General features: G+C 42.1%; 1 protein-coding gene across 1 annotated transcript; it reads left to right on the forward strand.

Annotated features, from left to right (window-relative positions):
• The first annotated feature begins 49852 nt into the window (after positions 1–49852).
• WNT10B (Wnt family member 10B) lies at positions 49853–110592 on the forward strand. Its single transcript, XM_040425522.1, has 5 exons — positions 49853–50118; positions 86899–87059; positions 102555–102817; positions 106734–107110; positions 109392–110592. Exons 2-5 carry the CDS (start codon positions 86977–86979, stop codon positions 109848–109850), a joined length of 1182 nt encoding a protein of 393 aa, XP_040281456.1. The 5' UTR covers positions 49853–50118; positions 86899–86976; the 3' UTR covers positions 109851–110592.
• Positions 110593–144179: the final 33587 nt, after the last annotated feature.

A 144179-nucleotide genomic window follows, 5' to 3' on the forward strand; every position in this document is an offset into this window, starting at 1 on the left:
TTTTACGGTGTATAAGAATTGATGTAACTCAAGATAAATAAAAATAAATATCCATATAGAATTAAGGGATAACCTAATTTTTTAAATAATGGGGATAATAGGTTAATACAAAGCATTGTTCACCTCTCTGATCCCCTGCCACTGCTGTTCCGATGCTGCTCACATTCTTGCTGCTCTCCACTTACTGGTCCTTGTTTGGACACACACAAAATGACAGGAAATGCCCATTCAGCCAATTGCTGGGACCAGCCGCGACCTGTCCCAGCCAGTGATTGGCTTAGAGGGCATTTCCAGCCATTTCCTGGGTGTGTAGCCGTAGCCAGGAAGTATAGAGCAGCGGGGATCGGAGTGGAACTGCAGTGGCAGTGTATTGGTGAGGTTAGTAATGCTTATTTCTATTTTTAACCCATTCTGGTCCTTTAAAAATGAGTACCCCACCACCACCCTCCCTTTTAATATATGAAACGAAAAAATTTAAAGAGCATCTATCACTTCTTACTGGGGCAAAACAATACCCAAATAGCAACTTGATCCTCCACTCAGGGCCACTTTGCAGTGATGTCATATAGGTATAGTAAATGTTCTGCTTTTGGGTCGATTGTGACTTCAAAAAGAGAGACTGATGAAACTTTCTTAAAAAAGGGGCAATATACAATACTCTAGTCTACAGGAAATATAGAGAAGAAAATCCTGCAATGCATAGTGGAATTGGAATAATGGATTGCAAGGAGCACGTGGATGCGAGAGTTTACTATACCCAGCCATAGCCTGAACTCGAAACAGTAAGTATAGTAACTTCAGTCACTTCAAAACATAATGTCAATAAAGAATGCAATATCAAAAGATGATATAATTACATTCAGTCTGTATTTCTGCTGACTTACTAATCTATCAGTAAATTACAAGTCTCAAAGGAAGAACTGCTAATAATTAGAGAATATGAAGACTAACTATGGAACACATTGAACACTGTGATCTCATAGGTCAATAGATATCCTTACCCTTCCCTTACACAGCTGTACCTACAAACCGTAGTTCTTTCCTTTTTCCGCAACTCCAACTCCATAAAACTACTGCTGCCATATAGTCTGATCTGATTTGAACTGGAAAAATGTAATTAATGTATACAACAATATATGGATACATTTAAACAGACCTTATCATCATCTTTTAAAAATCACATATTAGCAGCCTATATGTGAATATTCTATGTATTTTTTATTTTATTTTTTTTACAAAAAACTGGTGGATATAATTTTTAAAGTCCCTCACTTGACTTTCTCAGTCAGACCATTCACTGCGACCAGAGAGGGAGGAGGATGAGTACACTCCATTAGAGTATCACACATTACACTGATAAGTGAGCATTTTTGTCTATACCTATCAAGAGAGTTGTCATGCTGTGATCCTAATTCTACTAATTGACTATTTTACTAACAGATAACATCTTTCCCTCACAGCAGCAGTGATATAACAATGGGTTACCTCTCTATATAAGAGTTTTATCTCTCTGTGCTTGAGCTCATACTTACTACATCGACCAATTTTTCACTCATTACTACATGTACAGTATCCCTCGCACAAAATTGCTTTTGGACACATTTGGACCAGTGATTAAAAAAACTAGAAATATACCACTGTGTAAAGCCTCTTAATTACATAAGTCCCTCAGTCCCAATTTTACTGCTGGGCGAGTTTGCATCAGCGTTCGTAATTCCATTATACTGTTGAATATAACAGAATTTAAGGACGGAATGCAAAGCGGAACCCTTTAGAGGCATTCTGTTTTGCTCCATCCTAATACATTTCTATGGGCACAAATAACGGTTCTGTTTTGTTCCGTTATGCATAACGGAAAAAAAAGCCCCGTCCACAGGATTACTATAAACTGACTACAAACTAATCCTCTGTATTCATGCTCTCCCAACAGAAGTTAGCATTAGGCTTTCAGCACGCAGACTGTTCTCTTGATAAACATGCAAGCTGGGCCAAGCTATGCATGCATATATATGGAAGAGTTGGCTGAACGTCTGTGTATGACCACCTATAGTCCTCTGGCTACATTTTATATTCAGAGGTAATTGAGGTGCATTGATCTAAATTAAATATACAAATAATCTACCATGCCATGCATAGCTCATAATGAAGATAGGCATCCAAAGCATGTACTTGTGGTGGATCTGAAGAAGATATATGCAGCTTCCAGCGCCGTACCTGCAGCCCCACCATATGATTACTTTTCTAGCTGGTTATGTCTAATAGGGTTAATAGATGTAAATAGAGCCACCCAGCATAATAGCCTCTAGTCTTTCACTGACATGTTGTGATGTCTGATAATCTGCATTATTTCTGCCATAGTCAATGGACATTTACATTTTCCTCTCTGTTTTAGCTTGACAATTTAACTTTTTGATTGCACTTTAAGTTGAACTTCAGTAGTATTGCCCTCAGCAATACCCCTTTTAACAATTATACCTGTCCCCACTGCTATGTGACTTCATAGCCATGACATGAATATGTCTCAGCTTGCCATCCGCCTCCACGCTGAAGCTGTCAGATGTATCATTTGGAAGCTGTGGCCAATGTATGTGCTGTGGGCTATTTGCCTCATATTCGAGTGGCTGAGATTCATCTTCAAACGTCTTCGTTGCAATCAGTCTTTTAGCACTTCTAGTCTCTGCTTCAGGCCATTTGATCATCCATTTATATGCTCTGCTCATATGCCACCTGTTTGAACTGCAAATGGATGACAGTCAAAGATATACATTTTTCATTTGCACAGGACTAAGGTCCACACAAGTCCATGCAATGGGTAAAAAGTAAGTAGTGACAGTATATAATAAAACCTAGCAAAATTAGTTATTTTCCTTTACCAAAAATAGGCATAGACTGAGTATAAGTGCAAACACTTAATAGGGCTTCATCCTTCACAGTATATACACTTTCTGAACTTTTTCTTCTAAAGCAGTTCATTTACAAAAACAGGTTGAGGTCAGGTTGCAGTCTCAAACATTAAAGAACATTCCATTTCTTTGCCATATAAAGCTCTTGGGTTGCTTTTGCGGTATTTTTGGGTCATTATCCATCCATACCATCTATCAGTTTTGAAGATTTTTGCTACATCTGAGCAGAATGTAGAGGTCCATACACTTTAGAATTCAACCTGCTACTTCCATCCACAGACACATCACCAAGATCATTGGCATCCATACACGCCAATGCCATAACACCGCCTCCACAACATTTGACTGATGATGTAGTATGCTTTGGATCAGGAGTACTTATTTCCTTCTCTATCCTGTTATCTTCCCATGATTCTGGTTTAAGTTCATCTTAGTTTCCTCCATACATAGAATCTTGTTCCAGAACTGTGTAGACTTTTTTTTAAAGATGTTTTCTAACAAAGTCTGATCTGGCCTTTCTGTTATTGAGGGTTACCAGTGGTTTGCATCTTGAGATAAACCCTCTGAAATTTAATTCAGGAAGGTCTTTCTTCATTGTAGACTTTGACAATGCTATGTCCACCACCTTCAGAGTGTTCTTGAATTGGCTACATGTTGTGAAGGTTTTTTTCTTAACAAGATAAAAAAAAAAAGTCTGCCATTACCTACGTAAGTTGTCTACCTTGCTCTTCCAAGACTTATAGTGAGCTTGCCAGTACATTCCTTCTTTTTAAGAATTTTCCAGAATGCTGGATTTGGACATACTTGGACATTTCTCTGATTTATTTTCAGCCTAATAATAACCTCCTTCACGTTCATTGACACCTCCTTGGACCACATATTGAGATCTCCCATACACTATTATGAAATGCAAATTTCTCTTCTTAATCTTTCATGAAATAATGGCAGAACCTGGTCACATTTGTCCATAAACCTTCTTATCAGTCAATTTTCCAATTTCTTTTGAGCCTGTGAAACTAAAGGAACTAGGTGAAAATTATTGCTCAGCCCCCTGAATTAATAATAATAATGCTAATAATAATAATATTTATTTATATAGTGCCACCATATTCCGCAGCGCTTTACAAATTCATAGGGTTCATGTACAAAACAAAAGTTACTAGCTAATATACAGCTGAAACACTAGGAGTCAGAGCCCTGCTCGCAAGAGCTTACAATCTATGAGGAATTGGGATTGACACACAAGGTAGTTGATTGTGATAAATAGGATTCAAGCCATTATTGAACTGAAAGAAGTGGTGCCGGACGATCTGCTTTGGGTTTGGCACTATTAGAGGATCAAGTTCAGGCCAGAGGATTTGGTGGGGGAGTGGTTTACTCGGGAAATAGTGATTTTAGGTAGCTTGATAGGCCTGCCTCAAAAGATGTGTTTTTAAGGCACGTTTGAAGGTGGAGAAGTTGTGAATTGACCTAGTATTCCGGGATTGAGTATTCCAGAGAGTAGGTGCAGCTCGAGAAAAGTCTTAAAGACAGGAGTGAGAGGTATGAATCATGGAGGATGTTAATCTTAGGTCGCTAACAGAACAGAGAGCACGAGTAGGGTGGAAGACGGAAATAAGGGAGGAGATGTATGGAGGTGCAGCACTGTGGAGAGCTTTGTGGGTGAGGGTGAGAAGTTTGAACTGTATTATGTGGTGGATAGGAAACCAGTGAAGTGACTGGCACAGACTAGTAGCATTAGTGTAGCAGTTGGATGGATAGATGAGCCTGGCTGCAGCATTTAGGACAGACTGAAGGGGGTAGAGTTTAGTGAGAGGGAGACCGATTAGTAATGCATTGCAGTAGTTAAGACGAGAATGAATCAAGGCAACGACAAGAGTTTTTGCTGTTTCCACCGTAATAAAAAGGTGGATTCTGGCGATATCTTGAGGTGCAGACGACAAGAGCATGCAAGTGATTGAATTTGGAAAACAAAGGAAAGATCTGAGTCAAACATAGCCCCAAGACAGCGGGCATGGTGCACAGGAGTTATGATAGTGCTGCAGACAGAAATTGAAATATCAAGTTTAGGTGGGTTAGTAGATGGGGGAAAGACAATAAGTTCAGCTTTTGAGAGGTTTAGTTTTAGATACAGAGAGGACATGATGTTAGAGACAGCTGCCAGACAATTACTAGTAAAGCAGGGGTGATGTCAGGGGATGAAGTGTATAGTTGGGTGTCGTCAGCATAGAGATTGTACCGAAAGCCAAATCTACTGATAGTCTGTCCGATGGGGGCTGTGTAGAGGGAGAAAAGTAGAGGACCTAGTACTGAGCCCTGAGGAACGCCAACACCAAGAGGAAGAGGAGAAGAAGAAGAGCTGGAAGTCTAAACTTCAATTACATTTTCAAATCCATTGTGTTTATGTACAAAGGCTAAATTATGAAAATGATATCACTGTCCAAATACTTCCTGATCCAACTTTGTAGTACCTAATAGAGCATCATATAATAGAGAATATTTCTTGCACATATAGCATCTGGTAGTTGCAGTCAATATCACTGGCTGCTCTGTCAGTTTAAAAGAGTTGTACCAATTATATAGTTAGTCCAGATTCCATGAAAACGTAATTTGTTATTGTCACAGGTTAAAACAGTTCTTCTCTCCCATCCATTTCTCTTCCACCACCTGTCTTTTTGAAGTCTTAATATAAAGAGTATAAAAAAACAGTATTTGTCATTAATGCTTATACAGAGCTTGGTTGTACTGGGCTGAATAACATACATCAAACAACCGAGAGAATTGTACTTGAGTGAGAACAGAAGATATTTTTATTTCAAATGTATTGATTTATTTGCTTGCAATCATTGTATTATCTTCTTCTTTCAAAGGTGGTTCGATATAATTTAAACTAGAGGTGAGCGAATTTCTTGAAATTCGTTTCATGTTCAATTAGTTAAGTTTTTAAAAAAGATTTGATTTGTGTAAAATAGATTCTACACAAATCAAACATGCTCTAATTGGCCTGAAAATTGGTATATTACACTCCCAGGTCTCCCAGAACTCATATTAAATTTTATGTATTTTGTTTAAATTTTTTACAAATCTTTGCTTTCTCTCTCCCCCCTCGTTTTAAGCTCTTGAACGCAATGACAGCATTAGTATATAGCTATAGGTAAATGCATGGTTGAAAATGTTAAACAGCGTGTTTAAAAACACACTGCTTCATCACATATGTCATGCTTTTTCATATTAGAAACCATCCAAAAATTGTCCCTTATTGGGGCTGATGTTTTGTTTTGTTTTTTTATTCTTTTTATTGAAGTAGTTTTAAATGCCATAAAACAAAGGGGAAACAGAAAGGAAAGGAAAGGAAAGGGAAAGGGAAGACAATCAGAGTACTTTCTGACATAATTGTTAAACAATTGAGATCTCATCTGTAGCATAATTATACAACTTATACAACTTATATAATTATACAACTTAAGGGCACCTAAAGTGCCTTTCAAAGAGGAGGTAAGGTACCAAGAGGTGTAGTGAAACGGACTGACCATCCCCTGGATCTCAGAGGGACTAAAGTGAGTAATGAAGAAAATTTTCCATTTCTTGAAGAACTTCGTGGTTGAGCTCTCTTTGTGCCTCTCCGCCTCCAATCGATTATGTCTTAGTAGCACTTTTAGTTGTGAGATCACATCCGGCATCCCAGGCATGAGGTCAGACAGCCAATGCTGGAACAGGACCCTCTTCACAACCAACATGATCGAGTGGAGGAAGAAGAGAATAGATTGAGGCGTTGGGAGGTAATATAGTGGAAAAGCAGCACCTGGGGTTCTATAGGGACGTCCACCTTCCAGTGTTTCCTAATATAAGCTATCAGGTCTTTCCAGAATCCCGTCACCTTTACACAGGTCCATATTCCATGCCAAAAATCCGTATAGGATTCTCTGCATTTAGGACAATGGGTAATGTGATCTGGAAAACTAGGTGAGGCTAGGAAATTGAAGCCATATATCGCATTATGCATCATCCTAAAATACGATTCCCGCCAACCTTCATTGATGACACAGGACCGAACTTTGGTCCAGCCCTCCAGTATTTTCTCCCTGATGTCCGCATCATCCGTAATTCTTTTCCATGTGTGGAAAAGTTTAGCTGGAGAGGCCTTCGTAAAGACCCCTGATATGGCTCTGTAAAGACCAGAGAGTGACACCGTGTGTGGGGAGTTCCCTACTATGTCATCAAAGTTATGTTTAACAGCTTCTTTAGAAAGGGTCACGAATCCTAGATCCGCAAAATCTCAATACTTGCATGATATGTAAAAATTGTGAATTTGGTAGTTGGAATCTTTCCTTCAATTCTCCAGTAGACAACCATCTCCTTTCCTCCACATGCATCAGATGCTCCGCCCTAATGATCCCTTTCATTTTCCATGTCTCCAAAAATGCGTTGTGCCCTGAGGGAACTCCGGATGATCCCATAGTGCCATCCATTTGGATGTCGAGAAAGGGAGCCCAAATGCTTTCCTGGCCACTTTCCACGCAACTACCGTGTCTCTTATTAGTATTGAGTTTTTTATTCCCGAAGGTAAAGTAGCTAAATTGGAGTGGAGGCATGACACCAGGCCCCACGGAGCTACTAAATTCTGTTCTAAGTCTCTATTGGAGAAGGGGTCTGTCCCATGTAGCCAGTCTAAGATATGTCTCATAAGGCAGATAATATTATAGCCCCTAATGTTTGGGAATTTTATTCCCCCTTCAGGCTTCCACAGCATCAGTTTATGTAGGGAGATTCGGGGTCGTTTCCCAACCCATATGAATTTTGTGAAGGCTCTGTTAAAGGAATTCTGTCACCACATTTTACCCCCTACAGTAAAACATAGCTACTTGTAGGTCTCCCTGAGCTGTATTAAATGATGCCCTTATTAACTAATATTCTTGATTTATTTCTTTATAAAATCCATTTTAGTGATATGCTAATGACTTACATAAGGTGCCCAAGGGGATGTCCTTTCCTAATTTGGTGCCCAGCCGCACCCCTCGATCCAGTGCCCAGCGCCGCCTTCCGGAGTCCAACGCTGCCTCTAATATAATATATTCAAGAGCCGGCGCGCTGACGTAATCCCTGAGCCTGTTTGAAATCCTGCGTGTGCGCACGGCACACTGTAGTCTGCGCTTGTGCGGACTACAGGTAATGGCATCATCGAGCGAAGTGCGCATGCTGGCATCCCCTTGGGCACCTTATGTAAGTCATGTAAGAAATAAATCAAGACTATTAGTTAATAAGGGCATCATTTAATACAGCTCAGGGAGATCTACAAGTAGCTATGTTTTACTGTAGGGGGTAAAATGTGGTGACAGAATCCCGTTCGCGTTCCGGAGGTGGCAGCGCAGATTCGCGTTCCGGAGGTGGCAGCGCTGCGCACAATCACGCATATATGCGTCATCTCGCGATGGCCGGGATTTCCTGTGAACGCGCGCACACAGGCGCGCGCGCTCACAGGAACGGACGGTAAGAGAGTTGATCTCCAGCCTGCCAGCGGCGATCGTTCGCTGGCAGGCTGGAGATGTGTTTTTTTTAACCCCTAACAGGTATATTAGACGCTGTTTTGATAACAGCGTCTAATATACCTGCTACCTGGTCCTCTGGTGGTCCCCTTTGTTTGGATCGACCACCAGAGGACACAGGTAGCTCAGTAATATGTTGCACCAAACACCACTACACTACACTACACCCCCCTGTCACTTATTAACCCCTTATTCACCCTTGATCACCCCCGATCACCCCATATAGACTCCCTGATCACCCCCCTGTCATTGATTACCCCCGTCATTGATCACACCCCTGTAAAGCTCCATTCAGACGTCCGCATGATTTTTACGGATCCACTGATAGATGGATCGGATCCGCAAAACGCACACGGACGTCTGAGTGGAGCCTTACAGGGGCGTGATCAATGACTGTGGTGATCACCCCATATAGACTCCCTGATCACCCCCCTGTCATTGATCAACCCCCTGTAAAGCTCCATTCAGATGTCCGCATGATTTTTACGGATCCACTGATAGATGGATCGGATCCGCAAAACGCACACGGACGTCTGAATGGAGCCTTACAGGGGTGTGATCAATGACTGTGGTGATCACCCCATATAGACTCCCTGATCACCCCCCTGTCATTGATCAACCCCCTGTAAAGCTCCATTCAGATGTCCGCATGATTTTTACGGATCCACTGATAGATGGATCGGATCCGCAAAACGCACACGGACGTCTGAGTGGAGCCTTACAGGGGCGTGATCAATGACTGTGGTGATCACCCCATATAGACTCCCTGATCACCCCCCTGTCATTGATTACCCCCCTGTCATTGATCAACCCCCTGTAAAGCTCCATTCAGATGTCCGCATGATTTTTACGGATCCACGGATAGATGGATCGGATCCGCAAAACGCACACGGACGTCTGAATGGAGCCTTACAGGGGCGTGATCAATGACTGTGGTGATCACCCCATATAGACTCCCTGATCACCCCCCTGTCATTGATTACACCCCTGTCATTGATCACCCCCCTGTAAAGCTCCATTCAGATGTCCACATGATTTTTACGGATCCACTGATAGATGGATCGGATCCGCAAAACACATACAGGCGTCTCCCTGGAGCCTTCCAGGGGGGGTGATCACCCCATATAGACTCCCTGATCACCCCCCTGTCATTGATCACCCCCCTGTCATTGATCACCCCTCTGTAAGGCTCCATTCAGACATTTTTTTGGCCCAAGTTAGCGGAATTATTATTTTTTTTTCTTACAAAGTCTCATATTCCACTAACTTGTGTCAAAAAATTTAATCTCACATGAACTCACCATACCCCTCACGGAATCCAAATGCGTAAAAATTTTTAGACATTTATATTCCAGACTTCTTCTCACGCTTTAGGGCCCCTAGAATGCCAGGGCAGTATAAATACCCCACATGTGACCCCATTTCGGAAAGAAGACACCCCCAGGTATTCCGTGAGGGGCATATTGAGTCCATGAAAGATTGAAATTTTTGTCCCAAGTTAGCGGAAAGGGAGACTTTGTGAGAAAAAAATAAAAAATATCAATTTCCGCTAACTTGTGCCAAAAAAAAAAAATTTCTATGAACTCGCCATGCCCCTCATTGAATACCTTGGGGTGTCTTCTTTCCAAAATGGGGTCACATGTTGGGTATTTATACTGCCCTGCCATTCTAGGGGCCCCAAAGCGTGAGAAGAAGTCTGGTATCCAAAGGTCTAAAAATGCCCTCCTAAAAGGAATTTGGGCACCTTTGCGCATCTAGGCTGCAAAAAAGTGTCACACATCTGGTATCCGCGTACTCAGGAGAAGTTGGGGAATGTGTTTTGGGGTGTCATTTTACATATACCCATGCTGGGTGAGAGAAATATCTCAAATGCCAACTTTGTATAAAAAAATGGGAAAAGTTGTCTTTTGCCAAGATATTTCTCTCACCCAGCATGGGTATATGTAAAATGACACCCCAAAACACATTCCCCAACTTCTCCTGAATACGGCGATACCAGATGTGTGACACTTGTTTGCAGCCTAGGTGGGCAAAGGGGCCCACATTCCAAAGAGCACCTTTAGGATTTCACAGGTCATTTACCTACTTACCACACATTAGGGCCCCTGGAAAATGCCAGGGCAGTATAACTACCCCACAAGTGACCCCATTTTGGAAAGAAGACACCCCAAGGTATTCCGTGAGGGGCATGGCGAGTTCCTAGAATTTTTTATTTTTTGTCACAAGTTAGTGGAAAATGATGATTTTTTTTTTTGATTTTTTTTTCATACAAAGTCTCATATTCCACTAACTTGTGACAAAAAATAAAAACTTCCATGAACTCACTATGCCCATCAGCGAATACCTTGGGGTCTCTTCTTTCCAAAATGGGGTCACTTGTGGGGTAGTTATACTGCCCTGGCATTTTAGGGGCCGAAATGTGTGGTAAGGAGTTTGAAATCAAATTCTGTAAAAAATGACCAGTGAAATCCGAAAGGTGCTCTTTGGAATATGGGCCCCTTTGCCCACCTAGGCTGCAAAAAAGTGTCACACATCTGGTATCTCCGTACTCAGGAGAAGTTGGGGAATGTGATTTGGGGTGTCATTTAACATATACCCATGCTGGGTGAGAGAAATATCTTGGCAAAAGACAACTTTTCCCATTTTTTTATACAAAGTTGGCATTTGACCAAGATATTTATCTCACCCAGCATGGGTATATGTAAAAAGACACCCCAAAACACATTCCTCAACTTCTCCTGAATACAGAGATACCAGATGTGTGACACTTTTTTGCAGCCTAGGTGGGCAAAGGGGCCCATATTCCAAAGAGCACCTTTCAGATTTCACTGGTCATTTTTTACAGAATCTGATTTCAAACTCCTTACCACACATTTGGGCCCCTAGAATGCCAGGGCAGTATAACTACCCCACAAGTGACCCCATTTTGGAAAGAAGAGACCCCAAGGTATTTCGTGATGGGCATAGTGAGTTCATAGAACTTTTTATTTTTTGTCACAAGTTAGTGGAATATGAGACTTTGTAAGGAAAAAAATAAAAATCATCATTTTCCGCTAACTTGTGACAAAAAATAAAAAGTTCTATGAACTCACTATGCCCATCAGCGAATACCTTAGGGTGTCTACTTTCCGAAATGGGGTCATTTGTGGGGTGTTTGTACTGTCTGGGCATTGTAGAACCTCAGGAAACATGACAGGTGCTCAGAAAGTCAGAGCTGCTTCAAAAAGCGGAAATTCACATTTTGGTACCATAGTTTGTAAACGCTATAACTTTTACCCAAACCATTTTTTTTTACCCAAACATTTTTTTTTTATCAAAGACATGTAGAACAATAAATTTAGAGCAAAATTTATATATGGATCTCGTTTTTTTTGCAAAATTTTACAACTGAAAGTGAAAAATGTCATTTTTTTGCAAAATCGTAATTTCGATTAATAACAAAAAAAGTAAAAATGTCAGCAGCAATGAAATACCACCAAATGAAAGCTCTATTAGTGAGAAGAAAAGGAGGTAAAATTCATTTGGGTGGTAAGTTGCATGACCGAGCAATAAATGGTGAAAGTAGTGTAGGTCAGAAGTGTAAAAAGTGGCCTGGTCTTTCAGGGTGTTTAAGCCCTAGGGGCTGAGGTGGTTAAGTATGTTCCCATCTGAGTGTTTCAGCAAAATTGGAAGGGTTTGAAGAGGGTAAAGTAGCTTGGAAAAGCTCATCATTTTGATCAGGTGACATCGTCCCATGAACAACAGAGGAAGAGAATGCCATCTATTCAAATCCACCACTATGTTATTGATAAGAGGCGGGTAATTAAGATGATATAGGGAGCTCGGAAGTTTGCCTATCTTCAGCCCTAAGTATGTTATATTTTGTTTAACCGAATTAGAGGCGAACCCGTTAGTCTGCCATAATTGAGGGGAATTCCTGGCTTGTATTTCAAGAATTTCACTTTTGGAGGAGTTGATTTGGTTCCCTGAAAGAGACCCAAAGGTCCACATTAAATCCATTAGGGAGTGTAAGGGTTGGGCTGGATTTGATATGAACAATAGCAGATCGTCTGCGTACAAGGCCAATTTGACTTCTTTTGTGCCAATTTTAATGCCAGAATAAACATCTGACCCCTCCAGGAGTCGTGCTAAGGGCTCTAGGGCTAGGTCAAAGAGTAGCGGGGATAGGGGGCACCCTTGTCTCGTGCTCTTGTATAATGAGAAGGTGGGGGAAAGAAAACCTCCCGTATGCACACTAGCTAATGGGCCTGTATACAAGCCTTTTAAAAAGGTGCGGAAAAAGCCCGTAATCTGGAACTTGTCCAAAACCGCCTCCAGCCAATCCCATTTCACCGAATCGAAAGCTTTCTCCACATCTAGAGCTAGCAAAATGGGGGACTTTCCTGGGTGGGCATGGTGTCGGACCCAATCCAGGGTAGCTAGCACCTTTCTGATGTTTGCTACTGCGGATCTTCCTTTGATAAAGCCTACCTGGGAAGGTCCCACCAAATCAGGCATCAAGGCCCCCAACCTATCCGCCAATATCTTCGTTAAGATTTTTAGATCTTGGTTGATTAAAGATATGGGCCGATAAGAATTAGGATCAGATGGATCTTTGTGGGGCTTTAATATAAGTTTTATGTGGGCTATTTTGGAGTGTCTCGGGAAGTCACCAGATTGGAGAAGGTGATTAAAGTATGTGGTTAAAGTGGGGGATATTTAGTCTTGCAGCACTTTGTAGAACTCCCCCGAGTACCCGTATGGGCCCGGGGCTTTGCCGTTGTGCAGTGATTTGATGGTGGCTAGAATTTCCCCCTCCGTGATTTTTGAGTTCAGGCTATCCTGTTGAGCTGCATTTAGGGATGGCATGTTAATGGATGACAGAAAGGTTCTACCTGCTTCAGCCCCCCTTGGAGAGTCACTGTATAGGCCAGCATAAAAATTCCCCCAAGAGTCTATTAATATTCTTGGGATTTGTATGTGTCATTCCCTTGGCATCTCGTAAGGACGTGATGTTTGTAGGGGTGAATCTACCTTTGGCTAAATTGGCTAACATGCGTCCTGACTAATTGCCAAAATGGAAGAGGTCTGTTTGGAAAGTCGACCTATACATTGCCTCTCTCCTGTCCACCCATAATTCATAGTCACTTCTGGCCCTGATCCAATTATCTTTATCTGCTAAGGAAGCTGATTTTAGAAATGTTGTATAAGCTTCTCTTAGCCGCCAAATGTTGCTTAGATATTGTTTTGCGCAGGTTACTGATATACCCTATTATCTTACCCCTCAAAACCGCTTTTGCCGCTTCCCATTGAGTAGAGACATCTGATGCATGTGGGGGATTGTCATCTTGAAACTTCAACCACCAACCTTTTAAGATATCCCGAAAGTTATCATCCTTGGCCAAGAAGGAAGGAAAGCGCCAATTAAAATCCGTTCCCCTGGGATGTGCGTTCTGCAAGTAAATAGATACAGGTGAGTGATCTGAGATCACCAAATCATGGATCTCCAAACTGGTCACTCTGCTCTACATGTTTCTGCTAGGCAGCAGATAATCAATGCGATACCATGACTGGTGCACATAAGAAAAATGTGTGTATTCTCTATCATCTGGGTGAAGAGATCTCCATATGTCTGTAATACCAGAAGAGGACATGAGGGGTTGTAAGACCTTATCAGTGGGGCGTGGATTAACTGCTGACCTATCCTCTCTCAGACGATCCTCATGGGTCGAAACAACTGTATTGTAATGTCCTCCTACAATCTTGTTGGGGATTTTCATCTGATAGTAACCTGTTTTCTAAGCTGGTGAAGAAGGTTTTATTTTCCCCTTTAGGTGCATATATGTTATGTATGCTAAACTTTGCACCTTCAAATTCTAGGGTTAATCTAAGCCATCTGCTGCCCTCGTCATATGTCTCAGAAAGAACTACCCCTGGAAAGTTTTTGTGGAGTAAGATCATCACTCCAGCTTTGCGGCCTACCGCTGGAGATCCATAGACTCTACCAACCCAGAACTTCTGCATCCGGAAAAAATCCTCTTTGACTAGATGAGTCTCCTGGAGGAGAACAATCTCAGGACGGAGGCGTTTCAAGTGGCGTAGAATTTTAGAGCGCTTCGATAGGGAGCGAATCCCTTTCACGTTCCAGGACAGTATATGCATCACTGTTCTGGCTTGGTAGTGTCCAATAGAGTGCGACGAGAAGGTCAGGAAAGTATGGGAAGTAGGGAAAAAGGAGAAAGGGAGGGAAGAACAATAATCAACAAATTAACTCTTATGTAGTAGCTGAGTTAGAAACTAGTGCTACACCATATGTGGAAGTAAGAATGGTAAGTATACACTTCCCGGTGTTAAGCTGGAGACTTCTCTTTTTTCTGCCAGAGATAGCTCTAACCTGCAGGCACTGAAACATATTTGCATATCATAACCCCCATAACTTCACGCTGAGTACACAAACAAAGAACCTCTTAAATACCCCCATGAACTATATATATCTTGGTCTGCGAAGATTTCACCATGCATGGCTGCAGGCGAGTTAGAGTCACACTCAACCTTCTAAGGGGGTTTGGCGGTCGACATCTAGCCATATCTCGGCGATTGTGGAGTCAGTCGTCTGATGCTTCTTGCTCTTCCTGCCGATCGTCTTTCTGAGCAGCCTCTGCGCTGGCGGCCGGTTTTCCTCTCTTGTGAATGTCCGTAGGAACGTGTCGAAGAGGATACTGGAGTGGAGACATCCCTGAAGATAATGGAGTCCAAAGCTGTCTCTGCTTCCGCAGAGGACTCATAAGTTAGAACCTTTTCCTGATTATAAACCTTTAAAATAGCCGGGTACAGGAGCTGGAACCAAATATTTCCCTGGTATAGCTTAGTACAGATAGGGCTGAAAGCTTAGCGCTTTTTCACTACCTCAGCCGAGTAATCTTCAAATAACATGACTGTGTGGCTTCTGATAGATATCGGGTGATGTCTTCTCCGGAAGGCTCGCATCCTCGCTGCTTTGTCATTAAAGTTCAAGAGACGCATTATAACTTGGCGTGGTCTCTCTCGGAGGAAAGAAGGTGTCGGGGCAGAGCGGGAACTATGCCTCGTCATGGTGTCTGGCCCCTCTCTGTGTGCTCTTTTCACCCTACAGAAAAAGTTGAGGCCCAAAGCTTCTGGCAGCTCCTTCTCACATATGTCTAGTAGTTCTGGAGGCCGAATGCTCTCTGGCAGTCCCACCATCCGCAGGTTGTTGCGGCGGGAACTGTTTTCAAGATCCTCCATTTTGCTGCGCATTTGATCAATGACCCGTTGCTGGGTTTGAATAGTAGTCGCTACTTCGACCGAGGTGGCATGAAGTGAATTCATCTCTTGCTCAAGTTCTCCCACCTTTTGGCTGCTTTGACCTACTTCCTCCTGCAATGCGTTCAGCGAGGACTGGATGGTGGTTTCCAGGGTCTTTTTAATGTCCGGGGTTATGCTTAGTGCCACTTCAATGGCTAATCGCTTGTAATCCAGCACATCTGGGTCCCCGTTAAAAGGTTCCGGATCTTGAGAGCCGTCGTCCTGGAGCAGGAGGGGTGATGTCGCCGCCATATTGGTAGGCTGTGAGGTGAGGGGGGAAGCTGGGCGCTGGTATCCCACCAATTTCTGGCCGCTGCGAAGTAAGTATCGCTCCATGTGCAGCGAGTGAGATCCCCCGATGATGTGTCCCGGTGTCGGGGGAGAGAATGCTATACAGGCTCACATTAAAGTCGATCATTAGGTCAGTGCCGCGGAGGAGCTCTTCCCTTTGCATTCTCACATGGCAGCGCTACAGAACCAGAAGTCCGGAGCTGATGGTTTTTTAACACACGTATTGTTATCAGAAAATAATAGTAGCTTGTTGGGAACATGTATCTAAAAATGATGCTTCAACAGGGCAGATCCCTGCCACTGTTTATACACACAGGATAATGTCAGAAGAAACAGTGGCTTGTTCTGCACAAGTGTCCATAAATAATGCCTTCATGGGGGCAGAATGCCTGCCTTGACAGTCTTCTCCATGGGGAAGGGAGAAGATGCTTATGAATAACTCTGACTCTTCTCAGGTAGATTTGATCCTTTTCAAGGCCTGTGCTGCAATGATTATGATGGTTCTTTGCAACCACTTTCTTTTACCTCCTTAGTGGCACACCGCTGAAATAAGTGTGTCTGTCACTACTTTATGCTATCCTCGATGAGTTCAGCATAAAATTTGATGACAGATTCCCTTTAACCATCTCTTACCTACAGTCGTCCATACTGGAAATCAAGACTCAAATCGAATCATCTGAACAATTACAAGCTACCTTAACACCAGAATCTTTCACCAGTTTGAAGAAGCAGATTTCCTACTTCTTAAAGTCAAACCAGCAAGATGTGAAGGCCACCAAAAATAAAAAAAGAGACACTGAGTGCTACTGACAAAATAAGGTGTACAAATGGCAAAATTCCTACTCATCTACTTCCACTTACAAACCACATTCATTCTCCCCAGGCTCCTCACGCTGCTACTCAGGTAACGAACCACAACCAGGAAACAAACAAAACAATTTTTGGAATCACACCGAAAAATAGGAAGAAGAGGACAAGAAGGGGGGTGGGGGCATGGCGGCAAAAACTTTGCTTCGTATCCGGGGTGCTATGGTCAATTTTTAGATGTTATATGGGCTGGCTACCCTACTTGAAGCACCCATCAATAACAGACAACAGCGGGCCACTAAATCATCAGACTAACAGTGACTAAATGTTAAAGAAGTATCCAGCTTTTCTGTGACTTCCATTTCATAAAGAACTTTTGTGTTTATATTTCTGTGTGCCTATAAGAAGATGAAGATGGTGATTACATAAGTTAAATCTAAAGAAGTTAGCAAGTATGTGTTGAGATAAATTAAGATGTGTACGTGCTAAACAAGCAGTGTGCATTTCTTACTAAAAAGCATAGGTCTCAGCAATTAACCCTTTTGGGATCCTGGCAGAATTTTAACCTGTGTGCTGACTTCAGCAGAATTTCACATTGTATTGTCATGAGCAAGGGGGATTTGCCTTAGGTGTACTGACGTGTGTTTAACTGCCTGAATATACGCTTAAAAGAAATTTTATTAATCATAGATTAAAAATCGTGGCGAACTTGCCACATGTAGAATTCATCAGGCTAAGCCTGGATGGGTGGCTCACTCCACAATTGTATGGGTACAGCCACTCAAACCACGCTGGTAAGACGTGCAGAGCTGGAATATCGGTATGGTATACTCAAGATGCCTATTCTGATATGTTGACAGATGCACTCCCATATGCTCACTAGAGGTACTTGGATTGCTGATGATATATCAAAGATACCAGCAATGACATTAGTAGCAGCTAGAACAGCAGGCTGCAACAATGTATCCACGTAGTGAGTATGGGTAGATAGAAGAAGGGGTGGGTGAACTGTGGGTGAGAGCTTTATGTTCGAGCTCTACTTACAACCCAGCTAGTCTGAATCCCTATTGTTCCTTCACTATCTAACGAAAGGACCGTCTCTGCAGGTATATGCGTCTGCTCGACGCGTTTCTATGTCACTCTATATGTAGTGACATTTCCTCAGGAGCAGAATAGCAGTGGCATAGGTGCAAATTCTTATAGTCTGAGACAACTTGCACTATGCACACTGATGAAGAACGCTGCACGCTGCTGTTTGCGCGCGTGCAGCTCCAAGAGATACAGCCTCCGGCAATGTGTTAGGTGTACTGACACAAAAAGACGTGGACCGTATGCCGCCCATAGCATACTATTCTACCAGCCTAGATAGTATTGCCAGAGCACTACCCACTTGTTTCATAGCTGTTGCTGCAGCCTCTGAATTAGTGCTAAAAACAGAAGACTTGGCACTACAACACCCTCTTACATTACAAGTACCACATTCAGTTGCTGAACTGCTACACACCACCAAGCTGAAACATTTGTCTCAAGCCAGAATCACAAAATATGAGATTACAATACTCAGTCCCCACATTACCTTACAGTGATGTACAGCTCTAAATTCAGATACTTTGTTGCCAGTGGATTTAGAAGAGGAGGGGGAAGTAGGAGTAGTAGAAATGTCTGACCCAATTCCAAATCATAACTGTCATGAATTGATGATTGCAGAAACAAAAGGGTTACCAAATGTGATTGAAACACCATTAACTAACCCTGATGCTGAGTATTTTGTAGATGGCACCAGATGGTGGAATGATGAACAAGGACACTTTGTCACCGGGTATGCGGTAATCCAAGATGGTAAGGTAATTATACAAAAAACACTCCCATCCTGTGCCTCTGCACAGGAGGCGGAAATGAAGGCACTCACTGATGCATGTATATTGGGTAAGGGACTGAGAATAAATGTTTACACAGGTTTCAGGTATGCTTTCTGGGTAGCACATGACTTTGGTGTTATCTGGAAAACTAGGGGATTTCTGACTTCATCGGGCAAACCAATTAAGAATTCAGAAGCAGTACAGAGCCTCATAGTGGCCCTAGAGCTGCCCACAGAGGTAGCCATTATTAAAGTACGAGCCCACATGAAGAAAGATGATCCGCAAGCCATGGGAAACTCTCAAGCAGACCAAGCAGCCAAACAAGCAGCCTGTCTGCCGCTCCTGACAATGTATTTGCCAACTACGCCAGACTTATCGCTCTTGCAAGAACTACAAGCTCAGATAATGCCTCAAGACAAAAAGGTATGGATGGAGTTTGTATTCGATGATGGCAAATTTTGCACATGGCCCTACTCATTTGTCGAAAGGAGCTATGAGCGCACTAGTGTTAGAACATTGGTTTGCCCCTGGAATTCAGACCCTCTTTGAAAAGTTTGTTCAGGGTTGTCTTACATATGCCAGACTTAACCCTGGGAGGTTCGTAAAGACCCCCAAGAAACATACTCCCCAACCTTTGTACCCGTTTCAAAAAGTACAGGTGGATTACATACTGCTACCCAAGGTGGGCACATATGAGTATGTCCTTGTAGCCATTGATGTATTCTCAGGCTGTAAGGCTACGGCCATAAACACTGCTAAGAAAATATTGTCAGAAGTAGTCTGCAGATATGGGATTCCAGAGGTGATAGAGTCAGACAGAGGAACTCACTTCACTAGGGGAGATAATGGGTCACATACTGAAGACCCTAGGGATCACACAAGCCCTGCACACTCCCCATCACCCGGTATTATATGCCACCTGCACTACTCCTACTGGACAAGAAAAGCTTAGACCCTTAGTCCGTCTAGCTGAACAGGAGACCAGTCTGGGTCCATGCAAGCCACTGCAAAAAGGTTCTGAAGACAGACAGTCATGAACAGGAAAGCAGTCCTACTGTTATGGATCCAACCAGTTGTGAGAGTAACTTGGATTAGCAGACTACCACAATGCATGTACTGCCTTGCCTGTTTCTTTGTATTCTATGTTTCTGTGCAAAGGTGAAAGGAGGGAAGCGTACGAATTCCATCTGGCAACTACATCAGCAGACTGCCAAGCAGCTGAATGCTACTGACTGTTGGATATGCTCTTACATCCCTGCTAACCACAGAGGGATTCCTCTGATAGGTGTTCCAATCTCTATGAATGATTTGAATCTCACAGATTATAGTTATGATGTCCAAATAGATGTAGATCACACCTCACATAATGCCATTTCTGTTCAAGGGATATACTTGTAAATTGCTGGTTTAATCTCTCCACCCACTATATGTTTGGGGCCTATGTATGTGAACCACATAGCTAAGATAAAAGGCCACTTTGTCAGTTAGCCACAGGTATATTTGGGGGAAACAGACTGTAGAAATGCTACTCTGGTGTTCAATATGGAATTTAAGGGTTCTCCATGTGACATAGTGGATACTGACTATAACAGCTTGTGCTTCTGTCCAACTATGAAAGCTTCTTGTGCCCACAGGTGTACCTGCCTAGAAGAAACGGACGAGGACCAACGGAGTTGTGAGACGAAATTGTATGGTAATATGAGATAGTTTCAGGGATGATTGGGACGTCATGGTAGAATGATCACCAAAGTCCTGAAACAAGGACTATACTACATTCATGGCTCCCTATAAGGGCATGGGGTAACTGTACCATAGGAAGAGTTGTCCCAGCCATCAGACCACGCTCAAACATTTAATTTACCAGTGTGCCTGAAACTCTTCATGAAATGACTACAAACAAAAGAGAGTTATTCACATCAGCAGATAAAGCCTGGATGTGGTTCCCTTCCTGGACAGGTTGGGTAATTGAATTAGCAAATAAATTTAATAAATATGCTAGTATCATGGATTGAATTATTAATGAAACCACAAGTTTAATCCATGCCCTTAATGAGGAACTGACACAAGTCAGGAAAGTGGCTTTCCAAAATAGGATGGCCTTAGACTATCTCCTAGCTATAAAGGGTGGGACTTGTGCCGTCATAGGAGAAGAATGTTGAACCTGGGTCGAGGATTCACATGACCTCATAGAGGTCCACATGAATAAGGTAAAGGAATTGCAACAAAAGGCCGGAAACATAGCTAAAGAAGGATGGAACCCCTTCTCCTGGATGGGGTCCATAGGTGTTTGGTTCAATATTATGATCTCTGACTTGCTGAAGCCCATAGCGGTAGTGATAGGATTGGTTTTGCCATTGCTAATTGTCTGGAAATTACTAATGTGTATTTCTTGTTGCAGTAGGGGAAATCCCCTCCCTTGAAAATAGATGACACAACAGCCTTGGAAATGACAGTCTGAAAGCTCCCGTGCTGCGGTGTATCTCTGGTTGCTGTTGTGTGCCTTGTGTGGTTTTAATAAAAATGTATGCGTGCTTAGGAATAATGACAACTGCTAGACAGACCGGAATCGATGCTTGCATTCCATGGTCTATGCAGCTTATCTGTATACTCTGTGATATACGGGCTGTCTAAGGTGTCATTTGTTTGCTTAGGTAGGTTAGTAGTTAGAAAAGAGATGCACAAACATACAATGGAGCCTTCAGAGGAAACATCTACTATGTGAAGAGATGCTTCAGCACCCTCAGAAATTGAAACAAGAGGAGGGAAATGTTAAGGAAGTATCTAGATTTCCTGTGACTTCCATTTCATAAAGAACTTTTGTGTTTAAATTTCTGAGTGACTATAAGAAGATGAAGATGGCGATGACATAAGTAAGAACTAAAAAAGTTAGCAAGTGTGTGTTGAGATAAGATAAGCTGAGTACAAGCGGTGTGCATTTCTTACTAAAAAGCATAAGTCTCAGCAATTAACCCTTTAGTAGATTATTTGTGAACCAATCAGAAGTCATTGTTGGAATATTTGTAAACCAATTATGTCAATACTTTAAGAGATTACAACCTTGGAATGGGTATAAATAAAGGACCTAGGACACTCCCAATTGGCAGAATTTTAACCTGTGTGCTTACTTCTATCATTTTCCTCCGTCAATGTCATTCACCTTGAAATCATGGCTCAATCCTCACGTGACTGACCCTAGGTCGGCCACAACATAATCAACAGACTAACTGTGACGACACGGTATCAGATAGAGAACAATCTCTAGTTAGCAATATTTATATATAAATATTGCTAACTAGAGGTCAGAGGAAAATGGGCCGACTGATTCAAGCTGATAGAAGAGCAAAAATGGGCCGACTGATTCAAGCTGATAGAAGAGCAACGTTGACTGAAATAACCACTCGTTACAACCGAGGTATGCAGCAAAGCATTTGTGAAGCCACAATACGCACAACCTTGAGGCGGATGGGCTACAACAGCAGAAGACCCCACCGGGTACCACTCATCTCCACTACAAATAGGAAAAAGAGGCTACAATTTGCACGAGCTCACCAAAATTGGACTGTTGAAGACTGGAAAAATGTTGCCTGGTCTGATGAGTCTCGATTTCTGTTGAGACATTCAAATGGTAGAGTCCGAATTTGATGTAAACAGAATGAGAACATGTATCCATCCTCTGATGGCTACTTCCAGCAGGATAATGCACCATGTCACAAAGCTCGAATCATTTCAAATTGGTTTCTTGAACATGACAATGAGTTCACTGTACTAAAATGGCCCCCACAGTCACCAGATCTCAACCCAATAGAGCATCTTTGGGATGTGGTGGAACGGGAGCTTCGTGCCCTGGATGTGCATCCCTCAAATCTCCATCAACTGCAAGATACTATCCTATCAATATGGGCCAACATTTCTAAAGAATGCTATCAGCACCTTGTTGAATCAATGCCACGTAGAATTAAGGCAGTTCTGAAGGCAAAAGGGGGTCCAACACTGTATTAGTATGGTGTTCCTAATAATTCTTTAGGTGAGTGTACTAAGCTCACACATAATCCTACTTATGAAATAGCTAGGAAAATCCAGAATACAGTCTCTCACCACCTACAGTGGCTCCACAAAAAAAGGCACAATTTTGCTATAAAAACACAGAAAGGCGCAACATAGGGTAAGTATGTCCCAGGCAATCTGCCAAGGGTAGAAACTCCAAAATGGAGGCTCACCTTATGGAGCTGTGCTAGGAATAGGCACAACTCTATCGTAGGCTTGTAGAAGCTGCAATCCGGGGAGCCACATATGCTGCTGCAGGAGGAGATTCTTTGACTGGAGCCTAATCTCTCAAAGAAACAGTGAGGTTTCAGGGGTTTATTCTGCTTGGCGAAAAACAAGCTAGCTTCAGGCAGATTTGTGCAAATCTTCTTTATTGAAGGTGATCAGCAAAATAACAATGTGTTTTAGGGATACCTAGGTCCCCTTCATCAGGTTACACTTGCAGCAAGTGAAACCTGATGAAGGGGACCTAGGTATCCCCAAAACTAGATTGTTTTACTAGATACCACATCCTTTTTAAAGATCATAAGAGCACTTAGCTCGGTATCTATTGATGCCATATCTGTAACTTGGGATGGTTCCAGCCTTTACACCTCTATTGGGAATAACAAGGGCTTCAATGCAATCCAGAATTTGCTATTGTAAGAAATTATTATGTATAAATATATATTAAATACTAGCTGAAAGACCCGGTTGCTCGGGTGTATTTAATCTATTTCATTTAATGTTTGTGTGTGTCGTTAAAAGATATCAACACTATCCACTATAACAGTGACATCTACAGCAACCTGACCCCAAAACAGTGACCTCCACAGCCCCCCACCCTTTAACACTGACCCCCCCACAGTGCCCCGTCCCTTAAAATTGGACATCCACAGCAGCCCACCCCCTTAACGTTGACCTTTATAGCAGCTTTACTTTCATTTTTTCAATCCCTGTCGACTGAGGAGTGGAGGGGGTGTGTCCTAACCAGATCGGGGCATGGCTTAGCGAGACCTAGAAGTTGATTTTTAACTAATTTTTTCAATCTCAGTTGGCTGAGGAGTGGGAGGGGATGTGGGGGCAGTGTGGGGAAATTGCTATGTGGGAACAGTGTGGGGAAATTGCTATGTGGGGGCAAATTACTATGTGGGGGCAGTGTGGGGGCAAATTACTATGTGGGGGCAGTGTGGTGAAAATTACTATGTGGGGGCAGTGTAGGGCAAATTACAGTGTGGGGGGAAACTACTATATGGGGGCAGTTTGGGGGAAATTACTGTGTGGGGGCAAATTACTATGGGGGATTACTATGCGGGGGCAGTGTGGTGGAAATTACTATATGGGGGTGTTGCTATTGGGGAGGCACTGTATGGGCAATTCTATTATTTCTGGGGACACTATACAGGGATTATTGCCTGGAGGACAATAGAGGGTAGTATTATTACTCGGGGCACTCTAGGGGACATTATAGCTGCTGTGGACACTATAGGAACATTTGGGGTAATTTATCAAACTGGTGTAACGCAGAACTGGCTTAGTTGCCCATAGCAGCCAATCAGATTCCACCTTTCATATTTGACAGCTCTTTTGGAAATCCAGTTCTACTTTACACCAGTTTGATAAATTACCCCAATTATGTCTATTAGGGTCACTATTCTTTCAGCAGTATAGTTCCTGGGCCATTGGGGAGCACAACTGGCACAGTTTTGGGGGTGGCAGGATGACACTGTGGGGACACCAGGATGAGGAGGTTGATGGAAAAATTTAGAAATCTAACGTGTCTGTGTTACAAACTGTAGAGACGAGATGTGGCTGAAAGAATTTGCCATGGTGGTCTGGGTCAAATGGAGGAGAAGAGGAAAGAGAAGGTCTACATGACAGGAGATGTCACTGGATGTAAGAGGTATGTGGTGCTGTATTCTCCTCCATGTCTTTTTTATTACAATTATATGTATTTTAAATTTGGCGACCAAATTTTTCAGTTTAGGACCCAATTTGGGGTATTTTTTTTTAGTCTGAAGATGTCATATGGCCTAAGAAGAGACTGTGGCGCCCATGAAGCACCGCAGCCTCTTCATACAAAAAAAAAAAAAAACTAAAATGGAGAGGGGGGGGGGGCAAGTTGGGTATACAGCCCCGGGCCTATCATGCACTTAATCCACCCCTGCTAATGAAGTATACACACGTACAGTCACCTACCGAATTTTTCGCCTTATAAGACATACCGGCCCATAAGACGCACCTAGGTTTTAGAGGAGGACACTAAGAAAAAAATATTTTTCATTAGATCAGGCCAGCAATCAGACACCGAATGTTAATCAGACCTCATCTGACAGCCCCAATCAGACCCCCAATGTTAATAAGACCCTCAATCAGACTTCAGATCAGACCCCCAATGTTAATAAGACCCCAGTAAGAACTCAGATCAGCCTCCCATGCCTCAGATCAGCCCCCCATGCCTCAGATCAGCCCCCCATACCTTGGATCATCCCCCCATGCCATTTATGAACCCCCATTATGAGACCCCATGCCATTTATGAGCCCCCATTATGAGCCCCCATGCCATTCATGAGCCCCAGAATGGGTGCGATTGTCCCCAAATACAATCCTCTCCATCATATTTGTCTCACAATAGCAGCTATTTTCTTTCTATACAGTACAGGCTTTTGGGGAAAAAGCAAAAAAGTAAATTTAGAATTAGGCATACCTGACGGCACATTATATTAGTAAATTTAGAGACTTCTCCTTAAAAAAAAGTACAAAAACAATACAGAAAGGTCCTCTAATAACTAGTTATTGCCTGCAAGGAAAAATACAGTTAAAACCGCACATTTTAGATGTTCCACAATCCTCTCCTTGAGTATGGTTTCCATTAATTTCCCCACTATTGATGTCAGGCTTACTGGCCTATAGTTCCCGATTCCTCCCTACTATCTTTCTTGTGAATGGGCACAACATTTGCTAATTTCCAATCTTCTGGGACGACTCCTGTTACCAGTGATTGGTTAAATAAATCTGTTAATGGTTTTGCTAGTTCACCTCTGAGCTCTTTTATTAGCTTTAGGTGTATCCCATCAGGCCCCTGTGACTTATTTGTATTAATTTTAGACAGCTGACTTAGAACCTCTTCCTCTGTAAAGACACATGGATCAACAGATTCATTAGTCTTCCTTCCTAACTGAGGTCCTTTTCCTTCATTTTCCTTTGTAAAAACTGAACAGAAGTATTCATTGAAGCAGTCAGCTAGTTCCTTTACCTTTGAATACTGTTCTGCTATCCAGCAGGCTGCAAACACTAGAGCACATTTTCATTCTGACTTTGTGAACTTCTTGGCAGAAATTGCATCGGTCACAAAACTTTTCTAGATCTCTAGATCCCACCATTAAATTTACAATCGTTTTAGTATCCTTGACCTTTGCAATCTTTTTCAAGAAACATTCCATGGTAAATTCTACACAAACAACTATACAACCAACTATACAATCAAAATTCCCCGCTATACAATATTACATTCACAAATGTCCCTCACAACTACACTCCAACCTCCTACCTGGCTCGCCAATTATGTAAGAAAGTATTATATATAAATATATATTAAATATATACTATATACAATACACCCTCTTACTGGGTCTGATTCGAGGTTGAATGCAATAAATGAGACACAAGAGTGAACGTATAAAAAACGATATATTGTATAGTGTGGAGAATTGATATTACAGTATTATTGATGAGTATATATGGAGTTACAGTGGAACAAAAATAAATAAATATTACATAGAGAGAGACTTATACACACATAACAATAATTATAATTACTAGCGATTTCCAGGATACAATATAATGCTACAAATGTTGTAGAGTTAACACACAGGCTTTCTGGGGCACCTTCAATTGCTTTTCAATGGTTTTTGTTTTAAAATAAATCGATGAGTTAAGAAATTAGAGTTAAGGGTTTGTGTGTTAACTCTTCTACATCTGTATTTTATACTTACCTGATAACAGCTACATACTGTATATCTAGTATTATTTAATAACATCTGGCATGGATTTATGCAATAAAGTGAATTTCTTCTGTATTCGCATATATTTACATATATTATGCTTTATTTGTATGCTCCTTGTTGGACTATCTTCTATATTTTCTTTACTGGAAACTCCAGAGCCACATTAGGTCATTATTAGACAGAAACGTTGCATGTTGTTTTGCCTTTGAATTATGTCAATAAAATTTACCTTTCTATCATATCTGGAGTGGTATGGTAAAGTTTTAGCTGCTGCTGTCGGGGATGGGAGTGTGTATTTTTTTTCCCACCAATATACACAGTAAAATGGCACTGAGTTTAGCCAACAGATTTTAATCCGATTTGTTTAGAATCGAATTACCCATCTCTAATCTTAGCTGTAACTGTATTCTTTCTTGGGTATATGTAAATATATGAAACTTTATAATATATTCTATTAGGAGAAAATGGCCTCTTCCAGGTGCCTGCTACCTCACATTCCCTGGCAACAAGCTGTCTGTAAATGTGCAAAAGAAAAAGTTTCAGCCAGTAAAAAGCTTGTTTTTAATAGCACTTTAACTGAAGACAGGAAAGTGAAAGAAAAGCTTCAGTAGTATCTCTTCCTCAGTTCAGAAATAAAATAAAATGAAGTCTCTGTAGAAAATACTCGTCCTCTCTAGCGCTGCAAATCCAAAGACAATGTGGGAAAAGTCCGCTGTATAAAGGTATATGGAAGGATTGCGCTGCAGGAGAGAAATCTTATTTGTGTGAATAAAAGTTCCTTATATGTAGATCTTCAACCAATGTGACCACAGACCAACCTCACAATCCGACACTGGTATGGAGACCTGTGGTGTAATGAAAAAGCGCACTATGGTGTAGCAAATTCCAAGCACTTAACGCACCATGTGAATAGATTATACTCACAGGATTTCCAGTTAATGATTGCGTGTAGAAAACTAGATGATATCTTCAATAGGACTCTGCTAAAAGAAGAGAACTATAGCGTAGTATATAGTGACACTTTATACGCCTGCCAAAAGGTTCTACTCACAGAAATTCACTGGTAAAGTGCATGGAAAGATTCTCTGCGAAGTCTTCACAGACAGCTGGGCAAATAGAACAGGCGAGGATCAGGACGCTTAGGCATAAGAAATCCCAAAAACGATCCGGCAGATGAAACACTTCTACACCTGGATGGTAATGAACCACAGCTTCCAAGAAAGACTGGCAAGTAGGACGGATGCGCACCAAAGGGTCAGATAAAAGTTATTTAATAAAAGCAAAAATTCAGCTATAAAACATATATTAAAAGTCTCTGTAGTGCCTGACCCGGGTTTCGCCGTGATGCTTCGTCTGGGGCGTTCATTGGTAATTGAATTCCACAGAGTTTAAATTAACAGGAGAACCTCCCCTATACCACGTCATAGACACATCCACAGAAATACAAGGTAAGAACAAATACATACAAGCAGATAAAATATACTAAAAGGCTAATTAACTAGTGGCAAATATATTAAAATAAGCAAGCATTAACGTCACACTCTATATTTAACCCTTGAGGCTGAATGGTTCCCAAAAGGAACATCCATTCAAACTCTTTTTTATTTATTAAGGAAATAAAATCCCCTCCACGGGTAGGTGTGTGCACCAGTTCCAATCCAAAAAATCGCAGTCCTCTAGGGTTTTTATTATGATTGATTTTAAAATGTAACGAGACACTGTGGGTCTCGAGACCTTTTTTAATGTTACGTATATGCTCCTGCACCCGAGTCTTCAGACTCCGTGTAGTCCTACCGACATATTGGAGGCTGCAAGGTAACTCCAACAGATAAATTACGCCAACATTGTTGCAGGAAAATTGGCCCCTAATTTTCAAGGTGGTATCCTTTGTTTTATTAGTTGTAATTATATCCACAAACCTGACTTGGTCTTTTAGGGTACGGTTTTTGCAAGGTAAGCAAAAGCCGCACCATGTGAACCTGCCTTTATGTGTGCGGACGCGTTTTTTACTAGTAGCGAGACTGGCACTACGGACCAATTTATTGGTAAGATTGTCGGCTCTTTTAAAGACTACAGGAGGCCTTACTGGCAGATCTTTACTAAGTACAGGATCATTTTGAAGGATATGCCAATTTTTACGGATCATATCTCGAGAGAGATCTTAGTCAGAATTTTCCCCATCAGAGTATGCGGGGGGTACAGAGGGACCCCCCCCCCCCCCCCCCCGGAAAAGGCAATTGTAGAGACAACAAGAACGCCCCTAAAAAGAAGCTACATCGAGGACATAGAGGTGGGGGACGGAAATCCAACCCCGGGGGGGAAGAAAAGCAAGGGGATTTAATAGGAATCTTCAACCTTAGCAGACACCCGTTATCCAAAGAAGAAAAACTGGTTCTACAAAAGGGACTAAAATTCGCACCTAGTAACGGTATAAATAAATTTAGCCTATTTCTCGATATCCATAGATATATCAGAAAATTAAATATAGCTAAGTACTATCTGAACACACAACCATCCTTGCCGGCCAATACTGTGACCACTACGGGGGTCTTACACACTGACCTCCGAAACAGATCTAAATTCTGTCCAAAAAACAAAAACAACGGATGTATTGATGCTTTCAAAAGGAGCCTCTTAAATGAACTAGAGAAGATGGATTACAACCCCAAAAAACATAATCTTTCCAAAGGGGAAAAGGAGGCACTAAAACAGTTGGAGAAAAATGATACGATAGTGATAAAACCGGCCGACAAGGGGGGGGGGAGTTGTAATAATGGATGTTGAGCAATATACTATGGAAATGGATAGGCTGCTTTCGGACAGAGATACTTATTTAGTTTTAAAGAATAATCCCCTTGTTGCTTTTAAGGGGCAATTGGAGGTTATACTGAAGAAGGGTTTGGAGAAGGAGGTGCTGAACAAAAAGGAATTTGATTACCTTTTTTTAAAATGCCCTGTCACCCACTGTCATATATTTCTTGCCAAAGATTCATAAGGATCCCATCAATCCACCGGGAAGACCTATTGTGTCAGGGATAAATTCCCTGAACAGTAGAGTCTCTGAATACATTGATTTCTTCTTGCAGAAATATGTGACAGTGGCTCCCTCCTATCTCAAAAACTCCACCAGTGTCATTGATTTAGTCAATGACATTGGAGAAATCCATGGATCCCTGTGGCTAGCCACAGTTGATGTCTCCTCCCTCTATACCTGTATTCCTCAGGGTTTAGGTATTAGGGGGGTCCAGGAAGCATTAGATACCGATCCAGATATGGGGTTAGATCAAAAAACCTTTATTCTGGAATGTGTTGATTTTTGCCTCACTCATAATTATTTTCTTTACAAAGACAATTTTTATCTTCAGCATTCCAGCGTGGCGATGGGGGCGAAATTCGCCCCAAGCCTCGCCAACCTTTTTATGACGATGTGGGAGAGGGAGAACATTGACCAGATCCTTAATAAAGATTTGGGAGGGGGACAGCTATTAGTGTGGTGAAGGTATATAGACGACTGCCTTCTCATCTGGTCAGGTGAGAGGGAGGGTCTGGATACCTTCATAGCGGGCATTAACGTAAACAATTTTAATCTAAAATTCACTAGTCATATCAGTGCGATCTCTGTAGATTTCCTTGATTTGGTTATATTTGTGGAAGATGGGAAACTCAGAACTAAGACCTTCTTTAAAACGGTTGATGTGAATACGTACATTGAACTCAACAGTTGTCACCATCCATCATGGCTTAAAAATATCACCAAAAACCAATTCCAACGTATTTCAAAAAATTGTAGCAAGTTAGAAGACTATAGAGAACAAGGGCAGATGGTCAAAAATAGATTCTTGGAAAAAGGATATGACAATGAATTTTTGGATCACTGCAAAGATGAAATTGAACAAAAACGCACTGATACCACATCACAGATAACTAGTAATAGTAAAGAATATAAGAAGGATTTTAGATACACATTTCTGACCCAATTTAATAGCAAGATGGGTTGTATTAAAAATATGATCCGTAAAAATTGGCATATCCTTCAAAATGATCCTGTACTTAGTAAAGATCTGCCAGTAAGGCCTCCTGTAGTCTTTAAAAGAGCCGACAATCTTACCAATAAATTGGTCCGTAGTGCCAGTCTCGCTACTAGTAAAAAGCGCGTCCGCACACATAAAGGCAGGTTCACATGGTGCGGCTTTTGCTTACCTTGCAAAAACCGTACCCTAAAAGACCGAGACAGGTTTGTGGATATAATTACAACTAATAAAACAAAGGATACCACCTTGAAAATTAGGGGCCAATTTTCCTGCAACAATGTTGGCGTAATTTATCTGTTGGAGTGCCCTTGCGGCCTCCAATATGTCGGTAGGACAGCACCCGAGTCTGAAGACTCGGGTGCAGGAGCATATACGTAACATTAAAAAAGGTCTCGAGACCCACAGTGTCTCGTTACATTTTAAAATCCATCATAATAAAAACCCTAGAGGACTGCGATTTTTTGGATTGGAACTGGTGCACACACCTACCCGTGGAGGGGATTTTATTTCCTTAATAAATAAAAAAGAGGTTGAATGGATGTTCCTTTTGGGAACCATTCAGCCTCAAGGGTTAAATATAGAGTGTGACGTCAATGCTTGCTTATTTTAATATATTTGCCACTAGTTAATTAGCCTTTTAGTATATTTTATCTGCTTGTATGTATTTGTTCTTACCTTGTATTTCTGTGGATGTGTCTATGACGTGGTATAGGGGAGGTTCTCCTGTTAATTTAAACTCTGTGGAATTCAATTACCAATGAACGCCCCAGACGAAGCATCACGGCGAAACCCGGGTCGGGCACTACAGAGACTTTTAATATATGTTTTATAGCTGAATTTTTGCTTTTATTAAATAACTTTTATCTGACCCTTTGGTGCGCATCCGTCCTACTTGCCAGTCTTTCTTGGAAGCTGTGGTTCATTACCATCCAGGTGTAGAAGTGTTTCATCTGCCGGATCGTTTTTGGGATTTCTTATGCCTAAGCGTCCTGATCCTCGCCTGTTCTATTTGCCCAGCTGTCTGTGAAGACTTCGCAGAGAATCTTTCCATGCACTTTACCAGTGAATTTCTGTGAGTAGAACCTTTTGGCAGGCGTATAAAGTGTCACTATATACTACGCTATAGTTCTCTTCTTTTAGCAGAGTCCTATTGAAGATATCATCTAGTTTTCTACACGCAATCATTAACTGGAAATCCTGTGAGTATAATCTATTCACATGGTGCATTAAGTGCTTGGAATTTGCTACACCATAGTGCGTTTTTTCATTACACCACAGGTCTCCATACCAGTGTCGGATTGTGAGGTTGGTCTGTGGTCACATTGGTTGAAGATCTACATATAAGGAACTTTTATTCACACAAATAAGATTTCTCTCCTGCAGCGCAATCCTTCCATATATCTCTTCCTCAGTGTCTGTGAGACTTATGCTGTGAGATGGGAGGAGGCAGGCTCGAACTGGCCCACCAGGGAGGCCATGGATTCCTTGGTGGGCCCCCAGTCTCCTGCGACCCGAGATAAGATGGAGGAGTAATTATTTCTCCTTTCTCAGGAGAGATAATTTTTGTAACCACTAGGTGGCAGTATCATACAGTGATGCAACCACCTAGAGGTGTACATTGTACAGGAGGCCCCACAGTATTTTGTAGACTTCTGGGGCTGCTGACTGTGAAGGAGGAGAGAAGGTTTCTGCCTCCCCCTGCCTTCCCTGCTGTCAGAAAACTGTGGGGAGAGAAGGACTCCTCTGCGGTGCTGGGCTGATTTCTCAGGTGTGTGACAGTAGTGAGCTGTAGGAGACTGTAAGGGGGAAATAGGGGATTTGTTTATAGCAGACACAGATCTATGAATGTGTGCTACTCTCTGCAGAGTTCAGAGTGGCATTGGGGGGACTCTGCCTTAGGCCCCCCCAATACCTCTGCTTTAGGTGCACCCCCATAAGTGCCCTAGCACCAGATGCCCCCCAATGCCCCCACTCTAAAACCACCCCTAATATTGAATCTTCTCCAGTTGCCCCTCTAATACCCCTGCAGCTGCTCCAGGATGCCCACTATTACCCTGCCTCAAGTGACCCTAATGCCTCTGCTTTAGGTGCATCCCCATAAGTGCCCCAGCTCCAGATGCCCCCACTCTAAATGCACCGCTAATATTGCCTCTTCTCCAGTTACCCTTGCTCCAGGATCCCAACTATTACCCTGCCTCAGGTGACCCTAATGCCTCTGCTTCAGTTATGACCCTCCGTTTGTGCCCTTTGCTCACGTTGCTCCTCTAGCACCTTTGCTTGGGCTTTGTTAATGGTTATGACCTGCAAAGGGTGTTGGACTTATGCCCGAAAAATTCTGCACAGTGCATCATATTCTCCAGTATTGACACATATGGTGTACATGGCGGCAGTGATGATATTCCGTATTTACATGCATCGCTGCTGCCATGTAAAGAGATACTGGTGGTGGAGGATTTAAAGGGGTTGTGCAGGTTTTCCAGTTATCCTCTCCACACCATAGGGCATAACTATATGATTAGTGGGGTCCGATTCTGCGACCCCCCACTGATTCCAGGAAAGGGTCCTGTTCCCCCTTTTTATGGTGTGACAGGCTATACAAACGCCCTGCTGCTCCATTCATTCTCTTTGGGACCACTGGAATTAGCCAGCGATGTGCTCTGCCATCTCCGGCGACCCCATAGAGAATGGATGGAGAGGCAGGGCATATGCCCGACCTGCCACTCAGTCAAGAAGAGGGATCAGTGGGGTCTCCAGCGTTCAGACCCCCACGGATCACTTAGTTATCCCCGATCCTGTGGATAGAGGATAACTAGAAAAGTGTACACAGTACTTTTAACAGGCGAGCATTTCTATTTTAGTTTGACACATATTTTGGGACAGATTTTTTATTTTTATGAATTTTTTTTCTACACCCAAAGAAAACCTTTAAGGATAGGGAATGTGAAAAGGTGAAACAGCTATGACATGACAGGTGATAAGTGTCTGATTGGTGGGGGTCTGACTGCTGCGACCCCCATGATCAAGGGAACGTGGTCTTAAAGGGGTGGTCTCACTTCAGTAAGTCGGATTTATCATGTAGAGAAAGTTAATACAAGCTACTTACTAATATATTGTTATTGTCCATATTGCATCCTTTGCTGGCTGGATTCATTTTTCCATCACATTATACACTGCTCGTTTCCATGGTTACGACCACCCTGCAATCCATCAGTGGTGGTCGTGCTTGCACACTATAGGATAAAGCACTAGCCTATGTGTGCTCTCATGGTCCCAGCCACCAGAGAGGCTGACGCTTTTGCCTATAGTGTGCAAGCATGACCACCACAGCTGGATTGCAGGGTGGTCTGTAACCATGGAAACGAGCAGTGCATAATATGGTGGAAAAATGAATCCAGCCAGCAAAGAAAGCAATATGGATAATAACAGTATATTAGTAAGTTGCTCGTATTAACTTTCTCTACATAATAAATGCCACTTACTGAAGTGAGACAAGCCCTTTAAGACTCTTGTGTACATAGATTGGCGGTAATGTAATTGAATGTCTCAGGACCCCTTTTTTCATGATCAGTGGGTGTTCCAGCAGTCATACCCCAAGCAATCTGATATATATCACTTATCCTGTAGATAGGCGATAGGTCATTATGGTAGGACAACCCTTTTAAATATACTGTAGTTTATGTGCCATCTAAGGATGTTAAGATTTGATAAATTTCATGCCAGTCATTTATGCTTAAAGGGTTTAAAGGGGTTTTCTCACTTCAGTAAATGGCATTTATCATGTAGAGAAAGTTAATACAAGGCACTTACTAATATATTGTTATTATCCATATTGCCTCCTTTCCATCACATTATACACAGCACATATCCGTGGTTATGACCACCCTGCAATCCAGCAGCAGTGGCCGTGCTTACACACTATAGGGAAAGCTGGAAGTGCGCATAGGTCAACACCTTTTCCTACAGGTGAAACTCAAAAAATTAGAATATCGTGCAAAAGTCCATTTATTTCAGTAATGCAAATTAAAAGGAATAGCATTAATGCAGCTTAAAGTTAGAATTTTGTGAAAAGGTTCAATATTCTAGGCTCAGTGTCAGACTCTAGTCAGCTAATTAATCCATACCCCCTGAGCAAAGGGTACCTCAAAATTGTGACTTTGGGGTTTTCATAAGCTATAAGCCAAAATCAGCCAAATTATAACAAATAAAGGCTTGAAATATCTCGCTTTGCATGTAATGAGTCTCATATGTTAGTTTCACCTTTTAAGTTGCACTACTGAACTAAATGAACTTTGCGCGATATTCTAATTTTTTTGAGTTTCACCTGTATAGTGTGCAAGCACGGCCACTGCTGCTGGATTGCAGAGTGGTAAAAACCATGGATACGAGCAGTGTATAATGTGATGGAAAGGAGCCAATATGGCCAATCACAATACATTAGTAAGTGCCTTGTATTAACTTTCTCTACATAATAAATGCCATTTGTTGAAGTGAGGCAGCCCCTTTAAGTGTGCTACACTTAACAGGGTTAGGCAAAAAATGTCTTGGTGAGTGCATTGCATGTTTCCTATCTGTGATAGGAACTGCATGTGTCTTGTTTCTGACTTAAAGGGGTTGTCCAAGTTATATTTATTGATGACCTACCCTCAGGATAGGTCATCAATATCAGATCGGCTGGGGTCCGACACCCGGCACCCCCGCCGATCAGTTGTTTGAAGAGAAGGCGCGCGCCGTGCCAGCGCCGCCTCCTCTTCACTGTTTACCTTCTAGCCGTTGCATGTGAAGCGGTGAGCAGGTGTAAGTACACCCAAGCCGTCCCATTCATTTCAATGGTACGGATTGCTTCTATACACTGTTATACACTTGTTCGGGAAATGCTAAATCTAGCATAGCAATGAATGGGGGAGCTTTGGATCCATGTGAGGTACACGGCTGGTTCTAGCTTTGTTAGAAAAGGGATTGTCATGTACCATATGATGTCTGATTTTCATTTTTTACATTAATCACAGGAGAATCCTTTTAATTCATCAGCATTTAAAGCACATCAGAGAGGGAATCCACGTGTCATGCACCGCCCCCTCAGACCCTGTGAATGGCAGAACACAGTGTATGGTTTTCCTTTAAATGTAAGCTTATTTTTCCTCTGGTAGACAGAAGAAAACTTAATAACAATAACTTGCAAATTATTATCAGATGGTTGATCTGATAGGAATTGGAAAAATGTTTGGATAGCTGTAAAACAAAATGTTATCTTTTCAGATTTTCCCTGGAGTTATGCTTATCTAATGCTCCTCTATGGAACAGTGCCTATTCCATTGTATCTTGTTAATACGGAAACTAAACAAGCAGAAGCAGGATACCCCACCATTACCCCCTTGTTTTTTAATTACTGCTTTTTATATATATTTTTTTATCTCTTGCGCAAGACCAGTTCTTATCAATTATTTATTCACATAAATCTGTTGTTTTAACAACTTTCCTTTGAGTCTTGTGATGTAACATGTCACGTGTTTAGGAAAGTTGGAAGGGGATGTATGCTGGAAAATAAAATATTCCATATTTTCACATTCCATATGTTTCCACAATTATGTTATTTGCTTATAGGAAGGTAAAGACCATTCAATAAATTTTGCTCCCTGTTATCATCTTTGGGTTTGCAAATTTTTAAACCGTACCTGTGCAAAAAGAAATTGTGCACATGCTGCTTCCACACGGCCCTGGACGCAGTGGCCAATAGATCTATCATCACTTGCACCAGTTTTCTGACATAACTAATGACTGAAATCGACTACAAGCTGGCATAGATTTCATTTGAGACATGAGGATGCTCTTAATTTATGACAAGGTGTGCACCTCTTCATAAACTAAGTGCACCCTCCGGTAGTGCTGGAGATATCAAGACCTGTGCAGAAAACGCCCTTAGTGTAGAACAGAGCTTGCCGGGCATCGAGGGTGGCGGTGGCTGCCTGGCAGCAAATAAGTGTAACTACAATGTATGAGCATGTTGTTGTGTAGATCTAGTGTTGTCAGTTCTGATGTAGAAGTGCTGATCAAATTGTTTGAGCCCATCTCCTAGTGACAAGCAGAACTCGTCAGGTGGCAACCTAACCTAACAGGTTTACCCGTCCTGGTCCTTAGCCTACAAAATGAGTTAGTCAATTTAAACTGCTCCCACGTGTAGTGCAGCTACGTTCTGACTTGGAGTCTTACTCAGACTCCGCAATACCAATCACTGTAGTTGAGTCAGCCATATCTTTTTCTTCAATAATTTAGGTGAGGAATAAAAGCTAATCACTCTTTTGAAGCACGATCTGTACTTTTCAATCCTTTATTATCTTTCAACATGATTTGTGGCTCTCAGGCCTCTTTCCATGAGAACGTTGAGTTGAGTTGAGTCCTATCCCATAATGGGCAATGTTTCGTGGGTTATGAGTAAGGGGGCATTGTGGCATTGGCATTGTGTTAACAAACTGCCAAAACTTCTGCTTTTATAGAGGTGGTCACACTTGCTGATGATCAGTTAATCAAGGGCATTTGATTAGCAGCACCGGGTTGCTACTTATCTTCTTAAAGGGAACCTTTCGCTTTAAACAGGGTGTTTCAGCTGCAGGCCGTATGTTATAGAGAAGGAGGAGCTGAGCAGATTTATAAAAGTTTTTTGTGGAAAAGATTCAGTAAAACTTTCATTACTTTCATTTAAGTTCCTGCTCGTTCTGGACTTTGAAGTCCAGGAGGCGGTCCTATCAGTGATTGACAGCTATCTCAGTATGCACAGTTATAGAGGAGAGGCTGTCAATCACTGATAGGATCGCCTCCTGGACTTCACAGAAGGAATCTAAATGAATGAAATACAAGTTTATTACAAGTTTTACTGAATATTTTCCCATAAAACTATATATCAATCTGCTCAGCTCCTTCTGCTCTATAGCATGCTGCCTGCAGCTTACATTGCATTTTCATGGTGACAGGTTCCCTTCAATTCCTATGGAAGCAGTTAGGGTGTACTTAATTTTTCACCCACAACTACTGTATTTTGGCTCAGTTTGTTGTGTGCTGTTGTTCATCTGAGGTTGTATTTACCTAATTTTTAAGGCTTTGTAAGGACCAGATGTTTTTTTTTTATTATGTTCTGATACATAAAACCATATAATTTAAAGAGATTGTACTTTGTTTTTCTCATGCCTGTATGCAACCATTAATATGTGGATAGTGTTGAATTGCATTGCTGCTATATATTTACCATGTATAGAAATTTGAGCTTCTCAGAAGAGGCAAATATGATTTGAGTGTGTCGAAGAGGTCACATTGTCATTGCAAAAGTTTAAGAACCTCACATACAGTAAGTACAGAAGCAATGAAATGCAAGAAAATCCAGGTTTTCAATGTTTGCATATGTTTTAATGCTTAAAGTGGTTATCCCATGACTAATGTAAGAAATGAAAATCAGACATCATATAGTACATGACAGTCTCTTTGTAACGAAGCTAGAACCAGCCTTGTACCTCACATGGATCCATTGTCTCTTTCAATGGTATTTGCTTCTTATTGCTAGTGATAAAAGAGACATTATAACTCTTGAATTAAAATATAAATATGAATAAACTTACACAGCTGATTCTACAAAATTTATATTAATTAATTATTAATTATAGCTACTTTACTAATTTAAAGTTCTCCATGTTTTATCAGTGTAGCCAAACAAGAAATAACCCCACAAATATATGCTAAATGGAGTAAGAGAGAGGCAGAGGGTGACATTTGGTCTCTCTACAATATGTAGAAACAGGTCATTATTATATTTAAAGAGTCTGTCAGCAGTTTTTACGATGCAAAACCTCTGACAGCACTAGGTAGGGGCTGTGGAGAGCAGAATAAACATTCCCTTTGTGGAACTTTTATTAACAGGAGTAGTGTGAATATGAAGTTTTATTCTGCCACTTCTGCACTTCAAGAGACCAGGAGTCGGATCTTCACTGTGAAAATATGAAATTTTATTCTGCCAAATTCTGCTTTTTAAGTTCACTGGAGGAGAAGCTTCACTGTGAGGTGCGCTCTGCATTGAGCTACTTTACAGCTCCTCTGCTCTGAGTGACAACAGTAGTGATATCCTGGTTGGATACTACAGCTGTCACTCATAGGAGAAGGAAGGAGCTGCGAAGCAGCTCAATGCAGAGAGCACCTCACAGTGAAGCTTCTCCTCCAGTGAACTTAAAAAGCAGAATTTGGCAGAATAAAATTTCATATTTTCACTACTTCTGTTGATAAAACCTCCACATAAGGTATGTTTGGACTGCACCTCCCAGCCCCTACACAGTGCTATCAGCAGTTTAGCATTGTCAAAACAGATTTAATTTAATATTAGGTACTGCAACTGGATTCTTGCAGATTACGTAATGAAGATGGAAAAGGATGGGCGTAATATACTACTGTCGCCCCAAAATTGTATCCTTTACAAGTGAGAGCAAAAGTTATTGCTCATAACTCAAAGTTCCTGGGCACCAGTGAAAAATCTATAAGGAGGCACTCACCTTGCATGTGCCATTCATAATAGTTGTGTCTTTTTTTATATAGCAAAGTTGCCTTTGAGTCCCCTGAGGCCCGGGTGCATAGGTGTAACGTCTGTCTTTAGACACTCTATAGTTATGCTATTGCACACCTTTGTTACATAGAAACATAGAAACATAGAATGTGTCGGCAGATAAGAACCATTTGGCCCATCTAGTCTGCCCAATATACTGAATACTATGGATAGCCCCCGGCCCTATCTTATATGAAGGATGGCCTTATGCCTATCCCATGCATGCTTAAACCCCTTCACTGTATTTGCAGCTACCACTTCTGCAGGAAGGCTATTCCATGCATCCACTACTCTCTCAGTAAAGTAATACTTCCTTATATTACTTTTAAACCTTTGCCCCTCTAATTTAAAACTGTGTCCTCTTGTGGTAGTTTTTCCTCTTTTAAATATGCTCTCTTCCTTTACTGAGCTGATTCCCTTTATGTATTTAAAAGTTTCTATCATATCCCCTCTGTCTCTTCTTTCTTCCAAGCTATACATATTAAGGTCCTTTAACCTTTCCTGGTAAGTTTTATCCTGCAATCCATGTACTAGTTTAGTAGCTCTTCTCTGAACTCTCTCTAGAGTATCTATATCCTTCTGGAGATATGGCCTCCAGTACTGCGCACAATACTCCAAGTGAGGTCTCACCAGTGTTCTGTACAGCGGCATAAGCACTTCACTCTTTCTACTGCTTATACCTCTCCCTATACATCCAAGCATTCTGCTGGCATTTCGTGCTGCTCTATTACATTGTCTTCCCACCTTTAAGTCTTCTGAAATAATTACTCCTAAATCCCTTTCCTCAGATACTGAGGTCAGGACTGTGTCAAATATTCTATATTCTGCCCTTGGGTTTTTACGCCCCAGGTGCATTATCTTGCACTTATCCACATTAAATTTCAGTTTCCAGAGTTCTGACCATTCTTCTAGTTTTCCTAAATCCTTTTCCATTTGGCGTTTCCCTCCAGGAACATCAACCCTGTTACATATCTTTGTGTCATCAGCAAAAAGACAAACCTTACCAGCGAGGCCTTTTGCAATATCACTTATGAAGATATTAAACAAAATCGGTCCCAGTACAGATCCCTGTGGAACCCCACTGGTAACATTACCTTGTTTTGAATGTTCTCCATTGACTACAACCCTCTGTTGTCTGTCACTCAGCCACTGCCTAATCCACTCAACAATATGGGAGTCCATGCTCAATGACTGCAGTTTATTGATAAGTCTTCTATGTGGGACAGTGTCAAAAGCCTTACTAAAATCTAGATATGCGATGTCTACTGCACCTCCACCGTCTATTATTTTATTCACCCAGTCAAAAAAATCTATAAGATTTGTTTGACATGATCTCCCTGAAGTAAACCCATGTTGTTTTTCATCTTGCAATCCATGGGATTTTAGATGTTCCACAATCCTATCCTTTAATAGGGTTTCCATTAATTTGCCTACTATTGATGTCAGACTCACTGGTCTATAGTTGCTCGATTCCTCCCTACTACCTTTCTTGTGAATGGGCACGACATTTGCCAATTTCCAATCTTCCGGGACGACTCCTGTTACTAATGATTGGTTAAATAAATCTGTTAACGGTTTTGCCAGCTCACCACTAAGCTCTTTTAATAATTTTGGGTGTATCTCATCAGGCCCCTGTGACTTATCTGTCTTCACCTTAGACAGCTAACTTAGAACATCTTCCTCTGTAAAGATACATGCATCAAACAATTTAATAGTCATTCTTTCTAGTGGAGGTCCTTCTCCTTTTTCTTTTGTAAAAACTGAACAGAAGTATTCATTAAGGCAGTCGGCTAGCCCTTTATTCTCTTCTACATACCTTCCGTCCTTTGTTTTTAATTTAGTTATTCCTTGTTTTAATTTCCTTTTTTCATTTATATATCTGAAGAATGTCTTATCCCCTTTTTTCATAGACTGAGCTAGTTTTTCTTCTGCCTGCGCTTTAGAAGTTCTTATAACTTGCTTGGCCTCTCTCTGCCTAATCTTGTAGATTTCCTTATCTTCATTGCTCTGGTTTTTTTTATAATTACAAAATGCTAGCTTTTTATTTTTAATGATTTGGGCCACTTCTGCTGAGTACCACATTGGTCTCCTCCTTTTTTTGCTTTTACTGACGAGTCTAATGCAATTTTCTGTTGCCTTCAATAATGCACCTTTTAAGTAGTCCCATTTCTCCTGGACTCCATGTAATCCGTTCCAGTCTGATAAGGACTCATTTATGACTAATTTCATTTTTGAAAAGTCTGTTTTTCTAAAATCTAAAACTTTTGTTTTTGTGTGGTGGGACTCTTTCACAGTTCTTATATTAAACCACACTGACTGGTGATCACTAGATCCCAAGGTTTCGCCTACAATGACATCATATACCGAATCCCCGTTTGTGAATACCAAATCCAAAATGGCCTCCCTCCGGGTTGGCTCCTCAACCACTTGTTGTAGAGATAACCCCAGTAGGGAATTTAGAATATCTGTACTCCTGGTAGAACTTGCTATTTTGGTTTTCCAGTTTATATCTGGAAGATTGAAATCTCCCATAATGATAACTTCTCCTTTCATTGTCATTTTAGCTATTTCTTCAACTAGTAGATCATCTAGTTCTTTAACTTGACCAGGTGGTCTATATATCACACCTACACGAGTTACTGCATGGTTAGCAAACTGCAACGTAACCCAAACTGACTCTATGTTGGCCTCACCAACTTGTATTAGGTTAGATTTAATGCTATCTTTCACATACAGGGCCACTCCTCCTCCTTCTGCCTACATCACCTGCCTTCTGCCTGAAGACAAGCTGCCCATACACCACCAGTATGTGCACCTATGCTGCCTATGCAATTTACTAATATAAACACATGCACACTTGCAATTATCTTAGTTGATGCATATGGCCAAAATGGAAAAAAATTATGAAAATTTGTTAAGGTATTTAGATGTGGTGTAGATAATATAAAAATTGTTACTTCAAAAACACCCTAAGAAATATCCTCATCATCAACTAAGTCTTCATAGAGTAGAGGCCATGTCTTCTAATCATATGTGTAAATGATAATCTCAATAATATCTATGTATGCTATAACTATTTCCAGAATCTACAAGAAACAATCTCTGGTGTTGAGTACCTTTCAAATCTTATTACAGGTTGCTGATTTTGTATGTAATCTCCTCATAGAAATAGCATCGCCCCCTGGTGTTAAGTCATTGACCTGACTACAGGACTGGAACTCTGGGATTCATTTTGAGAATGTGTTAAATAACATGCAGATGTAGCAGGCGTTAAAGTTATTCCTGGCGCATTGACACACAAGCATATTGTGCTGGCTAGAGGGTGCTCTACATTGCCCGATGGTCGGGCATATTATCGCTAATGAGCACTTGTATGAAAGCTGGTTAGCAATAATCTGCTTGTGTAGTGGTGCCACTGATTACCAACGAGCGAACGGCTCTTTCATTGGGCAATAGGATTGTTCAAGCAGACATCTAAATCATCGTTTGCCGGCAGCAGATGGTGCCATCTAAACAGCCTCTGCTGCCGGCAAACAATGATTCTATATAAGGACGAGCAATGGCATTAGCGATCGCTCCTCCCCATACTGTAGAGGGGATGACAGCATGTAAATGCAGCGGTCTCCTCCACTGACAAGCAAGTGAATGTTGGGAAGGAACCCTTCCTTCCCAACAATCGTCTGCGGGATTGAGCAATGTAAAGGTTTCTTTAGTTTAATAATGTGCAAAGCTTCTAAACACTTTAACCCACTGATGGTGGTGCTGGCACCATCTGTACATAGATGAACCTGGTTCTAGGACATTATGGGTTCATGGTTACTGTTGACTTGTTTAAATCTTCAGTAAATTGTTGTAAAATCATGGGAAAAAAAGGTATAGAGCATGATAAGCAATTTGGGGGTCTTCATTGCTGGATAATTTGAAAAAGACTAGACCTTAAAAACAGATAAATCAGTCCTTATTTTACTGGTGGATTACCTAAAAGGGATATTCCAGGATTTTGGTTTTGATAGCCTACCCTGAGGATAGGCCATCAACTTCTGATTGGTGAAGGTCTGATACCCCACACACCAGTCAGCTGTCTCAGTCTACCTTGCTGGGAATACACAGCTCTGTCCATTCACATTTTAGAGTGGGCCATAGACAGGTCACTGTCTTAACATGGAATTACCGTCAGGTTTTGTGTAAATGGTTATTATTATTTAGTATTAAAGCGCTATTCATTCCATGGCGCTGTACATATGAAAAGGGGTATACATACATAATACAGGAAATTGCACTAAGCATGGTTAAGGTTTCTAAACGTATCTCTATTCCACCTTTTTTCTCTGGAGTGTCACAGAGCTCACGTATTACATGCATTCGAAATTACTACATGACATTAAATATTTCTACATACTTCTCCTTCAGTCATGACAATTGTTTTACATTTCTTCCATGATGCTAAGGTTTTATTCCAGGTAACCAATTTAGCTCTCCTCCAGAAGGAAGAAACCAACCGTATCTCATATCATCCAAATTGGATTTAAAATGAAAGTACACCCATCTGTAGGTTTTTCCATAGAGCATTGGCTGTAAGTAAGTCTCCATACACCTAAGCTTTCAATGAAAGCCAGTTATCCCTCAGAGCTGCATCAGTGGCATCTCATTCAGCCAATGGGTACCCTGCTCTGTGGCGATAAGGGCAAGACTTGTAAACATCTGTCTATAGATGGACGCTTCTTCCTTTTGGAAGAGTCTCCAGTTTGGCTTATGTAGCCTTCTGGAGGATGGCTAATTTGTATTCCTTTTTCCCATGGAGCATTGCGTATCCATAAAACAGCTGGTTCCCTTCAATGCATGTTGCTTGTAAGTTCTAAGTTTTCTCCTTTTTTTAAACACAAATCAGTTTGAATCGGAGATCAATATTAAATGCTACAGATAAGAAATGTGACTTCAAGACCATTTTCATTTTCTCAATAGCACACACCAACATATGAGACGTTCAATCCGGCCAAAAACTGTGGGTCCGACCAAGATTCTTCCAAAGTGTATAACCTAAAGAGGACAGCAGGCTTTTATTAGACTCTTCAAAAGATACCTCTTAGCATATCAGTACAGAAATGTACTGATATGCTAAGAGGTATCTTTTGAGGAGTCTAATAAAAAACTTCTTGAAGGGTGTTTGGCCCAGTAGAAAAGATGAGCAATGCTGGTTAAAAGTGTAATGAAGCATAGAAAGAAGTTCCTTGGAATGACTGCTCTACGGGAAAACACTTGGAAATGAGAATGAGCAGGTAATGAGGGAGGAGGACAGGCAGAGGTCATGGGAAGATCAGAGGGATGAAGTTGGGAGATATTTGGAAACAAGTGGAGACTCATTTATTGCTGCAATGTTGCTAATTGCATTGGATAATAAATGGCAAAACAAAGTTTTTAGTAATTAGTAAAACAGATAAATTGGCCACCAGTATTGTCTACCCAAAAATGCTAACTCTACCGCTAGATAAGCTCAGCTTATATAAGAACCCATTAACCTACCTGTATGTTTTTCTTCAGAAAACCAGAGTATCCATAGGAAACCTTTGCAAGTACTGCAAGAGTGAATGTAGCTAAATAAGGAAAGTTCTTAAAGAGGACCTGTCACCGCTCCTGACATGTCTTTTTTAATTCTGGAGCATCTTTATATATAATTCTATGTTGAGCCATTCCTCTACTATTCCTACTAGACGTTTAGGTTGGTAGCAGTTTGCTGTGAAGTTCCCTATGGGTGCTGCCAGTTGGAGGTGTGTCCCCCTGCCAGTCTGATGTTGGCATCACTTATTGGATAGTATCAGACTGGGCAGGGACACAACCCCAATTGGTAATACCCAACTGGACCATTATTGCAGACTGCTGGCAATTTATTAATTTCTATTAGGAATAGTGGAGGAATGGCACAACTTATAGTTATATGAAGAGATGCTCCACAATTGTTATTACATGGTGAATGCAAGTAGTTACTAAAACAAACATGTCAGGAGAGGTGACAGCCGGTACTCCTTAAAGGGGTTGTCTCATCTTACCATTACTAAAATAAGATGAAACCATCAGTCGGCGGGAAACAGCCGAGCGCTCCAGAACTTGCTGTTTGAGTAGCTCCCATTGCAATGCACGAGAGCTATGGAAACAACTTAGCACAGCAAGCTGTGCTGTTTCTGAGTTAGGGAAACCACATAACTTGCTGTGTTACTCTGTTTCTGTATTTCTCATGCATTGCAATGGGAGCTACTAAAACAGCGAGCACCAGTTTCATCTCATCTTAGTAATGGCGAGATGAGACATGCTCTTTAGTACTTTCATGACCGGGCCCAAAAAAGGCCTGAATATCCAGGCAACATTTTGTGATTTGGTGCACGTGGTGGTTTAGTGACCCTAGCTTTTTTATTTGTTTGACTAGCAAAATAATTTTTGCGATTTTTTTTTAATTTTATTTATTTGACACTTAGGACTTTTTATTAAAATGTTTTTTAAATTTAGCTCTTTATTTCTTAAATATTAGAATTAATTATTATTAAAATTAATTATTGCAATTGGTTTCCTATTTTGTGACGATCGTTTTCATATATAACATGTATAGATTGAGCGAACGGGCAACTATGGTGAAGGTTTTTGTTAACGACTGCGTTTTTTATTTTCTTAAATTTGTATTTTTTTTTAACTTATATTTTCATTTATTTTTGGTACATAATATGTCCCCCAGGAGGTCATTAAAAGACCTCTGGAGGACAGTGACTTTTTTTTTTTCTCCTCACTGTTTCCACTGTAACTGGGGCATCCACAGGAGCCCCAGTTACAGGGGAAAACAACCCCCTGTGGGGGCATTACACACAGGCAGAGCTTATCGGGGTCTTCTTAGACCCTGCAGCTCTGCTCCTGCCCCCGACACCCTGCTTTTCCCCGTGCGCTCTCCTGCCAGCACAGGAGAAGGCAGAGGTGGTAATAAACCGCCCCTGTCTTCTCCTCAGGGTCCCTGCTGTGTCTCACATCCGGGACCCGACCTGCTCCCACTAGATTGCAGGAGCTTTAATCCCAGCGCTGCCTGAACGCTTATATACGTGCTATCTGCACGGGGCATGTGAAGATAGGACGTATATACCCAGTGGGCAGTCAGGAAGGGGTTAAGGAAATTCTTTAATATTTAATGTGGGTTCATTTGGTGGCTCATGGGTGATCTTTTTGTTAGCATAAAGTAACATGCACACCTCCACTATACAAATTTTGGGGCACATTTATTAAGACCGGTGTTTTAGTCTTATTAACCCCTATACCTGCCAGTGGATCCAACGGAGTTATGAAGAGGCACCTGCCGGCCCCACACCATTCCCCCTTTTTTTAGACCTGGCGTGAGTGGGGAGAAGTCGCAGATTGTGGCGCAATTTAGGTGTATTTCTGTTTGATATATGACCCCTTTATTTTTAAGTATTTCTAGCTCTGAAATAAATCTCTGTGTGAAGCAAGTGAAAATATATAAAACTTAAGAAGCTTTATTTTCTGAAGCCAATATGATTAGCTTCGATTGGCTTCATTACAATTGGTTTTCCGTATGACAGTTCTTTTTTAAGCTGTAGACATACAAACATTAGACCTTGCTAATGGATTAGGTAGATTATCAGAGGTGTGCTGTTATACTAAAGATATAATAGACATCCTACAGTGCATAAACTGCCATACGTCTGTCACTTTACATTCTTCTCTACCACAATAATCTAAATCTGTAAGATTCTTTCCCAAACGCCCTAATGCATTTCATTTGAACGTACCATGATTCTGTATCAGTAGGAACTTTTACTAGTATTTCAGTATCTGTGAAAAATAAACGTTCTACCAGGTCACGGACATATACCCACTCAACCCCTTAAAAAGCTGAGTGGGCATCCCCTATAATTAGTCTTTTTAGTTTCTGTGACCATGTTTGTGCAGCGGCTGAACAGGCTAGGCATAAAATACAATGTACACTGAGCATGAGTGGGATCTATACAAGAAAAAATAGAAAAGGATTATGGACATTGTACGTTTTTTTTCCCTACTTTTGAACATATGCAAACTCTGATCCCCACACAGCAATGTCTAATTTGTTTGCATGCTTGGCTAAATGACTAGTGGCACAAAAGACGCTTTGTAGTGCAAAACTTTGCCCTCTGAAGTACAATTTTGTTTTTACGGGGAAATATATGTAAAAAAGAAGGACAAACCTTTGGAACATAAAGCCTTCCTTAGCTGACATGTTTACAACCTATTGATAAAAGGGCACAAAAGCTAATACTCGCCCATGGCCTCTCTTCCCCGAGGCAATATAGAAGTCAGTGGGGTTTTTTCCTCCATGAGAACTCTAATGGGCTTATTTACTAAGGTCTATGCGATGTAAAGCCAGAGAAAACAAACGACAGGTATTAGGACAATAGAGAACTACAGTAACAAAGCAATGATTAAAAGAATGCTAGTGATGTGGATATTGAATGCAGGTAGCTGTATGGTACTTTAGTTTACTTCATGACTGTAAATGCCGGACACATGGGATATTTTTTTACAGAAATATCTCAATGGGATGTGCAGAATTCCATGCAAGTAACTCCATTCACATGTACTGGAAAACATTTTCAGTTGCAGAAATTTCAGCAACAAATCTACCACTTGTGAATATGCTACTTTTTGGCCAATGTATGCCTGTATCCACATTCTCTTTATGATATGAGGTGTATATAGTATCAGGGTCATCATAACGCACCTGTAGAGGCTAAGGGTTTGGAAAAGTTGAAGCTAAGGGTTTGTTCACATCTTCGGTAGTTTGTTCCAGCAGATGAACAGACGAACGGAGTAAGGCTACTTTCACATCTGCATTCCGTATGGTTACGTCCCCATCGAGGACAGCAGCGTTTTTTTTTTGTCCGCGATGTGGTACGGATCAAGACGGAACCTTCATGACTCACAATGTAAGTCAATGGCGGCGGATCCGTTTTCTCGGACACAAAAGAAAAAGTTTTTTGCAATGGTTTTAGAGACGGGTCGTCATTTTTAGAGATGATACAACCAGATCCGTTCAGAACGGATGCAGACGGTTGTATTATTATGATGGAAGCGTTTTTTTGCTGATCCATGACGGATCCAGCAAAAATGCTGGTGTGAAAGTAGCCTGAACTGTATCCCGCATAGCCAGACACCACCAAACACTGCCGGGGGCGCCGACAGATCCTTACTCACTTTAATACCCGTTATAGTGAATGGGGATCCAGGGGTGTCCGCGATGTGCTACGAAGCAAGACGGAACCTTCATGACTCACAATGTAAGTCAATGGCGACGGGTCAGTTTTCTCGGACACAAAAGGAAACGGATCCGTCCTCTATGAACTTGCAATGGTTTTAGAGACGGATCGTAATTTTTAGAGATGATACAACCAGATCCGTTCAGAACGGATGCAGACGGTTGTATTATTATGACGGAAGCGGATCCAGCAAAAACGCTGGTGTGAAAGTAGCCTGAACTGTATCCGGCATAGCCAGACACCACCAAACACTGCCGGGGGCGCCGACAGATTCTTACTCACTATAATACCCGTTATAGTGAATGGGGATCCAGGGGTGTCCGGCTACGCTGGATAGGGTCTACTCTAGTAGCCTATTTCTCTGTCGGAACAGACTATCAGAGTCCGCAATGGAGATGTATATCCAGCATAATGCTAACCATGTATACAGATGGAGCAGGGTTAGCACTCCAGCTCTTAGCTCAAATTTCTTAACTCATCGCCGTTATCTTGAGACAAAAGCCATTGAAAAGCAATTGAAGGTGTTTGCTTAGATTAGATAACACAACTCAGAAATCTCAGAAAACAGGAGTGTTAACTCTACTCCATCCGTGAATTTGGAAAATAATCTTTAAGGTTTTTCACGTGGCAGATTCATACATGTCCCGAGATTTTGTACCAACAACTATTCAGATCATGTGACCCTACCCTTAACCCAAACCTTTAAGTGTATAATAGGCATACAAATGATTTAAAATCAACTAGTTAGTCAAGCCAGAGAATGATGGTAGCTTTCACAGTCAGCTATGCAGCAGAATGTGGCAGGGAATCATTAAAGATTGCCTGAGGTCAACTATTGCAGCCATTTAGATTAATTAAAAGGTTGAAATAAATCCAAAAATCTGTAAACGAAACATGTACTTTTTGGTTTGTGAATTGAACGCTTCTGTTAATAAGACACATCCTGTAAAAGGCAATTTCAGTTCTACCTGCAATAACATTGGTTCTTTTGTGCTCTTTTTGCTTGTAGTTTGCCACCTAGAGCTTTGCAAATTGATGCTGAACTTTGCCCTGTGATCCCTCATTCACATGTCCCCCAAAGCAGCAGGCAAAAGGTAAGCATTCTGTTTGAACCCGTTACACCTTACAGATGGAAAACCTAAGGAGATAACAGGAAAGTTGAGAGAGAAAGAGGTAAATCCTGTGGATGGACAGAGGGGGGAGTGGAAAGTGACTTCAGGGAGTGGCTGTGCACGCACTATCCAGATCAACTTCAGACACAGAGGAGAGATTCTACCAGACACGTCCCTATAGAAGCTGCTGATAGTGGTTCCTCAGGCGCTTTCCCCATCACATCTGAGACCTCTTGTGACCAAGTGACAAGGACAACGTCACTGAGAGATGCAATGATGGAAGCGACGAGGGTAGCAGAGAAGTACAAACGCACCTAGAGGATCCCATATCTCCAGAAGAAGCATCTTCAGCACATGAGAGAGAGCCAAGCGCTGGAGAGGAAGGTAGGACAATCAAGGGCTTAGGGATAATCAAGAAGCTTAACTGAGGAAGGCGAAGTGAGGAGAACAATGTATCCAGCCCTCTAGAAGTGACTGGAGAGTTATCACTTCTATATAATAATGCCAAAGTATTATATAAACTCATCCCGCTGTCAACACATTGACACCAGGGAAATACACCTGTCAACGCCATATACTGTATCTTCTACATGCAAAAAGAAAGGAAAGCAGAATGTGACTTATTGTATACAGCACTGCATGGAGAGGGCCCATTGTAAGTGGCTTGGACACCGATCTCTGGGCTAAATATATAGATGTAGTAGAGCTGACTTTGTTATCACAATATATCATATGGTCTTAAATGCTGTCTTAATAATAATAATAATATTTATTGTTATCAGTGGGTTTATGTACAAACAGTCATAAATAACATAGCAACAAACAAATCAACAATAAAAAAAAAAGAGGAGTGAGGGCCCTGCTCGCAAGAGCTTACAATCCATGAGATGTCTTTCATTTTTAAGTTATCATCTTGCTGAAATCATGCAGCCCCAAGGAGTTAAATGACAAATTCGTCTCGGCTAGAAACACGGGAGCTCGTGTTGAAGCGCTGCATAGACATGTCTGGAATATCTGTCGACTCAGGGTGGCTGTTATGATGCCACTGGTGAGGAGCTGGCATTTAGTTAAGGAATTGTTTGCCAAAGCTTCCGGATGCTTTTGCTGCTGCAGTATTGAGACTTAGTAATTCAGGGTAAGTGTTAATAATAATGACCGCAGATGGGAAACAGAGGAGAAAAGCAGAAAAAAAAGACAGGATTTATGAAGGTCTGTTAATGAAGGCTCCCCGCCATCATAGTAAAGCAGTCACTATAGACATTCTGCTTTACGCCTATAAAGAGCCCATTTGATTTAAGCCAAAAAGGTCTTAACAACTGTGTGGCAGGAATTCTTTGCACATGATGACTTGACTGCATGTGACCACCATGGAACATATAAAATGTCATCTATGGGATGGAAACGTTGGAATAATATTTATTACAATAGACTACAATAGGTAAAATTTGACAGAACACGCCATGCAGCTTGATTCATACTCATCATATTTCATATGGTTCATTTATGAGGACACACCTAAATACCTCCCACGGCCCTTTCAAGTTGGCACAGACAGTGGTGAAAAGGTGTGAGAAACAACATTGATTCTCATTTATTCAAGATGTCTTGAGATTTCCGAGATTCTTTGCTATTTATCCTCAGTCAGTAGAGAAATCTCATGCTGTTGTGCCTGAACCCAATCTTTGACAATGTCTATGAATCGTAGATTTAGCATTGAAACTACCTCACACTTGGTATAGTGAATCACGTCGCTCTCCTGGGTCACTGAGATGCTTTCCTCACAGTTCTATTATTTTACCTTTACACGCAAAGTGATGCATTTCAGTATTAAAGTTGTTTAGATCATTCGAAACTCATCCTAGAGGTTGATAGCACTTGTTCAAATGATATCTGTATTATGTGAGCGAGGACGTTGAGGACCAGGATCATGGTAGAATCTCAGATCTAAGAGGTGGACTATGGAGATTACATAACATTTCACCTCTAAATTTCCGTAATTGCTGCAAATTATTTTCTAGTTTCTGATGACTAATAAACTGAAATTGCAACAAAATGATAAATCCTACATATAACAGCTGCCTATTAAACACAGCCCAATACAGTTTACATTAAAGTAGAACTCTCACTGGAAACTATTAGAAAGTGAATATTCAAAATGTCATAAAAATGCATGTGTATGTGGGTGTATTGTTCAATATTAATATACTATTACCTGATGTGTGAAATGCATGATTTATACAATGAATTCCAATGATAGTCTGAGAAAGAAAGAAAGATAGGAGATATATAGTATGATAGATAGATAGTAGATAACAGATAGATAGATAGATAGATAGATAGATAGATAGATAGATAGATGGATAGATTGATAAATAATAGATAGATAGATAGATAGATAGATAGATAGATAGATAGACAGATGGATAGATTGATAAATAATAGATAAATAGATAGATGTCACTTTATGGAAGTGCCGCGGTATTCGTATTTTTATTGGATGTATAGGTGGTAGGACCACCGCCTCAGCCGCTGGCACTCCGTCCTGTACGTTTGGTTGGTGGTGCTGCCCAGGAGTTTTTTTTTGTAGATAGATGACAGTAGACACAATAAAAGGTAAATGTATAATGGACAGTCATAGACAGGCAGCAGCAGATCAGAATCGGGTTCTTCTCTAACTAAATGTGACATTCAGCATGCATACATTAGACATGGTAAATTGTAGATGTATATAGATGTATACTTAAGAGTCATACTTGAAAATATTGATGTCAAATCCCCATAATTGAATGAATCCCCATGAATAGGTTTAGTGCGCCCCTCAGACATAGCGCAGCTTAAACAAAGGTTAGAACAGGGAACAGACATTTTGTTGCTGCACCTGTTTTATTCGATGCACCTGCTACTTTGCCATTAACATCGACTAGCTCGATCCAGAGAGTCATCCGTTGTACGGTACTTTGAGCAGCTATGATGACTAAGCAATAATGTCATCATATATACTCAGAAAGAGCTCGTGATGGTCACACAAACCACCATAAATAGGCAAAGGCTGAAATAATGGCTTGGATTGGGCTTTGAACTATTGGTGTCATCATTTTCTATCATCACTGGAATTATAATCAATGACTTGATATAGATATAACTATTGGCTTTTCACCAGGTACCTTAGGGTACGGCCATACAGTAAGGTTTCCTAATGCAGTTTTGGAAGCTGAAACCAGGAGTGGATCATAAAAGGAGAGAAGGCATGAAGGACAGACATGACTACTTCTTTTTTTGAATTCACTCCTGGTTTTGGCTTTCCAAAACTGCATCAAGAAACCTTATTGTATAGACGTACCCTTGTCTGGTAATAAACATATTGGGCCAGATTTATCATTAGCTCAAGTCAGAATAATGGAGTGAAAAAGTCGCAAATTTTTGCGCAATCGCTTAAACTGCACATAAATTTGCGACTTTTTACTGCTCTGCACAATGCTCGCCAGTTTTCAGAAAGTGGTGGTGTTTTCTTATGTAAATAAATCTCTAGACAGATTTACTATTGCGACTATTTAAAAAGTCGCAAAAAATGCACAATTTCACTCCAGTGAGGACCATGCTTATTTTATGAGACTTTTTAATAGAACATGCGACTTTTTTGTAAAGACGCGCGACTTTTTTGTAAAGATGTGCGACTTTTGTAAAGCTGCTTACTGACAGATAAACTGCTACCGTCAAACCACATTTATTACAGTCTTAAAGGGCCGATCATAAATCTGACTTGGCTAAAACTGACTTTAGCCATATGTGAAAGTGGAGTGAGCTGTCAGAGTAATGATAAATCTGGCCCCGTATGTCTATTACAAGAAAAGATGTAGGGATAAAACATGGAAAACACAATCGCACATAAAAAAATCTAAAGTACATACATATACCTAAGCCTGGTCCTCAAGAAGAGGCATGGCAGATATCTTTTGGGGGCAAGTTGTAACCAGACACCTTACAAGAAATGAGTCAGTTTGGAAACGCTATTCCAGTTTTCATGCACACCCTCCCAGCATCAATGTAAACTTGGAAAACCTTCAGAGATTACAAGACTTCTCCAAACAGCCTATATCAAAGAATAACAATCACACCGGTTTGAAGCGACATGATCCTTTGATATTTGTGAAGCAATTATCCAACCCAAAAATTGCTCTGCTTTTCCCTTAATAAATGATATTAAATGAGCATGTCCTATTACTGAGAACACATAACAAGATTAAACCTGCTCTAATGATACCTGCAGAGGATTACTCAAAACTCTAGCTAACCAGACAAGCAGGGACACCTGCAGAGGGGACTGAACAGCACAGGCTTTTCCCTAACCACATGCAGGGCGCTTCAAGTGAAGCATGTGGGGTACAGTTTACTATTAAGTCTTTCATAGACTTACTTAGTGGTTTAGCATTACTTATCTTTATAGTCATGCTGAGCCCTATTTACTTTTACCAGTGAATCCCACAGAGCATCATTTCATTACATCAGCATGTGTGTTTCGCATATTGAAGCTGCCTCCACGGCAATACAAGTGGACATGCTTGGGATTTTACACTGGTAATTTAGGTTATGCTGGGATCAACACATGCAGTTTTAGTTAAAGTTTTTGCAGTTAGTTTTTTGAGCCAACACAGGTATCGATACAAAAAAGAAAAGAATTGCTAGTCCTACCCTTGTACGTTTCCTTCTTTCTGGGCACACATCTGGCTTTGGCGCAAAAAACTATAAAAAATAAGTTTGCGCTGGTGTTTTACCACCACTAGTGTTGAGCGAATCGAGCTTCGGATCAGAGATCCGAAGTCGATTCATTCAAAACTTTGTTTTAATGCTGCACGGAGATCTATTAAAATGTAAGGGCTTCAGCAAGGTGAAATTTCTTTTCTACTGAAGTGATACATCGTTTGAATGCTGTACGGAGGGAAATTCGTTATTACTTGCGAGACTTTGGTGAATAACTTTGGCCATCGATTTTTAAACTTAAAAACCATTTTAAAACTTGGATCCAAAGTTGGCTTTGGTATCGACTGGTACCTCGGTACTGAAGTCGACTTCAGATCCAAGTTTTAAAATGTTTTTCAAGTTTCAAAATCAAAGTCTGAAGTTTTTTTTATCAAAGTCCCGCAAGAATTTCCCTCCGTACAGCATTCAAAATTTGAAATGCAAAATGCAAAAATTTTTAGTATGCTGCAGTTGAAAAAAAATGCACTAATTAGAAATACCACAATGCTTGTCTGCTCTGAATTTCTAATTTCCCATAGACTTCCAGCTAACATCTAGAGCTGATGTTTTTACTGCAAAAACTGCACTGAAAACCACAGGTGCAAAAAAAAAAACACTAATACCGTAAGAACGCTGCAAAATTCTGCGAAATACCTGTGTGTTTTAAGCCTAAGGGTTCCTTCACACACATTTTTGGCTCTGACATTTTTTTCAAGCCAAAAAAAGCTGGAAAAAAAAGCATGATTGTTTGTGGTGTTTTTGAGGTGTTTATACCCATATAGGGAGACATTTATCAAACAGAAATATGCCTAAATTATGCGTATTTTGGGCGCAGATTGCAGCGCAAAGGTCCTTTGTGCCACAATCTGCAATCTCTCCCCGCTCACACCAGGTCTTAAAAAGTGGGAGTGGTGCCACCGCCAGGTATAGGGCTTATTAATACCGGCATATTAGACGTGGGCACCAAAGTGTTTTAGTGTTTTAAATGTGCCCCATAGTGTATTAGCACCTGGCAATTATTTACATTTTTTTACAGTATTTGCTCCCCTGTAATGTAATGTATGGAAAAAAGCATTGGTATGGAGGGGAGAGGTTACAGATAATCTGCCATACTGATTATATAGACCTGGATAATCATAATTTTTAGGAGGAAAAGTGGAACATTTTATATGTGAACTAAAATATTAGGATTTCCATTGACACGTTAGATGTCATCTAGAAAACATAAGACGTGAGATATTACATAGGATCCAATCAGACAAAGTCACTTCCGTAATAAGAAAAAAGTTCATGTGATCTGATATATCTAGTAGAACAACTGTGCTTGGGTCTCCAGTAATTGGAAAATATTTCAATGTCGTTGAAGCAAATTGGTTTGGTCACTGAGACTTGGGCCTCATGCACACGACCGTTGTGCCATTTATCTTTTTTTTTCGCTGACCCATTGACTTTCAATGGGTCCGTGGAAAAATCGGAAAATGCACCCATAGTGATAGGGACGCTTCAAGTTAGAATATACTAAGAACTGTGTACATGACTGCCCCCTGCTGCCTGGCAGCACCCGATCTCTTACAGGGGGCTGTGATCCGCACAATTAACCCCTCAGGTGCTGCACCTGAGGGGTTAATTGTGCGTATCATAGCCCCCTGTAAGAGATCATGTGCTGCCAGGCAGGAGGGGGCACACCTCCCTCCCTCCCCAGTTTTAAATTCATTGGTGGTCAGTGGGCCCCCCCTCCCTTGTATTTAACACATTGGTGGCCAGTGCGGCTGGCCCCCCTCCCTCCCCTGTAGTTAACACATTGGTGGCCAGTGCAGCCGGCCCCCCCTCCCTCCCCTGTAGTTAACACATTGGTGGCCAGTGCGGCCGGCCCCCCCTCCCTCCCCTGTAGTTAACACATTGGTGGCCAGTGCGGCCGGCCCCCCCTCCCTCCCCTGTAGTTAACACATTGGTGGCCAGTGCGGCCGGCCCCCCCTCCCTCCCCTGTAGTACTGGAGATTCATTGGTGGCCAGTGGGCCCCCCCTCCCTCCCCCTCCTAATTAAAATCTCCCCCCCTATCATTGGTGGCAGCGGAGAGTACCGATCTGAGTCCCAGTTTAATTGCTGGGGCTCCGATCGGTAACCATGGCAAACAGGACGCTACTGCAGTCCTGGTTGCCATGGTTACTTAGCAATTTTTAGAAGCATTATACTTACCTGCGAGCTGCGATGTCTGTGACCGGCCGGGCGCTCCTCCTACTGGTAAGTGACCGGTCTGTGCTATAAGCAATGCATTAGCCAAGCACACTTTTCAATATAGTTAACTAGCAGAAGGACCCGGCTTCGCACGGGTATATTTCATCTATTTCATTTAATGTCTGTGTGTGTCGTTAAAAGATATCGACAGTATCCCCCATAACAGTGATCTTTACAGCACACTGGCCCTTTAACAGTGAACTCCACAGTCCCCCACCACTTAACACTGACCCCCCCCCCCCCCCACAGTGCCCCACCACTTTAAAATGGGATCTCCACAGCAACCCATCCCCTTAACTTTGACCTTTACAGCAGCCTGCCCCTTTAACAGTCAGTTTCACAGCACCCCACTCACTCCCTTGACAGAGACCTCCACAGTACCCCACTGACTTAACAGTGACCTCCACAGTACCCCACTGCCTTAACAGTGACCTCCACAGCAGTTGCCCCTGCCCAATTAACAGTGACCTTCACAGTGTCCGCCCCTTTAACAGTGACCTCCACAGCGGCCTGCCCCCTTAACAGTAACATCCACAGTGAACGCCTCTTTAACAGTGACCTCCCCAGTGCCCGCCCCTTTAACAGTGACCTACACAGCGCCCTGGCCTATTAATGCTAGGGCTACACGACGACATGTGTCGCGCAACATTTTGTCTCAACAATTTTTATAATGATAGACTATGGTGTCGCAATGCGACATGTGACATGCTGCGACTGCGACACGACAGTTGCAAAAAAACCATCCAAGATCACGTCACAGTGCAAAACCACTATCATAAAAATTATCGTGCGACATCATTATACACATACACATATAGCAGTCTAGTTGTGCCCTATGTGTCGTGCGACACATGTCGTCGTGCAGCCCTAGCCTAAAGCTGACCTACAGCAGTGAAGAAAAATGGCTTGGCTGTTATGGAAACCTGGAGTAAAACTGTCTGTATGTGGAGACTAAGGGCTTGCGAGCTTCTATTGGCTGATAATTGGGATATGAAGAGAGAGACTTGCAGGCTTGTATTGGCTAATGCAGGTCATTTTTTGTGAATATCTTAGGAACGGTAGGTGCTAGAGAGCTGTGACCCCCACAAAATTTCTTTCCAGGTAGCAAGGGATGTGTATACCAAGTTTCGGTAAAATCGATGGTTGCGTTTTTGAGTGATAGCGTAACATACACACATACATATGTCCTTCTTTATATACACTCACCTAAAGAATTATTAGGAACACCTGTTCTATTTCTCATTAATGCAATTATCTAGTCAGCCAATCACATGGCAGTTGCTTCAATACATTTAGGGGGGAGGTCCTGGTCAAGACAATCTCCTGAACTCCAAACTGAATGTCAGAATGGGAAAGAAAGGTGATTTAAGCAATTTTGAGCGTGGCATTGTTGTTGGTGCCAGACGGGCCGGTCTGAGTATTTCACAATCTGCTCAGTTACTGGGATTTTCACGCACAACCATTTCTAGGGTTTACAAAGAATGGTGTGAAAAGGGAAAAACATCCAGTATGCGGCAGTCCTGTGGGCAAAAATGCCTTGTGGATGCTAGAGGTCAGAGGAGAATGGGCCGACTGATTCAAGCTGATAAAAGAGCAACGTTGACTGAAATAACCACTCGTTACAACTGAGGTATGCAGCAAAGCATTTGTGAAGCCACAACACGCACAACCTTGAGGCGGATGGGCTACAACAGCAGAAGACCCCACCGGGTACCACTCATCTCCACTACAAATAGGAAAAAGAGGCTACAATTTGCACAAGCTCACCAAAATTGGACTGTTGAAGACTGGAAAAATGTTGCCTGGTCTGATGAGTCTTGATTTCTGTTGAGACATTCAAATGGTAGAGTCCGAATTTGGCGTAAACAGAATGAGAACATGTATCCATCCTCAGATGGCTACTTCCAGCAGGATAATGCACCATGTCACAAAGCTTGAATCATTTCAAATTGATTTCTTGAACATGACAATGAGTTCACTGTACTAAAATGGCCCCCACAGTCACCAGATCTCAACCCAATAGAGCATCTTTGGGATGTGGTGGAACGGAAGCTTCGTGCCCTGGATGTGCATCCCTCAAATCTCCATCAACTGCAAGATGCTATCCTATCAATATGGGCCAACATTTCTAAAGAATGCTATCAGCACCTTGTTGAATCAATGCCACGTAGAATTTAGGCAGTTCTGAAGGCAAAGGGGGGTCCAACACCGTATTAGTATGGTGTTCCTAATAATTCTTTAGGTGAGTGTATATAAATATAGAAAACAGAAGACATACTGTACTGATGTACACCAGTAAATGTATGCCCTAAACTTCACTCTTTTACCATATGATTGGCTAAAAGCTGTGGCACATTGGTGTCAGGACACTTCCCAACATATATGCCATGCAAAATGTCTAAAGTGAAGAACATTTATAATTGCTCCAATCAGTTTTCATGCCCCGGGAAAATTTTGATATCAATTTGAAAATAGTGAATGAGAGCAATAAAACTGCTCTGTGTAAAGCCTAGCTGGAGTAAAATGGAGGCATTTCACATTGAAACATTTTTGTTTCATATTGTGGGTCTCCAGTTGGGAAGTAAATAGATTATCCCATGAATCATTTTCATACCAAAAGCATTTGCAGTGTTGTTAGCATAAAGATATTCAGTTTCACCCATTAATTAAAAAGTAGAATATCTCTGAACACATATGGGTCAGAAATACAAGCCTGATATACTGGGTTCCTGATGACATGCTACGAGCCTATACTGAACCTCTGTATGACACCATGGAGTGTTTTTTTTTCACATACAAAAGTGTGGCATCTTTCATCACGTTGTATTTTTGCATGCCTTTACGGGAAAATATGTTGAGGCACAGTGACATCATGTGTCTACGACTACTTTATACTATGGAAATGTAGAAATGATCATGAGACCTAGTGTCTGATAATAGGATAGACATTTCTGTATGACCCATTAGAGCAAATACACAAATACAGTACAGACCAAAAGTTTGGACACACCTTCTCATTCAAAGAGTTTTCTTTATTTTCATGACTATGAAGGCATCAAAACTATGAATTAATACATGTGGAATTATATACATAACAAACAAGTGTGAAACAACTGAAAATGTCATATTCTAGGTTCTTCAAAGTAGCCACCTTTTGCTTTGATTACTGCTTTGCACACTCTTGGCATTCTCTTGATGAGCTTCAAGAGGTAGTCACCTGAAATGGTCTTCCAACAGTCTTGAAGGAGTTCCCAGAGATGCTTAGCACTTGTTGGCCCTTTTGCCTTCACTCTGCAGTCCAGCTCACCCCAAATCATCTTGATTGGGTTCAGGTCCGGTGACTGTGGAGGCCAGGTCATCTGGCGCAGCACCCCATCACTCTCCTTCATGGTCAAATAGCCCTTACTTTCAAAGTTTTCCCAATTTTTCGGCTGACTGACTGACCTTCATTTCTTAAAGTAATGATGGCCACTCGTTTTTCTTTACTTAGCTGCTTTTTTCTTGCCATAATACAAATTCTAACAGTCTATTTAGTAGGACTATCAGCTGTGTATCCACCTGACTTCTCCTCAACGCAACTGATGGACCCAACCCCATTTATAAGGCAAGAAATCCCACTTATTAAACCTGACAGGGAACACCTGTGAATTAAAAACCATTTCAGGGGACTACCTCTTGAAGCTCATCAAGAGAATGCCAAGAGTGTGCAAAGCAGTAATCATAGCAAAAGGTGGCTACTTTGAGGAACCTAGAATATGACATATTTTCAGTTGTTTCACACTTGTTTGTTATGTATATAATTCCACATGTGTTAATTCATAGTTTTGATGCCTTCAGTGTGAATCTACAATTTTCATAGTCATGAAAATAAAGAAAACTCTTTGAATGAGAAGGTGTGTCCAAACTTTTGGTCTGTACTGTACATATTCTAAGAGAAACATCACAAAATATAGCTGTTCTCTTCTTTTATTATTACATACCTCTACTTTCTACCTTCTTGTGCACTGATCAGAAAAAAACACGAGTTGACTTCCTAATTCCTGCGCCATTTTAGATTAGGGACCCACTCGAAAGAGGTCACCTTGATGCGGTGAGCGGGCTTATGCATTTTGATCAATAAGTATACAAAGTACCTTGTGTACTGTTTAAAAATTAGACTAAGAATCATTAGATCAATGCAATGCATGGTGACATGCTATCCACTCCTTTTTCTTTTTGTCGGAAAATTCCTAATATCGTAAGCCACATTTCTTACTGCATGGTACCGGCTCTACCCGACTCTACTCTGTACACTGTGAATATGGTGCCTCCTCAATGTAGCTGGTAGTGTAGTGGAAATTGTCCTGGACCAATCACTGGCCCAGTGGAAAATGAAAATACAGAGTTGAATCGGATAAAGTAAAGTCAAGCTGGTTGGACAAGCGGCCTGATTAATTTTTGTTGTACAAGTCATACCATTTTAATCAAACTCTTGTCATTTTCAGTGTCATGGGTGCCTTGCATGATACACTAGGAAATTCAGTATATTGCCAGTAATAAGACACACGCTCCAGTATCAGACGGACTTCGGCCTCATGCACACGACCGTTGTGTGCATCCGTGGCCGTTGTTCCGTTTTCCGTGATTTTCTGCAGACCCATTGACTTTCAATGGGTCCGTTGAAAACTCGTAAAATGCACCGTTGTTCATCCGCGGCCGTGATCCGTGTTTCCTGTCCGTCAAAAAAATATGACCTGTCCTATTTTTTTGACGGACAACGGTTCACGGACCCATTCAAGTCAATGGGTCCGTGAAAAAACAAGGATGCACACAAGATTGGCATCCTCGTCCGTGATCCGTGGCCGTAGGCTACTTTCACACCCCTCTCCCTCCCCAGTTTTAAATTCATTGGTGGCCAGTGTGCCCTCCCCTCCCTCCCCTGTATTACTGTACATTCATTGGTGGCCAGTGCGGCCCCCCTCCCTCCCCTGTATTACTGTACATTCATTGGTGGCCATTGCGGCTCCCCCTCCCTCCCCTGTATTACTGTACATTCATTGGTGGCCAGTGTGCCCCCCCTTCCTCCCCCTCCTAATTAAAATCCCCCCCCATCATTAGTGGCAGCGGAGAGTTCCGATCGGAGTCCCAGTTTAATCGCTGGGGCTCCGATCGGTAACCATGGCAACCAGGACGCTACTGCAGTCCTGGTTGCCATGGTTACTTTGCAATTTTTAGAAGCATTATACTTACCTGCGATGTCTGTGACCGGCCGGGCGCTCCTCCTACTGGTAAGTGACAGGCCTGTGCTATAAGCAATGCGCGGCACAGACCTTTCACTTACCAGTAGGAGGAGAGCCCGGCCGGTCACAGACAGCGAAGGTAAGTATAATGCTTCTAAAATTGCTAAGTAACCATGGCAACCAGGACTGCAGTAGCGTCCTGGTTGCCATGGTTACCGATCGGAGTCCCAGCGATTAAACTGGGACTCCGATTGGAACTCTCCGCTGCCACCAATGATGGGGGGGGGATTTTAATTAGGAGGGGGAGGGGGGGCACACTGGCCACCAATGAATGTACAGTAATACAGGTTGACGGAGGGGGGGCCGCACTGGCCACCAATGAATTTACAGTAATACAGGGGAGGGAGGGGGGGCCGCACTGGCCACCAATGTATTTAAAACTGGGGAGGGAGGGGGGTGTGCCCCCTCCTGCCTGGCAGCACCTGATCTATTACAGGGGGCTATGATACGCACAATTAACCTCTCAGGTGCGGCACCTGAGGGGTTAATTGTGCGGATCACAGCCCCTTGTAAGAGATCGGGTGCTGCCAGGCAGCAGGGGGCAGTCATGTACAAAGTTCTTAGTATATTCTAACTTGAAGCGTCCCCATCACTATGGGAATGCCTCTGTGTTAGAATATGCTGTCGGATATGAGTTTTCACGATCTAACTCAAATCCGATGGTATATTCTAACATAGAGGCGTTCCCATGGTGATGGGGACGCTTCAAGTTAAAATATACCATCGGATTGGAGAAAACTCCGATCCGATGGTATAATAGGGACTCCTGACTTTACATTGAAAATCAATGGGTGACGGATCCGTTTGCAATTGCACCATATTGTGTCAACGTCAAACAAATCCGTCCCCATTGACTTGCATTGTAAGTCAGGACGGATCCGTTTGGCTCCGCACAGCCAGGCGGACACCAAAACGACTTTTTTCTTCATGTCCGTGGATCCTCCAAAAATCAAGGAAGACCCACGGAAGAAAAAACGGACACGGATCATGGACCTACGGACCCCGTTTTTGCAGACCACAAAAAAAAAACGGTTGTGTGCATGAGGCCTTCATGTGCAGTGCACAAAGTAAAAAAAAGGCTGATTGCTTATGCCTTCATGCCAGAATCCTCTGTAGAAACCTTCCTGGCATCCAACAAACTTGTTTCTTAGGCCGGGTTCACACAGGGTTGAACAGTTACGTAAATTGTCAATTGTCAATTTATGCTGCGGAATTCACCCTTTCCAAGGCAAAAACCACATGTAATACACACAGCAGTGTTGCAGTTTTTGCTGTGGAAATGCAGCAAAAACAACAGCAAATTTTCCTGCTGGATGTTCAGTCATGTGTGAACTCGGCCTTAGGCCACATGCAACTGAATAACCGTGGATTTGCCATTGCAGAATTTCACAATTATCCACACATGGCAGAAAAAGTGTGCAGCAGAAACTGACCTGAGGTGCAGATTTTAAATGATTTTGTTGCTGAAATGAAATGCTGCTTCAACCCTTGATGAAACTCCACAGTGTAAGGCCCCTTTCACACGGGCGAGTATTCCGCGTGGGTGCAATGCGTGATGTGAATGCATTGCACCCGCACTGAATCCTGACCCATTCATTTCTATGGGGCAGTGAGCACGAGCGGTGATTTTCACACATCACTTGTGCGTTGCGTGAAAATCGCAGCATGCTCTATATTGTTTTCCACGCAACGCAGGCCCCATAGAAGTGAATGGGGCTGCGTGAAAATCGCAAGCATCTGCAAGCAAGTGCGGATGTGGTGCGATTTTCACGCACGGTTGCTAGGAGACGATCGGGATGGAGACCCGATCATTATTATTTTCCCTTATTACATGGTTATAAGGGAAAATAATAGCATTCTGAATACAGAATGCATAGTACAATAGCGCTGGAGGGGTTAAAAAATAATAATAATAATTTAACTCACCTAAATCCACTTGATCGCGCAGTCGGCATCTCTTCTGTCTTCTTCTTTGTTGTGTGCAGGAAAAGGACCTGTGGTGACGTCACTCCGGTCATCACATGGTCCATCACATGATCCATCACCCCTATTGTACTATGCATTCTGTATTCAGAATGCTATTATTTTCCCTTATAACATGGTTATAAGGGAAAATAATAGCAATCTACAGAACACCGATCCCAAGCCCGAACTTCTGTGAAGAAGTTCGGGTTTGGGTACGAAACATGCCGATTTTTCTCACGCGCGTGCAAAACGCATTACAATGTTTTGCATGTTCCCGCAACGCACCCGCACCTTTTCCTGCAACGCCCGTGTGAAAGAGGCCTAAATTAACATGCCGCAGATTAAAAATCTGCACCACAGGTCAGTTTCTGCTGCAGATTTTGTTCTGTCACATGTGGATGAGGATTGCTAAAAACTCATTTACTTTGCTGGTACTGTACAACACTGTGCAGATTTGCCTCATGAAAATCTGCAGATATTGAATCACGTGTGGGTAATTTTCCGCAGACAGCACACGTACCCATTGATTTTAATATGTTTGTTCATATATCAGTATTTTTTTACGTACCGTGGTTGAGTAAAAAAATCCCAGCTCTATGATGCAGACCAGACACGCCTATTATAGTTTATGGGTCCGTGAAAAAACATAGATGGCATCCGGCATAGTGGTTTTCACTGACTAGATTCCGTTATGGCTTTCCGTCATTAAATGGTTATAACGGAAAATAACGGAATCCATAAGATGGAAGTCAAAATGGAAGCCTTTAGAGGCATTCCGTTTTGATCCGTCCTAATAGAAGTCTATGGAGAATCATAACGGATCGGTCTGGGTCCCGTTATTCAAGACGGAAAACAAAGTCCTGTCGACAGGACTTTTTTCTCCGTTCTGCATAACGGAAACCAGACGGATCCGTTATGCTCCCCCATAGACTTCTATTAAGACGGAAAGCAAAACAGAATGGGCCAGATTTATCATTAGCTCAAGTCAGAATAATGTAGTGAAAAAGTCGCAAATGTTTGTGCAATCGCTAAAACTGCGCAAACATTTGAGACTTTTTTCTGCTCTGCACTACGCTCGCCAGTTTTCAGAAAGTGGGAGTGTTTTCTTATGTAAATTAATCTCTAGACAGATTTACTATTGCGACTATTTAAAAAGTCGCAAAAAAGTCGCAAAAAAATGCGCAATTTCGCTCCAGCGAGGACCATGCTTATCTTATGAGACTTTTTAATAGAACATGCGACTTTTTCGTAAAGACGTGCGATTTTATAAAGCCGCTTACTGACGGATAATATGCTACCGTCAAACCACATTTATTACAGTCTTAAAGGGCCATTAATAAATCTGACTTGGCTAAAACTGACTTTAGCCATATGTGAAAGTGGAGTGAGCTGTCAGAGTAATGATAAATCTGGCCCCATGCCTTCTAAAGGCTTCCATTTTACATTCTGTCATAATACAAGTCTAAGGGTTAGGTCCGGATGCGTCCCGGTGCATTGCGGCAAACCCGTGCGAGTAGGAACGCAATTGCAGTCAGTTTTGACTGCAATTGCGTTCCGATGTTCAGTTTTTATCGCGCGGGTGCAATGTGCTTTGCACACACGTGATAAAAAACCGACTGTGGTACCCAGCCCGAACTTCTTCACAGAAGTTCAGGTTTGGGTTAGTTGTAGTGTAGATTGTATTATTTCCCCTTATAACATGGTTATAAGGGAAAATAATAACATTCTGAATACAGAATGCATAGTACAATAGGGCTGGAGGGGTTAAAAAAAATATAATAATAATTTAACTCACCTTAATCCACTTGTTCGCACAGCCGGCATCTCTTCTGTCTTCTTTTGTGAGGAATAGGACCTTTGATGACGTCACTACGCTCATCACATGGTCCATCACTATGGAAATTAACTTTCAGTTCGGCATTGTCCGTGGATAAGATGATATTTTCACTGACACCAAACACGCACGGCTTTATACTTAAAAGGATTAAATTCAAGTAAAAAGTTATACCTGCCAGAAAAATTACCCCCTTTGTAAAATTCTGCAATCTAGTAGAAAACCCATTGTACAATGTAGACATACACTCACCTAAAGAAATATTAGGAACACCATACTAATACGGTGTTGGACCCCCTTTTGCCTTCAGAACTGCCTTAATTCTACGTGGCATTGATTCAACAAGGTGCTGATAGCATTCTTTAGAAATGTTGGCCCATATTGATAGGATAGCATCTTGCAGTTGATGGAGATTTGAGGGATGCACATCCAGGGCACGAAGCTCCCGTTCCACCACATCCCAAAGATGCTCTATTGGGTTGAGATCTGGTGACTGTGGGGGCCATTTTAGTACAGTGAACTCATTGTCATGTTCAAGAAACCAATTTGAAATGATTTGAGCTTTGTGACATGGTGCATTATCCTGCTGGAAGTAGCCATCAGAGGATGGATACATGTTCTCATTCTGTTTAAGCCAAATTCGGACTCTACCATTTGAATGTCTCAACAGAAATCGAGACTCATCAGACCAGGCAACATTTTTCCAGTCTTCAACAGACCAATTTTGGTGAGCTCATGCAAATTGTAGCCTCTTCTTCCTATTTGTAGTGGAGATGAGTGGTACTTCTGCTGTTGTAGCCCATCCGCCTCAAGGTTGTGCGTGTTGTGGCTTCACAAATGCTTTGCTGCATACCTCGGTTGTAACGAGTGGTTATTTCAGTCAACGTTGCTCTTCTATCAGCTTAAATCAGTCGGCCCATTCTCCTCTGACCTTTAGCATCCACAAGGCATTTTTGCCCACAGGACTGCCGCATACTGCATGTTTTTCCCTTTTCACACCATTCTTTGTAAACCCTAGAAATGGTTGTGCGTGAAAATCCCAGTAACTGAGCAGATTGTGAAATACTCAGAACAGCCCGTCTGGCACCAACAACCATGCCACGCTCAAAATTGCTTAAATCACCTTTCTTTCCCATTCTGACATTCAGTTTGGAGTTCAGGAGATTGTCTTGACCAGGACCACACCCCTAAATGCATTGAAGCAACTTCCATGTGATTGGTTGACTAGATAATTGCATTAATGAGAAATAGAACAGGTGTTCCTAATAATTCTTTAGGTGAGTGTATACTGACCCGGAGCTAGTTAGAGAATAATCCAGGAATGGTTCTTAGGGTGCCTTCACATGTGGCTAAAAAATCTGTCAGAAAATACACTGGCAATGACTTCCCCCATGAATTGAAAAGTGATAATCCCTGACATTCTGCAGCTTAAATATTGATGTGTTACAGCTTTTCAGAATCAGAACGTCTCCATTCATTTCACTGGGGGATGTGATCTGCACAAAAAACTGCATCAAAATATACAAAGAAATCTACATCCTAATTTGTGCATAAAAATCCACATCATTGTAAAAATCTTCACCTGCGTATTTTCTGGCAGATTTTTCCGACTTGTGTGAAGGCAAAACTACACAAAGTTGCCCTCTGAGGACCTTGCCTAAATGCTGGTTAATCAACATCCACAACCTGAAAACTATCATCTATGACAAATAGCCAAACAACATCAATGTATTCCTACAGTAAAGTTTTTTCTTTTGACAATTATTTTTTGTGAAATAATAAATAGTTCTTATAGATTCTGACTCACTAAAAAGCCCAGAATCCCCTTAATTCAGTCGTCAATTATGTCTGCCTTATTAAAAAGATGAAAGTCAAGGATAACAGTAATGACACATTTATGTTTAAGTGTGACTCGTGACACTGTACTTTTCAGATATTACACGGTGCATGTGTACTTATTGGCACTAGTTACATTTTTATCTATGTGTACCTATATACTACCACTAGCTTATACATCATCAATGTATTTGGCAATTGCAGTTATACCATTCCTTGATATTTTTGCCTATCCATATTTTCCCCTGAATATATATTCACATATTGTAATAATCTTAAAAGTAAAAGTGGCTATACACATACTGGTGAAAGGCCAACTAGCTTTAGACATAACTGTTTGCAAACTACAGCAGATACTTCTTGTTTGGTTATATATACAAACCGGATTCCAAAAAAGTTGGGACACTAAACAAATTGTGAATAAAAACTGAATGCAATGATGTGGAGATGGCAAATGTCAATATTTTATTTGTAATAGAACGTAGATGACAGATCAAACGTTTAATCCGAGTAAATGTATTTTAAAGGAAAAATACGTTGATTTTAATTTTCACGGTGTCAACAAATCCCAAAAAAGTTGGGACAAGTAGCAATAAGAGGCTGAAAAAAGTAAATTTGAGCATAACGAAGAGCTGGAAGACCAATTAACACTAATTAGGTCAATTGGCAACATGATTCGGTATAAAAAGAGCTTCTCAGAGTGGCAGTGTCTGTCAGAAGCCAAGATGGGTAGAGGATCACCAATTCCCACAATGTTGCGCAGAAAGATAGTGAGCAATATCAGAAAGGTGTTACCCAGCGAAAAATTGCAAAGACTTTGCATCTATCATCATCAACTGTGCATAACATCATCCGAAGATTCAGAGAATCTGGAACAATCTCTGTGCGTAAGGGTCAAGGCCGTAAAACCATACTGGATGCCCGTGATCTCCGGGCCTTTAAACGACACTGCACCACAAACAGGAATGCTACTGTAAAGGAAATCACAGAATGGGCTCAGGAATACTTCCAGAAACCATTGTCAGTGAACACAATCCACCGTGCCATCCGCCGTTGCCAGCTGAAACTCTACAGTGCAAAGAAGAAGCCATTTCTAAGCAAGATCCACAAGCTCAGGCGTTTTCACTGGGCCAGGGATCATTTAAAATGGAGTGTGGCAAAATGGAAGACTGTTCTGTGGTCAGACGAGTCACGATTAGAAGTTCTTTTTGGAAATCTGGGACGCCATGTCATCCGGACCAAAGAGGACAAGGACAACCCAAGTTGTTATCAACGCTCAGTTCAGAAGCCTGCATCTCTGATGGTATGGGGTTGCATGAGTGCGTGTGGCATGGGCAGCTTGCATGTCTGGAAAGGCACCATCAATGCAGAAAAATATATTCAGGTTCTAGAACAACATATGCTCCCATCCAGATGTCATCTCTTTCAGGGAAGACCCTGCATTTTTCAACAAGATAATGCCAGACCACATTCTGCATCAATCACAACATCATGGCTGCGTAGCAGAAGGATCCGGGTACTGAAATGGCCAGTCTGCAGTCCAGATCTTTCACCTATAGAGAACATTTGGCGCATCATAAAGAGGAAGGTGCAACAAAGAAGGCCCAAGACGATTGAACAGTTAGAGGCCTGTATTAGACAAGAATGGGAGAGCATTCCTATTTCTAAACTTGAGAAACTGGTCTCCTCGGTCCCCAGACGTCTGTTGAGTGTTGTAAGAAGAAGGGGAGATGCCACACAGTGGTGAAAATGGCCTTGTCCCAACTTTTTGGGGATTTGTTGACACCATGAAATTCTGATTCAACATATTTTTCCCTTAAAATGGTACATTTTCTCAGTTTAAACTTTTGTTCCGTGATTTATGTTCTATTCTGAATAAAATATTAGAAGTTGGCACCTCCACATCATTGCATTCAGTTTTTATTCACGATTTGTATAGTGTCCCAACTTTTTTGGAATCCGGTTTGTATATATATATATATATATATATATATATATATATATATATACACTGCTCAAAAAAATTAAGGGAACACTTAAACAACACAATGTAACTCCAAGTCAATCACACTTCTGTGAAATCAAACTGTCCACTTAGGAAGCAACACTGAGTGACAATCAATTTCACATGCTGTTGTGCAAATGGGATAGACAACAGGTGGAAATTCTAGGCAATTAGCAAGACACCCCCAATAAAGGAGTGGTTCTGCAGGTGGTGACCCCAGACCACTTCTCAGTTCCTATGCTTCCTGGGTGATGTTTTAGTCACTTTTGAATGCTGGCGGTGCTTTCACTCTAGTGGTAGCATGAGACGGAGTCTACAACCCACACAAGTGGCTCAGGTAGTGCAGCTTATCCAGGATGGCACATCAATGCGAGCTGTGGCAAGAAGGTTTGCTGTGTCTGTCAGCGTAGTGTCCAGAGCATGGAGGCGCTACCTGGAGACAGGCCAGTACATCAGGAGACGTGGAGGAGGCCGTAGGAGGGCAACAACCCAGAAGCAGGACCGCTACCTCCGCTTTTGTGCAAGGAGGAACAGGAGGAGCACTGCCAGAGCCCTGCAAAATGACCTCCAGCAGGCCACAAATGTGCATGTGTCTGCTAAAACGGTCAGAAACAGACTCCATGAGGGTGATATGAGGGCCCGACGTCCACAGGTGGGGGTTGTGCTTACAGCCCAACACCGTGCAGGACATTTGGCATTTGCCAGAGAACACCAAGATTGGCAAATTCGCCACTGGCGCCCTGTGCTCTTCACAGATGAAAGCAGGTTCACACTGAGCACATGTGACAGACGTGACAGAGTCTGGAGACGCCGTGGTGAACGTTCTGCTGCCTGCAACATCCTCCAGCATGACTGGTTTGGCATTGGGTCAGTAATGGTGTGGGGTGACATTTCTTTGGAGGTCCGCACAGCCCTCCATGTGCTTGCCAGAGGTAGCCTGACTGCCATTAGGTACCGAGATGAGATCCTCAGACCCCTTGTGAGACCATATGCTGGTGCGGTTGGCCCTGGGTTCCTCCTAATGTAAGACAATGCTAGACCTCATGTGGCTGGAGTGTGTCAGCAGTTCCTGCAAGACAAAGGCATTGATGCTATGAACTGGCCCGCCCGTTCCCCAGACCTGAATCCAATTGAGCACATCTGGGACATCATGTCTCGCTCTATCCACCAACGTCACGTTGCACCACAGACTGTCCAGGAGTTGGCAGATGATTTAGTCCAGGTCTGGGAGGAGATCCCTCAGGAGACCGTCCGCCACCTCATCAGGAGCATGCACAGGCGTTGTAGGGAGGTCATACAGGCACGTGGAGGCCACACACACTACTGACCCTCATTTTGACTTGTTTTAAGGACATTACATCAAAGTTGGATAAGCCTGTAGTGTGTTTTTCCACTTTAATTTTGAGTGTGAATCCAAATCCAGACCTCCATGGGTTGAAAAATTTGATTTCCATTTTTCATTTTTGTGTGATTTTGTTGTCAGCACATTCAACTATGTAAAGAACAAAGTATTTCAGAAGAATATTTAATTAACTCAGATCTAGGATGTGTTATTTTTGTGTTCCCTTTATTTTTTTGAGCAGTGTATATATATATATATACACTGCTCAAAAAAATAAAGGGAACACAAAAATAACACATCCTAGATCTGAGTTAATTAAATATTCTTCTGAAATACTTTGTTCTTTACATAGTTGAATGTGCTGACAACAAAATCACACAAAAATAAAAAAATGGGAATCAAATTTTTCAACTCATGGAGGTCTGGATTTGGAGTCACACTCAAAATTAAAGTGGAAAAACACACTACAGGCTGATCCAACTTTGATGTAATGTCCTTAAAACAAGTCAAAATGAGGCTCAGTAGTGTGTGTGGCCTCCACGTGCCTGTATGACCTCCCTACAACGCCTGTGCATGCTCCTGATGAGGTGGCGGACGGTCTCCTGAGGGATCTCCTCCCAGACCTGGACTAAAGCATCTGCCAACTCCTGGACAGTCTGTGGTGCAACGTGACGTTGGTGGATAGAGCGAGACATGATGTCCCAGATATGCTCAATTGGATTCAGGTCTGGGGAACGGGCGGGCCAGTCCATAGCATCAATGCCTTCGTCTTCAGTCCAGCCACATGAGGTCTAGCATTGTCTTGCATTAGGAGGAACCCAGGGCCAACTGCACCAGCATATGATCTCACAAGGGGTCTAAGGATCTCATCTCGGTACCTAATGGTAGTCAGGCTACCTCTGGCGAGCACATGGAGGGCTGTGCGGCCCTCCAAAGAAATGCCACCCCACACCATTACTGACCCAATGCCAAACCAGTCATGCTGGAGGATGTTGCAGGCAGCAGAACGTTCTCCACGGCGTCTCCAGATTCTGTCACGTCTGTCACATGTGCTCAGTGTGAACCTGCTTTCATCTGTGAAGAGCACAGGGCGCCAGTGGCGAATTTGCCAATCTTACCAATCTTGGTGTTCTCTGGCAAATGCCAAACGTCCTGCACGGTGTTGGTCTGTAAGCACAACCCCCACCTGTGGACGTCGGGCCCTCATGGAGTCTGTTTCTGACCGTTTGAGCAGACACATGCACATTTGTGGCCTGCTGGAGGTCATTTTGCAGGGCTCTGTCAGTGCTCCTCCTGTTCCTCCTTGCACAAAGGCGGAGGTAGCGGTCCTGCTGCTGGGTTGTTGCCCTCCTACGGCCTCCTCCACGTCTCCTGATGTACTGGCCTGTCTCCTGGTAGCGCCTCCATGCTCTGGACACTACGCTGACAGACACAACAAACCTTCTTGCCACAGCTCGCATTGATGTGCCATCCTGGATAAGCTGCACTACCTAAGCCACTTGTGTGGGTTGTAGACTCCGTATCATGCTACCACTAGTGTGAAAGCACCGCCAGCATTCAAAAGTGACCAAAACATCAGCCAGGAAGCATAGGAACTGAGAAGTGGTTTGTGATCACCAACTGCAGAACCACTCCTTTATTGGGGGTGTCTTGCTAATTGCCTATAATTTCCACCTGTTGTCTATCCCATTTGCACAACAGCATGTGAAATTGATTGTCACTCAGTGTTGCTTCCTAAGTGGACAGTTTGATTTCACAGAAGTGTGATTGACTTGGAGTTATATTGTGTTGTTTAAGTGTTACCTTTATTTTTTTGAGCAGTGTATATATATATATATATATATATATATATTTATATATATATACACTCACCTAAAGAATTATTAGGAACACCTTTTATATTTCTCATTAATGCATTTAGCTAGTCAACCAATCACATGGCAGTTGCTTCAATGCATTTAGGGATGTGGTCCTGGTCAAGACAATCTCCTGAACTCCAAACTGAATGTCAGAATGGGAAAGAAAGGTGATTTAAGCAATTTTGAGCGTGGCATGGTTGTTGGTGCCAGACGGGCCGGTCTGAGTATTTCACAATCTGCTCAGTTACTGGGATTTTCACGCACAACCATTTCTAGGGTTTACAAAGAATGGTGTGAAAAGGGAAAAACATCCAGTATGCGGCAGTCCTGTGGGGGCGAAAATGCCTTGTGGATGCTAGAGGTCAGAGGAGAATGGGCCGACTGTTTCAAGCTGATAGAAGAGCAACGTTGAATGAAATAACCACTTGTTACCACCGAGGTATGCAGCAAAGCATTTGTGAAGCCATAACACGCACAACCTTGAGGCGGATGGGCTACAACAGCAGAAGACCCCACCGGGTACCACTCATCTCCACTACAAATAGGAAAAAGAGGCTACAATTTGCACGAGCTCACCAAAATTGGACTGTTGAAGACTGGAAAAATGTTGCCTGGTCTGATGAGTCTCGATTTCTGTTGAGACATTCAAATGGTAGAGTCCGAATTTGGCGTAAACAGAATGAGAACATGTATCCATCCTCTGATGGCTACTTCCAGCAGGATAATGCACCATGTCACAAAGCTCAAATCATTTCAAATTGGTTTCTTGAACATGACAATGAATTCACTGTACTAAAATGGTCCCCACAGTCACCAGATCTCAACCCAATAGAGCATCTTTGGGATGTGGTAGAACGGGAGCTTCGTGCCCTGGATGTGCATACCTCAAATCTCCAACTGCAAGATACTATCCTATCAATATGGGCCAATATTTCTAAAGAATGCTCTCAGCACCTTGTTGAATCAATGCCACGTAGAATTAAGGCAGTTCTGAAGGCAAAAGGGGGTCCAACACCGTATTAGTATGGTGTTCCTAATAATTCTTTAGGTGAGTGTATATGTATATATATATATATATATATATATATATATATATATACACACACTGAGCAAAAATATACAAAAGACCCATTACTCTCAAATATTGTTTACAAATCTGTCTAAATCTGTGTTAGTGAGCACTTCTCTTTTGCCGAGAGAATCCATCCCACCTCAGAGGTGTGGCATATCAAGGTGCTGATTAGACAGCATGAATATTGCACAGGTGTGCCTTAGACTGCCCACAATAAAAGTCTACTCTGAAATGTGCAGTTTGATCACACAGCACAATGCCACAGATATCGCAATGTTTGAGGGAGCGCGCAATTGGCATGCTGACTGCAGGAATGTCTACCAGAGCTGTTGCCTGTGCAATTAATGTTCATTTCTCTACCATAAGCTGTCTCCAAAGGCATTTCAGAGAATTTGGCAGTACATCCAACTGGCCTCTCAACCGCAGAACACGTGTAGCCTCACCAGCCCAGGACCTCCACATCCAGCATGTTCACCTCCATGATAGTCTGAGACCAGCCACCCGGACAGTTGTAGCAACAATCGGTTTGCATAACCAAAGAATTTCTGCACAAACTGTCAGAAACCGTCTCAGGGAAGCTCATCTGCATGCTTGTCGTCCTCATCAGGGCCTGGACCTGACTGCAGTTTGTCGTCGTAACCGACTTGAGTGGGCAAATGCTCACATTCGATGGCGTCTGGCACATCGGAGAGACGTTCTGTTCTCGGATGAGTCCTGTTTTTCACTGTTCAGGGCAGATGGCAGACAGCATGTGGCATTGTGTGAGTGAGCGGTTTGCTGACGTCAACGTTGTGGATCGAGTGGCCCATGGTGGCGGTGGGGTTATGGTATGGGCAGGCGTATGTTATGGACAACAAACACAGGTGCATTTTATTGATGGCATTTTGAATGCACACAGATACCGTGACGGGATCCTGAGGCCTATCATTGTGCCATTCATCCACGACCATCACCTCATATTGCAAGGATCTGTACACAATTCCTGGAAGCTGAAAACATCCCAGTTCTTGCATGACCAACATACTCACCGGACGTGTCACCCATTGAGCATGTTTGGGATACTCTGGATTGCCGTATACGACAGCGTGTTCCAGTTCCTGACAATATTCTGCAACTTCGCACAGCTATTGAAGAGAAGTGGACCAACATTCCACAGGCCACAATCAACAACCTGATCAACTCTATGCGACGGAGATGTGTTGTACTGCGTGAGGCAAATGGTAGCCACACCAGATACTGACTGGTTTTCTGACCCCCCCACCCCCCAGTAAGGCAAAACTGTGCACATTTCAGAGTGGACTTTTATTGTGGACAGTCTAAGGGCTCATGCAGACAACAATGCAGTTTTTTGCTGTCCGCAAATTGCAGATCCTCAAAAAACGGATGCCGCCCATGTGCCTTCCGCAATTTGCGGAACGGAACAGGAGGCCCATTATAGAAATGCCTATTCTTGTCCACAAAATGGACAAGAATATGACATGCCTCATAATTTTTGCGGGGCCAGAACAGAGTGCTGTCCGCATCTTTTGCGGACCCATTGAAATGAATGGTTCCGTAATACGGACCGTATACGGAATCAAAATACGGCCCGTATATGGAACGCAAAAAAAACGTTTGTGTGCATGAGCCCTAAGACACACCTGTGCAATATTCATGCTGTCTAATCAGCACCTTGATATGCCACACCTTTGAGGTGGGATGGATTATCTCGGCAAAGGATAAGTGCTCACTAACACAGATTTAGACAGATTTGTGAACAATATTTGAGAGTAATGGGTCTTTTGTAGAGGTGGGACGAATCCAATTTTTTTCGAATCCGAATCCGAAAAGGTTCTCGAATATATCGAATCTTTCGAATCTCGAATCCTACGAATCCTGTACATAATTGTGTGCACGCACGGTGTAAGAAACAAAGTCAGACCGCGTCAGTTTGTCTGAACCTCCACCTCCCAGTCACGGTCGCACCCTATATGACCGCGATGACCCCTGCTATGACCCCTGCTCCTATCACTACAGAACATACAGGGTAATACAGCCCCATACCTCTTACATCCAGTGACGTCTCTTGTAGATGTTCTCTTTCCTCATCTTCTCCTTTCAGACCTTCAGACCAGACCACCAGTTTTCAGCCATTTTTCGTCTCTGCAGCTTGACAAAAAAAAAAAATCTTAGTTTACTACTTTTCCATCATCCTCCCATCTTCTGGACAAATCATCCTAACACCCCCAATACTGTTCCGCTGTGCTCCCCAATACTATACTGCAGAAACAGATAATACCCCTGATAATACTAGTACCACACAGAGCCCCCCATATAAAATACCCCTTCTTTGTGGCCTCAGTAGATGACCCCATAGTGCCCCCCAATAATGTGCCAATAAGAAGTGGCCCCACAGTGCCACCCAATAATGTGCCAGTAAGTGTCCCCATAGATGCCCCCCTAATCATGTGCCAGTATCAAGTGCGGAGTGCCTCTCTCCTCCCCCCCCCCATGTGCCGGTATCATAGTGCCATCTCCCCCCCAATGTGCCCGTATCATAGTGTCACCTCCCCCCATAATGTGCCCGTATCATAGTGCCATCTCCCCCCATAATGTGCCCGTATCATAGTGCCATCTCCCCCATAATGTGCCCGTATCATAGTGCCATCTCCCCCCATAATGTGCCCGTATCATAGTGCCATCTCCCCCCATAATGTGCCCGTATCATAGTGCCTCCCCCCAATGTGCCAGTAGTATCATAGTGCCTCTCACCTCTCCCCCTGGCATTCACAGATCCCCCCCACCCCATAACAGTGCAATCCACAGACCCCCCCACCCCATAACAGTGCCATCCACAGACACCCCCCCCATAACAGTGCCATCCACAGACCCCCCCCCCATCCTATAACAGTGCCATCCACAGACCCCCCCCACCCTATAACAGTGCCATCCACAGACCCCCCCACCCCATAACAGTGCCATCCACAGACCCCCCCACCCTATAACAGTGCCATCCACAGACCCCCCCACCCCATAACAGTGCCATCCACAGACCCCCCCCACCCTATAACAGTGCCATCCACAGACCCCCCCACCCCATAACAGTGCCATCCACAGACCCCCCCACCCTATAACAGTGCCATCCACAGACCCCCCCACCCCATAACAGTGCCATCCACAGACCCCCCCCACCCTATAACAGTGCCATCCACAGACCCCCCCACCCTATAACAGTGCCATCCACAGACCCACCCCCCACCCCTTAACAGTGTCATCCACAGACCCCCCCCCCCCCCATTGCCGCTCCAGTAGTTATAAAATGTGTAATTGTGATTAATAATCATGCTGCCCCCTCTGTCTGTAGTATTACATGATTCAATAAATCTTACTTACAGGGCTACTGCTATCCTAACAGGCCGGCCGGGCAGACGAGCGGCAGCGTCACTGACTGACGTCACCTGCCTGAGCCGCCTGCTTTATGAATGAAGCAAGATTTATTGAATCATGTAATACTACAGACAGAGGGGGCAGCATGATTATTAATTACAATTACACATTTTATAACTAGTGGTTCCGCAAAAAAAAACGGAATGTACTCCGTATGCATTCCGTTTCCGTACTTCCGTTTTTCCGTTCCGTTTAAAGATAGAACATGTCCTATTATTGCCCGCAAATCACGTTCCGTGGCTCCATTCAAGTCAATGGGTCCGCAAAAAAATGGAACACATACGGAAATGCATCCGTATGTCTTCCGTTTCCGTTCCGTTTTTTGCAGAACCAACTATTGAAAATGTTATGCCCAGCCCAATTTTATCTATGTAATTACTGTATAATGTATATGCCATACGGAAAAACGGAATGGAAAAACGGAACAGAAACTGAAACACAATGGAAACAAAAAACGGAACAACGGATCAGTGAAAAACGGACCGCAAAACACTGAAAAAGCCATACGGTCGTGTGCAGGAGGCCTAAGAAGTACTGCAGTCCAGCCAACACTGCTCTGCCTTTCTGGGAAACATACACTCACCTAAAGAATTATTAGGAACACCATACTAATACGGTGTTGGACCCCCTTTTGCCTTCAGAACTGCCTTAATTCTACGTGGCATTGATTCAACAAGGTGCTGATAGCATTTTTTTAGAAATGTTGGCCCATATTGATAGGATAGCATCTTGCAGTTGATGGAGATTTGAGGGATGCACATCCAGGGCACGAAGCTCCCGTTCCACCACATCCCAAAGATGCTCTATTGGGTTGAGATCTGGTGACTGTGGGGGCCATTTTAGTACAGTGAACTCATTGTCATGTTCAAGAAACCAATTTGAAATGATTCGAGCTTTGTGACATGGTGCATTATCCTGCTGGAAGTAGCCATCAGAGGATGGATACATGTTCTCATTCTGTTTACGCCAAATTTGGACTCTACCATTTGAATGTCTCAACAGAAATCGAGACTCATCAGACCAGGCAACATTTTTCCAGTCTTCAACAGTCCAATTTTGGAGAGCTCGTGCAAATTGTAGCCTCTTTTTCCTATTTGTAGTGGAGATGAGTTGTACTCGGTGGGGTCTTCTGCTGTTGTAGCCCATCCGCCTCAAGGTTGTGCGTGTTGTGGCTTCAGAAATGCTTTGCTGCATACCTCGGTTGTAACGAGTGGTTATTTCAGTCAACGTTGCTCTTCTATCAGCTTGAATCAGTCGGCCCATTCTCCTCTGACCTCTAGCATCCACAAGGCATTTTTGCCCACAGGACTGCCGCATACTGGATGTTTTTCCCTTTTCACACCATTCTTTGTAAACCCTAGAAATGGTTGTGCGTGAAAATCCCAGTAACTGAGCAGATTGTGAAATACTCAGACCGGCCCGTCTGGCACCAACAACCATGCCACGCTCAAAATTGCTTAAATCACCTTTCTTTCCCATTCTGACATTCAGTTTGGAGTTCAGGAGATGGTCTTGACCAGGACCACCCCCCTAAATGCATTGAAGCAACTGCCATGTGATTGGTTGACTAGATAATTGCATTAATGAGAAATAGAACAGGTGTTCCTAATAATTCTTTAGGTGAGTGTATATGCACATTTTCGTATCTTACATCTGCTGGCACCAGACAGTCCTAGTGCTATTTTCTTTTTGGAACATTAATTTATTTAATTATCTTTCTCAGAAATTAAAAGGTGTGTAAATTAGCTTTCCTTCCAAAAACTCGAAGGGCGGGTTCACACTGAGTTTTTTTTAAGGAGGTTTTGAGACAGATTTGCCTGCAGATTTTTCAGCCAAAGCCAGAAGTGGATCCAGCAGGAAGGAGAAGTATATGTCCTTCCTTTACATTTCTGATTCCTTTTGAATCCACTTCTGGCTTTGACCGAAAATATTTTTTTCAGGCATACTTGTTGGTGTCTCTAATAAGAAAGCTAACCAGGGCAATTTTCTCTTGAAACACCAAGTACTCTTTTCCTTTTGGAAGGAGAACTGTAAGGCCTCATGCACACGACCGTAGTTCAGGTCCGCATCCGAGCCGCAGTTTTTGCGGCTCGGGTGCGGAACCATTCACTTCAATGGGGCCGCATCCTCCGTGTGCTGTCCGCATCCTTTGCTCCGTTCCGTTGCCCCGCAAAAATAAATATAGCATGTCCTATTCTTGTCCATTGTGTGGACAAGAATAGGCATTTTTACAATGGGCCGCCCGTTCTGTTACGCAAATTGCGGAAGGCACACGGACGGCTTCCGTTTTTTGCGGATCCGCAGTTTGCAGACCGCAAAAAACGGAACGGCAATGTGCATGAGCCCTAATAGTGGGACACCCAGTACTCTTGTCCTTTTAAAAGGAAGGATTGCATGTGTCATTTCCAGTGGAGTATTACCTCTCTCTCTCTCCCTCAATCTTTTCAGAAACAAATATGAATCTTAGGAGAGCAGACACTGTTATATACCAATTTTTAGAGCAATTGGAGCATACTTAATATGGGTAGAACTGATTCAGTCCCAAATAAAATTCACTGACTCGGACATGAAACAAATTTTAACAAATTGACTCATCTCTCCCCCCAACAATGTCCATAGCCTTTAAAGCTTTTTTTTTTTTACTTACTCGGAGGACCTTCTACTTTACTTACTCGGAGAACCTTCTACTTTACTTACTCGGAGAACCTTCTACTTTACTTACTCGGAGGACCTTCTACTTTTTTTCTGTGGGTGAGCAGCATTTAACAAGAGACAACCAAGCACCTGCTTCTCCCTGGATACAATGCAATTCGCTCTTGTTAACCCCTTTCTCTCCTGCATACAAATTAGCCCCTCACATATAGCCACAGACATATATTTGGTATGTAATTCCCACACAAATTCCTTCTCCATTGTCTCTAGAGAGATATACAGTAGCTATATATTTCTATGAAATTAGAAGTAGGGACGAATGAATGAGAGGTGTTTGGACCACTTTACCTGTTTGACTGTGAGAGGAAGGCAATGGAACATGGAAGCTACTGAGCATGAAGGTCCACCTATGAATGCAGGAGAGGGTGCGCCATAAGAAGACACCGAAGGGGCGCTACCAGAGAGGAAAATAAATATGAAAAACTGAACAGTATTGCATTGCATATATATTGCAATAATACTTTATTTGAAATAAGCTGTCTATTGCATAGTAGTAATACTTTTGTGAGATAACCCCTTTAAGTCTATAGATTACTGTAAAACATAAAGAGTGACTCAATGATCAATGCATTTCTCATTTTTAAGCTGTTTATATGTATAAATGCAAATGTATGCCATGGTTCTCTGTAACACAGGACATGTTAAACTTGCTAAACTAGACTTACAACCTGAAAGTTAATAATGAATGCCACACAAATAATTCTTTCCTTTTGCAAGAACTGCTCTAAAGTGAACTTAGTATATGAACATATGGATATGTACGATGCTGCATGCAAAGCACATGATAATGCATGAAGACACCATTCACACCAAAATTCAAAACCCATTCATAAAAAATACATGCAAATTTTAGAGAATGTTGCAAATTTTTAAATCTCTAGCATGCTTTATTCTGTAGATTTGTTTCAGATCTGCTCTATTCTGAGAGGTGAAGTCAGTGGCAATTCCACGTTAAATTCTATGTGGCTATATAACAGATATTCTGTTGGTTCCACTATGGACAACCCAACTCTGGTGGCCATGCCAAAAGGACCCATTGGGGCAGATTTACTAATACTGTGTAGTAAGACAGTGTGAAATTAGACAGTCTTAAAGGGGTTGTCCGGGTTCAAGGACAATGGGCTATTTTGCCTATTTTGTTTTTACATTGCTAGGCGAGGGCTTCCCCCTAGCAGTGTTCCCGGTGATATCACCGGCACTAATAGGCGTGCTTTAGCTGTTTTACAGGCTAGGGCAGCGCTGAAGCCCGCCCATTAGTGCCAGTGATGTCACCGGGCTCAATGGTAGGCAGAAGCCTCCACCTAGCATACCCATGGTGATATTTGATACATCACTGAATCTTCTGGAAAAAAAAAAACTTGCCCTGCACAATTCTGCACAGGGCAAGAGAGAACTTAACTCAGAGGGGCTGCCTGGGTGAAGAAGGAAGCTCTGAACCTGGACAACCCCTTTAAATTGCACCTGTAGGTGGGCTTAGTTTTATTCCTAAAATGCTCCAAAAATCTTATGCAATTTTTGGCACATCTGCATTTAGCCTCTTTCTTGGGTAACCATGCCCCCGTCATACTAAGTCACACACCAGTCGGACAAGGTGTAAAAAAGTTAGAAAAGTGTCTTCAATGATAAATGCAGTGCAAAGCATGTACGCCAGTTTTTTGGGCAGATTGCACCAAAAAACTGGTGCATTTTTCATAGCATAGCTGACCTGCTATTGCATAAGAAGACACCAGTATTAAAATGTCACATGCCAGGTGGAGGCCCTGCCACAGATTCTTCAGCGGGTCCCTGAGCATCAAGCTAAATTCACACGTCACAAATTTCCTGTGGATTTGTGGTGAGGAAATTGCATATACAATACAGCACGATGCAATTCAGTGGAGTTTTGTTCACATTGTGTACGTGCTGTAGATTTTTTAGAGCAAATTCCTTCTTGAAGTTTCCAATTTGTTCGTGTTCATTAGTCTGCAGATTGACTGAATTTGCTCCAGATTTTTCCCACTGAACTCAATGGAGTTAAAAAAAAAATGCATCTAAATCCGCAAGACAGAGTGATCGTGTAGGATAAGGTGCAGATTTTCGAGCGGATCTGGGAGAAACAGGAAAGTGCATCACTTTGTGACAAGAAAGTTTGTGACTTCTGCCTCACCCAGCAAGGCAAGCAAGTCTCTCACACTATGCAAACTTTATGCCGCACACTAGTGTCTTCATGGACCGCAATATGGCACCCTGACATGATTAGCATGACCATGGCTAAATCTGTGTAACATTTCATTGCGGATTTATATGCAAATTTGATGCAGAATTCATCTTCATGAAAATCCACATGTGAACTGAGCCTTATATTATGCCTTTGCTTCAGCGTAGCCATAGAAGTTGTTATCCAGATCTCCACAGACTGAATTACATACCAGTGCAGATATATATTTTAGTCACAGTGTCTAAAAGGCTGGTTTACCTCTATTAGCACTGTAATGGCTAGTCAGTGTAAGGGCTCATGCACACTAACTGATTTTTTGTCCGTGTGCATTCCGTTTTATTTTTGGGTTTTTTGCAGCCCATATGTGGAACCATTCATTTCAATGGGACTGCAAAAAAAAAACAGAAATGACTCCATGAGGATGCCATATCCGTATGTCCGCAAGTCCGTTCTGCAAAAAACTAGAACATGTCCTATTCTTGTCCATTTTGGGGAGAAGGACAGGCATTGTTACAGTGGATCAACACAAAAAAGGATGTAACTCGGGTGTCAAACGGATCTCATCCTTTTTTTATGCGGATACTTGTTTTGCGGACCGCAAAATACATACGGTCGTGTGCATGAGCCCTAAGTATTAGTGTATGTCACTTGGCATCTTTATCTATTAGAATTCCAAATAGACATGAAGAACCTACATGCAACAGGTCAACACAGAAATGTGCATTTTCCTGATAATTCTTTTGTATTTCTAGTTGGAAATGTTACATTTTCATTATTTCTATCCCATTGTTTCATTACCACAGACAATAGATCATTTAGAAAAGACAGATATTCGCCCATTTGTTCAAGACAATAATCTGTGGGTCTGATGAAGGAAAGCAATCAGTTTCATCTAAGCATATTTTTGTAAACGGTCAATACATTTATTGTACTGGCTGGGCTATTCAGTAGGTTGTTGTTCTCAATGACCCTAAAAAGAAGCTGTCATTACAGAATGGACTATTGTTCAAATCAAATTTTTATGGTAAAGTATTTTGGGGATTTTTTTTATTTTTTACTTTCCATGTTCCTATATAAAAAAAAAAAAAATATCCTACAGTTTCTATACTGGACACTAAGGGCCCTTTCACACGACTGTATGCCCTCCGAGACATACGGTCAGTGAGCGGGCCATATGTCCCGGAGCGTCATTGATCGTGCGCACGGGAGCGCAAAGCATAATGGATTACAATGATGCTGTGCATGTCGGGCCGCCCGCGGGACTATTGTGCCGCACTCATAAGATCATATGAGTGCGGGACAATAGCCCCGCGGGTGGCCCGACGTGCACAGCATCATTGTAATCTATGATGCTGTGCGCTCCCGCGCCAATGCTCCTAATGCTGCTCTGGGACATATGGCCAACTCACGGACCGTATGTCTCGGAGGGCATACAGTCGTGTGCAAGGGCCCTAAGCCTAATAATATGCAACACTTTCTGTTCTGTAGAGGTCACTTTTCCTCTTATTATCATAGGCAAGATTACAGTAAAGGGCAAAACCTATATATAGATAACGCAGGATCCACCGTTTATCACAGGTCATATCACAGCTTATCTACTCCCTCCGTGCATAATGACATCTGTACAGGTCACAAGGCATGTTTAGAAAACTTTCCCATATGAACATCTTCTGTCTGTTGTGCCTATGGTCAGGGGTGCACCTTGCCTTTCTGCTGCATGAGGCGAAAACTGAAACGGCGCCCCCCCCCCCATATGCCAATTTCTTAACCTAATCCCTTTGCCACAATGAAAGCATTCATTGCCCATGGCCCTTCTGCTGCCCCCCTCTTGCCCCTAACTGGTGCTGCCTGAGGCGATCGCCTCACCTGGCCTCATTGGTGGTGCACCCCTGCCTATAGTCCTTGTAGCTGCTATAAAGCATATATCTCAATACCATTCTGTCAAGATGGCTGCACACATAATCTTACATAATCAATAGAATTTAAAAAATATAATTTTTTTTTACATTAGAAACCAAATATGTTTTTCACAATCTGGTTTTAATTAGTAAAAAAAATCTAGGGGATACAGTACATTCCCTTTAATTGTTCCTATCTGAATATATTGGAATGTTTTGTAAAAGAAAATGTGAAAGATCTCTAGTCTGCGGCCAGTATTAGTGACACTATAAGCAAAATGTAAGCTGAGAATCGGAGCATACATGTTGTTGCTGCATTAGAATTCATCCGCTTGCTTAGTCATGTTTAGAAATGTGGAGGGCTAGCAGATATACAGCTCCAGGTATTGAAAGTGTCCTGCCAGCAATTCTAAAAGGTTAAACAGGCATTCATCAGGGGACTTGGAAAATATATTTAAATCTCTTAAATCCTCTCAAAACTTCCTTGTGTGCTATTTTCTATCATTCAGTATGCAAGCTTTAAAAACATACCTTGTCTAAATCATAAGTGCTAATCCGTTCAAGCTGAGCCAACTTTTTACCCTGGGAAGTCAGAGCATTATTCTACTTTCTATTTTTTTTTCCTGCTCCATCATTTTTATTGATTTTTTAAAAAGTGAATTATATATCAAATATGAATTCTAAATCAACAGGAACCTGAAAGTTTTTTTAAATAAATAAACAAGGATACCGACCGAGAGCCTGCCACCTTTTTTTTTCTCCAGCAGAAATTCTCCAGACATGTTCTAGTTTTTGGGGGGCGCAGAACGGACTTACGAATGTGGACAGCACATGGGTGTGATGGGATAACCCCTTTAACTATACATTTCTACATTTTTTAGATCTGTCATAAATACAGATAAGTAAATTGATTCTAAGCCAATCAGAGTCAACAAAAATTTGGTAAAAATTTGGGTTACATCCTAATCTGAATTTTTGGTGATTGGATTCAGGCGAACTTTGGAGAGGGAGACAGGGGTGGAAGGGGGTAGGAATACCAAAAATTAATAATGTGAATAAAAAAGTGAGAGACAAGAGTGCTAGAAGACCTCAGAGTTGTATACACAAAGTATCAGACCAGTTTGAGCACTTTCAATTTTTGGCAGAATTGGTCGACCGATTCTGCAAAATTGAACCTGAATCGAATTTTGAGCGATTCACTTATGTCTAATCAAGAAGTCTGTAATTTTGTGATATAGAAGCTCTAACTTCAGTTTGTCAGTTTGGTGGATTATATGCAAAAAGTGAACTCTTAAATATCCAGTGGAAGATGATGGTTATTTTTTTCTGCACTGCACAGATCACTTAATTCTAAATATCTCTTAAATGTGGCATAAGAGGTCAGGTTGTTTTTTTTGTATGTTGACTGTTGGAGGTTTATATCTCCTGATCTGTGTTGATATTTTGAGCAGGGGTTAGTGAGTCATGGTGGACCATACCAATGTAAAAAGATGTTTATCTCCCATGACAGGACCCCTTTAAATCATACATATCATTACAAAATAAGCCGGGGATGCAGACCCATTTACTTCAGTGTGGCCACAAAAGATGTGGACAGCCCAGAGTTGCTCCGTTCTGTGGCCCCGCAAAAAAAAAAAAATAGAACATGTCCAATTTTGTGAGTTTTGCGGACAAAAATAGGCATTTCTATCATGGGCTGAACGTTCTGCAAATTGTGTTATGTACACACCCGGCATCCATGTTTTGCGGATCCACAATTTGCAGACTGAAAGACACGGTGTGGTCATGTGCATAAGCCTTGAGTAGTTTGCATATTTTGGAGATATCTCTAATGTTACTCAATTTCTTCTCATGCTGTTCCACTAAAACACTCAGTAAGAACTGCAGCTGCATCGCCCTCCTCCCCACCTTCTGTTAACTGGTTTACACTGGATGTTTTTTTGGTTGTTAACTGAAGGAGGAGATCTCTGAATATTTTTGGGAGCCTGCAGATAGGTATAGGGGAGCTACAGACTACTATAAGGTAAAGAAAATGTATCCCTACCCTAACAAGATGTAATAAGAATTATAAGATGTATTATGTTTAATGTATTCATTCATGTGTACTAATAATTTACCAAACATACATATGATTTATTAAAAAAAATAGAATGATAGGGACACTATTAAGTTTTCATGAAAATAAAAAAACATATTCCCTTTCAAATAATGTGAATTTTTGCCATAACTTTTTATCAGTAAGAATTTGGTGCCACTTCCAAGTATTCATCTTGGAGAATGTTTTTTCTAAATTATAATATATATATATATATATATATATATATATATATAAAACCCATAATGGAGTAAAAGTCCCTTCAATTTAATTATCAGCACAACTTTTCAGGATAAATTCCATGTGTCACCCTTCTAACATGTGAGAGGTTAAGGGAAGCAGTGTAGAAAACTGAATAGAGGTATGGGCTATTGGATGACAGAAAAGGAAACAGACACTTCAAATCAGCCAAGTTAAATTTATCATGGATTTATCAAGCCATAAATATTGTCCCAGGAGTGTGAGCTGGTAAGCTGATCACACCGGTAGATCTAGTTGTGGGGTCACGTCTTCGTTCAGGAAGGCCTTTAGATCCTTTTCTAGGCTTCAGAAATATTTCAACTGTGCCATTGATAGCCCTATAGATTTCTATAATTGTGTCCCTTTTCTGTACTGGTAACTTACAGAATTTAAACAAATTATTACCGAACTAACATGTCTGTCATTAATAGGCTCAGTAAGATTGGAGAAGAGGGAGCCTCTGGGCCAGGAGATGAAGAAAGAGCCTCACTGTCTGACACAGCTGTCCAATGAAAGGTCAGAGGATGGCCTGGGACATTCACACAGGGACCTTGCCCTGGATTCTTACCATCTCCATATGGCTCTGCAGCCGGTAATTTCTTTCATTTTATTTATTTTATAATGTCTAAGCTCTTTACAGTTTCTTCTAAAAGAATGAATGTAACCTTTTTAATATGTTACATGCAAGTCACTTGGGTCTCACTCTTTTGCTTGAAATTCTGTATCTGAAAATTTTTTAGATCTTTCATGAACCTTTTAAGACGCATTTGTGAATTTATATACATTATGTGTGCTTTATACTTTACAGAAAATGTAGAATATACCCTTTAAAAAGCAGAGTGTTTTTATATTTCTCCGTTAATTGATATTCCTCTTATGTTTCTTTGCTTATCTGTGCATACTTCTTCTGAGCAAGAAGTACATCCATATCCAAATATGTACATTTAATGGGTTGTCCCATCTGGAAATGTATGGCATATGGATAGGATATTCCATTAATGTCTGATAGGTGTGGGTCCCGCCCCTGGGACCTGCTGCTATATAAAAAATGGCACACTGCTGTGAATGAAGAGGGCCCTGTACATGTACTGTGTTCTTTTCATTCACTGCTATGGGACACAGAGCCAGTGTAATTGGCTAAAATTTGGAAGTTCCATAGCAGAGAGGAAATCGTGCACTAGGGCACCCCTCCTTTCATCGCTATGGATCTTCAGAAAAATAGTCAAGGCAGTTTGGCTATTTTTGGAAGTCCCATAGCTGAGAATGGCAAAAGCTGCACATGCATGGTGTGCTCCCCATTCACTTTGGGGCCTTCACATAGGAGCAGGTCCCAGAGGTAGCCATAATGTCATATGCCATATACTGTATGTCTAGATGGGAATACCCCTTTAAACATTTTTGACAGAAAAATACATAAAGGGGAGGAGGAAAAAAAATCTAAATGGGCTGAAATTTAGGTGCCAAGTCCATACCAACCAGATCTTTACAGATGTCTACAGCAATAATACGGCATTCATCTCCTCTAAGAATGGCAGACTGACCCAAACACTTGTTCCTTGTCCTTCTCTGTGCAGGTGTAAACTAGAAATGGCGGAGGAGATGGGTTTAACCTTAACTGGCCTCATAGTAACTACAGAGGCTGCCGTATGCATGCCCTTGCTCTCGGGTACTCATACCAGAGGGAAATGTAATTTTACGATACAGCAGCTCATAGAAACAAAACCATTTTTCTAGATTGCTTCTAAGTGGCTTATGATCATAAACTATACATTCTCTAAAGCTCTACAAAAATATATGCGTGAAATTGTTACTGGATTACATACTGTTTTCTGTATGTCAGCTATTAGGCGTGAGTAAGGGTGAGGTTGTAAGGGCGTCCTGGTTGAACTACTTAGCTGTGGTATACAAGATATTATTTTATATGCAACTGAATAAGATAAACAGTATCACAATATTGTATCTACAGCCATTTACAACTTGACCATGGCATCTGCAATGACAGCACTAATACCTAAATCCTATACAGTCATGGTTGTGTGTCTTCTTAAAATGTCATCTTATTGCACCCTAAGGCAATGTAGCATTTAAGCACCTGAACTTCAGGAGCACTGTCATGGTGGGATTTATGAAAGTCTTGCCCTTTGACCTCTGTTGGTTTATGAGGATTTACCTTCCTTCACTAAGACCTAAGACTACATTGAACAGAAGTGAAAATGGGGACATATGTCATCAAGAGGGTGTTTCACTCTTTCATAACCCACAATATAATTAAATAATTGTAGTGATGATCAGGGTAATAATAAGAATTGCTGATGCTAGATGACTTACATTTGCTTATCCTACTGTATGTCACCTACTTTTGTTTCAGTAGTAGCCTCTTCTAAACTACCAATGCTGTATGGTACATGGACATCGTTTAGCCTTTGCTAAATAATGTCCTACCCTCCAGAGAGGCCATTGCTTAGTAAAGGACTTTACACAGTTTACATATGAATTTAAAGTGTAAGATAATGGTGATTTGTTTTTGAGGGTAAGGCCACATGTTCATCGTTCTTGATGCAGTTTTGGAAGCCACAAACAGGAGTGAATAAAAAAAAAAGAGAAGTCGCATCTGTGCTTTATACTTTCTCTCCTTTCATGATCCACAAAACTGTATCAAGAAACCTGAATGTGGGTTGTGCCCTTAGAAACATAAGGTGGATGGAGAACATGGGTGGACTGTTGCCTTCCTCGATTAGTACAATGTTTTTTAGGGGAACCTAGTTGTAAACAGACAAAACAGTCCTATTTCATTGCAAATTAAAGTGTACTGGCAGAGTGTTGTGGAAGGTGTGTTTCAGTAGGGTGTTCCTCATTTTGTTGGCAGGAGATCAGCATTTTGAAGATAATCAATGTAGTAGGATATTTAACACTTTGTCACTGTGCCGCTGGTTTCAATAGGTAATAAACATTTGTTTACGTCATTGCTAAAAATATGCAATCAGGAATTTGCTCCAAAAATTGATAACTTAAAGGCTACTATGTATTTTTAGGTTCTAAACCATAAAGCACAATTGATTTACTAAGCAAAATGTGTCAGAATTCTGGGACAAATTGAGCCAAAAAGTGGAGTATGTCAAAGTTTTAAAAAAAAAATTGTGCCTTCCTAGACAGTTTTGCAGTGTGTATTAAAAGGGGCATGGCTCAAAGGATTCATTTATATATTATACTGGTTTTAAACTCCTGGTTGGCATTTTTTTAAATTTTTTTTTTGCATTCTACTTATTTTGGGCTCAAAATCTGTTTTTCGCATTGGTCTTTAACAAAAATCTGCAATAGTTTGTCTTCTACAGGTTTCCATTTCACTGCATCTGCAGACTATTCCTATTCTTTCCCAGTAAAACCCGTAAGAGAGCAGCAGACATCTTGATCTGTAGCCATTATCTTTTCTTTCCTTACACCTCATAAACATTCATTTAAAGGGGTTGTCTGGGTTCAGAGCTGAACCCGGACATACCTCCATTTTCACCCAGACAGCCCCCCTGACTTGAGCATCGGAGCAGTTCATGCTCCTTTGCTCTCCTTTGCCTTGCGTTAAATCGCGCAGGGCAAAGGCATTTTTTGGAGATCCGGTGACGTACCGGGCTCTCCATGGGGCCAGGAAGCCCGATGACGTCACCGGCACTGATGGGCGGGCTTTAGCGCTGCCCTAGACAGTAAAATGGCTAAAGCCTGCCCATCACAGCTGGTGACGTCACCGAACACACTGCCGGGCGGAAGCTTCCACCTGGCAGTGTGTGATTGTAAACAAAAGAGCCCTTGCCCTGGAGGGAGCGCATCGGAGCATGAACTGCTCCGATGCTCAAGTCATGGTGGCTGCCGAGGTGAAATTATGGGTATGTCCGGGTCTGAACCCGGACAACCCCTTTAAGCAAAATTCTTTCTAAACTGATAAAAAAAATCTAGTTTAAATGCTGCCAGGGAACTGGACATAAGGGCTACAGATTGAGTCATCAGAATAACTCTGATGGGTTTAGAATATAGAAACATAGAAGACTGACGGCAGAAAAAGACTACCTGGTCCATCTATTCTGCCCTTATATTATTTCTTTTTTATCTTAGATTAACCCAGGCATGTTTAAATTCACTTACTGTAGATTTCCCAACCACATCTGCTGGAAGCTTCAACCACTCTTTCAGTAAAATGATATTTCCTGACATTGCTCCTGATCTTACCCCCAGCTAATTTCAGATTGTGTCCCTTGTTCTTGTGTTTAGCTTCTTATTGAGAACACTTCCCTACCTTATTTAAACCTTTAACATATTTAAAGGTTTGATCATGTCCCCCCTTTCCTTTATTTTCTCAAGGTTAAATAGATTAAGGGTTTTCATTTCTCAAACTGGTGTAAAGTAGAACTGGCTTAACTGCCCATAGCAACCAATCAGATTCCACCTTTCATTTTCCAAAGGAGCTGTTCAAAACAAAAGGTGGAAGCTGATTGGTTGCTATGGGCAGCTAAGCCAGTTCTACTTTACACCAGTTTGAGAAATGACCCCCTAAGTTCTTTAATTCTATCCTGGTATATTCTATGCTTAAAGGGGTTATCCAATTTCTCAACCCCCCCCCCCCCCCTTCCCAAATGTGTCGGGCCCCTCATCAGTAATATACTTACCGCGCTCCCAGCGCCGCTCCTGGTCCCCGCACCACCACTGCTGATTCTCCCTCTACACGGATGGAAACATCCAGTGTCTGGGGGGAGCAGCCAATGGCAGGCGGGGACAAGGACAAGCCTCCCTAGCGGCACAGGGAGCAGGGAGCGGGGTAAGTATATTACCAGTGAGGGGCCTAGCACATGTGGGGGGGTTTGAGAAATTGGATAACCCCTTTAAGACCCTCCACCATTTTTGTAGCCTGTCTATGCACCAGTTCCATTTTATCTATGTCTTTTTGTAGGTGGGATCTCCAGAACTGGACATAGAATTCCAGATATGGTCTCACTTGCGCTCTACATAGTGGGATCACAATCTCTCTCTTCCTACTGGTTATACCGCTAGATACATAGCCAAGCATCCTATTTACTTTCCCTGCTGCCTGCACTCATTTTTCCCACACTGTGCACTCATTTTGAAACTGTCTGATATCAGGACACCTATATCCTTCTCTTCTGAAGTCCTAGCTAATACAGAGCTGCCAATATGATATTCACTGCGAAGTAGAAAAGACAGTCTGCAGTGAAACCGAAGGTTGTAGAAGACAAACTATTGAAAACTTTTAATTATGACCAAGTCATTTTTAGTCCAAAATAAATAGCATGCAGTAATAGAAAAATCCCTCCAAAGCCTTCAAATTTGGAACAAAATAGTGGTTAAAAGTAAGCAAGGCAAAAAGGTGGCATAATAAAGAAAAAAAGTCTAACGTGTCAAATAAGATGCACCAAATTTATGCGGTAATTTAATATGAGGGTAATTCTTGAAGTCATTTTTGGGGGTATCTGATGTTGAGTCATTTTTCATCAAATTTAAGAAATGTTGCATTCCAGTGCGTAAATTTGATGCATTATATAGAAAGTATCTAGGCTGTGGTAGGTCTGCTTTTGCCTGCCAGGTGATAATTTGCGCCATATTGGATTTACCCCCCAAAAAGGCCACAACACTTGAAACAGTGGCTGACTGATACACAGCAGATCAAGCTAACATGTTTTTTTTAATTCATAAAAATAAAAAACTCAAAAACAAATATATTTTTTTAATCTTTCCCTATTTTATATATTAAAATAACTAAACAACTAAAAAAAACACATAATTGGTATTACCAGCTCCGAAAATGCCAGAATTATTAATATATGAATGTATTTATCTCACTTGGTGAACAGCATAATGGAAAAAAATGGTGGAGTCACATTTTCGGCTACTTCCTCTCCCCAGTATAACAAGTGAACTACAGATTACGCCTCAAAAAAGAGCCCTTACACAGCCGTAGACGAAATATTTAACACCGTAAAAATGAAACCCATAAAACAATGGAGGAATTATTTTTTTCCAGCTTTCCACTACATCACATGTTGTCATTAGAAAGTTCAACTTGTCCCACTAAAAGCAAGCCCTTATACGACTAGAGAGTAAGAAAACATATTTATTATCATAGTTCTGTCCATTTCTACTCCACCTGTAAATTCACCCACAAAACATGTGTGCACCTTAGTAAATACAAAATGCCAGGTATGGCACAAAACACATTAAAAATGGTGCAAATACTTCTTAAATTTGTCATACATTATCCCTCTCATACATTATCCCTCTAGTTTTTAAATTTCAGACAGAATTCATAAACCTGCCCTAATGTCTATGGGTGCACATGTGTCCAAGAGGCACATGCCAGCAGAAGCTCAGCAGTTGAACATGCCACCCCTGAGGCCAGTGAATAGGATGTCATCACTTCTGGTCTAGTGGGAACTGAGAACAGCAGCGTCTGCGGTGGTACGGAGGGGCCTTCAACAGATGTTTTCTCTTTCTCTAGGTACCATGACACTAGAGGCTTGCATCATGAAATGTATCCAAAGGTTTAAAAAAATACTATCTATAGCATGTTTTTCACTTTTCTAAGGTCTTTTTAGGTACACTGTATAATTCCCCTGTATCATGTTGGTTAAAGCAGCACACGTCTCTGGTGTTCTCTTTGTATCCGTTAAAACATTGCGCAAACTGATGTTTAACCTAAGATCTGTGTAGAACATGTTTTAACAGAGGGGAAGTCTCACATAGATCTGGAGATAAGACTCATGTGCTGGCACTTGTTTGACATACCTTGTATGTGTTTGCCAGCCAGCAGATACAGACAGCTGTTGATTCCAATGAACATATGCCTATAGTGGCATCATTCTTGAGAGAGGTTTACTGGGAGTTTTACACTGATGAACTATCCTCTGGATAGGTCATCAGTATCTGACTAGTTGGGGTCTGACACCCAGGACGCCCACTCATCAGCTGTTTGAGAAGGCACCGTCACTTGCAGTAGTGCTGCGACCTTCTCTCAGCTTTCCCTAGGCCAGTGATGTCACATTCATCGGTCACGTGGCTTAGGTGCAGGTCAGCACCACTGAAGTGAATGGGGCTCAGCGTGATACCAAGGAGAGCCACTATACAATGTACGGCGAAGTGCTTGGCGAGCTGATAGAAAACGTGGCACTACTGCAAGCACCAGTGACTTCTCAAGCAGCTGATCAGAAGGGGTCCCGGGTGTCATGCCCCCACCAAGAGATACTGATCCGTATCCAGAGGATAGGTCATCAGTATAAAATTCCTAGAAAACCCCTTTAAAGGGAACCTGTCACTATGAAAATACCATTGAGTCTATCATCATGTTACAGAGTAGCTGAGTTGAGCAGATTGAGATATAGTTTTATGGGAAAGGTTTCAGTAGAACTGGTAACTCATTGATTGAAATCTCTGCTCTTTAAATTCTTAAGAGTCCAGTGGGCGGTCCTTCTCAGTGGTTAACATCTGGGTATGTGGGCTAAACTGGACTCCTAAGCATATAGGGAGCATCCTGTCCTATAAATCTCTCTGTCTCTCTCTCGCTCTCTCTCTCTCTATACAGTGTTCCCTCAAGTTACAATATGAATTTGTTCTGGGACGACCATTGTAAGTTGAAACCATTGTACATAACTTGAGTTCATAACTGTATGGAAAACTAATAATGGATTCCAAAGCCCCGAAATGTCATCCCCAAAAAAATGAAAAATGTAGGAACACTGTTGGTATTGATGCCTATTTTGAGATAGGGAATGTGACTTGAAAGCTTTGGTTTGCAAGTCTATAAATACCATTTTAAAAAGTTGCATACCATAAAATACAACATTTTATAGCCCTTACTATATGAATTGTTACCTTTAACATTAATATGTCATTTATTATACAGTTACTAGAAGGAATGCACCTGAACAGTTTTGTGCTACATTATGACAAAAGCATAGGGCAGCATTGTAGAGGAGTGGGGTTTGTTTTCAAGCTGAACTTATAAACCATTTGGTATTTTTATTCATAAACAAAATTTTAATCTACAACATGCCATACATTTGCAACGGGCGCCTCCCCCTAGGGCCCTCTATATAACATGCGTCCCAGGTGTAGGAATGCCGAGTTGTATGTTGCGGCCTAAAATGTCTCTTTATGTGTCACGGTGCTCCTACCTGGATACGGGTGGACACCAGGCTTTGGCTCCGAAGCAATAAATAGGGGTAATAATTGAGGAAAAAAAGAATAACTTAAAGAGGACCTTTCACCGATTATTACACTATGAACTAACTATACAGACATGTAGAGCGGCGCCCGGGGATCTCACTGCACTTACTATTATCCCCGGGCGCCGCTCCGTTCTCCCGCTATGCCCTCCGGTATCTCTGGCCACTAAGTTATAGTAGGCGGAGATTCCAGTCACTAAGTTATGGTAGGCGGAGTCTGCCCTTGTTCTGCTCTAGCGCTGGCCAATCGCAGCGCAGAGCTCACAGCCTGGGAGGTTATTTTCTCCCAGGCTGTGAGCTCTGCAATGCGATTGGCCAGCGCTACAGAAGAACAAGGGCAGACTCCGCCTACCATAACTTAGTGAACGGAGATACCGGAGGGCATAGCGGGAGAACAGAGCGGCGCCCAGGGATAATAGTAAGTGCAGTGAGATCCCCGGGCGCCGCTCTACATGTCTGTATAGTTAGTTCATAGTGTAATAATCGGTGAAAGGTCCTCTTTAAATCCAGACCCTGAGATGAAGTTCAATGGCAGCTTTACTTGAATAAACGTTTATCCAAAACGGTTCACAGGTTTTGTCTTGGTTCCAGCAGGCTTTAGCATGAAACTGGCAGGCAAACTCCACTCTGCTATATCTGTTTCTCTCTGACTCTGCTGTACTGACAGGCTGGCTGTAAAACTCCGCTTTTTCTGTATGCTGCACTTCACTTTGTAGTCTGACTCTAGGTTAGGCCAGGGAACTTTTCTCCTGGCTCCTGAGGCTTCAAGCTTTGGCCTCCATGGCCAGCAGAGCTTAGGGTGCTCTGGCTGACATGGGCACGTCCAGTAGAGATGTGCCCCTGCACACCTTCCCCTAGCAGGAGGTAAGCTAGACTGACTGGAACTTTTGCCCCACCCTTCCTGTAGGAAGTAGGGCTCGCCCACATCTCTCCAGAGAGGGAGTTAGAATGGAATGGTAAGTTCCATTCTATCTACATACAGCTCTGCCGTGTTTGCTGCCACCTGCTTATCAACCGACACATTCCGTGTTATAAACAGTTGCAAACATTATTATAGATGCACATTATGGTGAGGACCTGGAATAAATATACAAGATGACATGAGGTTAGACCAATAAAGACAGTAGCAAGGTGCAGAAGTGGTAACACCACTCTGGGGTGTTACACATTAAAACAGATAACAGGGGTTATCACAGAATCTGGTGGTTTTACAAAATCTCCTGTACCCTCTCCTGTGAATGCTCATCCTGATAAACTAAGGAGGACATATCTACTTGCAACAAGGTACTAACATGTTGAATGGGTTATTTCTAAGGGTAAATGCTTGATTTTGGGTAATTTGTTATATATGAAAATATTATTTATTTAAACAGTTGGTGACAATAGGGCATGATTAAGATTGTGGTAATACACCTTTAAGAATCAGCAAAGTCACTCACTCGTTATCCTTGTTAAACCCTGGGGCTGATTTACTAATAAAAATTTGTAAGAATTTGGTGTCTATGATAATTTTGCACCTTGGCGAGGTGGCATGGCTAAGCAGGCGTGAGTTAGCATTACATGCATTGCTTGCGTTGCAACACCATGCACCAAAATTGAAGCAGAATTTTGACGCAAAATTCTTATGCAAAGACTAAAGTCTAATCTTTTTTTATTGTAAGTTTGCTGCTACTTTCCCCACCAGGGGACTGGAGTAGATTTTCTTTTTTTTTTTTTTTTAACAACATTTTCAAAAGTCACAATGAGAAATCTTGGTAAAAATATAGCTCTGCCACAAAATATCTGTCCAGCCCTTAGTAAATGTAAATTGCAGACCATGGCACAAGCCACATTGAAAATGTCTCAAACAATTCATACAGTTTTCGAAAATGCCTTCTCCACTGATAAAACTGTCAAAAACACTTCACTTTTCTGGCGCAGCGCCTTTGATACATTACACCCTAAGGCTACACTGTCTAAGGCCTCCTGCACACGACCGTTTTTTTTTTCCGTTTACTGGCCGTTTTTTGCGTTCCGTATACGGTCCGTATACGGAACCATTCATTTCAATGGTTCCACCAAAAAACGTAATGTACTCCGTATGCATTCCGTTTCGTTGAAAGATAGAACATGTCCTATTATTGCCCGCAAATCACGTTCCGTGGCTCCATTCAAGTCAATGGTTCCGCAAAAAAACGGAACACATACGGAAATGCATCCGTATGTCTTCCGTATCCGTTCCGTTGTTTGCGGAACCATCTATTGAAAATGTTATGCCCAGCAAAAAACGGAAACAACGGATCAGTAAAAAACGGACCGCAAAACACTGAAAAAGCCATAAGGCCTCCTGCACATGACCATATCCATTTTTGCCGTCCGCCACTTTTTTTTTTTTTTTTACTCCTGCAGAAACGTCCTATCCTTCTCCGCAAAATGGACAAGAATAGGACATGTTCTAATTTTTTTTGTGGGGCCATGGAACGGACGTGCGGATGCAGACAGCATACAGGTGTGCTGTCCACATCTTTTGCGGCCCCATTGGGTTGGCCGAAACTATGGCCGTTTGCATGAGCCCTAAATCTTAGTATCAGTATATCTGCCCACTGTGTTCGCTGCCCTGAAGAGATGCAGGGCAACACAAAACTGGTTCTGTGTAGTCTGTAAATGTGAACATACACCCATTGACTAGTCAGCCATACAAAATGAACTAATGCAATGCCTTATAGATATGTTATATGTAGACAAAATGTCTTCTCACCGTGGTATTTTCTGTGGAATGCTTCCATATTATGCCTCGTGCACACGACCGTATCCTTTTTTTGGTCAGCAAATCTACATTCTGCAAAAAAAAAAATCCCGCCGAGTGCATGCCACCATTTTTTTTTCAAATTCCTGTTGAAATGTCCTATCCTTGTCTGCAAAACGGACAAGAATAGGACATGTTCTATCTTTTTTCAGAGCTGCTGAATGGACATACTGATGGAGACAGCACAGGATATGCTCTTTGAAATGAATGGTCATGAAATACGGTCATGTGCATGAGGCCTAATATAGAATCATATATGAGATGGTGCATGCTTCAGTGTGTCCCTTGGTTTATCGTTCAAGTCAACTAAAAGCCATCCCCTTGTAGCATTACAAATCAATGTCCTGCAATGCTATCATTAGAAGATAATTAAGAGACTTCATTCTGATTGATCTGTGAAGAATCCGTGTTTGGCCCGTGTGTCTGTTTTTTGCCGTCCTTGTGTCATCCATATTCTACAGACACAGCTGGGCTGGAAAAAAATATATCATCCGCATTGTGTTCATAGTTTTCAGACCCATGGACTATAATCTGTGCTGGGGATCCGTAATCACTGATAAAAAAGGGCAAGCTTCTGTGGTGTCACACAGGCCCATGGTGTCACACAGGCCCACTGATGTATGAATGCACACATTAAAGTCAATGGATATGTGTGCTGTTCGTAGAGACCACGGACAACAAACATTTGTGACTCACTGACGCGTGAAAGAAGCCTAAGGCCTCATGCACATGGCCGCTGCCCGGCTGAGCCCTTATTGCAGCCCCGGTTGTGTGGACAACGCATCAGGTGTGGTGCGGAACAGAGGCATGGATTCCCAAGGAAGCACTATGGAACTTCTATTTTTTTGCGGTGCGGACAGATGACGGACCCATTCAAGTTGAGTGGGTCTGGATCCGCCTGCGGCAGCTGCATGGATGCTGCCCGTGCATTGGGGACTGGAAATTGTGGTCCCCAATGCACGGAATGGCTGTTGCATGAGGCCTGACTCTGCTGCAACATCATCTATGAGTTGCAGGTGGGACAACCCAAGATTTTGGTTATATTTGCACTGAGCATCCAGCTTTTTTTTACTTTCCGCTTGGCATCTAGCACTGGGATGACATTGTATCCAGGCGTGATCTTCCTCATGAAGCATCGTTACTCTTGTATTGATAGTTTTGTCCATATTTGTTAACATTCATGTATCTCTTTGATTCCAGTTCTCACTTCCTGTTTTGAGAAAAGCTGCTTTTATTACTATGGTTATAAAACAAGAATTATTTTCCCTTCAGCATGGGCATGTTTTGATCTGTCGTTTGGTCCCTTGGCTCTGAGTTCTGTTTTCCTGCCCCTCCTACAGCAGGAGAGAAATTGCTGATCCCTAGTTCCAAAGTGAAGACAAATATATATTCCCACCCTGCAGGGAGCGTCCCGCAGAGCTTCTGACAGCGGCCGAGTCTTCTGTCCCCACCCAGGACAAGATGTGCAGGCCATGTGTTAACCGTTTTACAGCCACCTCTGTGTGAATGCGGGGGCACTTGCCGCTCATCTCCCCTTTAACAGAATGTACAATGCCAGGTGACCTTCACACCTTCCCTCACATACGTATGCCTGGGACCAGACAGTAGCAAATAAAACAAGTGCCTGGAGAAATAAAAAAGAACATTGAATGGAATGGAATTTTCTTCAGGGCTTGAATTTTTATTTTTATTTATTGCCAATGCTTTGGACAGGTCCCATCCTGCATTTAATGGTTTCTTCTGCATAATATTCCAATCCCATCTTAAATTACATGTAACTAGTTGACAAGGTATGATATGTTCTTTTGAAATGGATATGTGCCCTTTACTCACATAAATTACTTAATAACACATGTTAGGCCCCTTTCACACGGGCGAGTATTCCGCGCGGATGCCATGCGTGAGTTGAACGCATTGCACCCGCACTGAATACCGACCCATTCATTTCTATGGGGCTGTTCACATGAGCAGTGATTTTCACGCATCACTTGTGCGTTGCGTGAAAATCGCAGCAAGCTCTATATTCTGCATTTTTCACGCAACGCAGGCCCCATAGAAGTGAATGGGGTTGCGTGAAAATCGCGAGCAATCCGCAAGCAAGTGCGGATGCGGTGCGATTTTCACGCACGGTTGCTAGGAGACGATCGGGATGGAGACCCGATCATTATTATTTTCCCTTATAACATGGTTATAAGGGAAAATAATAGCATTCTGAATACAGAATGCATAGTAAAATAGCACTGGAGGGGTTAAAAAAATTTAAAAAATAATTTAACTCACTTTAGTCCACTTGATCGCGTAGCCCGGCATCTCCTTCTGTCTCCTTTACTGAACAGGACCTGTGGTGAGCATTAATTACAGGTAAAGGACCTTTGGTGACGTCACTCCGGTCATCACATGATCCATCACATGATCTTTTACCATGGTGATGGATCATGTGATGACCGGAGTGACGTCACCACAGGTCCTTGACCTGTAATGAATGCTCACCACAGGTCCTGTTCAGTAAAGGAGACAGAAGGAGATGCTGGGCATCGCGATCAAGTGGACTAAGGTGAGTTAAATTATTTTTTTATTTTTTTTAACCCCTCCAGCGCTATTTTACTATGCATTCTGTATTCAGAATGCTATTATTTTCCCTTATAACCATGTTATAAGAGGAAATAATGCAATCTACAGAACACCTAACCCAAGCCCGAACTTATGTGAAGAAGTTCGGGTACCAAACATGTGCGATTTTTCTCACGCGAGTGCAAAACGCATTACAATGTTTTGCACTGCCGCAGAAAAATCACGGGTGTTCCCGTAACGCACCCGCACATTTTCCCGCAACGCCCGTGTGAAAGAGGCCTTAGGCTGGGTTCACACGGGCGTTGCGGGAAAATGTGCGGGTGCGTTGTGGGAACACCCGCGATTTTTCCGCGTGAGTGCAAAACATTGTAATGCGTTTTGCACCAGCGTGAGAAAAATCGTGCATGTTTGGTACCCAAACCCGGACTTCTTCACAGAAGTTCGGGCTTGGGATCGGTGTTCTGTAGATTGTATTATTTCCCCTTATAACATAGTTATAAGGGAAAATAATAGCATTCTAAATACAGAATGCATAGTAAACTAGCGCTGGAGGGGTTAAAAAAAATAATAATTTAACTCACCTTAGTCCACTTGATCGCGTAGCCCGGCATCTCCTTTTGTCTCCTTTGCTGAACAGGACCTGTGGTGAGCACTAATTACAGGTAAAGGACCTTTGGTGACGTCACTCCGGTCATCACATGATCCATCACCATTGTAAAAGATCATGTGATGGATCATGTGATGACCGGAGTGACGTCACCAAAGGTCATTTACCTGTAATTAATGCTCACCACAGGTCCTGTTCAGCAAAGGAGACAGAAGGAGATGCCGGGCTACGCGATCAAGTGGACAAAGGTGAGTTAAATTTTTTTAATTTTTTTTTTAACCTCTCCAGCGATAGTTTACTATGCATTCTGTATTCAGAATGCTATTATTTTCCCTTATAACCATGTTATAAGGGAAAATAATAATGATCGGGTCTCCATCCCGATCGTCTCCTAGCAACTGTGCGTGAAAATTGCACCGCATCCGCACTTGCTTGCGGATGTTTGCGATTTTCACACAACCCTATTCAATTCTATGGGGCCTGCGTTGCGTGAAAAACGCTGAATATAGAGCATGCTGCGATTTTCACGCAACGCACAAGTGATGCGTGAAAATCACCGCTCATCTGAACAGCCCTATTGAAATGAATGGGTCGGGATTCAGTGCGGGTGCAATACGTTCACCTACAGCATTGCACCCGCGTGGAAATCTCGCCCGTGTGAACGCAGCCTTAATGAGCTTACAGTTCATCATTTCCACCACTAGGGGATCTGTGCTTCCCTCCCAACCCGCATTTAGCGTCATTTTGTGACACTAGTTGTCACTTTCATAGTCAGAGGAATGAATATCTTATTTCGCAGTTTTCTGATACTTTCAATTCGGCGCACTTATTTCATTAGAGTAACATTATCAGAGCTTTGTCTTGTAATGAGCTGAGCACCTGTGTGTGACAGGCTCGATGCAAGCAATGACTGTTCCTACTGATGACAGCAAGCAGAGATACAAATATAGTGCTGTATTCTAATTCACCTTTTCATTTTGATTCAAAGGCTATGGACACCTTTGGGGTAATTTTATGGTTATGTTTTACAAATTTTGCTTTAAAAATCATCATATCAACCATTTTAAAAAATGTCAACCATTTTTGAACTACAGGGGTTAAAAATTATTCTGTTTGCAGAGTATCACTTCTCAGTCCCATCAGCTGATGGCTCATGTGAAGCTTTATCTCTTGACCTCACTATAACTAAACCCTTATCAAATTGATAAGAATATGGCTGAAATAAGTGTTTATGAGGTCAGAAGTTTAGAGATAAGGCTTCGAATGAGCTGTCAGCTGATGCGACTGAGAAGTGATAATCTGCAAACCCCTGTATCTCAAAAAGGCTTAACATTTTTAATAAAGACCCATTGAAAAAATTATTCTTAGCCCAAAATGAGTAAAATGCAATAGACTTTAAGTTTAAACAATCACATTGCACAGGTTCCTTTGAATAAGTTTTCTACTTGGGACTTCATCAAGTCTAATCTCATTATTCAAAATAGGAAGACATATAGGGGTAATTTACTATGACCCTCTATACCGGCAACTGGCATAAAAAGTGGCAAACCGCAAGTTTGCCACCTTTAAATGCTATTGCACCTAAATTTAGGTGAAAGTGGAGTTTCTACACTGCCGTGGGCAAGTGAGAGGGGGTCATCGGCCCCAGCTCATTAATCATCTCTTTACCATCACATCAGTTTTTTGGCATAGATTTCAATCTCAGTGCATGCCTCCTGGAGGATGAGCTTCATTTATGAGGAAGCGTGTGCCTCTAACAGCGCAGGGGGATATTGAGACTGGTATGCAGATGCTGGTGTTGATAAATGACCCCCATAATATTTAGTCCTATCTCTATATATTACTGTATTTTTTGTACGCCCTTCTGTATTATGCAACCTCTGACTCTATATCTTCTCTCTACAGAGTTCTGTGCAATGATATTTTGGGTTTAAAGTTGCCCAATGATCCCATCCTGACTCCCAACACTGTCTGCCTGACACTACCTGGCCTGAGTAAACGCCAGATGGGACTGTGTGTGCGCAGTCCTGATGTGACAGCTTCAGCTCTCCAGGGAATCCAGATTGCTATCCATGAATGTCAGCACCAATTAAAGGGCCAGCGCTGGAATTGCTCCACTTTGGAGACTGGGGGGAAGGTACCACATGACAGTGCTATTCTGAAAAGAGGTGAGCACATGTATGATATACAATTCTGTTTTACAGCTGCAAAAAGTACATTTACATAGCATTCAGATTGGTACATCATATAGTATATATAATATAGTATAAATTATAAGACATATGGGCAAGTGCAACCATTTACAAACCTCCAAGAAAACTGAAATAAGCAAACCTCCATCCTAAACCATAGCATGTATCTATCAAACAATGTAATTACTCAATTTCACTTAAAGGGGTTGTCTCATCTCACCGCCGGCCAAGAATCTGGAATATCATCCCACCTATGCCCTAAAATGTTTTAGGAGTGTAATAAAATAAGCAACATTTGCTAAATCCCCCTAAATCTACTGTTCCGAATGATTCTTTTACATAAAACCCTAAAATGCAAGAACATTAGATCTTTTTGTTGTAATTAAGGTTTTTTCCAGGCATGGATGTACACAGATCTCATAGGACCCATAGCATATCTTATGGCCCCTGTGCAAAACTCAGTTTCCCAGTACATATGCATCAATCATTCCCAGGCAATGTAGAATGAAAGATGCAATGCTCCAGATTTCTAATTAATGTACTTTTATTTTAATTTTTTTGATTAAGCAGATTCTATTTTACTAAAAAAAAAGGCATTAAAAAGTCACCCTTGACCTCACCCACTGTGGAAACTGATTTCCATATTCCTCAATGTATTCATGCCTGACAACTGGCATAAATGCATTGACACATCTTCTACTTCCCTTCTATTACAAAGTTGGATGCCTATTTCCACCACTAGGGGGAGCTCAGTGCATAGGAATTTATGCAATTGCAGGTTACTGAAATGGAGGCTGTAATAATCTATTTGCACTGAGCTCCCCCTAGTGGTGGGCTCCCCTTCGCTGGATGCCTTAGCACTTGTGTGGTCTGCCAGCACTGTTTACATTGTGAAACAAGTCCAAGCACAGGGCAGGCAGAGGAGGGTAAACAGGCAGAGGTCAGTGTACAGACAGCCAACTACACAGCACACCTTGACTGGTTATTAGCAAGCTAAGAAACCCAAAGCTCAGGCCCCTCCCCTAGGGCAAGGTACCTTAAATAATCTGGTGTCCAGCTATTAGTTGGGGGAAACTAGGGTGCACGTGCGCTGTCCCTTTAAGAGCGTGTAAACATTAGAGCCACGTGGGACGCCAGCGGCTGGGCCCACTGCTGGTGAACAGCGGGCAAGCACGTCTGGGCTGCTGGCAAGGAAGGGGAAGGGGTGAGTCACATGACACTCGTGTCTGCCCGAGGTGACAGCGTTGGGCATGGGCTACCATTGCAAAAGACAGAGAAGATTGATATCTAAGTACTAAATATACATCTGCTTTCAGGTCAGGATTCTTAGAATAGTTTCATATACGGTATTTGATGCAGTTTCTGAAGCCAAAGTAAAGAATGGAAAGGGAGAATTTATATAGAAACGATCATCCTTCTTTCATCTTGATCCACAACTAGTTTTGGTTTTTAAAAATATCCTAACTTAGGCTTTAGGATTATTCACGGATCGTCGTATTATCATAAATAACGCTGGATAGAGTTTAGTAGGGCTTTGGAGTATATAGAGGAAAATTCACTCTTTAGTACACGGAGCAATCCACATGATAAACACCAGTAATATTGTTATTTTGTTAACTGTAGAAGTTCATAAATTACCTGAGAAAATTCTTAACCATAAGGAGAAAACATTGAAATTAACTGTGAAAAATGTCAGTGCATTAAAGGTGAATGTACCCTACTACCTTTGGAGAAGCTCCAAACTCCTCTGTCATCGGTAGCAGCCTACGAGCATATTGAACCCTGGCCAATGAGGATTAAGTTCTGAAGGCAAAGTATTTAAAATAGAAGCTCCCTATTTACAGCTGTTTCTGCTGGGAAATTCCCAAGTGCAAGTAGTAACTTCACCGGTTGTAGATCTCCAACTCCTGGATGGGAGTTTTGGGGAACTGTGCTGCCTTTAGTGTAACAAGCAGAACTAAAATTCAGTCTTAAAGGGGTTGTGTCATCTCAGACAATGGGGGCATGACGTTAGGATATGCCTCCATTGTCTTATAGGTCCTCTGGGACCTGCACCTATCTCGTAAATGGAGTCGGCAGAGTCCCAGAGGTTGCACCGCGCATGTGCGGCTGCCCTCCATTCATTCAGCGATGGCTCGGCTATTTCCATTTGCCCCATAAAAATGAATGGGAACGGAATCCACGCAAGCGCGGTGCACTCCCATTCATTTCTATGGGGATTCTGAAAATAGCCCAGCACCGCCAGCCACCACTTTGCTGGCCTTGTGTTAGGCTTCGGGAACCTCTCGGACCCGCACCTATCAGACAATGGGAGCATATCCTAGCGATATGCCTCCATTGTCTGAGATGGGAATACCTCTTTAACCCTTTCTTGTAATAGTCTCCAGTGATTTGTCAGGTAACTGCCTCTCACAATCGTAACAGGAACGTTAGAAAAGATTTGACTTGACTAATATACCTCCAGTAGCCGGAAATGATGTATTAGATGGAGGGACGGCCATTATATGTGTAAGAAAATACTAAGGCTTCATTAACAGCTCCGGCAAGTAATGCTGGTAGTTTGTTCCGGCCTAGGAACCGACTACCAGAGTTACCATATTGGACATAGCCTAACACCGCCATATACTACTAGATTCCCATTGACTATAGTGGGATCTGACAGGGATCCGGCAACTTTCTGGCATAAATCCCAGCTTTCTGCCTAATACCACTACAATCAAACCAGACTACCGGAGTTACATGTCAGAGATGTGTACCTCTCCTAGGCAAAGGAAAATTGTGGCAGCACTGTCGAGTATTGCGGATAAATCCAGAGGACAGTAAGCCACTAAGTTATCAATTCAAAAACATTTTCCAAAATGTACTATTTTTTTAGAAAAACAGTTCCTGTAATACTATAATCCATTTCCATGCAATCATGGAAGAGGGGACGGGGGGCTTTAGAACAGTCCCCAAAGACTATCCATTGTTGGTGAATACAGGAAGAAAAAGGAATATCCATCAAACAGATGGCATCCAGGTAACCTTTATTCCAAAGAATAAAAAAACTGCATTCGGTGCAAAAGACCATCCGGTCCTTACTCATAGCATTATTCATTGGAATAGAGGTTAGTGGACTCCATCTGGTTGCTGGATATTCCTTCTTCTTCCTATATGTTGACGTTCCTCTAAATCTTTCCCTGCACCGACATGGGTCCCAGGAAGCAGGGTTGAGCCGAATTCATTTTCTTTGTCCATTGAGGGTGAATGTAAAGTTTATGGCATAAATTTCAGTCAATTCAGTCCACTTTCTGGTTACTGTTCATCAATGTGTTTGTAAGATGACTATATGGCACTTGCTAATATAACCTTTGCTGACATTCTGTGCCGCTTGCTATATTTCATAGGTTCATAAGGTATACCCCGATTATTGGCCAAGTCTTTTTTGTTGTCCACACGGAGATCCGGTCCATAAAATGGCTGCTAATGGAGGGTCATGTGACTAGGCAAATCACTCAGTATCCTCCAATGAAATACTCTACACCTGCCATCTGGACTTGCACTATTGGGAGTTTACTGCAGGTGCAGTGTGTTAGAATGGAGGTGGCGGAGTGATGTGTCTGGTCACATGACCCTCCATCAGCGGCCATCTTATGGACAGGATCTCTACTGTATGTAGACAGCATATAAGATTTTCCCAACAAGGCGACACGGCTTATGAAATATATCAAATGCCACAGAATATCAATGAAGACTATATTAGTAAGTGTCATATAGTCATCTTACATACACATTGGTCAACAATAGCCAGAAAGTGGTCAACCCCTTTAACCACTTCCCTCTCCAATAAACTCTACTCAATAGTACCAGTGTACTTGAGTTTTATTATATTTTTTTTTTCCCTCTTCACCAGGTTTTCGGGAGAGCGCCTTTGCCTTCTCTTTACTAGCTGCTGGGGTCATGCATTCAGTAGCCACAGCCTGTAGCCTGGGCAAATTGCAAGGCTGTGGATGTGAATGGAAACGGAGGGGCACTGAGGAGAAGATACGCTTAAAGTTGAACCAGCTACAACTCCAAGCTTTATCTAAAGTGAGGGGTCTTCCAAGAGACTTGACTCCGCTGCTTCGGGAGACTCCTGAGCCCAGTCCTCAGGATACTTGGGAATGGGGTGGCTGCAAGCATGAGCTGGAATTTGGAGAGAAATTTTCCAGGGATTTTCTTGACTCCAGGGAGTCACCAAGAGATATTCAAGCACGAATGAGGATACATAATAACCGTGTGGGGAGACAGGTACTGAATGGCGAATGGCTATTAATATACATTATTTGACAGAAATATACTGGTACATGTAATTAGTTATTTTACATTTACTACAAATCCTTAAACAGCATCTATCCTCAGGGTCAACCCTATCAAAGCAATTAACAATTCTTGTCTTGTTGGAATCTGTGGCTCGGGTCTCGAAAAATTAAAATGTATGCTAATAAGGGCTTCAGTGCACTGAGGGGTGGGGCCTAGCCCCTTGGAGCACCTAAGCATCTATGCCTTTCACCCTTAGCTAACCATTTACCCTTCCCCTTAACTGACAGGGCTAGGTATCCTCAATGCCCTTTTGCTTAGCCCTGTAATCCTGCGCATGCACCATTGAATCTTCAATCAGTGCATGCGCAGTTCATCTCTCTCAGCTCTCCACGATGCTGAGATATTAAACTGTTCATGAGCCTATTGATGATTCAACAGTGCATGCACAGAAATACAGGTCCAGGCAAGAGGACAGTGACGATCAAAAAGGAGGCTATGGATTTTGGCAAGACACTCATCATTTTAACCAGCAGGACTAGTGCCTGGCTTAAGCTGATCCTTCTGACAGATGCTCTTCAATGACCATTCTGTAAGTGACACAAGAAGAGAGCACAATGGGGGAGATTTATCAAAACTAGTTCAGAGGAAAACTGGAATCATTATGCATAGCAACTAATCAGATTAAACCTTTAATTTTTCAGAGGCTCTTAGTAAAATGTTGGTTGCCATGGGCAATAGCTCCAATTTTCCATTTATTTTACCATTTCCCAGTTTTAATAAATCGTGTTTTTTTCTCTGAATTCATTATTATTGCAGAGTGGATTTTGTGGGCTGGCCATCAAAGATCTTTCATAAAAAGAATAGCCATTGACTTGCTTTCTATGAGTGAGGAAAATTATTTTAACAATTCTGTAACAATTTTTCACACTGCAAAGCTAGATTTACACGAATCCTGTATGGATCCTATAGGAACTACTATCTCTGCAAGGTATCTGCACAGCATAGTATGAAAGATGCTACTATTCTTATTTCTTACATATTTCATATGAAAATGGAGGTACAGAGATGTACAGTATGAGCTTATAGCCGCGTATGAGTCCATAAGCAGAATTAATTTCTGCATGCTGCTTAACCAGTTCAAGACCAGGCCATTTACTCCCCTTCCTGACCAGACATATTTTTGATCTTTTTAGCACATTTTGCTTTCAAAGCCATAACTTTTTTGTTTGGTTATTTAAATAATTTTTGCGCTCTTTTTTGTCATTGTCATTTTTATTATAGTATTTTTTGTTTTTATTTTTTTATTCCTGAAAAATGTTATTGTTCTATTTTTTATTTTGTCTATCTGAGCACTATGTATACAGTATTGGAGAAGGCAGAGACGGTAAAAAACTTTTCAATGCCTTCTCAATGGGAAGCCTGGCCATCACGGACAATGGGCTTCTTGCTCCCGTGGCAAGGATGTTCAGGGACATCCTTGCTTAGATATTCACCGACCACCCAGACGTATATATGGTCTATAAGCAGTCTGGAACAGGTTAAAGTTTTGTTTGCAGGATCACATTTAGTCCTCATGCACACGGACGTTTTTTTTTGCGGTCCACAAAAACAGTTTCCGTTGTTCCGTGATCCGTGTGCGTTTTTTCATCCGTGGGTCTTCCTTGATTTTTGGAGGATCCACGGACATGAAAAGTGAAAAAAAAAATAAGTCCAAGTTTGCATTGAAAATTATAGGAAAAACGGAAACGGATCACGGATCACGGACACGGATGACTATCTTGTGTGCATCCGTGATTTTTCACGGACCCATTGACTTGAATGGGTCCGTGAACCGTTGTCCGTAAAAAAAATAGGACAGGTCCTATTTTTTTCACGGACTGGAAAAACGGATCACGGACGCGGAAGCCAAACGGTGCATTTTCCGATTTTTCCACTGACCCATTGAAAGTCAATGGGTCCGCGAAAAAAAGCGGAAAACGGAACAACCGCCGCAGATGCACACAACGGTCGTGTGCATGAGGCCTAACAGAAATGGATCCTTAGCAACACACTTTGGCATAAAAGACCACTAATGCAGGCATGGCTTACGTTGTTCTACTGAAGACTAAAGCCAATGGGAAACCTTGAGTCCAAAAACCTTGAAATGTTATGGCAATACTTCAGCACTAGAAGCCATGATTTAAACCCCATTTTGCTTCATACTCCATGTATTGTATTACAATGCTGTTTAGTTAGCCTACTAACATCTACTCCTTGTCAATCTTCCCAGGCAGTGACAGAAAACATGAAGCGTAGGTGTAAGTGCCACGGAACATCTGGAAGTTGCCAGTTTAAGACTTGTTGGCATGTTACCCCTGACTTTCGGACTGTTAGCACATTGCTTCGTGAAAAACTGCAGCGTGCTGTTTTTGTGAACTCCCGTAATAAAAATAGTGGGGCCTTCCACCCGCGTCTCAACAAGAAACGACTGGCTCGTGAGCTTGTCTACTTTGAAAAGTCTCCAGACTTCTGTGAGAGAGACCCTGTGGTTGACTCACCCGGTACTCAAGGAAGAGTATGCAATAAGACAAGCCAACAGATGGACAACTGTGCCAGCCTTTGCTGTGGACGGGGTCATAATATTTTAATGCAGACACGCCAGGAACGATGCAACTGTCGCTTTCACTGGTGTTGCTATGTTATGTGTGAGGAATGTCGGGTCACACAATGGGTCAACGTTTGCAAGTGAAGAGTTCTGCAACTTCTTCACATCTCAGCTCTCATTATTGCAATTAATTTATTCCTTCTCAGCACTGACAATGTACAGTATGTATTTTCTGAGGTCACACGGAACTTGCTATGTGATTAAAACTAATCCAGCATCAATGGGAAATCTATCCCAACTGTCACCCCATGAAGACGATATCTCTCAAGGTCTAGGCTTCCATACATCCCAGAATACGTCAGATGGACAAGCAATACATTTGGATTTTTAAGAAGACCAGGAAATCCAGTTATTTCTTGGATGAGACACTGTGAATCTCAAAGTCAAGAAGAATTGCAGTACTTAGTCATACAAATAATATACTTTCTATAAAAGGAAGGATTAATAATGAAAGATGTTCTTTTACCAAAAGCCTTTAGTTTTGGACTTCTGGAAATCATTGTGTAAGTGATGCACACTTACTCAAAGGTCCAGCTCAGAGACCTCCATGGTTATCATGTCTTTGGATAGGTTTAGCCCATGACGGTCAGAGAGGATGTATAACTAGGAGGTTTATTTATTGGAGTTTGTGTACATCTCTTAAATTAAAGTATGCTTTAGCTTACCTTCCATTTATTGTTTACATGATTTTTACTGAATTAAGTGAAATAATTTAAAATGTGAGAGATCTGGAAATTTAGAAGCAAAGATTCAATATATGGTTCAGGCCTGGACAAGGGGTAGGCAGAGTAGGGAGGCACTTACGTCTACTGTGGAGGATGTTTTTTTTTACATTGTATGAAAACAGAGGAACAAATATGTAAAATTCCAAAAATAAACAATGTTCACCTTTAAATTTCTTTGTAACCAATTGAGAACAATGTTCAAGCTGATTAGAATGTTGTTGTATGTGCCAAGGTATGATGGACGCTTCCCTGTACTGCATTGGTTAAGGTGTAGGAACATGGCCCTGTCAATCAAAAAGTAGATGGAGGTGCTGGCAGAAAAAGCAGGAAGAGCAAGGGTGCACAGAGTGGCTTGGGTCCTCCCTCGGTGCACTTAACTGCTCATTTGCATATGGATAAGGCTACTTTCACACCTGCGTTTAGGTCGGATCCGTCTGGTATCTGCACAGACGGATCCGCACCTATAATGCAAACGTTTAGATCCGTTCAGAACGGATCCGTTTGCATTACCATGAACAAAAAAAAAATAAAAAAAAATATTTTTTTTTTGTTCATGATACTGCAAACGGATCCGTTTTGACTTTACATTGAAAGTCAATGGGGGACGGATCCGTTTGAAAATTGAGCCATACTGTGTCAACTTTAAACAGATCCGTCCCCATTGACTTACATTAAGTCTGGACGGATCCGTTTGCCTCCGCACGGCCAGGCGGACACCCGAACGCTGCAAGCTGCGTTCAGGTGTCCACCTGCTGAGCGGAGCGGAGGACAAATGGAGCCAGACTGATGCATTCTGAGCGGATCCGCATCCACTCAGAATGCATTAGGACTGGACGGATCCGTTCGGGGCCGCTTGTGAGAGCCTTCAAACGGAACTCACAAGCGGAGCCCGGAACGCTAGTGTGAAAGTAGCCTTAAAAATACTTTTTCTCCAGAATCAAGCAATGGATCACTAAGTAAAAGGTATTATTACATTCAGCGCAGCTAGCCCTAGAAGGCATTGTGTTGGTTTTATCAGTGAATTTCCTGGTAACAGACTTCCTTTAAGTGATTGGCAATCCAACAATTATCATGCTGAACTTTAGGAGCTGAGTATTGGGGGCTGCATTCGTCAACAAGTTGTAGTTTATGCTTAATAGGTTTCAAAGAAACAAATTTTGGTCTTACCCACACTTTAATTATTGACCAAAATTTTTCATCCTTTTTTAATGCAAAAATATAATGGAAACATTTTTACATCTCATTGCTGAATCCATCCTGATCTTAGCTTAAATAAAACAGATAGAAATACTGAAGTAGAACATTAAGTAGTTTTAAAGAACACCAGTCAGCTCACCTAACAGGTCTCTTTTAATAAAAACAAAAAAGTATGATGTTTTTGAGCCGGTGCAGAGAATGGGAGTGGTAGTGTCTCTGATGAAGTGTTGAGTTGTGATGTACTTCCTCAGGCTCCCTGGGGATCGGTACAGTGAAAATGTAGTATTGAAGAATGAGGACAGAATTAAATATATAAAAGTGCAATGTATAACATCAGTTACATTTAACAGCAGCAAATTTTGAGTGCAACCTTCTGGCATCAGGAATGATTATGGAGGCATGTTGGATGGCTGCGATTTAGCCATAGTCCCTCACCTCACAGCAGTGTCTTTAAATGCTGGTTGTAGCTGTTCACTCTGCTGTCTGTCTTCATAAGGCACAATCAAGTTGATCTCTGTGGAGAACCTCTCTTAGGAGCAGGAGCTCTGCAGTGTGCTTCCTCACTCCTCTGTGCTTACACAGGAACTTCTCTTCCTGGCAGGAAACCGGACCAGCCTACCCCTACGAAGAGGGGAGGAACAGGGTGGCATGCACATGACCGTATGTATTTTGTGGTCCACAAAAAAACAGATCCACAAAAAATATGGATGATGTCCGTGTGCATTCCGTATTTTGTGGAACAGAACAGCTGGCCCCTAATAGAACAGTACTATCCTTGTCCGTAATGCGGACAATAAAAGGACATGGTCTATTTTTTTGCGGAATGGAAATATGGGCATACGGAAACGGAATGCACACGGAGTAACTTCCTTTTTTTTTGCGGACCGATTGAAATGAATAGTTCCACATACGGTCGGCAAAAAAAATGGAACAGACACAGAAAGAAAATACTTTTGTGTGCATGAGCCCTTACTGGTAGTAACGGCCATAAACATACAAAACACCATAACAATATAAAACATTAACTATATACAATATTATTGTCGTACCCCTAGGTCTAGGGTACTACACGTTAACATCTGTGTGTTCCCATTTCCCTTTTGAAATGGATGTGTCTTTACACAGTCTGACACTGCTCCATCTTTATTCACTGGAAATAATTAGTATAATGGTAAACTATTGTGAACAGGGACCTGGGTTACAATATAACAGAAAGTAGGTATGGTCCTTATAACTTAAGGGACTTTGTCATCAGAAAATGATCTATTGTTTAACATTGTCCAGAGTATCCCAATGCCTCCTTGGCTTGTCCTCTTCCTATAGTGCATCCCGTTGCCATCTCTTTCCTAGGTAAGTGACACACCCAGATGTCCAAATGATATAAAAGAAGATGTGATTCACCAGACCAGGCCACCTTCTGCTATTGCTTCATGGTCCACTTCTACTGCTGACATGCCTGTAAAGTGCAGGTTAATGAAACAGACTAAAGGTCTTTTCACATGGGCTGATTCTCCTGATAATTGCCTGATCGTTGAGCACAGGGGAAACCCTGCATTTACATACAGCAATTATCTCCTCTATATGGGGATGAGCAATCGCTACTTTGATCGCTTGTCCGCATACAAAATAATGGTTTGTGGGCAGCAGATCCCTGTGTAGTACCTCAGATCTGGGGGTATCTTAAATTGTTTAGTTTGTTATGTTTTTGCTATCTTCTTGTTTACCCTGTACACCAGCAGATGGGGTATGGCTGTGTGGCAGGCGCAGCATTATGAAGTGCCTTTTGCGCTGTGGCATTAGAAGAATTTTGATATCTCTGACTTTTAGTCTAACCAGACTGTCTGTTACTTTGTAATTCCTCTAGGGCCGTTCTATGGAAACAGTAGGTTTAAAGAGCACACCAAATGCTTGAAATAACTTCTTTATTAACTTCAACTTTTCTTCATATATAACACTGCCGCCTCCGCAGCAGATAGTCCATGTACAAAACACATGTTGCATAAAGATTCATAAAATGGCGGCATGCATAAGATGGTGGTTCAACTGTTCAATCTTGTCATTCAACATAAATTGGTGGATATATTTCTCTCTTCAGTATCAATACTCTCACTTTAAGTTATTTAAGCACTTTATGATCTCTCTGAAAGGTATATCTGAGGTCTAACTAATAGTTCTACTTGCTGAATTTGGTCGCAATTTGCAGTATGCAGTTAGCAGTAACTATTTGCAGATTGGTTGAGTATGATCTGGTATGGTTGTATGCAATTTGTATTGCCATATGGAATTTGAATTTGTATGAAATTTGTAGTTTGCAATTGTATGATTGTATGCTTGTAATTTGTATAGTGAAACTATTTTGGCCTCTTGCTTCCATAAAACACAGCTCTTAGTGGAGTGTGTGTGTCGGTTCAGCTCCTCTCTCTGGTGAATAATGATTCCAGCAGCTCCTGCTAGGGGGATTTCCCACACAGGCTGTGTGTGAGGCTGGCTGTGATTGGTCAAAACTCTTGCTGTGTGTGAGGCTGGCTGTGATTGGTCAAGACTCCTGCCCAGTAACAACAGTTTAACTCTATGCTTTCTGTTGTTTCTGCTGTGTCATTGAGCTTACCTTACATTATATGATGAATCTTAAAGGCATATTATCTTTTCTGCTTCTGTGGACACAAAATATAACTATTACATGACATCCAAACATTAAGTCAATGTAAATAACTCGTAAATAACTCTGCTTTTGTATTTAACACACAAACATAGGAAACTGTATTAAGGTTATTGGCAGGTTTAGCTGTATAAACATATAAGCTATATTAGCAACCTAGGACAGGTCTTAGCTGGCCAGCTACACTCCCACCAAAATTACCTATAATTCTATGTTATTACTGGTAGCACTTGAACATAAATTTGAGGAATTTTCCATCAGGCTCTCAACTTCCAAGTGTCTTTTATCAAGTAGAACAACTAACTTCTGTATAGGACGTTCCAACTTAAAGAAAACATAGAATGTGTGAGCAGATAAGAACCATTTTGCCCATCTAGTCTGCCCAATAATTAGAGGAGTAGTGAGACGTTTTCCTTTTTTGTCAAGTTTTGAGTCTCCTATTTGTAACAACACTCTTCTTACTAGTTTATCTTCATCCTTTTGAACTTCTAGAACTTTGGCCAATTTCCATTGACTTCTAGGTAAATCTTCTTCTTTCACTACCACTATGTCACCAACTTGGACATTTCTTCTGGGTGTTTGCCATTTACTTTTTAGCATTAGATTGGCTAAGTACTCTTTCCTCCATATATTCCAAAACTGTTCTGATAGATATTGAACTCTTCGCCACCTCCTTCTGGCATATAAATCCTCTTTGGTGAACTTGCCAGGTGGTGGCTGTATATAATCAGACTTAAGATGAAGTAGATCGTTTTGAGTTAAAGGGTCCAAACTTGTTGGATCATTGATGTTATCAACTGTAAGTGGACGACTGTTAACAATAGACATTACTTCATAAAATAGGGTCCTAAGTGAAGCATCATCTATTCTTCCGGCGTTCTTTTTCAACACTGAACTTAACACATTTCTTACAGTTCTGATTTGTCTTTCCCAAACTCATTCTGTATGGCTTGCATGTGGAGCATTCATATGAAAATCACACTGTTTCTCTAACAAATACTCAGTTACTTTTTCTTTATCGATCTCTTATTCTTTGCTCTGACAAAATTAGATCCTTGGTCAGATCTAAGCTCTCCGACAGTACCTATAATGGCTATGAAACATTTCAAGGAGTTGATGAATGCATCAGTTGACATATCTTCTAACATTTCCAGGTGAATTGCTCTGGAGCTTAGACATGTAAATATTAGTCCATATCTTTTGTACTCCTTGCGGTTCTGTTTGGTGATAAATGGGCCAAAACAATCCATTCCGCCATAAAGAAATGGTGGTGATGGGTTTACACGATCTGCCGGTAACTCTGCCATTCTTTCTTCTTCGGTAGGTCTATGTGCCTTTCTGCAGACTACACATTTACTAATATACTTTGCTATAACTTTGCTTCCTTTCACTATCCAGTAACCACCTTCTCTCAAACAGCTTTGGGTAAAGCTTCTTCCTTGATGCAAGGATTTGTTGTGGTAGTGATCAATAATCAATCTTGTGAAGGTAGAGTTTTTGGGTAGAATTGCTGGATGCTTCACTCTGCTAGGTAACGATGCATTTTTCAGTCTCCCTCCCACCTTTAGTATACCATCCTGCAGAACAAGATTAAGCTTGTACAATGGGTGGTTGTTTGGAAGCCTTTTAGGTTCTTGACTAAGTCTCTTCAACTCTTCACTGTAGAATCTCTGTTGAATGAGTCTTATGACTGTTTCTTCAGCTTTTATTCTTTCTTCTACATTCAACAATTCTTTCTTTCTGATTCCCTTTGCCAAACGTTGAATTCGAGCTACTACATTTATGACCGTATTCCACTTGGAACATCTGGCTAGTCTTTCAAGTATGTCATCTTGACACTTGGCAGCAGCGCTCAATGTTTTTTACGACTTTTACTTCTAGATCACCAATAGGCAATTCTGTGTAACCTTTACTGGGTGTGATTTCCTTTTCCCAAAGGAACTCTGGGCCTGTGAACAAATTAGAATTTTTCAATTCTGTTACATTCAGGCCTCTTGAAGCATGATCTGCTAGGTTATGCTTTGTGTTAATGTGATGCCAATGTTCCGGATTTGGTATTTCCCAAATTTTCTCAACTCTGTTGGCAACAAAGATATGGAATCTTCGTGCTTCGTTGTTTATGTATCCTAGGACAACTTGTGAGTCTCTCCAAAAATATTCTTCATCTATTTTTAATTCCAATTCTTCTCTCAGAAACTTGCTTACTGATGCTGAAACAACAGCTGCAGTCAGTTCAAGTCTTTGTATTGCCTGAATACTGGTAGGTGCAACTCTGGCCTTTCCCATAACCAGGGAACAGTGTATCTTTTCTTCTCCTATCACTCTGATGTAGGAGCACAGACCATAACCATAACTACTGGCATCTGAAAAGTGATGAAGTTCTATTTTATAGTACTTTCCAAAATCATGAGGTACAAAATATCTGGGTATCTGAACCTCTCTCAAGTTTTGCAGGTCTCTTATCCAACTTTCCCACCTTGTCCTCAAATTTTACTGGGGCCAAGAATCCCAATGGATCAAATATAGAAGCCACTGCGGAAAGAATGGTACGTCTAGTTGCAAATTTCTCTTCAATAGATACTTCAAATAAGGACTTGTCATTCTCTACATTCCATCCCAATCCAAGTACGTTCTGGACTGGAAGATGATCATAATTGAGATCTACATTCATCATTGATGATGCACGTTCAGAGATTCCAGTACCTCTCTGTTGTTTGAGATGAATTTATGAAGGCGCAGGTTACCTCTTGCGCATAACTCTTGGCTTTCTTTCACTAGTTTGATTGCAGATTCTGTGGAAAATTTGCTGCTGATGCGCAATCCTTTTACTTCTGATTGGCCAGGTACTTCATACCATAATTAGCACAACCTGGAGATGATGCTGCTCCAAAAAAGTGTACTTTCATTCTGTATTCTGCTGGCTCTGTATCTGTATCGCCATCCTCCCACCATAGAAACCTCAGGAAGTCTCTATCTTCAATCTTCATATGAAACTGGTGGAACATCTTTTCAACATCACACATGACCGCTACGGGATACTTTCTGAATCTACAGAGTAATCCAGGCAGAGTGTTTGTAAGATCTGGTCCTTTTAGTAGATGATCATTCAATGCAACACCATCGTACTTTGCTGAGCAATCAAATACCACTCTAATTTTATCTGGTTTATTTGAGTGGTAGACACCTTGATGTGGGATGTACCACACTTCTCCTTCTTTAGGTTGGTTATTAACTTTCTCTGCATGTCCTTCTTGGAGGATGCCTTCATGAATTTCAAATAATCATTCTTGATTTTGGGATCTCTTCCCTTCCTTTTCTTCAAACATTTAAATCTTGCTAGGGCAAGATTTCTGATATTTGGCAGACGAGGTCATTCTCTAAAAGGTAAGGGCATTTCAAGTTGACCTTGTTGATTCTGCTGAATACTTTCTTCTAGGGTGTGTACGAACTTTATGTCTTCTTGGGATACACTCTTTTCTTTAGAACTTATGTCTGCAAAGTCGCATTCAAGGATCTTGATTACTTTTGCTGGACTTACAGTTGGTAACTCTTGGACAGATATTCGATGACACAATCCTATCGCCTGTCTTGAGTTTGCGATCTGCCGTTTTCCTCCAACAACACCCCATCCTAGATCAGTTTGAACAGCGTAGGGTTCACCCTTTCCTCTTGTGATTACCTTTTATGGTACCAAAGCTTCGGGACAATCGTAGCCTATCAACAGTCCAACTCCAAACTCCTTCAGTGGGGACATTTCATGAGATATGATAGATAGGTGCTCCCATTTATTGGCTGTTTCACAGGTAGGTATGTGATCTCGATCTAGAGGTATATCGTCTTTGGTATAAGCTGGAGGTAGATATAATGTGAAGTTTGAATGAAGTCCTCTAATTCTCAGTCCTTTGACCCTTTGACTGTTCACTTATGTGTCTCTCCCCGTCATTGTGGTGAGTTTGAGCTTCACTGGTTCTGTAGCCACTTGTAATTTCTTGCAGATTTCTTGATCAATGAAGGTGATGTCACTCTGGGCATCCAGTAGCACATAGATGTATACCTTCATGTTCCTCCTTTTAGGATTTGAAATGCACACTGGTACAATCATTGATGTGCCGTTGCTTTCTCCTTCACTCACTCTGCAACAGAATACTGATACTTTCTTTCCTTCCTCAGTATCTTTAGGTATTGAGGATTTATCTTTCTTTGGACATTCTTTATATAGTGGTGTAAGATGGTGTCTTTAGCATGTGGCCTTTTTCTTACACTCCCTAGTAACATGGCCTTTTCTTAGACAACCAAAACACAGTTGGTTCTCAAGTACAAACCTTTTCTTTTCATCTAGGGACTTCTCCTTTAATTGTTGGCACTTGTGTATGGAGTGGTTATCTCCACAGAACATACATTTGAAGGTAGTCTGAAGATTTGTTTGTTCTGTCTCTCTACTGATCCCAGTAGTGACTTTGAACTTGCTCTGGTCGGTACCTGTACCTTTAGCTGCTGTGTTGGTTGCAAAGCTAGGTGCTCTTGCACGTCTTATCTCTCTTGCAGGCCTTTCTTCTAAGGATTTTAAGACGTAAGATGATGTTACTGGATTACATGCTATCCGTGCTTCTTTATTGACGAACTCAGAGAACTCTTTAAAACTTGGGAAGTTCTTGCCTAGATCTAACTGTTCAGTCACATAGCGATTCCATCTAGAAGCCACTTCTTCAGGTAGCTTGGCAACATCCTGTGGTTTTCTAGAAAGTTGTTCAGTACTTCTAGACCTTGAACATGTGGGATGGCATTGCTGCATGCTTGCAGGAAGTCACCATACTCTTTGAGTCTGAAGTGTTCTTTAGGACCTATTTTAGGCCAGTTATTCAATTTCTCTCTGAAAGCTCTTTGTATTAAGAAAGGATGACTATATCTTGCATTTAATTTTTCCCAAGCTTGCTTGTAGGCTTCTTCATCTTTTCAATATCTCTGAAGGTAGAATAACTTGTCAACTGACTGAAGCAATGATGCTCAATGATCTTTTCTAAGCTTGCCTTCCACTCTATGAACTTCAGTACTTTTGAGTTAGGTGAGTTCTTTTCTTTATCTTTTCTGGTAGAGATAAATTCACACATCTCTTTCCTAACACTGGACTAGGGCTCTCTTTGTTTTTCTGAGCAGTGATGGAAGGATAATAACTTATTTCCTCACTAAGTGCTTTAGATTTCCTTTCATTCTCTTGAGTGTACGAAGGAAAATAGGAGTCTTTTTCTTCACTTAGTACAGATTTGAACATATGACTACTCTGATTCATATCCTCTTTGTGTTCTCTGAGTCTGGCTTCTATGATCTTAACTTCTTTTTGCCTTTTCAGTCTTTTCAATTCAGCTATTATTTGATGGTGCTGTGCCTCCATTTCAGCTTCCATTTGATGGCGCTGTGCTTCCATTTGACAGCGCTGTGCCTCGATGGCAGCTTCCATTTCAATTTCTGCTCTCTTGATAGCAAGTTGTTCAGCTAATTCCTTTCTTTTGGCTGAAGTATTTGAGGACTCTGATATATGGGTGGCACTTCTGCTAGCGAAGGAAGTCACACTTGAGATTGTGGTTCCCCCTAAGGACCTAGCATAGTCTCTCATAAAAAGCTCATTCATTCTACTTCTTGCTTTAACTTTATCATAATTAGCTGCAGATGAAAGTTCTCTCATGAGCTTTACTAAATCTTTAGTGACTGCAGTACATGTGTCCATGTTCCTTACAATATCCTGAGAAGGTGTCATAAACGACCACAGGTTGACATATGCTGCCATAAGCTCTGATTCAGATTCTTCTACCGTCTCTACCATATCACTCAAGTTCCCTTTTATACTTTCTTGCTTTAGATTTTTACGAATGTCTTTAGTGTATAATTTCCACTTATCATACATTCTGGCGAACTTTTTCTCTTTTAATGCTGCTTCTTGCTCCAAATTTTCCAGCATCTTTGAGGTCGGTTTTCTGGCACGTGATGAACGTCTTAGTTCATCTGCTTGGGCTATATTTGTTTGAGGCAAGACTAATGCTGCATCAGACTCTTCTACTTAAGACAGATCCCTTTGCTCTTCAACTTCTATTCTATCTATATTTGCATCCTCTAATAGTGGCATGGTAATACTAGGCTCAGACATTTTACTTTAAATGCTATAACAATCAATACGAAATATTGAAGGACCTTTCACTTTAAATGCAATATTGACAAATGCAGGCATTAAAGGACTTTTTACTTTAAATACTTTAGAGTCCGTGTACTACCAAATGTCCTTTGTTTTACTTTAAAGTCTCTTATTTCTGAACACAAAAAATGTCACTTTATGCCAAAGCCTATATGCAATGATAAGTAATAAAATGGAAAGCTCTGACCTTATTCTGAATAGCAGGAACAAAAGTCAGTCTTAAAGGAGATGTGTCTTTTTTTGATATGATGCGATGCTCTGCGCTGACTTCCGATGCTCTTTGCAGACTTGTGATGCTGGCTTGGATACACTGCTTGCGATGTTCTGTGCTTAATTGCGATTCTTTGTGCTGACTTGCGATGCGCTGGCTTGGATACGCTGCTGCAGGCTTTGGGCCTAGTGGCGAGAAACTAGCTGGCTGCAGTACATGGTCTCTCCATGGATAGCAGTGCGGGCACTGTAGCTCTGGACTTTGGCCTCCCACCACGCGTCTCTTTCTCTCTCTAGCGATCGCAGGAGGATTGGCGTTTTTTCTCTGAATATTTTGCCTTTGCCGTTCTGCCACTTTAAGAGTCGGCTGCAGTTTGACTAATGCTCACGTTCTATGACCTCTATGGTAGCTCCGCTGAGGTGTCTTTGCTTTCTCACTCAGGGAACAGTTGCTGCGAGGCGGTATATGCTGGCGCTCCGCTGCTCTCATGCGCTCTTTACTGTGCAAGTTAAAGAGCGCTATCGCTTTGCCCTCAGAGGGTAATAGTTCAACTGTGGCAGGCGCAACACTATGAAGTTCCTTTTGTTCTGTGGCATTAGAAGAATTTTGATATCTCTGACTTTTAGTCTAACCAGACTGTCTGTTACTCTGTAATTCCTCTAGCGCCGTTCTATGGAAACAGTAGGTTTAAAGAGCACACCAAATGCTTGAAATAATTTCTTTATTAACTTCAACTTTTCTTCATATATAACACTGCCACCTCTGCAGCAGATAGTCCATGTACAAAACACGTGTTGCATAAAGATTCATAAAATGGCGGTATACATAAGATGGTGGTTCAACTGTTCAATCTTGTCATTCAACATAAAATGGTGGATATATTTCTCTCTTCAGTATCTGTACTCTCACTTTAAGTTATTTAAGCACTTTATGATCTCTCTGAATGGTATATCTGAGGTCTAACTAATAGTTCTACTTGCTGAATTTGGTCGCAAATTGCAGTATGCAGTTAGCAGTAACTATTTGCAGATTGGTTGAGTATGATCTGGTATGGTTGTATGCAATTTGTATTGCAATATGGAATTTGAATTTGTATGCAATTTGTAGTTTGCAATGGTATGATTGTATGGTTGTAATTTATATGGTGGAACTATTTTGGCCTCTTGCTTCCATAAAACACAGCTCTTAGTGGAGTGTGTGTCTGTTCAGCTCCCCTCTCTGGTAAATAATGATTCCAGCAGCTCCTGCTAGTGATATTTCCCACACAGGCTGCGTGTGAGGCTGGCTGTGATTGGTCAAAACTCTTGCTGTGTGTGAGGCTGGCTGTGATTGATCAAGACTCCTGCCCAGTAACAACAGTTTAACTCTATGCTTTCTGTTGTTTCTGCTGTGTCATTGAGCTTACCTTACATTTTATAATGAATTTTAAAGGCATATTATCTTTTCTGCTTCTGTGGATCCAAAATATAACTATTACATGACATCCAAATATAAAGTTACTGTATTTGCTTTTGTCTTTAACACACAAACATAGGAACTGTATTAAGATTATTGGCAGGTTTAGCTGTATAAACATATAAGCTATATTAGAAACCTAGGACAGGTCTTAGCTGGCCAGCTACAGGCTGGTAGTAGTTGGCACTAGTAATGGGACTAACCATCCTATTCCTCCCCTCTTGGAAGGAGTTGGCTGGTCCTGCTTTCTGCCAGGAGGAGTTCTAGCTAGACTAGTGGGGAAGCATGTCCAATTGCTCATGCTCCAAAGATCTTAAGGACCAGTTTTAGATCCATATCTTCTGTGAGATCACTATTCCAGAAGAGTACCAAAGATACAGATACCTAAAAGCTTCAGTGTTTATAAACAGCAGAGTGACCAGCAGACCACAGCTTTACAGACCGTGCTGCAAGTGGGGGCCTATGGCTCAGAAACCCATCACCTACATTACATCTAGGCCAGACCAACTGAAAGTCTGTCTTGCACAGTGGACAACCATAGCCACAAGTGCCAGCATACAGCTGTTAGCCAGAAGTTCAAGACAGAGTGATCAGCAAGATAGCACTTCAGAGATGCCACTAACTGCACCTTTGCCAGCCACCATACCCTCATCGTCTGGGGACAGAAATTGCACTTTGTCCAAACAACTGCTGTATGTACTACAATTATTCTTTAGCACTGAGTAAAGGGAGACTTTAATTATTTTACTTCTGGCCTGATTTCTCAAACCACCAATCCACTGCACCAATCCCTAGGGAGTAATGGCCTGAGGGAGTATACACTGCCCGATCCCCTGAGGACGCCAGGTAGATGGCGAAACATGTCGGGGGGCAGTGCATAAGATTTTAAGCATCAGGAGACCCTAATTCAGTGCAATATGAAGGAGGCACAAATGAATACCAGGCAATAACTGGAGCGAGCGCGCAGCTACCAGAATAGTGACTAATGACAACAATATAGCATAGCACTAAGGGAATACCTGATGGTAGTTTTAAAGTTAGAAGGTTAGATAGAATAAGGAAACATAAGGATAATAAAAGTTAAGTTTTAGTGTAAAAGTAAAAAACTACACATGTCAAGATGAGGCAATCAGTAGTCTAGGACTAAATGCAAAAAGTGTATTTAAGCCTCTACATGTGTAGGGTATATATGTAAAGTGAGGGAGTATACCATGACACAACATCTCATCAGGGGCACTACCATTCCAATTCCTGTATGTAAACCAAAACTGCTGTGTATGTAGACTTTTGCTATAACCGTTAATGTGGGAGCAATGAAAAAAATTGTAAAAAAAAAATGGCACCTGTGTAAATTTCACTTCCTTCCATCCCTATATCATTTGTATAATGTACTGTATACTTCATATTACCAGAGCACACAGCTGGCTGTCATATGCCGCACAAACCATCTGGAGTAAAGCTGGTACAAAAGACTGACTTACGAGTTCTTTTCACAGGTAACACAGATATTACATTCTGTATGAGGAAGGTTAAATGTTAGAGAACCTGCATACATTCAGAATGTGGTTAGCAATATTTTGGCAGCTTATACAGATGACAGCATCAGTGGAAATGCAGAGAGACAAATATTATTTAGGAAGGATTAACTTCTTTAAGGCTAGAAGACCCTTGAGCCATTGCATGATTTTATTATGGGGTGGACTCCACATTCCACTGCTACATGTTGGAGTATCTCTATACATTAACTGCTATGCACTTTGCTGCTTGTTTCCCATTGCCAGGTAAGGAAACCACTCAGGAGAGGATATAACCAATTATATAACTGTACCTGCCCAAACAGATTGTATTTTATATTGATGTATTTAACATTTTCAATTTATGCTTTTTAGTGCACAATATATATTTTCATTGAAGGGGTTTTTCTGGGACACCACTAAGGTGTTTCACTAGGATATGCCATCAGTGTCAGATAGGTGCAGGTCTTGCACCTTGGAGGTGTTATCAGTGACTGACTGGCCGTATCTATATACACACTTAGGGCTCATGCACACAAACATGTGCGTCCTGTGCCGTATTGCGGCCTGCAAATGGATTGACATGCAAGATACGGAGCGGTGTGGAGCAGAGGCACAGAGCGGAAGCCCACGGAAGCTCTACATAGAGCTTCTGTGGGACTTTGGTCTGTGCTTCCACATCATAAAATAAAATTAGAACTGAATGTTGTGGATCACGGACCAACTAAAGTGAATGGGTCCGCATCCACAAATGGTGGGCACACGGCTGGTGCCTGTGAATTGCGGAGCGCTATTTGCGGTCCACAGCATGGGTCGCATACGTTCATGTGCATGAGCCATAAGGGAGAGTTCACATCAATGTTATTTTTCCGTTCTTCTGATTTGTCAGAAGAACAGGAAAATAAAGAAGGAAAGCAGATCCTGTAAAAAAACGGATACTGTATATCAGTTAGGGTTCATGCACATGACCGTTGTTGTTTTGCGGTGTGGAAATTGCGGATCCAGAAAACACGGATACCTGCCATATGCATTTTGCTGGATAGAACAGCTGGCCCATAATAGAACAGTCCTATCCTTGTCGGTAATGCGGACAATAATTGGACGTGTATTTTTTTGCAGAACGGACATACGGACACGGAACACACACAAAGTCTTTTCAGTTTGTTTGTTTTTTGCGACCACTTCGAAGTGAATGGTTCTGCATACTGGCCACAAAAAAAACGGAATGGACACGGATAAAAAATACGTTCATATGTATGAGTACTTATGCACATTTGGCATCCGTTTGAGCCATTTGAGCCCCTGCCCTGCTCCACTACCTGTGACTTCACTCCCGCCGGGCTGGAATCATGCTGTTAGAAGCAGCCAAACAGCCAATGTCCTCCTCCTTTTGGGCAGGTCGACACCCTGCTTGTGTGTTCCCCTGCTGCGAGTTTTCAACGATGTACCGCATCAACAGGATGCAGAGACAGTTCAAAGTTGTGGCTCTGTCTGACCTGCCTGACAGACGGGGGCACCATGCAACTGCGTTGTTTTCGTGGTGGTAATGACCGCCACTGCCCATTATAGTCAATGGGCTTCGACTTTATATCTATATTATGACATCTATATTATGAATACAAAACAAATCCTCCATATGGGTTCAGTGACTGTCTTTAATCGATATTTCCAGTGTGTCTTCATCATTGGCATGCTGAACAGACATTCAGGAAATACCCTGGTCATTGACTCTTTGTCTGGCTGGAGAATAACAGGAACCTGACCTCGCTATATGGCTTCTTTCACATTAGAAGAGTAGGATGTATCATCTACTGTCTGTTGGAAGTCTAAGAAAATCCCAGGATCTTCTCTTTTAACTAATCCACATGAAATCTGAATGTATTTCTTGGAACGTTGTGTCTGAACATGATGCAACAGATTGCATGGTAACATATCCACTGAGCAACATTTATAAGAATCAGTTTTTATGTTGACCTAATAACCCTTTGCAGAGCCAAAAACTGTAATTAGCTTTACTTTACCTTTAACAGCAATTTGTCATGGGAATAACTGACAAAAGCCCATTACGAGAGCAAAACAGACAGAATCAGCTTTATTTGAGTTGAGAGGCCTTGAGGGGATCTCTGGGTGGGTTCTAGTTAGATTATGGAGACCAATTAATATGTATGATAAATATTGCAGGCTAGACAATGTTTTTCTAGGTTTCCGGGAAAACATATGCAAGTTAGCATGGTGTTGGAAAGAATTACCTTTCTAAGGCCTGGTTCACATCACAGTTTTTTACTGAAGTCCTGCATGCAGGATTTTTTTCATCTGGTCTTTTTGAAAGAATCTAATATGGAGTCCCCGAATGGAATGAACTTGCCCTTACTTTTTTGTTAGAAAAGCTAATTTGAATAACTTTCCCAAAACCCCAAAATATGCAAATTGGCTTTCCTGACAAAAAAAAAAGGCAATTATTTCTGATGTCAACTAATGTTAAAAATTTGCATCTATTTTTCCAAGAAACCAAGAGAAGCCTTGCCTAGCCTTCAATAGTCATTATGTCATGGAGGGGGAGAGCGTGCACAGCCCTGAGCTCAATCCACACCTCTGTCCCTGCCTACTTGCATGGTCCGCCCTAGGCGACGGTGTACAACTGGACGACATTTCCTAAACTGAGTACGTGCTGGGCCTTAAAAGGAACAATGAAACTGGCGAAAATAATAAACAAAGTGACAGGCAGGCACGGAGGTGTAAATACACAAACAATGCAAATATGAGCAGGGGTCAAAATACAGGACGAAACATACATATAAAAGAGTAAGCAAGGTCAAAACAAGCCTAAGTCAGTACCAGGAGGTCATGTAAGTACAGAGGAATAACCAAATCACAACAAACACAAGCAGAGGTCCGAATGCCAGGAGGTCACATCAATACAGGAAACAGCAGAAGCAGGGTCAAGGAAACAGAGCCGAGGTCAAGGTACAAAGCAAACCAATACAGAGAACTAGGTAAATGAAAAGACCTTATTCACAGGCAACCTGTGGCCAGCAGGCTGCCTGTTTAAATAGTCCTGGCTGGTGAGTCACATGACGTGGCCGGCATCACGTGACTAACAGCAGCCCAACTCAGCCGAGAACCGATCATTATCGGCGCTCGGCTCTCCTGCAGCTCGCCTGCTGTCATGGAGATGAGGACGCAGGCTATGTCCCTGTCCCTCTCCTTGCGCAGGGTGCCAGCGGTGTTGCAAAGGAAGTGTGCGTTGCCGGCCCCTTGTTCCACATTACGTATATTAAAGTGGTCTCCATAATAGAAAGAGTATCCACACAGAAGTCCCCCGTCACCCCTCTCAAGGCCTCTCAGTTAGACAAGCCAATTCTGCTGTTTTGCTCTGATAAAGGTCTTTTATCCTGGAAGAGTTATTTGTAGATTTGATACTGGCTTAGCTATTTTTGTATTTATGCTAGGAAACCTGTTTAAAAGGCTGAGAAATGACTGGAAAGTTATACTGTAGTTGTGAAACACTCAGCTTTTTTCAGCTTTTTGGAAAGTAGTGTGAATTGCACATGTTTTTGTGTGTAGATTTTTCTCTTGATTTGCCTGAAAAAGTTGGAATATTTGGGTTTGTTAAAATAAAATTTCTTTGGAAAATGGAGGATGAATTCCAAACTGATAGAATTTATTTGTTCATCTCTTGTATGTAGATTTATACATACCTCTTTGTGCTTCATAGATTTTCTCATATTGTTTATCCAGAAATTTTTGGTTGTAGCCTCAAATTGTTTAATCAATGCTTTTTCATAATAAGACCTTCCCTTAGTGGTAGCCTCAAACTGTTCAATCACTGCTTTTTCATAATAAGATTTTTTATTTATTGCTGTGCTTGTATCCCCTCTTAATACTTCTATGGAATGCGCAAGCTAGTTTCCCTTTCCTAAGAATAGGAAAACAGAGTTTCTTATACCAGGAACTCAATTTACAGTTTTTGGCTCTGACAATGGTCATTTTGTCAACAGAAAGACTGAATCTTTGAAATGTTTCTCAAAGTCAGTCACCATATAATCTGTTGCATGCATAATGGTCAGACACAAAGTTCCAAAAAATGCATTTAGATTTCATGTAAATTACGGTAGTTAAAAGAGAAGATCCTGGAATTTTCTTAGACTTCCAACAGACAGTAGATGATACATCCTACTCTTCTAATGTGAAAGAAGCGAGATCAGGTTCCTGTTATTCTCCAGCCAGACAAAGAGTCAATGACCAGGTTATTTCCTGAATGTCTGTTCAGCATGCCAATGATGAAGCCACACCAGCAACATCAGTTAAAGACAGTCACTGAACCCATATGGAGGATTTGTTTTGTATTCATAATATAGATATAAATATTCATAATAGTTAAATATGCTTTATAATGTTGAATAATTTATTCATATAGACCTGCGAGGCATATAGCATGCAAATAAATTGTCAAAGATTATTCTTTCACTCACTACTGTGCTATTTATACTACTGGTGTCTTAGGTGGCAGATGAATCTTTGGACCCCCTCAAGCACCAGGGACCAGAGTACCAAAAACAATTTTCTGGATGTGAGACACACACATATAGAGGAACACTGAAACTTTAAAACTCAAAAGGGATGTCCAAGTTTAGAAAACATGGCTGTTTGAATCCACAAAAACAAGGCCACACCTGTCCACAGGTTGTGTGTGGTATCATAGCTCAGCCCCATTCACTTCAATGAAGCTGAGCTGTCAATACCAAACACAAATCATAGAGAGATGTGCCACTAATTCTAGGAAAAAACTGCTATGTTTTTCTAATCATGGTTAACTTCTTTAATGATGTTACTTCACCTGTGTGTAATGAAAAAATGAAAGCTGGGTTCATTTGTGACAATGGGTCGGTTTTTGCTGTAGTCAGTGGCGTACCGCCAATACAGGTAGACCACGCAGCTGCTATAGGGCCCATGGCACGGGGGGGGGGGGGGGGGGAGCGCATTGAAGGACACCCCCCCGCTACATCTACAGACTCAGTCAGTTTATCGGGCATTGAATACGGCCGGCCCACTTGTCCTCCATTCAGTCCTGGCCGGGCCTTGCTTGCTTCCCCTATGCTCAGTCAGGGCCCCCCCTCTGAACCTACCCCGTCCCCCCATTGTGTACACAAAGGGAGCACACGCCGCTGATGCCCCAACCCTTCCTGTCAGGCTCAAGCAGACAGAACTTTGAGGCAGTGGGCGCGGCAGTTGTATACTGTGCTCCGCTCATGCGCTGCCCGCCTGCCTCATCTCAGCCACCCACCGGCAGTGTTCCTGTCAAGCTGTGCGGGTGTGCGGCCGCCCAGCTCCTGAACTCTCCCCGCTCAGTCAGAATGACAGCCCAGCTATCAGCTACAACACAGTACTTTTCAATCCCTCCCTCTGCTCCACAGCCTGTAGTAGTGTGGGCCAGCCAATTGTGCGATGCTCCTATCCTAATTACACTACACCAGGAGGTATTAGTCTAGCATCAGCATTAGTGCAGGAGGGAGAGCCTGCCGACCAGAACGGGCCCTCTGGTTGGTTGTTTTATTACAAATCAGCCAGCCGGCTCTTATGAAGCTCCAAGATGTTATGCGGGCTCTCACTCCTGTAAATATGATTCCTGCCACAAGTTTTACAGGGGCCTGTTGTTTACCACCACCGACCTCTGCCTCCCACAGCTGAAACCAGAAAGAGTGCAACAGGGCCCATCCTCATTACCTCCTGAGTCCGCCTGTGCCCTTCCGTTCTCTACTTCTCACAGTGACACGAGGTGTGATGAGGGGGAGATTTTCTTACAGTGTGCCACAGTGCTGTGGACTTTGAGAGTATGCTGACATCATTCAGGCCTAGCACAGAGCTGAGGACATACTGCAGCAGGAAAGAATCTCAGGTAGGACACTAGCTGCCTGCCACCTGCCTCTATCCTGCTGTTGTTACCTATTATCTCCATCCTGGCCCCCACAGAACCTCTCTTGTATGCCCCTCTACTACTCTCCCCACAGAATAGCTGCAACCATCTGTGGCCTCCAGCCACTATCATCTTCTATGTTCCCTGAAGTCCCCAGAGACTCCTTGGCACTTTCTGTGACCCAAAGAACCTGTACCACTTTCTGTGCCCCCTTCTCTTAACAGAGCCCCTGCCAACTTTTGGATTCCTTGTCACCACCACCCACTCACAAAGCCCATGGGACCCTCTGTCCTTCTCCAATCTGTTGCTGTCCATCCATCAGTAACTGAGCCCCTATCACCTTTTGGACTTGATGTGCCCAATCCTTTAGCACAAAGCCCTTGGCAACATCTTCCCCCTGATCTAACAGAGTCCATGCCACCTGCTTCTTTCCCCTTTCCTATAAAAGAGCCCATGCCAGCTGCTGCTATCCTCGCTCTAATAACAGATCTCCATCACCTTTTGTCTTTTATGCTCACTCCCCTCATAGAGCCTCTAGCAGCTTCTAATCTCGCATCCACTACAGTGTCCCTGACATCTGCCTCCTCTAAGGCTACTTTCACACTAGCGGCAGCCTTCTACGACACGTCATAGTTTTAGTCCGGCCGCCTCTCGGCATGTTTGCCATGCTGCCGCAGGAACTCCGGCCCACCCTCATTATAGTCAATGGTGCCGAAGCGGACCTCCGGCAGCACGCGTGCACTAGCAGCAGCACGGATCCGGCAGGTTGTTCACCCGCCGAAACAGCCTGCCGGAGAAGGCTGCCGCTAGTGTGAAAGTAGCCTAACAGTGCCTAGTGGTACTGACTCTGTGGCAATAATGGGACAAAAAATTGCTAATATCTGCCCTGTCCCACGGTGTACAGTATATGTACAGGATATGGCAGCTTTATCTGTGTACATTGCATAAACAGGATTATTTATCTGTATAGCATATTATGTTATTATTTGTGCATAGTGTATGGGAGAGGCACTATATGGTGGAGTTACTGGTGTGTGCAAGGTTTAACAACATTAATGATGAGTAACGTGTAATAAATCATATTTTTTGTGTATAACGTATGATGTTCATGCCTTTCTTGCACGTTATGACAGCAATATCAACTTATACTCTAAAGTCATTATTCATGATAAATGGCAATTTTTTTTTTTTTCTATGCATCAGCAGCAAGGAGTTAAAGGGGTTATCCAATTCCTATAATGCCCCCCAAAATTCCAGAGCACCTCATACAGGTAATACTTAGCCCACTCCTGGCACCCACGTCAGTGATGCCCACACAGGCACCACTGCATCCCCCTGTCACATGAATGAAAACATCCGGAGACGTGGGGGGCAGTCAATAGCAGGCCACAATGGGAACGAGCCTCCTTAGCATCATGGGTGACGCTAAAGAGGCTCATTTCCTTTGCAGTCTGCTATTGTCTGCACCTCCCCGGGCATAAGTATTACTTGTATGCGGTGGCCGGGCATTTTAGGGGGCATAATAGTGCAGCACGCCAGACCTGCAGGGTATTGCGAAGTGAGGTAACGGTTATGGGCAATCGAGGGTTACTCACTATTTGAAGGAGAACCCTGGGCAGGCATGCGGCAGTGAAGGAGAGGTAGACACAAGTTCCTCTGGGGCACACTCTGTATGTAGAGACCTGGCCTGATGTTGTGTGAGGTGCCCTGGATGTTGCAGGTGTTTAGAGTGCCTGAAGCAAGGTCCCTTTTAGGATCGTGACGCCAGTGCCTGTAACGGTGGCACACCGATTTGTAGGAGTAGTAAATGGGTACGCAGTTGGTAAAATAAAACGTTGCTTTACTTGGTGGATAACAGTCCAACTTTGTACAAGCAGTTACAGTTGATAACGATAATGCAGTCCTTTGAACAATACTTCACAAGCAGGTTGTCTTTCCATATAATGGCAGGTATAAATCATGCAAGATACTTGGAGGGTATACAACTAATACTTTGCAGTGCAACGCTGCTCTATCCCCTTCAGCTATTCTAGCTGGCTGGATCCCAAGGCCCGGATGCCTAATTGCTGGCTTAAATCCTTGGTATAAATTCCTTCCTCCAGTATTGGCGCTTTCTCTTTAATTTATAGTACCTCTGCCCATCAGGTTACTTATCTGACCTTGCTGTGTTGTCCTTACTCGGGAGGGAAACTGCAGGCCTCCTGGAAGTAGCTAGCAGCCAGGGCTATCAAGCTGCATGTCAGGAGGAGGCCCTCAGCATATCTCTGGCTGGTGCCTTCTCACTTCTGTCTTCACAGACTCCTGACTATAAACCAACTCCTCCCTGTCTGGGCCTGGACATTTATACTAGGGGCTCCCTATCTCCCTCTAGTGTCTAGGATGTCTAACTACACCCTAATAGGCCTGCTATACATAATACAGGGGAAACATTGCATGTAAAAACACATAGAAAATACATTAAAGTGCACAGTTAACAATAAGATCACTGTCCCTTGTGAGTAGAAGTTACACGCAAACCAATTGACCCTTGTGTAGTGCCCACGCCTACCTAGTGGGACACTACAATAGGGGTTGGATAACCCCTTTAACCGTTAGGATACCAGAGGTTTTTTAGTTTTTGCATTTAAATTTTTCTTCCCTATCTTCCTTGAGCCATAACTTATTTTTATTTTTCCGGTCACATATGCATATGAGGGCTTATTTTTTGCGGGACAAGTTGTACTTTTTAATGCCACCATTTAATATGGCATATAATGTAGTGGGAAGCGGGCAAAAAATTCCAAATGGGGTGGAATTGGAAAATAAAACACAATTCCTCCACCATTTTACGGTTTTTGTTCCTACGGCGTTCCCTTTGCAGCGAAACTGACCTGTGCCTTTCATTCTCTGGGTCAGTAGGAATACAATAGGGGTGTGGCAGGGGAGGAGCCAGGGCAAGTGGTGGGATGGGCCAGGGGTGGGTAGTGGGTGGAGTTAGGGGGCCCAATTCAGATTCTTGCTATGGGGCCCAATGATTTCTATGTACGCCCCTGGCTGCTGCAGTTCTCTGAAATAGCAGCAAAAACTCAGCAGTTCGGGCATTTGAGATGAATGAATTTAATTTTGAGAGAGAGCGAGAGAGAGAATATTTTTTCAGCAAAGGTATAATTACCCTTGACTCTTAATTTTACTTAAATGTGGATGACATGTTGGGTAGTTTGGAACCAGTTACTGGTTTCAGTCGTAAAGGTGTTGTGCCACCAAAAATATTCTACATTTTTCAAACTCACATCTGGATCTGAATACTTTTGCAATTCCATATAATTAAAAAGTGTAGCCACTGAGCTATTTAATATAATGTATCTGTATAGCGCCACCTGCTGTTTGTTCTTTTCCTTTTTTCTTCGTCCATCTAACTGATGTTGCCACACATGCTCAGTTTAATTCTTCAACTCCCACCAGCTAAGTCATCGCTTAGAAGCTGTGGAAGTTACTGGGAAAGTGCTGCAGCAGAAATGACATGCCCCTTGCCCCCTATTGCTCTAATTGCTCTCCTAAATCTAGGAGAGCAATTAGAGCAATAAATGGAGAGCTGGTCCAGAGCTAGTTCTAGCTTTGTTAGAAAGAAATTGTAATGTACTGTATGATGTCTGTTTTTTACTTTTTACATCATTCCTGGCATAACCTCTTTAAAGTATACTTCTAGTCTTAAACCAGCCAGGATAATATATACTTTTCAGTATATACCGTATATACTAGTGTTGAGCGAATCAAAGCATCTGAAGTGTAATTCGAACTGAAGTTTAGGAAAAATTAGATTCGCAACTAATCTGAATTTCCTAGCGCTTTGTGATAACGAATCAGTTTTTCCCTAAAATGCAGTCTACATGTGTTATAAAGTCAAAGTATGAAGCCCGGGAACGTGAGATCGCCCATAAAAACGTGTAGACAGCCAATCAGCAACGAGCCAGCCCCTGTGGTCTCACAGCCCTTTAAAATCCTCATCCCGCTCAGTCTCAGCCATTTCACTGTGAGCTGAGCATAGGGATAGACATGACAAGCGCTAGGGACAGTGATGCTAAAAGCTTTCAATTGTAGAATATTGGATAGGGAGAGTGCAGGGACAGTGTAGGGAGATCATAGGAAGAGTTTTTACACAATGTAGGGAGAGCATAGGGACTCTCAACTCGTGAAAACACTAATATTATAAAGAACACCTTAAATGTTTTATATGACCTACAGTAGGTCTTGTGAGTTTTTCTTTTCTAAATATGATTTGAATTAGTAAATATACATTTGTGCACCTGTTGTATCTATCCATCTATCTATATAATATCTATCTACTGAAAAAATTTGGGAAGACCATATCATTAACATAAAATATTACTATGTTGAATAAATTAAACTAATACTGAAAATATAAGGTTAAATAAGGTTAAAGCATATATCCCAAAATTATAAACTACAGGACCAGCCTTTCCTGGTTTATCTGCCTTATTATAATACCCCTCCCTGCGGCTAAACCACACTGTCTGCAGCAACTCAAAATAGTCTGGTCACTCAGAACACATCTGCCATGAAGATTAGGGACCCAGACATCTGGAGATGAGAACCTTGATTAACAACCTTAGTTACGAGAAGTAAAAAAAAAAACTTCAGTAGCACTTCCCCCCTTAATAATATATTAGGCAGGTCACCGCATGAAAACACAGTCTCTCAAGGACTTATACACCCTGCAGAGTTACATTTGAACTGCATGTACTGATGGCACATCATCCCTCGTCTCCACCAAGTGTGGCATGCAAAAAAAAAAAAAGGAAATATACAGTAATTCATTTGCCCTAGCCAGACAGTTAATGTGAGGTCAGAAAAATGTAACTTTAAAGCTGAGCTCTGACAAGTGCCCATAAACTGACTGTCACTCTTGTGAATTGATATCTGCCAGTTAAACATGGAGTATAATTACACATTTGCACTTTAAAAGTATAAGGCTACTTTCACACTGCCGTTAAGCTTTTCCTGCAGGCTGTTCCGGCAGAGGAACAGCCTGCCGGATCCGTACTACTGTTTGCACACGTGTGCTGCAGGAAGTCTGCCCGACCCCATTTAATATAATGTGGACTGGCCAGAGATCCGGCTGCAGCACATGCTGAGAGGTGGCCGGACAAAAAACGCCCACCCGGCCCCATTATAGTGAATAGGGGCGGGCGGACTTCGGACAGCACACGTGTGCAAACAGTAGTACGGTTCCGGCAGGCTGTTCCCCTGCCGGAAAAGCTTAACACCAGTGTGAACTTAGTCTAAACTAACAGTTTATAAGGTGTTTTACGGTAGTCTGGGATAAGAGGCATTAAGGCTGGGTTCACATCATGTTTTTCCCATCCGTTCAACTGGAGATCAGGAAAGGTTTTGAAGAATTAGATTCGGCTGATTCGTCAAACTTTGACAAGAAATTTAATTCATTACTAATTAATTATTCACGAATCGCGAGAAATCAGGTAAACCCAGGCCACTCTGCCAAATGACATTCATCCCACTTAGTAGCTCAATCTCAGGCTTGGAACTTAAACTGCAGGGACAGTGCAGGGAGAGGGTATCGCCGTGTGCATTACGTTCTAGTGCACCCTATCATCAAATTTCAATGCCATTCCACACCCCCGGCAAATCGCCATCACATAGACAGACCACGTGATCACGAACTGCCTGCGTCATACGCCAAAGGGGTACGGGATGAAAGAATGTGGTGCGCTGCATATTTGTATCCTTTTTCTTTCTAATGTATACGTCAAATGGAGGCATAAAACGTGTTGTGAACCCACCCACAGATCTGCATCTGAGTCAATTTACCATTCCCTTTCAGTTTCCCATTCCTGCCCATCATCAGGTAGGAGCCCGAAAATCTGTGTATACCGTGGGGATTCACTCTGGTAGGCAGGGTAAGTGGACGCAGTACAGAAGCACAAAATGGTTCTTAAACTAATATTCAGTGTTTATACACACAAGCAGGTTAACCAAAACAAAAGTCACCTTAGGTTTTAAGTCCTGGTACTCAATTCACACCATGCCGCGGGTACTGCTTAAGAAAGTCCAGTCCTGGTGTTTAATTCACACCGTGCTGCGGGTACCGTGGAAGAGGGACAAGTCCAGGTGTTCCCGACCTGTCCTCCCAGGCAGGCCTCACACACCCTACTGCCGTCCAGCTGGCCTTTTAAGACAGTCAGCTGTCAGCAAAGCCCGGAACGGCATATGAGATCCAGTCTGGTGCTTGACCTCACCTGGGTGTCAATCAGTCCAGCAGCACATACTGATGTGTGTCACCGCCAGATCTCTGAGAAGTTCTGACAGACGTTCTTCAGTACCTCTTGCATGATGTTCTTTTGTTTTGGTTTCGCTTTGTCATCTCTTCTCCCTCTCCCAGCTGTCATCTATTAGCAGTGATTGCCTCCCTTTATATCCCCTCCCATACTGCCTCACTTTGCGGTTTATACTACTTCCTGGATTGTGCTCACTGCTAGATGCTGCAACTGCTGGTTCCTCAGATAAGTCTATTCCTTTATTTGTGTTTTCCTGTTGGCTTGATTCTAGGTGACCCTAGAATCAAACTCCCTCCGTATTGAGTGCAGGGAGATGGTGGTCGTGTCCCCTCACTATTATAGGGTTTTCAGGGGTCACTCAGTCTAGGTACGGGGGCATGCATATTTCTATCATAAAGATCTTTGCATGGGCTAAGCAGGCTCACCCATATGTTCCTTAGTTTGGGATCAAGTCAGTTGGATCTTTATTTATGACTTCTAGTTTTCTGCAACACCATCCGTGACATTATAAACCGCCAAAACCGTCTTAAGCATGGATCCGGTTTCAGCCTTGATTGACCGCGTACAGGATCTTTCACTGGAGGTGGCAGATCTCCGTAAAACTGTCTCTCAGTTTCAGGTGACCGTTTCTGCTTGCGTTCATGGAGTTTGTTCTGAGCCTAAGATCTCGCTTCTGGATACATTCTCCGGGGGTAGTGAGAATTTTGTTCGTTTTAGAGAGGCTTGCAAACTCCATTTTCGCCTAGTTCCCCATTCCTCTGGTGATGAGGAGCAGAGGGTGGGGATCATCATCTCGCTGCTCAGGGATAACGCTCAGTCTTGGGCCTTTTCGCTACCGATGGGGGCACGGCCCCTCCGATCGGTGGGTGAATTTTTTGTAGCCCTGGGTCAGATATATGATGATCCGGATCGTATTGCTCTGGCTGAATCTAAACTGCGTCTTTTATGCCAGGGTAAACAGTCCGCAGAGATATACTGTTCAGAATTTCGGAGATGGGCAGCTGATTCTGGTTGGAATGATGCTGCATTCCGAAGTCAATTTTGCCATGGTCTTTCGGAGGGATTGAAAGATGCATTTGCCTTTCATGAGAGACCTGCCTCCTTGGAGTCGGCCATGTCTCGGGCTGTTCGTATTGACAGGCGTCTTAGAGAGTGAGGAGAGATCACTCCTTCCTGTCATATTCAGTCCAAGGACACTGGGGCGGTCTCATTCAGTGCGCAGGGGCCTCAGTCTCTCTCAATCCCCTCTGAGTCGGAGCCCATGCAGCTGGGTTTGCTTGCCTCTAATAATAAAGGATTCAGCTCTCAGAGGAGGGTTTGTTTCTGTTGTGGAGGTATAAATCATTTGGCAAATGTTTGCCCCTCTAGGAGATTCAGGGAGTTTGTTGAGGGTAATAATGAAACAAAAAGAAAAAAGTCCTCTAAAAACTTTCCATCTGTTACTATTGGCAAGGTTGATGCGGAAATTAAAGGTTTTCCATTTGCTTGTAGTTCCCGTTTTGTCCTACCTGCCAGGGTGGCGCTAGAGAGCAAGAACATTGTTTGTGATATTTTTGTAGATAGTGGAGCAGCTGTCAATCTCATTGATAATCAATTTGCCATAACACATGGTTTCTAGGTATGCACTTTGGGAAAGGACATACCTGTTTTTGCTATCGATTCCACTCCACTTTCTCAAAAATCGTTAAAGGGCATAGTTCACAATATCCGTTTGACTGTGGGTGATGCTCATGTTGAGGATGTGTCATGTTTCGTCTTAAGCGGATTACCTACTCCTCTAGTGTTGGGGCTACCCTGGCTCACTAAACATAACCCCACCATTGATTGGCAAGCGAGGCAAATAAATGGTTGGAGTGACTTTTGCAGAGAGAATTGCCTCTCGACGTCTCTTTCAGAGGTTTCTACTAAGACTGTACCATCTTTTCTCTCTGAATTTTCGGATGTGTTTTCAGAGAGTGGTGTCCAGGAGTTGCCCCCTCACCGGGAGCACGATTGCCCTATTAATCTCATCCCAGGCGCCAAGCTGCCTAAATCTCGTCTATACAATCTCTCCCAACCTGAAAGGGTCGCTATGCGTACTTATATCTCTGAGAGCCTGAGGAAGGGAGACATCCAACCCTCGAAGTCACTTGTGGCCGCTGTTTGTTTTTTTTTAAGAAAAAAGATGGTTCTTTAAGAGCATGTCTGGATTTCAGGGAGCTGAACAGTATCACAATTCGTGACCCTTATCCGCTTCCTCTGATCCCGGACCTGTTTAACCAGATTGTTGGGGCTAAAGCTTTTTCTAAGTTGGATTTAAGAGGGGCATACAACCTGGTCAGGGTCAGGGAAGGGGACGAATGGAAGACGGCCTTCAATACCCCTGAGGGCCATTTCGAGAATTTGGTTATGCCTTTTGGTTTGATGAATGCTCCAGCCGTCTTCCAACATTTTGTGAACAGCATTTTTTATCATTTAATGGGGAAATTTGTACTAGTGTATCTAGATGACATTTAGATTTTTTCTCCTAATTTCAAAACTCATAGGGACCACCTACGTCAGGTCTTGCTCATTCTGCGGGAGAATAAATTGTACGCTAAACTGGAAAAAATGTGTGTTTGCGGTTCCAGAAATTCAATTTCTGGGTTCTTCTCTCCGCTTCTGGTTTTCGCATGGACCCTGAGAAGGTCCGCGCTGTGCTTGATTGGGAGCTTCCTGATAATCAGAAGGCGCTGATGCGCTTTTTGGGTTTTGCCAATTATTACAGGAAGTTCATTTTGAATTATTCCTCTGTTGTTAAGCCACTCACTGACATGACTAAAAAGGGGGTCGATTTTTCCTCCTGGTCGGTAGATGCGCGTAAAGCCTTTTCTAGTATCAAAGAGAGTTTTGCTTCCGCTCCCATCTTGGTACAACCTGATGTCTCTCTGCCCTTCATTGTTGAGGTGGACGCTTCTGAGGTGGGTGTGGGTGCGGTCTTGTCTCAGGGTCCCTCTCCTGCCAAATGGCGACCGTGTGCCTTTTTCTCGAAGAAACTCTCCTCCGCAGAGAGAAATTACGATGTGGGAGATAGGAAGTTGTTGGCCATCAAGTTAGCTTTTGAGGAATGGCGCCATTGGCTAGAGGGAGCCAGACACCCTATTACCGTGTTTACCGACCATAAGAATCTGGCCTACTTGGAGTCAGCCAAACGTCTGAACCCGAGACAGGCCAGATGGTCTTTGTTCTTTTCAAGGTTTAATTTTGTTGTCACGTTCCGCCCTAAGGTTAAGAATGTGAAGGCTGATGCCCTGTCACGTTGTTTTCCGGGAGGGGGAAACTTTGAAGACCCGGGTCCCATTTTGGCTGAAGGGGTGGTCGTCTCTGCTCTTTATCCTGAATTGGAGGCAGAGGTTCAGGCAGCCCAGGCAGAGGCTCCTGATTTTTGTCCTCCTGGGAGTTTGCTTGTGCCTCTCGCTTTACGACACAAGGTTTTTAAGGAGCACCACGATATTGTCCTTGCTGGGCACCCGGGGGGTAGAGCCACAGTGGATCTCATTGCTCGGAGATTCTGGTGGCCGGCTCTTCGTAAGACGGTTGAGGGTTTTGTGGCAGCCTGCGAGACCTGCGCTCGTGCCAAGGTCCCTCATTCACGGCCATCGGATCCTCTCCTCCCGTTACCCATTCCTTCCTGTCCTTGGACACATCTGTCCATGGACTTCATTACAGACCTGCCTCGTTCCTCGGGGAAGACTGTGATCCTGGTGGTGGTGGACCGTTTTAGCAAAATGGCGCATTTCATTCCTTTTCCTGGGTTACTCAATGCTAAAACGCTGGTGCAAGCATTTGTTGACCATATTGTCAAATTGCATGGCATTCCTTCAGACATAGTCTCTGATAGGGGCACGCATTTTGTTTCTAGATTCTGGAAGGCTTTCTGTTCTCGCTTGGGGGTTTGGTTGTCATTCTCTTCTGCTTTTCACCCGCCCGCAGTCGAATGGCCAGACCGAGCGCGTCAATCAGAATCTGGAGACATATCTGCGCTGTTTTGTGACAGAGAATCAGGAGGATTGGTGTTCTTTTTTGTCCCTTGCTGAGTTTGCTTTAAATAACCGTCGCCAGGAGTTCTCTGATAAGTCACCATTTTTTGGTGCATATGGGTTTCATCCGCAGTTTGGGACATTCTCTGGAGAGGGGTCTTCTGGTTTACCTGATGAGGAGAGATTTTCCTCGTCTTTGTCATCTATTTGGCAAAAGATTCAGGGTAATCTAAAGAGCATGAGTGAGAGATATTAGCGTGTGGCGGATGAGAGACGTGTGCCTGGTCCGGACCTGAATGTGGGTGATCTGGTGTGGTTGTCTACTAAAAATATCAAATTGAAGGTTCCCTCCTGGAAGTTGGATCCTAAGTTTATTGGACCTTACAAGATCTTGTCCGTCATCAATCCCGTTGTTTTCCGTCATGATCTTCCTCAGACTTGGAAGATCCATAATGTTTTTCACAAGTCCCTATTAAAACCTTATGTCCAACCCACTGTACCCTCCTCTTTGCCTCCTCCTCCGATTTTGGTTGATGGTAATCTTGAATTTCAGGTCTCTAGGATTGTGGATTCTCGTATTATCCGCGGTTCTCTCCAGTACCTCGTTCATTGGGAGGGTTATGGTCCTGAGGAGAGGATGTGGGGCCAGTGGCGGACATTAAGGCCATTCGTCTTATTAGGGCTTTCCATAGGTCCCATCCTGAGAAGGTGGGCTCTGAGTGTCCGGAGTCCACTCGTAGAGGGAGGGGTACTGTCACCGCCAGATCTCTGAGAAGTTCTGACAGACGTTCTTCAGTACCTCTTGCATGATGTTCTTTTGTTTTGGTTTCACTTTGTCATCTCTTCTCCCTCTCCCAGCTGTCATCTATTAGCAGTGATTGCCTCCCTTTATATCCCCCCCATACTGCCTCACTTTGCAGTTTATACTACTTCCTGGATTGTGCTCACTGCTAGATGCTGCAACTGCTGGTTCCTCAGATAAGTCTATTCCTTTATTTGTGTTTTCCTGTTGGCTTGATTCTAGGTGACCCTGACTCCCTCCGTATTGAGTGCAGGGAGCCGGTGGTCGTGTCCCCTCACTATTATAGGGTTTTCAGGGGTCACTCAGTCTAGGTACGGGGGCATGCAGATTTCTATCATAAAGATCTTTGCATGGGCTGAGCAGTCAGGAAGAGCTCTAGGGCTTTTATAGGGCTCACCCATATGTTCCTTAGTTTGGGATCAAGTCAGTTGGATCTTTATTTATGACTTCTAGTTTTCTGCAACACCATCTGTGACAACTGGGAGGAAAATACTTTCCTCTCCACACCAGACCTTTCACTGTGCCACAGTACCCAGACCAAAACTGTATGATTACTGCTTCTTACTTATCCACATTATCAAGTTATTATGTGCATCGCTGATACATTGGGCTATATTGCCCTTAGTTGAGTGTTTTTTTTCTACAGCTATACTGTTATGCTGTGTTTGTAATGCCATTTAATTATTTATGCACTTGCACTTTAATCATTTCATCCTGCCATCGAGCCTTTTTAACTTGCTTGTGTTTGCCAATCATGTTGTTAATATTTGTTAAATAAAATTAATTACATAATTATGTCCACGGTGTGACTATTATGTTTTTTATTATTAACAGCATATTTCTTCATTTGTAGTCTGGACTGTTATGTGATGGACAGTAGATTTATGATGACTATGCGTCTAACAATGAATGCATTTTTATTTATTTTTTATTAATTCACAGCATGAATTTGTATAGTTTTAATACAGATTTATAAAGCTATGAATCTGTAGAAAAAATAGCCTAACTTTTATTCTAGAAACAGCACCATTCTTGAGGCCACACCTAGTATTTTCCATGTTTATTGTGCCAGGAGAGCGATTTTGATAAATTTGACACAATGTATGACATTTTGCAAGAAGTATCTGGTGACACTATTGATAAATCTTTCCACAAGTACAGTGGTCCCTCAAGACACATCGGCCTCAGAATACAATATTTTCTACTTAAGGTGGTCTTTTCTAGGCCATCGTTTAAACTAGACTAAGCAGACTCAGATCCAACCAATTTGGCCATTTCTCTGGTAAAACATCTGTATTAGTTGTCTAGTAGTGCATCTTTACACTACAGAGCAGTTTTACATGACCATCCTCTGTCTGTGCCAGGATGAGCTGCTCCTTTGGATCTCAGGTGACAGTGGCTCCTTGGTATTTTTCTGGTACACTGTGGGCTATACAGGACCCTGAAGAAGCTCCTGTCCTCATCATAGGAAATTATTTACAGCTTCCAGCATTTATTCCTCACTGTTAAATTTAAGGACTCGCTTTATTTGTCTTAGTTATCTGCTTTTTTTTCTTAGATCTTCATTTTCTCTTATCTGCTGAAATTTTAAATGATGAAATTTTGGGGTTTTGGAACCACATACTAGTCTTCCGTAGAGTTATGGGTTCAAGTTGCAATGGTTTCAACATATAATGGTCGTCCCAGAACCAATTAAACTTGAGGGACAATTGTACATTAAAGGAGTTGTCCAAGATAATTAAAAATTCTTGACAAGCCTTCTACTAGCCTGTAATAAAAAAATAAAAATTCTCTCTTTCTCCAGCAACGTTCCCTGCAGCACTGGTCCAGTCCTCCTGCCGCTGCTTATTTACAAGCTGTACCAGTGACATGCTGGTATACAGCATGTGACCACTGCAGCCAATCACTGTCCTCAGCAGTCTATAGGCCTTTCTCACACGTCCGAGTTGATATCCGTGACAAGGCGGTCAGTGGTTCATCTGTGAAGATGACCGTGTTGGATCTGTGTTTGGTCCATGTGTCCATTTTTTGTTCTCATCTGTATTCCACAGACACTGCTAAACTCAAAAAATTAGTTTCTAGAGCATCTCCTACCAATGGTCCATGAAAATCATTGCTAAAACAAGGGGTCCATCCATATTGCATCAGTGGCTTTCACAAGCCGTTAGCCTTCAACCAGCATGTTAGGCCCACATCACGGACCAATAGTGCATGTCTCCGTGGGTCTGTGAAAAACTGTTGATGTGTTAATAAGCACATTAAAATTAATTGGTATGCGTGCTGCCTGTGATTCACTGATGTGTGAAAGCAAGCCTAACGCTGAGGACAGTGATTGGCTGTAGTAGTCACATGCCATACACCTGTACGTCACAGTGCCAATAAGGTGCACAGTCATGTGCAGGTGTACGGCATGTCACAGTAGCAGCCAATCACTGTCCACAGCTCTATACTCTGAGGACAGTGATTGGCTGCAGCAATCATGTGCCGTATCCCAGCAGGTCACCCATGGGGTTTGTAAACAACCCTTTATTACTTAATATTAGACTACTGACTAATATGGTATACAGTTGCATAAGTTAGGATACAAGGAAAAAGTTTGAAGTGTGACCAGAGCCAGATTTTGAGATTTAGTGGTCCACTTGAATGTGTGGTATTTGATATAGTAATAACATGTTTAGATTCTAGGTGTACAGTGTATTGCCAAAAAGGTGCTACAGCTGTGTTTATTTCAAGTTAAAGGGGTTATTCCATGAAAAATCTGACATCATAAATGAAAATCACAAAGAATAAAAATCAGACATCATATAGTAAATGACAATCTCTTTCTATCAAAGCTAGAACCAGCCCTGTACCTCCCATGGATCCAGAGATCTCCACATTTGTTGCTCTGCTAGATTTATATCAAGCTGAAGGCTCAGGGGAGTGTCTTTTCTGCTGCAGCTCAGGAGGCGTGTCTGTGATCTCCCTATCACAGCTCAGGAGGCGTGTCCATGCTCTCCCTATCACAGCTCAGGAGGCAGTTGAAGGATGAAACTGAGCATGTGCGGCCTCAGGGAGCAGGTCAAAGAAATAAGACAAAAAAACAAACTGCAGGTGGCGCTATACAGATTTTATTGAATTACTCTGTGGCTCTGTTAAATTTTTAATTACATTCAATTGCAAAAGTATTCAGATCCAGGTGCTGGTTTGAAAACTAGAATATTTTTCATGGGAAAACCCCTTTAGGAGAGAAGGAAATCCATGAATATTTTATTGTATTCTTATTACTGACTAGTAACTTGACTACAAACATTGTATTGCAGAAACATACCTCCAAAGCCATCTATCGTCATTACCTATAGCCAATTACCTGTAATAAACATGAGAGCTTTATCTCGTCTATGAAATTAGGAATCAACTTCCTCATGGCTCTCATGTCTTTTATTCACCCATTTTACTGCCAATTTTTTTTAAAAATCACA

This window comes from Bufo bufo, chromosome 3, assembly GCF_905171765.1.
Source record: "Bufo bufo chromosome 3, aBufBuf1.1, whole genome shotgun sequence".
Classification (NCBI taxonomy): Eukaryota; Metazoa; Chordata; class Amphibia; order Anura; family Bufonidae; genus Bufo; species Bufo bufo.

Excerpts from the sequence above, each read along its gene's own strand:
- WNT10B (XM_040425522.1), top strand. The coding sequence starts at position 86,977 with ATGAAAGGTCAGAGGATGGCCTGGGACATTCACACAGGGACCTTGCCC. Across the intron at positions 87,060-102,554 it reads TCCATATGGCTCTGCAGCCG|AGTTCTGTGCAATGATATTT; the intron begins GTAATTTCTTTC and ends TTCTCTCTACAG. Across the intron at positions 102,818-106,733 it reads CAGTGCTATTCTGAAAAGAG|GTTTTCGGGAGAGCGCCTTT; the intron begins GTGAGCACATGT and ends CCTCTTCACCAG.